Source organism: Balaenoptera borealis, assembly GCF_965194805.1.
Source record: "Balaenoptera borealis genome assembly, chromosome: 9".
NCBI classification, from domain to species: Eukaryota; Metazoa; Chordata; class Mammalia; order Artiodactyla; family Balaenopteridae; genus Balaenoptera; species Balaenoptera borealis.
In genome coordinates, this window is record NC_138873.1 from 59043913 (window position 1) to 59154506 (window position 110594).

The 110594-nt window shown below is 36.4% G+C and overlaps 3 protein-coding genes across 25 annotated transcripts; 2 read left to right on the plus strand and 1 right to left on the minus strand.

Moving 5' to 3' along the window:
- Nucleotides 1-1821: 1821 nt before the first annotated feature.
- Nucleotides 1822-29294, plus strand: CCNC (cyclin C). 2 transcript variants are annotated; one of them, XM_082405368.1, is made up of 13 exons: nucleotides 1822-3172; nucleotides 9440-9546; nucleotides 10398-10482; nucleotides 10684-10753; nucleotides 13439-13490; nucleotides 20129-20184; nucleotides 21075-21110; nucleotides 21786-21877; nucleotides 22652-22719; nucleotides 25521-25600; nucleotides 26435-26553; nucleotides 27415-27509; nucleotides 28051-29294. In XM_082405368.1, exons 1-12 carry the CDS (start codon nucleotides 3141-3143, stop codon nucleotides 27464-27466), a joined length of 849 nt encoding a protein of 282 aa, XP_082261494.1. In that variant the 5' UTR covers nucleotides 1822-3140; the 3' UTR covers nucleotides 27467-27509; nucleotides 28051-29294. The 2 variants fall into 2 exon arrangements, with proteins under 2 accessions (XP_082261494.1, XP_082261493.1); XM_082405367.1 differs by lacking the exon at nucleotides 27415-27509 and having other exon boundaries at nucleotides 1838-3172.
- A 2798-nt stretch (nucleotides 29295-32092) lies between these two features.
- On the minus strand, nucleotides 32093-36917 carry LOC309634881 (thiosulfate sulfurtransferase/rhodanese-like domain-containing protein 3). The gene is made up of 4 exons (XM_082405369.1): nucleotides 36761-36917; nucleotides 33508-33681; nucleotides 33252-33411; nucleotides 32093-32947 (listed from the first exon to the last, which is right to left on the minus strand). The coding sequence occupies exons 1-4, from the start codon at nucleotides 36831-36833 to the stop codon at nucleotides 32875-32877; spliced, it is 480 nt and encodes a 159-aa protein (XP_082261495.1). The 5' UTR covers nucleotides 36834-36917; the 3' UTR covers nucleotides 32093-32874.
- A 91-nt stretch (nucleotides 36918-37008) lies between these two features.
- On the plus strand, nucleotides 37009-107165 carry USP45 (ubiquitin specific peptidase 45). Of its 22 annotated transcripts, XM_082405352.1 has the most exons (19): nucleotides 40868-40885; nucleotides 43243-43556; nucleotides 45458-45567; nucleotides 49001-49173; nucleotides 50431-50534; nucleotides 54362-54462; nucleotides 65460-65599; nucleotides 65996-66091; nucleotides 71278-71408; nucleotides 78973-79060; nucleotides 88195-88276; nucleotides 90162-90253; nucleotides 91740-91796; nucleotides 92455-92598; nucleotides 93912-94584; nucleotides 96211-96308; nucleotides 99714-99800; nucleotides 102654-102807; nucleotides 103392-107165. In XM_082405352.1, the coding sequence occupies exons 3-19, from the start codon at nucleotides 45468-45470 to the stop codon at nucleotides 103520-103522; spliced, it is 2451 nt and encodes an 816-aa protein (XP_082261478.1). In that variant the 5' UTR covers nucleotides 40868-40885; nucleotides 43243-43556; nucleotides 45458-45467; the 3' UTR covers nucleotides 103523-107165. The 22 variants fall into 22 exon arrangements, 21 of the variants coding, with proteins under 21 accessions (XP_082261467.1, XP_082261483.1, XP_082261484.1 ...); XR_014248487.1 differs by lacking the exons at nucleotides 43243-43556; nucleotides 103392-107165 and adding an exon at nucleotides 100000-100099 and having other exon boundaries at nucleotides 37009-40885; nucleotides 102654-102710; XM_082405341.1 differs by lacking the exon at nucleotides 43243-43556 and having other exon boundaries at nucleotides 37009-40885.
- The last annotated feature ends 3429 nt before the right edge of the window (nucleotides 107166-110594 follow it).

Sequence of the window (110594 nt, forward strand, 5' to 3'; positions counted from 1 at the left end):
GCACGTGGGCTCCGTAGTTGTGGCTCGTGGGCTGTAGAGCGCAGGCTCAGCAGTTGTGGCGCACGGGCTTAGTTGCTCCGTGGCATGTGGGATCTTCCCGGACCAGGGCTCGAACCCGTGTCCACTGTGTTGGCAGGTGGATTCTTAACCACTGCGGCACCAGAGAAGCCCCTAGAATAATGTGCCTACAGTACTTTTAGTCATCACAGTTTTATTGACGCTGTATAGTTGGGTGAAAAGCTCATTGCATTGGGAATCAGAACTGTATTCTAGCTGTTCTTGACACTAACTAGCTAAGTAAGCTTGATCAAGCTGCCAAATTTCTAGGCTCTAGTTTCCAAGAAATAGTATTCATGCTGCTGGAGAAAGCACTGCAAGATAAATGATAAATACTTTCTTGTCCCAAGATAATCAGTATTAGTATCAAGAATTTACTGTTCACATCCCTATGTGAAAAGCACAAAGCATAAATTAGAAGGGACAAGATTGATTGATTTCAGTGAGTTTAAATTATGTGGGTAGCGAGGACTGAGAAATAATACTCCTAAAATCATAAAGAAAAGTTTTTTTTAAAGTATCAGAAAACAAAAAAGCAAAATAACATGGCTCATCATCTTTTGCATCCAGGTAAGGTGAGGTATCTAGGCATTCTAACAGCCTTTGTAAATTGCTCTATTCCACGAGAGATATCCTAAAATGAATTAGCTTTTGGTTCAAGTCAGTTCAATTCAACCTACATTTATAGGGTCCCTCAGAGACGATTTACTTTGAAACTAACGAAGCCTAAGCTTCATGCCCCTGACTTGCACAGCCACTGTGTGCACTGCAGGCTGCTGGACATTTGGAGTGCTGGATAGGAAGCAGAAACCAAGCTGCACACAGGAAGCATTTCTATGTAGCATTTCTGGTAAATTGCCTATAAGTTCACAGAAGGAAGCGACTTGAATCTCCAAGGCTCTAGTACTTTGTTGTGATTTCTTTTTCTTTCATTCTTTTGCACTCACTTTTCAACCTAATTTTGTCCATAATATTATATTCTTTTTTCTTTAAGCACACAGCGCCCGCCCCCCCCCCACCACCATTGTATAAGTCAGGTTCAAATACCAGTATCTGCTGTGCCTAATAAGTGTTATGCCCAGAACTAATGAAGATACAAAAATGAAGGGGCTCACAGTTTTGCGAGAAGAAGAGTGCGGAATTAGTTATGAAACAGAATGCTAGTCTGGTGGTAGAAACCAAGTGTTACAGGGGCACACAGGAAAAAAACATTGAACTATGCTACTTTGTTGCAGTATCCTTATCTTCTGAAAGACATCAGGCTGACCAAAAACTCAGAGTTTAAGAAATTCTGAACTTCTGTAAGTAGTCTGTGGCCTGGTGTTTCTTCAGCTATTGTCTTTCAAACTTTCTTGACTATGATTTGCAGTGTAGCAGACAGTAGTGTTAATCAGTCATGCTACATGCTCCCTACATCTCTCAGCCTACTTTGAAGTTTAGAGGCACCTGCCTATTCTGGTCAACAGGGCATAAGAGAAGGTGACTGCGTTGTTTCAGGTTCAAGTCTCTTATCATTGATTAAAAGCCCCAGTAGGAGTCCTCTGCACTCTCTCTAGAAAGATTTTAAACCTGGAATCAAAGATCCAAGATGGAGTATTGTTGACCCTTGCACAACTCAGGGGTTAGGGGCCAGAGCTTTCCCACCCCCAGCCCAGCAGTTGAAAATCAGCATATAACTTTACAGGAGGCCCTCTGTATCCTCGGTTCTGCAACTGAGGATTCAACCAACCTCGAACAGGTTCCGCATCAGAAACTTCAACAAACCGCAGATCGTGTAGTACTGTAGCTTGTATTTATTTTTTTAAAAATCCACCTATAAGCAGACCCCTGAAATTCAAAGCCCTGTTGCTCAAAGATTAACTGTAGTTGAAAGATGGAAATATACTAGATCCTTGAAGATCTGGAGAACCACCAATGAGAGCAGTCTAATCCACATCAGACTTTATGGGAATGACATGTGACATAAAATACTTTTATGTTAAACTACTAAAATGCATTTCACATCTTGATCTAGTACACATGTACATATATAACTGAATCAAAATTTTAAAATAATACCCTTGCTATTTCTGACATACCTGATATTTTATTTCATTTAGTAAAATGCGTATCATACTCAATTTCACAACCTAATTGTCTTCCCCCCCGTGTGGAAAATACTCTTAAGCTACCTCACAACACTGATCGTCTGTGAACAACTTTCAGGTGTGTCAAATTATTAGATTAGCAGCTTTACAATAAATGCAATGTTACGATAATAGAAATGTTAAATACAGATTTCATCGCGTAAAATTAAATTACTGCATTTTTGGCTCTATGTTTCTCCATTTGGTACACATATGTGAATACACACACATATATATGTAATAAAGGAAAAATGTTTTAGGCTGTTTTGCAAAACTGTTAGTCTCTAACATTAAAAGAAAACATTGCTGCTCTAAAAGTTTGCGCTTCATTCCAAAAGAACTCCATTAAGAACGTATTCGGCTTGGTGCCGGTAGGTTTTGGTAGGTTTTCGAGGTCAAAATAACCTTTCTCTCTCTTTCCAAACACAGGAGGAAGAACTGAAGTCGGGAAATCGTATACTTTAATACAAAGCCATGGTGCTGCTTTGGAAGCCTGCAACCACGCAATAACGAAAGCCCGAACAGGGCGTCGGCCTTCCCCATTCCACCCCTTCTCGACGAATTGGAGCTCCAGCAGAAGACCGAGCCGCGCGGAGTCCCGGCCGAAATCCACGAGAAACTCTCGCGAGAGCCTCCCGACAGCCACGAGCCTTCGTGGGAGCCAGTTCCCGTCTCCTTTCTCAGGGCTCCCAAGGGCTGTCTCCTCCCCGTCGGCTTCCTCCGCTACCGCGGGGCGGGCCGGAACTTTTATGCATAGGAACTGATTTACACAGTAGAGTGTTGCCGGCCGGCGTCAAGGAGAATAGGGTGCCCTCCTCTTCCTCTCACCGTCGCCGCCGCGGAGCGGAGCCGTGCAGATCAGATCGAGGAGCGCGGTTACCGGGAGGGCTGGGTCTATGGTCGCTCCGCGGGCCGCTCCGCCGGCTGGTGCTTTTTTATCAGGGCAAGCTGTGTTCCATGGCAGGGAACTTTTGGCAGAGCTCCCACTAGTAAGTGATCTTCCGTCTTCTTGTCCGGGGCTGGCTCTTGGGGGTGCTGTGTGGATGGGGCCTGCGACTCCCCTTGGCCTGGATCCCGGCCCATGTCCCGAGCGCCGCGGAGTCTCCCGGGAAGCGGCGGCGGCCGGAAGCGGGATGAGCTTTTCTCGGACGACTCCCCTCACCCCGCCCCCTGGCCGGGTTTCGTTGGGGGGAAAATCTGTTGCGGGGAGGGAAGGGGGTTCAGTCTCCGGAGAAGGAAGGCTCGGGAGTTGAACTTCTGATTCTTGGTTTAGCTAGGCCGGGGGGTCGGGGGAGGAGGAGGAGCGGAGCCGGTGAGGGTTGGGATGGGATGGGCACAGGTATGGGAAATGTGACACAGTACAGAACTGTGAGGCTGGCTTTTCAGGACAGTTGTGGTTCGCTTTTGCCTGGTATTTCTAAAGTTGGTCGGCATCGTAATCTTTTGTCATTCATCTTCTGTCTTGTGCGGATTTAATATTACTCCGAGGAGAGGAGGGAGTCAGGCTTGTTTCTGCTCATGAACCGCTTTCTGCCACTACCTTAAACCTAGATGGAGTTTTATGTTTGTAAGGTATAGGACAAGTGCTCTCAACATTTGTCCATTTCGTTAGTCTGTGTCTCATACTTTGTTTTAAAAGTGTATTTTCCAGGGACTTTGCCAATATCTTCAACGTTTTTTCATGAATTTTTGTTTCTGTCAGTACCATGGAAGAGCTAGAGTAATATTGAAAACATTTCTCTCTAAATACATCTGTTTAAGCAGGTAGGAAGGTGGGTGATGGGACTAGTTGAACTTTGGGTAGGCTGTACACTGTATACTTGAAAGACGAACAGAACCTGGTAAAGATGATATCTTAGTGTAAATAATTTTTAATGCTAAGAGACCATTAGTAACTAAATTTTGAGTGTGAAGAAGATGGATTCCTATATTGTTCATTCGGTTTTTTAGCCTTTTGCACTAGAAAAAAGAAACAATGGGCTTTGAAACCTGTTTTCAGAAAAGCAGGTTTTCTTCTTGCTATAAATGATTCTGTGGAGATGTGGTGCTATAGAAGCTTCACTTCTGATCATATTTTTATTTTGCACTGTGTTCACTCACTGAAATATTTGCTTGGGCAAAATTAAAATATGGAAAATTTCGGTAGTGAAGAAGAAGTATTCTGGCAAACTTTAAAAGAAGTTGAGAGAATTGACAGGTAGCCAGCTGTTGATTATCAGAAGTTACAGCCCTTTTTCAACTTAAAAAAAGAAAAGATCCTGCCCCCTTTTGATAAGCATTCTCATTATGCTTTCATTTACTGTCGGCTTATCAAAAGGGGGCCAGGATCTATTTTATAAAACCAATTGTTTTTTCACTTTTCAAATATAAAATACTATAATATTAAATGTGCTTTTTTTGAAAACTGTCCTAGCCTCCCAATTCAAATAGCCCTGGAGGAAAGAGCCTCTTTGTCTTGCTCAGATCCCTTGAGAATCACGGAGTCCCTCATCTGCAAAAGGTGACAAATATGAAAGACAAGACAATCAAATATGAAAGACAAGACAAAACAAAAAGATTATGAAAGCCATTGTTTTAGGTGGTGATTTTGGTGAAAGAGGAAAATTGACATGAAATATGCTGTTTTCATGGCTTTAAATTGCCCATTTTAACATTTCTGCTATCAGCATGGCAATTTTTTTTCTTAGTAACATATGAAATAATGGTGAGTCTTACAATCAGTGTAATCTTTTTTTTAAAATAAATTTATTTTACTTATTTATTTTTGGCTGCATTGGGTCTTTGTTGCTGCGCGAGGGCTTTCTCTAGTTGCGGCAAGCAGGCTTCTCATTGCGGTGGCTTCTCTTGTTGCGGACCACGGGCTCTAGGCGCGGGGGCAGGCTTCAGTAGTTGTGGCTCTGGGGCTCTAGAGCGCACAGGCTTAGCTGCTCCATGGCAAGTGGGATCTTCCCAGACCAGGGCTTGAACCCGTGTCCCCTGTATTGGCAGGCGGATTCTTAACCACTGTGCCACCAGGGAAACCCAATCAGTGTAATCTTAAATTTGATGATATGTGGTGTTAATTGGTTTATCTTCCATACTGTGTGCTGTGAGGAAAAACTTTAAAATATTTGTGAAATTTATCTTTTTAAAAACATAAAATGACTGTGGAGAAGAAATTGATGATAATTCTGGAACAGAGAGAATCCTAGTATTTTCCAGAAAGTTAAAGTAGAACACAACACATTCTTTGATCGTGTTGCAGTAAAGCTAGAAGGACACTAAACATTTGCTGGTCGACTGAAGTAATGAACAGGTAACAAAAGTAAAACTACAAAAGCAACTCTGTATACTTTATTGTATCCAAGAGGAAATTGAAAACAGTTACATATTATCTAGGAAATAACATAATGAGATCAATGTATATTCATGTCTATGGGAGGTGGCCAAAGCCAAATTTATAAGGAAACATCTTGAATAACTGAAAAAGAATAAAAATTAAATATTTTACTTAAGAGTATTAAAAGGAAACTGAAATAAACCTATGGAAAACAGACTTAATAAAGTTAACACTGATATTAATAATATTGAAAGGGAAAAAATAGTCAGAAATTATAAGAGCTGGTTTTTTGGAAGGGAAAACCAAAATGGTAGACTAAACTATGCTAGCTGAATAAAGGAAAAAAGGGATGATACAGAAATACAAAATTAGGAATGAGAAAAGTAAATAATCGCAGAAATACCTTTGGGTTATCTCCATTTTCAAAATAAATTTGAAAGCCAAAACAAAGTTACCAGAGAGCTACTTCTTTAAAAATTGCTCCAGGCCCACATTATTTCATGGGTAAATTTTTTCCCACTTTCAAGAGAATCTGCTATTAAAGTTGTTCTAGTTCACACAGAAAGTTTTCCAGTTCCTTATGAAGTCACGATAACACTGATAAAATCTAGCAAAGATAGCACTAAAAACAGTCACTTTTGAATATTGATGTAAATATAAATTACTATCAAACGGAGTCCCAGATTACGTTAAAAGTATAAAAAATGACATTGATTTTGTAGAAATGTAGTCCATATTGGGAAATCTGTTAGTAAACAGTAAAGGAATTAAGAAGACACCTAATAAAATTCGACATCCATTCTTGACTAAAGCTCTTACTAAAACAGTAATAGGATGATTACTTAACATCATAAAAACATATCAGAGCACTAACAAGAGATATTTAATGGTGAAACATTAGGAAAATTAGTATGCTTTTTTTTTTTTTAAAGAAATTCACGTTCTTTTATTTATTTATTTATTTATGACTGTGTTGAGTCTTCGTTTGTGTGCGAGGGCTTTCTCTAGTTGCAGCAAGTGGGGACCACTCTTCATCGCGGTGCGCGGGCCTCTCACCATCGCGGCCTCTCTTGTTGCGGAGCACAGGCTCCAGACGCGCAGGCTCAGTAATTGTGGCTCACGGGCCCAGTTGCTCCGTGGCATGTGGGATCTTCCCAGACCAGGGCTCGAACCCGTGTCCCCTGCATTGGCAGGCAGATTCTCAACCACTGCGCCACCAGGGAAGCCCCAAGGATGCTTCTTTAACATTGTTCTGAATATGCTACTCTCAATGTAATTGATAGGTTAATGAGATATAAAAATGACAAAATTATCAATATATGGAGATAAAATTAACTAGAAAATTCAGTTAATTGAAAAATTATTAGAAATAGTAAAGGTTTGATAAGATGACCAGTTGCAAAATGTAAAAATAGAAAACTTTCTTTTACTGTTGATGGAAAAAAATAATTTACAATAGCAATGGAAAATATGAAATACTCAAGAATAAACTTAAGAAATGTGCAGGACCTGTAGGAAGAAAATTTTTATATTCTGTGGAGAACATAAAGATCTTAATAAATGGAGTTTGAATTCCAGCATTGTAAAGATACCATTTCTCCTAATTGATCTTTAAATATAATGCAATCCCAAAGTAAATTTTGGATGAATTTCCTTTTTGGGGACTTGATATAATGATTCTAAAGTTCAGGTCTTAGAATAATAATTATAATAGAATTGCCAGAAATCTTCTGAAGAATAGTAGCAAGGGGGTTTTTCCATACCAGTTTTTAATTACTCAATTTTACATGTTTTAAAATAGCATCGCAGCAACTTCCCTCATGGTCCAGTGGTTAAGACTCCACGGTCCCAACGGAGGGGGCCTGGGTTCGATCCCTGGTCAGGGAACTAGATCCTGCATGCCACGACTAAAAGGATCCTGCATGCTGCAACGAAGATCTTGCATGCAGCAACAAAGATCCCGTGTGTGGCAGCTGAGACCCGGTGCAGCCAAATAAAAATTAAAAAAAAAGGATGGCATAGGAACAAGAAAAACAAATTAAAAATAGGAAATTATAAAGAAGATCCAAATATAATGATAGAATTATACTTCTTGAAATTCTTTGGTGACATTTGGATAACCATTTAACAAAACATTTAGCTGGATCCCTACTCTACCCTGTATCAAATTCCAGATTGATCACAAATTGAAAGAAAAAAGCCTTAAGGGTATTAGAAAATATGAGGGAATTTTTTTTTTTTTAAATCATTTTGTGTCAGGGAAGGCCTTCCCATGTGTGATAAACACAAAATCAAAGTAAAATACAGATTTGAATAAATACGTGATTCAGATTTCTGCATTGCAAATCATTAAATATTGAGAGATCATGCTAAACTTGGAGACTGTCTAGAGCATATTTGACAAAGAAATGATTTTTTTATCCATAATACACAAATTTTAGATCATAAGATTATCTTAATCATAAAAAAGATGACCATCCCATTAGAAAAATGGTCATGTTAGAGTTAACGATGTACCAAAGAACTATATTTGACCAATAAAGGCGTGGAGAAATGTTTAACCTTAGAAGTAAATTTTAAAAAAAAACAGTGAGATACTAATTTGCCTTTAAGTTGTAAAGTATTTAAAAGATTGGCAGTGACCTGTAGGGTTAAGTATTTTAAGACACCCTCATGTGTCACCCCTGTGAATGGAAATTGGTTTGGAAGGCAAGCTGACAATGCATATCGAAATTACCAGCAAAACTGACCCATTAGTTCTAGGAAATGATTCCAAATATTAATCAAACATACAAGGGTGAATTACAAAGATGGTCATTAAAGCATTACTTGTGATAGTGAAAAAGATGATAACTTACATGCCTATCACCAGGGATTAACTAAATAAATAATGATCCATCCATAATGCTGTGCAGCAATTTAAAAGGATGCTGAATAACAAATTCATTGATGTAAAACTTCCAATACATACTGAGTGAAAAAAGCATGATGCAGAATATTTTTGGGGATCACGTCAATTACGTGTCTATTTAAAAATAGACTAGACTAGGCAGGAGGAGGTGGCTATTGGTAAAATAAATTCTGAAGCAGCTTTTAACATGATTGGAGTTTGTGAAGTAGGAATATTACTCTAGTTACTCATGAACATCTGAGAGAAGAGATACTTCAAATCTAAGGCATCATCTGGTCAGTGTCAATTTCACCATTATTTATCACTAAGAAAGTGTAAACATTACTGCCCATTAAAATGCTAGGCATCACTGGGCTTTCCTCGTGGCGCAGTGGTTGAGAATCTGCCTGCCAATGCAGGGGACACGGGTTCGAGCCTTGGTCTGGGAGGATCCCACATGCCGCGGAGCAACTGGGCCCGTGAGCCACAACTACTGAGCCTGAGCGTCTGGAGCCTGTGCTCCGCAGCGGGAGAGGCCGCGATAGTGAGAGGCCCGCGCACCGCGATGAAGAGTGGTCCCCACTTGCCACAACTAGAGAAAGCCCTCGCACAGAGACGAAGACCCAACACAGCCAAAAATAAATAAATAAATAACATCTGATTGTCTTAAAAAAAAAAAAAAATCCTTAACCTCATTTCATTAAAAAAAAAAAAAAAAAAATGCTAGGCATCACTGAAGATGCATCTTGATTTCAGTCTTAAAATCAATGAAATACACTATAATAGTGACAGAGGTGGGGGTGGGGAGAGATAGACTGAGAAGGAAGAGAGAAAAGATTAGAGCAGATTTTTTTCAGGGCATATTTACATTTATTAGTGAGGTAATTCTCAGTGTCAAAGTTTCAAGAAATGTGAAAAATATTGTCTTTCAAGGTTACTTGTATTTTGTACTTCTCAGAATATTAACAACCTCTTCAATCTTAGAATGTTTCCTGTAACTTTGTTAGTTGATTTTCTGTAGGATGTCTGAATCTTTGCTTTTTCTAGTTTGCAGTGGATTTTGGATAAACAAGATCTGTTGAAGGAACGCCAGAAGGACTTAAAGTTTCTCTCAGAAGAAGAGTATTGGAAATTACAGATATTTTTTACAAATGGTAAAGTTTTTCTTTTAATTGGTTGAATTGGTAAAGTTGGTTACCTCTTAATTAAAATGTTTTTCTGTAGTAATTTGTGATGAACTGTTTTAGTCCCTACCTTACATTTTTATGTACATGTGTATTCTTTTTACAACTTATATATATATATTTTAAAGTGATTTAAAGTCTTTTGTGAATCTTACATGTCAGAGACACTCAAGACGGTCTAAAAGTATTAATCTCCCTAAGCTTTGTAATGCATTATTAAACCCAATTTAAGATTGGCTATAGCAAAGTACTTTGAGGATAAATGATTTTTTGGATTGACATCCTGTATTGGTCACTCCTATCTTACAAGTTTGCTTTGGACAGAAGAGTTTTAGAGTTAAAAGATCCTTGCTCTGCCACGTGGTAACTTTGTCACAGGATCTTTCTCACTCTCAGTTCACTTTTATGCAAACCTACCTCTCTGTTGTTTTGAGGATTCATTTTGGGTTTTTTATAAACTTTATTAAGCAGTAGTTGTAACGCTGATAGGGGTCTAATAATAGTAATAATATGAAGAGTGTTGAAAATACTTAGAAGATAGAGGGGAAATACCTATCATTCAACCTCCTTGATTCAAGAATAGATTTTACTATGAGGCAGTTTCTGTTTTTTTGTTATTGTTTATGCGTACCTATATATTTTTTAACAAATTTGCAATCCTAGTACTAGACCACTGTGATCCAAGTAGAGCTTTATAGCATGTGTAGGTTTTTCTCTTTGTTAAAAATGAATATAGTCATGATTTAACTGCATGGAAGTTATTGTTAAATGTTAATATAATGATATCAGAAATACATTTAACTTTATTATTTTTCTTTTAGTTATCCAAGCATTAGGTGAACATCTTAAATTAAGACAACAAGTTATTGCCACTGCTACGGTCTATTTCAAGAGATTCTATGCCAGGTAGGGCTGTGTTATTTTGGGAATATGTTAATGCTTATTTGAAACTCTTATCTAATGTTGATGAACCTTATATAAGTGAATCGTGTGTTTGCCATAGAGTTGTCCTGATTTTTTTCCATATAAATGTTTTCTATATGAATTCTATTTTCATATATGTTTTTCTATATGAATGACATTTAACTTTGTTTAATCATATTTTAGGTATTCTCTGAAGAGTATAGATCCTGTATTAATGGCTCCTACATGTGTGTTTTTGGCATCCAAAGTAGAGGTATGAAATAATTTTCTGTTTTTTTTTTTTTAAATTAATTAATTAATTTATATTTGGCTCTGTTGGGTCTTCGTTGCTGCGCGCGGGCTTTCTCTAGATGCAGCGAGCAGGGGCTACTCTTCATTGTGGTGCGTGGGCTTCTCACTGCAGTGGCTTCTCTTGTTGTGGAGCATGGGCTCTAGGCGTGCGGGCTTCAGTAGTTGTGGTGGCTTGTGGGCTCCAGAGTGCAGGCTCACTCATTGTGGCGCATGGGCTTAGTTGCTCCACAGCATATGGGATCTTCCTGGACCAGGGCTCGAACCCATGTCCCCAGCATTGGCAGGCTGATTCTTAACCACTGCGCCACCAGGGAAGTCCTAGTTTTCTGTTCTTTATCAAAGTATAGTCAACGTGTATTGGTTAATCTGCCCCAGTTTTCACATTAACTGTGTAAAAATAGTAACAGATGGTGATTTATATAAAAAATTGAAATTTATACAAAATCAAAGAAATATATACATATCTCTATATATTCAATTAACAAAAACTTATGTAGCACTTCACTATGTACCATGTGCTATTCTGACTCCTCTTACAAATTATGACTTAATCCTTATAACAAACTATGGGCTACATAGTTGTAATCTCATTTTATAAGTGAGGAAACTTAGACACAAAGAAATTAAGTTCATATAGCTGATAAGTGACAGCCAGTATTTTAACCCTGGGAGTCTAGTTCCTAATCCCATGCTCTTAACTGCTTTGCTCTTCTGCCTCTGAGGCATTTATTGTTTGGCACTAAGGAGTATTCCATGAATGCCACAGTTTGTCTGCTATAACCTGAGAATGCTCTTCCTTCTCCTCCTTATGCTTCCTGTGTTCTGCTGTCTTCCCTCCCTGCCTCCTGATGATTGGCTGCCTAGCAAGCCGTAGGGGAAGCAAGAGGGAGAGCAAGGATGGGGCGGCTGTAGCAGTACGTGTTCTAATGAGGAATGGTTTGGGTCGTGAGGGTTGAGAAATTAGGTGAGGGAGGGAGGAGAGAGATGGGAACTTGCAGCTGAGACCAAATCTCTGCCCACCTTATTTACCTTTTCAGTATTTTTGAGAGAGCTCAGCTAAATCCAGAAAATAATAGCAGATATTATTAACTGGTCTTGATAATAATCCGTGTAATCTTCAGTAATATGAATCCTTTGTATTATGCTTCTATTTTTAGATGATGTCTTTAGATTAGTAATTGTATTCCTGAATATTAAATGTAATTTACCTGTAAGTGGTAATTTAAGGAGGCAGAACCAGCTCTGTTGTTTTTAAGTTCTTTAATGGAAAAGAAGGTGTTTATAAAAGGCCCATATTATGGGGTGGCTTTTCCAAATATTACCATGTAATTTTATGTATCTGAAGGACAACCAGTATGAGAAACCAAGACAAAATCTTTATAAACTTCTACTCGTGCAGATTAACTTGGAGTTTTAATTTGTCTTGTGTGTTAAATATCTTTTGTTACATGATTTACTGAATAGAAACCTATTTTATGATTTATTAGGTGAAAGTTTTTCCTTTAAGAATTTGGGGTAAAGAATTATTCCTGGAAAAAGATGTATCCTTTCATATTTGGTTATAGCATTTTTAAAACTCTTTAACTATGACCAAATCTTTCTGTGTTTTGTCCAGTTGTGTGAGAATTGTATTGAAATGGCATTTAAGAAGATGTCTCAGGCATTTAATTTTCAGTATCAGTTATTATGGTGCGAGGTTTAAATGTAAATATAAATACATACACAGGCATACATATCCACCCCCCCCAAACACACGCAGTTAGATAAGGATGTAGGTTGAAGGTTTTTGAACAGACTGTATTCAGTTTAGTTTCTTCTGTTGGCTAAGGAACCAATTCTTGATTTTTCAGCTTTAAAAATGAAGGCTTTGGGGAAATCCCTAGTGGTTCAGTGGTTGGGACTCCACACTCTCACTGCCAAGGACCTGGGTTCGATCCCTGGTAAGGGAACTAAGATCCTACAGGCCACACCACACCACACGGCCAAAAAAAAAAAAAAGCCTTTAATAACTTTATAAGGTTAATCAAATTAAACGAGACTATATGTAAGGTGGATCACCTCATAAATTTTTGTTATTTTTACAGTGGCAGTATATTAAGTTCAAAGAGGAAATGGGAACTGACATCTGAAGTCTTATGCTAATCATTCTTGTCTTCCTGTTCCGAAAAGAAAAATAATTGTTTGTACAGTCTTTTGAGTTCTTTTGGTGATATTAAAGTTTATTTTCTTCAGAGAGTCAACTGTTTTATTACTAAATTCCCTGAAGTACCTGTTTGTTAGTCCAGGTTCAGCTGAAAGGAAGCATACTTAATACTTAGTCTGGCAATTAAGTGTAGAATCTAAAAACTCTTGGAAACTAATTTGAGTGCAAAAAACTGGCACTGTCACTTTAGGGTCTGGTTTCTAATTTGGTACCTTCCAATAATATTAAATTATAAAATTACTTAAGCATTTGTGTTAAAGTGTAGTAATTTTAAGGAAAGGTCATAAATTTAGAGATTTAAGTACATCATTCTTCAAGTAGGTAGATAAACAGACTGCAAACATGGGAGGAACATAGGAAATGCTCTGTTTTGAATAGACCTCAGATATACTTAGGTTCATTGGGTTACTATGTACCTAATCTCTTTTACTTTTCTTTTTCTAGGAATTTGGAGTAGTCTCAAATACAAGATTGATTTCTGCTGCTACTTCTGTATGTAAGTGCAAAAAATATATCCTGCTTTAAGATTGTAATTCTAAAGAAAGCTCCATAGGACATAGATGTTTTTCAGTTTATGAGACCTATGAGAGATTAGTTGGGTCTGTTAAATCTCCTGAGGTGAGATCACCTTTATGCCTAATGTATTTGGCTAAAAATTTTAAAATACAAAAAATTTTAAAACCACTTAAAGTATTATCTCTAAGACATTACTTTTAATGCTAAAAATGAGTAGTAACTATTGAGCCAAAAACATCAACTCTGTGGCTCTTAATTTTATAATAAGGTTAAGAAAGAATTTTTATTTTTCAATTTTATTATACTTTATTACTTCATAACTATCTATTGTGTCATTCTTGTGGGTGAAATAAACTATTTCTTTAGCAATTGTAATTATGTCTTTGATGGGGATTGTGTTTTTTCCCTCTTTATGGAAAAATATGGCACAGAAAAATATGCTGACTCTTTAGTCTGTAGAGCTGATTCTAAGCACCAGTTCTGTCTCTAAGCAGCAGCTGTATAACCTTGAACAAGTTGCTTTACCTTTTGGCCTTAGTTCTTTGCCTAAAAACATGGGGTTTACGTGCCTGTGAATCATGGCATTAAAGGAAATAACATTGTAAAGTAGCAATCGTAAAGTATTGTACACAAGGTAATAATATTATGCTGTGTTCCATCTTCATAGGTTAAGCAAAAAGATATCACCTAACAAAAGATAACTAAAATTATTATTTTTTTACTTCTGTGATCTTACACAGAAGAGGCAGAGGCATTTTGTATTGTTTCTGAGCCAGAATTTCATATTTTTGGGGTCATTTCCCTTTCTGAAAGGAGTGTAATAATCTAATTCAATCTTTTTCATGTCATATCTTATTTTGAGGATAGAAGACTAATAATCAGTTTTGCCATAGAATTTAATATGTCAAATATATCCCATTGGTGAAGTATTGAATTGCCCTCTGGAAAATCAAAATTATTAAAAAAATTGAAAAATGACTGCAAGGAAATCTACCAGAATGTTAGCAGTGCTCATCTCTGAGTAGATTATAGGTGCCTTATTTTTTTCTTAACTTAGTCTCTGTTTTCCAGATTTTTTAGAAGGTGTATATTTTTGAAAATGTAAAATACCTATTACCAAGGTTTGTTTTTTATTTCTCATGCAAAGGCTAAAAGGCACACTCATATTCATTTTACCAATGAATAGGGAACTTTATAGTAGACTATTTTACTTATTTCATAAATTTTATAGTGTATTATATGGCCCAGACAGCTTATGTTTCAAATTTCAGCCCCAGTGCTTTCAACATGACAAATTAAGCAAAATATAATCTCTCTGTTATATGAGGATATTAATAACATCTATGTCATACGGTTGTTGTGAGAATCAAATAAGTTAATATCAATAAAGCTCTTAGAACCGTGCTTTGCTCAGTGTGTTAGTTTGCTAGGGCAGCCATAACAAAATGCCAGAGCCTGCGTGGTTTAAACAACAACAATTTATTTTCTCATGGTTTTGGAAGCTGGAAGTCCAAGATCAGGGCGTCAACAAGTTAAGTTTCTCCTGAGGCCTCTCTCCGTGACTTGCAGATGGCTGCCTCACTGCTGTGTCCTCTTATGGCCCTTTCTCTGTGTGTGTGCATCCCTAGTGTTTCTTCCCTTTGTAAGGGTACCAGTCCTGTAGAATTAAGGCCCCATGCTTATGACCTCATTTAACCTTAATTGCCTCTTTAAAGGCCCTGTCTCAAAATACAGCCACATTGGGGGTTAGGGCTTCAACATGTAAATTTGGCGGGCGGGGGGGGGGCGCATAATTCAATTCATAATACTCAGTAAACTGTAGCGGTTACTATCATTGTCATCAACAACAGCATCATTATCACTGGAAAACACCGTACTGGATGCAGTGGTGGATATAAAAATAAATACAAAGAATTTAAGGACAAGAAAATAAGACATCAATATACAAATATTAATACAGAAGAAAATAAGTGGCATAAGAGAGTAACAGAGAATGTAATCAATGTTTTTTTTTTTTTTTTTTTTTAATTTTTGCTTGTGGCTTTTTTTTCAAGTTTTATTTATTTATTTATTTATTTATTTTTGGCTGTGTTGGGTCTTCGTTTCTGTGCGAGGGCTTTCTCTAGTTGTGGCAAGCGGGGGCCACTCTTCATCGCGGTGCGCGGACCTCTCACTATCGTGGCCTCTCTTGTTGTGGAGCACAGGCTCCAGACGCGCAGGCTCAGTAGTTGTGGCTCACGGACCCAGTTGCTCCGCGGCATGTGGGATCTTCCCAGACCAGGGCTCGAACCCGTGTCCCCTGCATTGGCAGACAGACTCTCAACCACTGCGCCACCAGGGAAGCCCGTAATCAATGTTTTGAGTGGGAAAAGTTGATTTGTTAGATGAATCCAAAAAGGCTTAAATAGAATTTGGTGAAGGAAGAATTTGAACCTGGGGAAATGCAGGGGAAAGATAGTCTAGGAGCATTGAACAGTTTGATCAATATAAGGAAAAGCTACTGAGTTACATTCAGTGAATGGTGAGTAAGGAAATAGTGGGAAATAGCCCCCCTACCTGGCTAAGGCCAGATAATAGATGGCCTTCTGTGAGGAATCTGCAGCTTGTTCTGTTGTCAGTGGCGGTACCTATGAAAGCTTTATTTTTCAACATGAGGGTGATGCCAGAGTTGTGTATTAGGAAGATGATTCTGGCAGAATTATGTAAGATGAATTGGAGGAGACTGTGAGTCGAAGTAGACAGACAAAGTTTGAAGTTTTTCATGTGATACAGCATGGATGAACCTTGAGGATATTATGATAAGTGAAATAAGCCAGTCACAAAAAGGTAAATACTGTGTGATTCTACTTATATGAGGTACTTAGAGTAATCAAATTACTAGGCATAGAAAGTAGAATGGTGGCTGTCAGGGGCTGGAGGGAGGGGGAAATGGGGAGTTGTTGCCTAATGAATATAAGGTTTCTGTTTTGCAAGAGGAAAAGAGTTCTGGAGATGGACGGTGGTGATAGTTACATAACAGTGTGAATGTAATTAATACCACTGAACTGTATACTTAAAAACGGTTAACAGCAGAAACTAACACACCATTGTAAAGCAATTACTCCAATAAAGATGTTAAAAGAAAAAAATAATGGTTAAAGATGGTAAATTATATGTAATGTATATTTTACCACAATTTAAAAACTACCGGGAGTTCCCTGGTGGTCCAGTGGTTAGGACTTGGTGCTTTCATTGCCGTGGCCCTGGGTTCAACCCCTGGTCGGGGAACTAAGATCCCGCAAGCCACGTGCCATGGCCAAAAAACCCCCCAAAAAACAAACAAAAAAACTCACCGAAAAAACCCCTTTCTGAAATAGTTTTATATATACAGCAAACTGTAGTGAGTACTGTCACCGCTGGGTGATGTAAGAAGTAAAGCTAACAATTTTAAGGTAGGAAAAAACTTTTAAGTTATTGAAATAATAAGGTAAACACTAATGAAGGCTTAAAATAATGTTTTGGTAGCCAGCAAGGAGAACAAGCAAGCTAGGTTTGAATGATAGAGTCAGCAGGACTTTTGAAAAGAAAAGATTTAAGAAGAGTCAAAAATGATTTTTGAGGTTTCATGCCTGGGCATTGGGAGGTGAAGGTGGTACTGGAAGAGGAGAATGAGTGGGTTCTGAAAAGAATTAGATTTACTCTTCAACATTCTGAGTGTAAATGTATCAGTAGAACATCCTCTTAGAAATGTGAAGCCAGTAATAGAAATTTGAGACTTGATACCTTTTAAGAAAGAGAGCTGCATAGTGTCTTTCGCTGCAAAGAAGATGTATACCAAATAAAAAAACCAGACCTTTGGGTTTGTGATCAGGCAGGAAATATACAAGGTGGACCTAGAGCATCTTATAGTGCCAATAAGTAAGTAAGTACTCAAAAAAAACAAAAACAAAACCCAAAACCAAACCCCTCATTAATGGCGGTATGTCAAAGACATATAGGAGCCAACTGAAAGAGCTTTCAATGGCCAAAGCTGGAAGAATTTGAGCAACAAAATAAAAATAATACTGCATTATAACCCAAAGTATAACCCAAGTATGAAATAAATATTCATCTGTCCATACTGATATAAATAAATGATAGCATAAATAAATAAATGGGGGGGGGGACAAATCTCCCATACAGAAGAATTTCAAATAATTTATATAGCTAACTCCCCCCTCAAGTAGAGGAAGCATAAATTCCTACTCCCTAGGTGTTGGCTATGCATAGTGACTTTTCTTCTAATGTGTACATTATGAAAGAAGGTGGGAGTATAATTTTACAGTGGAGAAACCTGACAAACACTGTCTCAGCCAGGTGATCGAAGTCAGTATCAACAATGATAAATGACATTAACAGTATGTACTTTTGCTGTAATATAATGAAATGGCACTTCACCTCTGTGGTCTTCCTTCTGAAAACCCCAAACCCTGGTCTAATCATTAAACATCAAATTCCAATAGGGAATCAACCTACGGAATACTTGACTGGTTCTCCTAAAAACTGTCAGTCATCAAAAATAAATTATGTCTGGAAAACTGTCACAGCATACAGAATCTAAGGAGACATGACAAGTAATGTGGCGTCCTGGAAGAGAGCCTAAAACAGAAAAAGGACATTAGGTTGAAAACTAAGGAGATCGGAATAAACTATGGATTTTAGTTAGTAATAATGTATCTATCTTAGTTCATTAATTATAGTAAATGTACCATACCAATGTAACATGTTAATAACAGAGGATTCTGGGTGAGGGGGCGTCTTGGTCTGCTTCAGCTGCTATAGCAAAACACCAAAGTCTGGGTGGCTTAAACAAGACATTTATTTCTCACAGTTCTGGAGGCTGGGAAGTCCAAGATCAAAGTGCCTGCCTTGATCCGTTCCTTGGTTGGCCATGATTAGCTTCCTGGCCTCCAGACAGCCTCCTTCTCAGTGAGTTCTTACATGGCAGCCTACTCAAGAGTCTACTTTTAAAAAGTAGAGGAATATAATTTGGTAGAGGTTTCATTTGTTTTGCTTTAAAGGGAAATTTGAGCATATTGGTAAGTGATAGGACAGATTTATTGGAGGAGGAATAGTTAAAGGTGCAAAGGAAAAAAGTTGACTGTCAGTTGAGTAGATGAAAGCAAGTGCACAAGTGGTAGGGGTAGCAATAGAGAGGAGAGATGCATTTTCCTCCAGGTCAGAAGAAAAGAATTAGGAAGTAGAAAATCAAAACGCAGAGCAATTTTATCATGGAATAGGAGAGAAGTTGACAGCATCAGGTAAAATCTAATTCAGTAAGTTAGGTGTCAAGGTCCAGGGGTTAAGGATGTAGATTTGCTTTATATACAGAGATAATTTTACCTTGTTGATTGGTTAACGTTATGTAAGTACCTGTTTTGCTTGTACACTTCATATCTTGCTTACATTAAATGGATTTGTGGGGACTTCCCTGGTGGTCCAGTGGTTAAGACTCTGCGCTTCCACTGCAGGGGTGCAGGTTCGATCCCTGGTTGGGGAACTAAGATCCTGACGCCCCGCGGCATGGCCAAAAAATAAAAAAATTATAAAAAGGGGGGGATTTGTAAAACTCAGTAACCTTGATGGGTACATTTTTAAATTAACTAAAAAGAGAGGAAAGGAAAGGTTAAGTAGACATTTCCTAATGTCAAGTTTAAATGCCTTAGGTTTCAAATCTTGGCAAATGTTACCTATCTAAATTAGCTGTTAGAATAGTCAATTCCTACCATTTTTGAGGAGATAGAGGATTAACAGTTTTTTCGTTAGTACTTTCTTAGTGACTAAGAGTGTGTGTGTATATATTTGTGTGTGGTATGAAGAAGGTCCTAGAGACCTTTGCACATATATTCATGATTTTATTAAAATACGTCTTTTGATAAAGAAATACCTATTATAAAAAGTTTAGAAAGTTCAGATTAGTAAAAATCCTTAAATCTCAGAGATAACTACTGTTAACATTTTTTGGTTGTATTATCCTTCCAATGTTTATATATATAGTTGACCCTTGAACAACACAGGGGTTCGAAGTGCTGACCCTCTGACCCTCTGCAAAGTTGGAAAATCTACATATACAACCTTGGTTCATGTAGTACCTATTTATTGGAAAAATCTGTGTATGCGTGGACATGCACAGTTCAAACCTGTGTTGTTCAAGGGTCAACTGTATATATTTACAAATATAAACATATATATATATACTTGTGAACACATATATAACCCATATTCCTTTTAAGCTAAATTACTAAATAGAGCAATACCATTCTAGAGCTGGAAAGATTTTAGAAATGATAAAAGCCAGTGATTTTTTTTCCATTTCCTTTAGTTTTTAAGCAGCAGAACTCTTTCTTAATATATTAAATATATCATTGAAACTCTCTAACTGTAATATAGATGGGGGCCTAGGGCTTTCTGCCACTCAGTCTTTCCCCTTGCCTGAAAACAAAAAAATCTGCGTCCCTAAGCATATTCAAGAGCTCCTACTAAAAATTAAAAATGATTTAGCTCTACCTCTAATATTTTACATTGTATTAAAGAAGTTTTGTGTTCATTCACTCCCCATTTTCTCAGTTTAAGTTTTGTTTGTTTGTTTGTTTTCTGCAGTGAAAACTAGATTTTCATATGCCTTTCCAAAGGAATTTCCTTATAGGATGAACCATGTAAGTATATTGTAAAAAATAAAACTACTTGTTAAAGCTGTATGTAAACTAGCTACATTTTATATTAAAATAAACTGAATAGTCTCCTAGAAATGGCAGTTTCAGATTCTACGAGAATACGGATTTTATTTCTAAATTAAAGCTGAAGTGCTTCTACCGTTTAAAAAAATACTTTGTAGCAGTGGTTATCAACCCTGGGTGCCCATTAAATCACGTTGGGAGCTTTTTTAATAATACTGATGTCAGGGCCTCTCTGGATCAACTAAATCAGAATTTTCAGGCTTGAAACCTGGACACTGGTATTTTCTAAAGCTCCCAGGTGGCTACTAATGTGCAGCTGGGGTTGAGAATTACTGTAATGGAACAGAATGAAAGCCATACTTGAAATTTTACATTATTTTAGAAGATGCATTTCTATTGCCATTTTAATAGGCATGTTTTTCTTTTTCCACCTTGCAAGGGATTTTTTCATTCTATTTAAATTGTATTTTTGTTTCATTTTCAGTATTCTATTATTAATTTGTAATAGAACAAGAAGAACAGTTAAGTGGAGATAATTACATTTTTGCATTTGTTGAGTGGGAAGTATATTGGAAAATCTGAAGTTTATACAGGATTATTTTAAGTAAAAAAAAGTAATAAGAATACTTATATGAGGCTGGCTTTTCCTTACAAGGATTAAAATGTTTCATAATCACAGTTGCATGCATTGTATAACAAGTAATTGTTTACAGCATGTGTTCATTCTGATATAAGCTATTGTGTTTTCTTGATTTAAAAAAATTTTAGTAAAAATTTTTGATAAATGTCTAATTACATTCTTAGGTTAGACTAAGTAGACTCATCTAATTTGGTTTCATGTTGACATTTATAATCTTTTTTTTTAACAGATATTAGAATGTGAATTCTATCTTTTAGAATTAATGGTAAGTATATTTCTTCCTTGTGATTAATAGAGTAAAACTTACTTTCAAATTTAGTGAAGTCATAAATTTAAAGAAATAATTGTAGGGAGGTGCATTTTAAAACCATCCAAGTGATATGTGATGGTAAGTCATAGTACCTAGTGGCATCATCACCTATATGCTCTTGGAAGCCTGTAAAATAGTTTGTATATACTACTTAGGATGGGAAATTTTTTCTGTTCTATAGTAACTATAATAAGAGGATTACAAGCAAACCAGTCAGGACATTAAACCACTGTAAATTATTTGCACAATTTGTGTATGTGTGTGGTGTTATTTAAAGATAGATTATGTCTTTGGCAGAATTCTGCTCCTCCAGTTGGGAATTACGGATTTATAGGCTAATAAGAGGTTTCAGTGTGTTGCAGATGTGACACTTTGAGTCTCTAAGGGAATGGATGCTGACTGACTGCCAACCGATTTACCAAGGTATATTTCAGAGAGAGCACTGCCTTCACTATTACAGTAGAGTTTAGGGCTGCCATACTGCTTGCTTAAGAGAATAAGAGGGAAGCAAGCATGAGTTAGAAAAATACATTTTGAAATACACAATTAAAAATCAGTTGGGTAATGGTAAGGTTTTTGTGTTATAATAAATCTGTTTTTATACATACACATTTTTTAAACTGTTTCTAGGATTGTTGCTTGATAGTGTATCATCCTTATAGACCTTTGCTCCAGTATGTGCAGGACATGGGCCAAGAAGACATGTTGCTTCCCCTTGCATGGTAATTAGAACAGAAGTTATTCATAGTGTAACATGTTATTAGCTAGGAAGGTTGACAATTAAATATGAAGTTTAGTATTTTTAAAGTAATTAAACTAGTGCCCCAAGATATTTTATGTTGAGTGAAATATCTGCTTGTTGAATTCTAATAACTATACTGCTATAAATGCTAAAATGATAGATCTTTAAATTATCTATTTGATGAATATTTCTAATAAAATTTGATTCTTATTAAAAACAGACTGTTTACGTGAAAATTAAGATTGTTATCTTTAAACTATAATGGAAAAGAATATGAAAAAGAATGTATATATATGTATAACTGAATCACCGTGCTGTACAGCAGAAATTAACACAACATTGATTTCAACTATATTTCCGTAAAATAAATTAAATGTTATCTTTAAAATAATCAGAATATTTTTGGTGGTATTCAACATATATATTAATTCGTTATATAATTTCTGGTTTCCTATCTGATTTTCTAATTTTTGGAAAATTAGAAAAATGTTTATCTTATATTAAAATTTATTGTGAGGTTTTAAAATTTTAAATATATTTAGCTGTAATTTTATTCATTAAAATATGCTTATTCATTGTCACATTCATGTATCCATCTTTTTCCTTTGGTGTTCACCTTTATATCTGTGTTACGGTAATATAAAAGAGATATAAATATATACAGATATGGGAAATCTGGCCCTCTCTGGAGGGTAATGTACAATCATATGAGGTAGTTCTGCTTTCAGTAATAATATGATTTACATTCCTATAGGAGGATAGTGAATGATACCTACAGAACGGATCTTTGCCTACTGTATCCTCCTTTCATGATAGCTTTAGGTATGTAAATGTGGTGTACCTTTAGTAGCTAAATTGTTGTATACCTATTTAGGTCATCCTAAAAGAAATTTCACCCTATTGTACTTTATGTTTTTATGTTCCTTGAAGTAATAGACTATTCCTTGCATGTGAACTTTCAATAATATGAACTGCAACTATCACAAATCAGGATTATTGTCCCCCCACCCCCCTTTTTTGGTAAGTTTTTTTTTGAAATCGTTTAAAATAATTTTAACCAGTGTCTGAATAGAACATTTTTGTTTGTTTAGCGGGAGAAGTTTGGAATTAAGCCTTCTAATACTAGTTGTAACTTATATAAAATAACTAGGTCTTCTTTTATTTCCTGAGCCCAATTAGGTCCTCAGCAGTGAAGTAAAGGAGCCTTTTGTGGTCCTTAATGCCTTGCTAGAGGGAAAGTTAGCCACCATTCTATTATCTGTGGAAGGCAGTACTGTCATGAGTTAGAACAGATGGTCCTAGGTTTAAACTTTTCTTCCTTTACAATTGTGGGAAAATTATCTAACCTTTCTGAGTTTGTTTCCTTAATTGTAAAATTGGGGGAGGGTACTAAAAACTCAGTATAGAGTTGTTACAAGAATTAAACGAGTTATCTTTCAAATAATGCCTGCCATATGTTAGGCACTTGTTAGTTTCTCTTCCCTTTCTGTCTTGTATTCATTTCTATGACTCTGTCTTCTTGATTTTCCCCCCATTCTTTTACCAGTCCAGACTAATTTTTGTTGGTTTCTCTTTATTCAGTTACCCCTTAAATGTTAATGTTTCTCCACCTTCTTACATGAGGGGTGGTAAATAGGTTATACTTTTGTAGTACGGGAGGCTCCCTGGAAGGATTCTCAAGTGGCATCTGGGTTCAGTGGGAAGGAGTACTGGGATCTGCATGGGTAGGAAGGCCATGTGCCACATCTTTGTCATCCCTGCTGTTTTTGTTCTTCCCGGGTAGTCTCACTGAGGCCCATGGCTTCTGCTATCTCTGTGTGTTGAAACATTTAAATTTCTTTATTTAACCAAGATCTTGCTCCTGAACTGGTCTTTATATCAATCTCTGCCTTTTGGATAGCTTCCTTTGGCATCTCACTGGCCTTCAGACTCATGATTAGGACTGAACTCATCAGTTTGCCCCCAAACATACTCTTTTTCCTGTCTTTGCTATGTTGGTGAATAGCACTAGTTACCTTAGTTGGAAACCCAGTAGTTAGGCTCTTGCATCTTCCTCGATACCTACATCTAGTTGGTAACCAACACCTGTTGTGCCGCACTCTTTAGTAATCTCACAGCCACTTTCTCATTTTTATCCAGGTTATCACAGCAGTCTCCTTCCTGGCTAGTTGGCCTCCAGCATCCCTGTTCTCAGAGAGCCAGTCTATCCTGCACACTTGAGCAAGGCTAGCAGTTCTCAACCAGGGATAATTTCGTTCCCCACAGGATTTTTGGCAATGTCGGGAGATGGTTTTGGTTGTAACAGCTGGGGTGGGATGCCACTGGCATCCAGTGAGTAGAAGCCAGGGGTGCTGCTGAGCATCCTGCAGTGCCCAGGGCAGTCGCAGAGAATTGTCCAGTTCATAATGTCAGTAGTGCTAAAGTTGAGAAACTCTGAGCTAGAAGGAGCTTTTTAAAATGCAGAATTGGTGCTTCAATTAAAATCTTGCAGTGCTCCTCCCAATTTCTGGATAAAATCCACAGCTTCTTTTTACCATTTATGGATATATCATTCTCTGCTCCCACTCTCACCTTTCTCAAAGACTTGGCTCAGATCTCATCTCTTCAGTGACACCGTCCCCGACTCCGCGCTCTCTGCATCACCTCAGTCTGGGTTTAGGATGTCTCTTTCCCTAATTTACTCTGTGTATGCCCTGTCATGGCATTTTCCACTGTATTTTTATTACCTGTTTTTATAATTTGTCCTTTAGCCTTTCAATCCTTCCTGAACCTAAGCCCTACTTTATAAATAGCTTTCTTTAACTTGGGGCAACCAGAATGTCCGTGCACGTTTGAGTTGCTGTTTGCCTAGAATGTCATTCTTAGCAAAGTCATATAGGTAACCAGACCAGGGAATATAACATTTAACAAGCTTGTGTGGGATCAGGGTAGGCAGGCTGCTTGAGAGGAATTATATTAGGCAAAGTTATGATGTAGACTGTTGTCTTTGGGCTCTTCCACTATCTTTGTTAGTTTATATTGTAAGTAATGTATATAATTACATTGTATGTGGTGCATTACATTTTTTTTTTTCTCAGCTCTGTTTGATTACAACACTGAACTCTGTACTAGGGTGCCCAGTTTTCACCTAACTTGATCATGCGCTAATAACTTTAAAAAGCAGAGGCAACACTGCTTTTAACTGAAATACCAAAACACAGTAGTGTTGAAATTTATCAGTATATTGATTGGCTGGTTTTTTGGTTTGTTTGTTTTGTCACTCTGACTTTTGGGTGCATTTTGACCGCTACTGTGTACTGCTAGGCAGGGATCCTTTCCCTGCTCTGATTTCCTCAGTGGACTTCTTCCTCTCTGATGTGCCCTCTCAAGGCAACTGCATCATGGCTAGCTCACAGTGAGGAGCAGATGTCAAGGACCTTAATATATATATAGCCCAGTAACTTTTCCTCCTTGTAAGATTAAGTTGATGGGATGGTCAGTGATAACTATTATATGAATCTATATAATTTTTTAAAAGAATATAAGAAAATACACATAAAAATTTAAGTGAGTATCTTATTCTGAGTCCATACATTCCATGTTTGCAGTTAAACATGGACCTTTGTCTCTCATTTTCTCTCCAGCTTGCCTGCATGTAGCCTGTGTTGTACAACAGAAAGATGCCAGACAGTGGTTTGCTGAGCTTTCTGTGGATATGGAGAAGGTAATCTTTAAAATTCCCTTAACTGAATATAACTTGAACATTTTAAAGTTAATGTCATATTTACTTACCATGAGCCTAAAATTCTTAGCCAGGCTAAGAATATTTTCGGTAAAGAAATGGTAAGAAATGTGTTGGCAAGAAGAACTGATGTTGACCATTTAGGTTATATTTCTCTTCAGTTTAGGATTAAACAGAATGGTAAATTTATGTTTGATTGGTTGCAAAGTAGCCTCTAATTGCCAGGGTTATTTTAAAAGCTACCTAGTGACTACTGTAAACTTCTGTAACACGGACTATCTCCTGACAAAGTGATTTTTGCCCTTCTACCTTTTCTGCTGAAATGTTCTAGAATCAATCCAAGGTTAGGTCTACTCAGATGAAGAAGAAGGGCTAATTTGGAAACTGGATTTGACAGATTTGTATAGCTGCCGGTTTTTGAGCACCTTAACTCATGTGCAGAGTAGTTAGTAGAGAATCAAAACAGTCTTTTGTGCACTACCTCCCATTAAACTGTTTGAAACAATCGGTGTTAGAGGAGTGTACTCTATAGTGGCATACTCTTTCATGATTTAGACCTCTATTCCTAGTACCTCACTACTTTGTTTTGGTTTAAGATATCAGTAGGTAGAAGGAAACCAGCTGCAGAGATGGATGAGGATAGACTGAGCATACACATGCTTTCACATTTATCAGGATTGTCTAACCTAATCTGAAGGACAGAGACTATCTTTTCACAGTTTTCTAAGGGATGTCTAGGATATGATGTGTGTTCTTTGTATACTAAATGTTGCTTGATAATTGGCCATTGAGAACTTCTCAAATATTTTCTTCTAGATTTTGGAAATAATCAGGGTTATTTTAAAACTGTATGAGCAGTGGAAGAATTTTGATGAGAGAAAAGAGATGGCAACTATTCTTAGTAAGATGCCGAAACCAAAACCTCCTCCAAACAGGTACTTTGTAGACTTTAGTTACTGATTTTGTTTAATTATATATTTCATATGCATTATCATAATTTTTCATAGATTATGTTGTTTCGTTTTTGTAAACTTTCTTCCAAAACTTCATGACATATTTTTTCTTTTTTCTTAATTTGTGACTTGATAGATTGAGAACGTCTCATTTAAAAAAATACATTAATCTGATCATCTGTTAAGTAACTTTTCCTAATGCAATGGCAGGTCTATTACAGGTATCCCTCAACATATGATTATATACTGTACATAAATTTAAACAGAACAGAGAGAGGCAAGTTCATCTAAAATTCAGGGATAAAGAATTCTGTAGTAGTTCCATGTCAGTTTGACTTCTTCCCCCCACTACTGGCTGTTATCCTATTTATAAATTTCAGTAGCATTTTTCAAAAACGTAGATGATTGATCTGATATTGTAAAGGTAAATAAATAATTTTGGCTTTTGAGTGACTCAAAGATCCATTGCAAACAGTAACATAATTTTGCTAAGTATGAGTCACTTGTCCTAAAAAGGTTTTTTTGTTGTGGTGGGTTTTTTTGTGTGTGTTTTTGTTTGTTTTGTTTTTTTTAATAGGATCTGTTCATTTAAGTTCAGTGGTTCTCAGCTCTCACTGTACATCAGATCGTTTGGGGTAGGGAAAAAAGGTCAGAAGGGAAACAAAGAAATGCTACCCATCTTAATCATTTATTAAGAAAAATAAATAAGTTATATAACATTAAGATAGATTTGTAGATCTGATATGTTAATGTTACCATTTGGAAAAAATTAATACTTGACTTATACAAGGAGCTGTTTAAGGCAGTCATTCAAACAGCTGCCTTTGGATGCATTTTTTGCAGAAATTCCCTGAGTGATTCTTCACTAGTGGCAGGGCCTGAAGCTGCAAGATGATGATGGACAAGATAAGGCAATAATCCTATTGCCACAGTTACTGGTATTTTCAGTTTTAGTTTTTATTTTAAATATTCAGCGTTTTCCAGGAAATTACCATATTTCTTTCTGACTTTTAATTATAAAGGTTTGCTGTACTTACGTATGGTTTTATTATGCCTTTGGACAATAATTTTTTTTGGAAGAACGCTTCTTGATTTTCCTAATTAGTAGGAATAAGATTTTCTATGTACAATTTAATTTTATAGGAAATTTGTCTAGAAGAAGCTCTAATCTCTATGTTGAGTGATACCTGTAATGACAACAAAATCCCATACCTTAATTTAAATTTTTGAGTGTAATGGACACTAACTTCCAGAATGCTTGTTATGTGTGAGGGCACTAAGTTACATAAGAATAAAAACATAAAACCAAATGTTAGTCTTCTGGATTTTAATTTTTCCACATCTGTATCTTATAATTGGGAACGTCTTTGTTTTGTAGAGTTGTAGCGCGGAATAACTTTAAAAATTAGTAGGTTTATCAGGGTGTTGAAAACAAGTCTTTTAATTGGTGTAAAATCTCTTTCTTCCCCACTTGAACAGTGAAGGAGAGCAGGGTCCAAATGGAAGTCAGAACTCTAGCTACAGCCAATCTTAAAACATTCCGAAGAATTCTGTAGTGGACCAGTTGGAAATAAACCATTGGACAGATTTCAATAATGTCTTCAATGGAACACAAATGAAAATGAATAGCTTGTTTCTGTCAAGCATGTTGGGAAGTGATTTTATTTTTGCAAAATAAGTTTTTCCTTACCGAATTTGATTCTAGTACATGATTGATTAAAATCTATTGTTTATGAAAGTTTGGAAAGGTTCTTAGGGGACCTACAGACAGACATACATAGACATTTGAAAGTTAATAGCTTTTGATTAGTATAATTTTTCTTAATTTGGATAATAGAAATTGTTGCTTTTTTATTAAGCCAGGAAAGATGAAGCATAATTTGTTTAAAATTCTCTTTGGTCATTGAGCGACCAAAAAAGGAAATAAAAAGTCAAATATATGAGGGGTTTTTTTTCCCTCCTTAAGTTAAACTTTAAAACTGTATTTAAGGAATCAAATCTTACAAAATCCTGGAAGGTTTTGGTAATGATGATGATAATTTCAGGGAAATTAATCAAGTACCTATTGATTTTAAAGCGTATTTTATTCAGTAGTTTTGGTATCTTGCCATGGAGGATACTAGCCCAGCCTAGCAGAAAAGTGCAATATGTATAGCATATTTTGACATTTTAAAAGTTATATTCCATAACCATTTTGAAATGCTGGGCAAACATAAAAAAAAAATCCTATACAAAGTTATTTGCATTTAATTCAGTTAATCAGGCATTTTGAAAGCTAATTGGATAAAACACCGTAATAGTGAAATTTGGTAACATTTTAATGTTATTTTTACTCTACTGTGAAAAGTTTTTTATATGACATACACACCCTAGTTTATTTTTGTGTCTTAGTGTGGACTTACAAATTTACTACAGGTATCCTGAGCCAGGAACACAATCAGGTTGCAGGCCAGTTTGATACTGGCTATTCTTAATTCTCATATGAGTGTAGGACTTCAGACTAAATGTTATGTCAGTGGGACTGTGCTGTCTGTGGAAGTTAATAAATTACGTGATCATTTTCTTCAGACTTGAAGGAGAGTGATAAATAAGATTTGGAATCATAGGATATTGATGTACAATTTAAGGATTAAAATTTTTTATAAATCAATTGTGAACAATGGATTATTAAATGTTGACTTCCTAGTATAAAACTGCAAGAATAAAAGTAAATTCTCCAGCTATATTGACTAATGTCTTGAATTTATCTTTTTGAATCTGCCTTATGTTGTCTTCTGAGTCTTTCTTCCTTTGGATAAGTATTAAAGCCTTCATAGTTTATCAAGTGGGTAATTAATTTCAAATGGTTTGTAACCAGACTTTTAGAGTTCTGCTTCCTTGTGGATAGTATCACATAAGCTGGAAAGAGAGATTATAAAGTCAGTACCAATGACAGAAGTAGGTCTCCTAGGCTTATGAAATAAGAAAAAAAAGCTCTCCTCAGGTCTGAAGGAATTAAGATTGGGCTTGGGTTGGAAGGGCAGAGTGATTATATATTATAATCATTGACTCAACCCTAATTTTTCCTCTAAGCTTACCTATATTTCTAAAAAAATTTTATTTTGAAAATACATATGCCTTGTAGTTTTATTTTCAACCTCTTATTTAAGTAGGAAATTTAACACAACATATACAAGAGTAGATAAAATATTGTAATGAACCTCCATATACCTATCACTCAACTTTAACAATTATCGACACATGGCCAATTTCATCTAAACTCCCACCACTTCCTCCAACATGCATATTATTTTGAAGCAAATACAAGATATCATTTTGTCCATAATTATTTCAGTATGTAATCCTAAGAGATAATGGCTCTTTAAAAAACAAAACAAAACAAAACCCCCAAAAAACCCGATAGAAGTCTGACTGTACCCAAAAAAGTTAGTCAAAATAATTTTGTAATATCAAATATCCAGTGTTTACATTTTCAGTTATCTCATTAATATCATAAATATTATTAAATAATTCTACTTAGGATCTAAATAAAGACCACACATGCAATTCATTGATAAATCCTTTAAATCTTAAAATTCATGGATTTCTCCTTTATTTCATTAAAAAAATTCCCCATTTTGGTTTGCTTGTCCACTAAGAATTTCCCACCGTATGTATTTTGCTGAGTGTATCCTTGAGGTGCTACTTAACATGTTCTTTTCTTCTCTGTATTTCTATAAATTGGTAATTGAATGCAAAAGCTTGATCAGGTTCAGGCTCAAATTTTTTTTTTTCCATTATAGACTACTGTATAAAGTATCTCCTATCAGGAGGCATATAATGGCTGGTGTCTCTTCCTGTGATTTAGCAGCCATTGATGATGTGTGTTCTTTCTAAACATCAAATATTACCATAGGCTGCACTGTCCAGTGAGATAGCCACTAGCCACATGTGGCTATTGAACACTAAAAATGTGGCTAGTCTGAATTGAAATGTGCTATAAATGTAAAAACACACATTGGATTTCAATACTTGGTAACAAAACAAAAGAATGTAAAATATCTAATTTGTTTATATTGATTACATGTTTTAAATGATGATTCTTTAGATACATAGGACTAAATAAAACACTATTAAAATTAATTTCACCTATTTTACTTAAGTGTAAGAAAACTAAAAATCACATAATGGCTTGCATCATAATTCTTTTGGACAGTGTTCCTATAAGACATAAGGAAGATGTTAGGTCCCAGTCCCATTTTCCCTGCTTCTTATTCCTGCTCCCCAGAGCAATTTTTAGTCATTTCTCTGCTGTTGTGTTACTTCCACACTTCCAAGTAACAAGCTTATAATTATAGCATTTATTGAGCACTTATTATGTGACAAGTATATTCCAAGCTCTCTACATTATGAAGTCATTTAATTCTCAGAACAATCATTTCAGAGATGAGGAAACTCAGGAACAGAAGGTTAAGTAACTTACCCAGTCACAAGTCAAGTAAGTGACAAGAGCTTGGATTAGAATCTTATTAAAACCTGGGCATCTGGGCTGCAGGTCCCAGGCTCTTAAACACTTTACTATACTCCTCCTCCGCTTACCCTCCAGTTTCCTTTTTTTTTTCTTTTGATTTTTTTTTTTCACTTGTAAATATTATCTCTTAACTTCCTACTATGGAAGATGAAGATTTTACTTTCTCACACACCTCCTGTTCTCCACTTCCAGCTCCCACCCCCTCCCCGCCCCCAAACTTGTTCTACCCTGGGACTTACACTCCCATCATCCTCCCAATTTAATTGCATAATTTTTGTTAAACTCATATTCAGTATATATTACATATACATAGATAATGTTGTGTTCTTTAGTATTTCCTTTCTTTTAGAATATTTTTTGTCTTTCTGGAAAAGCCTGGTGTGTTTCCCCAGACTCTATACCCTGGTGTATTTACCTATTCCTGGTTGGGCCCAGTACTTCAATGGTGGTTCACTCTCTATGGCTTTTCTTCTATGTGAGCTTGTGGCTCTTCAGATCCTCACTTCCTTAATATTATATGCCCTAGTAATATTTGTTTATATAAATATATAAATAAAATTTGTTTAAAGGCATGACAGAATTACTAAGGCAGCGAGGATTTGAAGAGTCACGATCCTGGGAGAAGGAAAGCTGTAGAGGATGAACCAACATTGAAAAGCGTGTGTGTGTGTGTCTGTATTATGTGTATTTTCCAGCTTTTCTAGTTCTTGTAGGGAGTTTGCTAGAAACTAGACTGACATATCAGAAATAGAAGTTCAAGGTGATAATATCACATACCTACCACAGATTCTCCAATGGCTTAATAAGTCATTTAGGACAAAACCAAGTCCTTATAGTTTACTTGCCAGACCTTACACGTTCTGAATGACAATATAAATGAGAGTAAAAACAGATGGGTCTGAAGAGACATGGATGGAAGAAAGCACAAATTTGTTTTACCACTCACCAGTGCACTAGTGTACTAACAAGTGCAGGACTTAACATTCCAAAGAAATATGCTAGTGGGAGTCATTTGCATTTAAACTTTTTTTAATTTTCATTATTTTTAATTGAGATGTAATTACAGGTAATGTATAGTTTTAAAGTGTTCAATGAGTTTTGGTAAATGTATATACCTATGTACCAACACCTCAATCAAGATATAGAGCACTTCCATCACCCTAGAAATTTTCCTCCTTGATTTTCCTGTTAATTTCCTTCCTTCAACAGAAGCAACCACTGTTCTGATTACTATCCCCATGGATAATATTACTTTTTTAAACTGCAAATTATATCACTACCATGCTGGTCACAGTGCCATAAGTCTTTGGATATTGCTAATGTTGTATTTTCATTGTTGATATTTCACCTACTTTTCTGCACCCCAGATTCTTGGTGTTTTAAGGTGAAGTCTTCTTAATCGACTGGTCTAGTTCATAGCCTCTTTGAAGAGTATAGACACTATATTAACAGAAGTGGTCACACATTATGATTAGGTAATACAAGTAACCAGGTCTTTTGGAATACTATTGAACTATACTAAACTATTTAAAAATTAATTTTTAGAATCCCAACCCTTATGTTTCCATGGCAAGTCACATACATTACAGCAAGCCTCATTAGCCTTTGGAAGTAGGCAGGGAGAAGTGGTATTCCCAATTTATAGGTGAGAAAAAGATTCAACAAATAATTGACTTACACAAAATCCCCTTCCCATTAACCAGTGGTTCCAGGGCTACATTTTGATTCTTTTGCTTATTCCACTATCCTAGGCTGCACGTACACAAGGAAAGGGCCAGCTTGTATTCCAAAATTCAATTTCCTTGTTTCTTCTCCGAAAATTCATAGGTTGCCCATTCCTTCCATCCTCCAGCATAGTGTTGAGCACTAAAAACATACATCAAATAATTAGTTCTCCTCCTTTATAGCACAAGGTTCATAGGAACTTTAGAGATAAGAAATTTAGAGATTTAGAGATGCCATGGCTTCTCACCATACTATTTAGACTTTGAGCCTATTTGAAAGATTGTAGGATGAAAAGTAGAGACTCTTAGTCTATAAGAGTCTATAGTCTGTCCTGCCATTACTAACATAGTAATTATAAGGAATTCTTCAGTAGGCCAATAAAAATAGACCCATGAAATACTGCAATACATACTCTTAAACCCATTTTTATCCTTCATCTACACACCTGTTAAAGCCCAGAGATATTGCTGTGTCCATAGCCTTCTTGCTTCTCACTCCGGCTAAACAAGAAAACACTAGACTGTCAGATTTGGATGGCTTTACTTCATTGTACTTCTCTTTGAAGTCTTTTGGGTTCATCTGTAGAGCTTCATCTACGTTATCCACTGAAAGAAAATGTTAAGAATTTCAATTAAATTTTAGATACAGTCAGTTACTGGATATATATTTCTAATGAATCAGTTAAGACACATGTCACTTACATGGTATATTGACAGACCCGGGGATTTTTCCATACTCAAGAATTTCCCATGGTTCTCTAACATCAATTAACATAATTTTTTTGGACTTCAAGAGGTTTTTAAGTTCCATATAAGTGACATCTTTACAAATAGCAGTGCAAAAATTGTTGCAGCTTCCTTTTATTGACTTCAAACCTGGAAAGAATAAAATAATTTAGGTACTTTCAAAATGACATCTCTATTAATATCTGGAAAGAGTAGGTCAAAGGAATTTTCCCCATTGTTCCAGTCAGCTAACCATATTGATCTTTTGACTTTACTAAACTGTATAATCAATGTATATAATTTGCATACAGTCTGACTGAACAGTAAGATGCAGCCCTATCCTGCCCTGCATACTTATGGCTGGTCTTGGGCCACCTCCAATATTCTACTCTCTCCAAGCCCTTTAATTGGGGGGAGAGTTTATAAATACACATTCAACATTTGGTAACTGAATTTTGCAAATAATTTGTAAATCTTACCCTAATCTAAGTTTTTCTTGTATAGTAGAGTCATATTAAACCGACGTTTACCTTTCTCTTATTCAGCAAGCAGTGGGGTGGGGGGGAGGGGTGGAGAACAGGAAGAGTAATCAGTAAGACTGGATTTCCTTCCTTTCCACTTGATCAGCAAAAGCCTGAAGCAAGCATGGTCCCTTTTTTTAAAAAATTTTATTTATTTATTTATTTATTTATTTATTTGGCTGCACCGAGTCTTAGTTGTGGCAGGCGGGATCTTCACTGCCGCCTGCGGGATCCTCACTGCGGCATGCAGAATCTTCTTTTAGTTGCGGCACGTGGGATCTTCATTACAGCATGCGGGATCTTTAGTTGCGGTATGTGGGATCTAGTTCCCTGACCAGGGAGCAAACCCAGGCCCCCTGCATTGGGAGCACGGAGTCTTAGCCACTGGACCACCAGGGAAGTCCCAAGTATGGTCCCTTGATGAGTCTCAGCTCCCCCAAGCCTCTCACGGTGTGAGTCTGTACTCCACACTAATTATTTAAAGCTATAGTGTGTGTGTGTTGTTGTACAACATGGCCTCCACTTGTAAATTAACCACTTCATCTGATGCTCAACCAAAGAAACAGTGAACTGCTCCTACAGCAAAGAAAAACTGGCTGTTTGGGATCCCTGAGAGATGATGTGTGGTACTCTTGAGGGATTTCAAGAGTAATACACGCTATACCTAATTTTCACTTTTTGAGCTTAAACTTTGAATAAACTCCAATTTTGCTGTTTCCACACAGGTAAATCCAACCTCACCTGGTTACTCCCTACAGCCTACATTACAGGATATACAGTCCAAGCTTCTTAGTATGTTCTATAATGTCCTTCAACCCCCCCTTACCAATATAACTTACCAAACCTCCTCCTCATTCCTTCTCTGCCCCAATTGTCCTACCCTCCAGCAACATCAAAAGTATACATGTGCTCTAATCTCATTTTTATAGTGGAAAGAGCAGGGATTTTAGAGTCAGATAAACCTAAGTTCAAATCCTGGCTTGCCCACTTGGCTCTGTGACCCTGGGCAGATTACTTAAACTCTCTGGTACTTAGCTTCTGATTTGTAAACTCGAATAATATTATTTAACCTTTTAGAGTTGCTGTGAGGTTTAAATACTCTATACAGTGCACAATAAATATCTATTTTCACATTTCCTTCATGATATATGGACATTGTTCCCTCTGAAGGGAATACCCTTCTCTCTCATCTTTACCTGGCACTCTAAGTCTCCTTTATGACCCTGTTAAATGTCACTTGTTACCTCCCCTTTGATCCAACAATTCCACTTCTAGGTATCTATTCTTGTAAAATACTTGCACATATGCACAAAGAAGCATGTACAATGATAATTATTGAGAACTTTTTATAATAGCAAAAAAATTGGAAGCCAAAATATCAATCAATAAGGGACTAGTTAAATAAACTGTGGTAATTCATAGTAGGGGATATATGCAGTGGTTAAAAGAGTTATATGTGCTGCCATAGAAAGCTTCTGAATACCTAGGTGAGAAAAAAATTTCAGAAAAGCAAGCACAGTGTAGATCACATTATATATAGATATCTATAGCATATAGTATATATATATCTATGGTATATAGTGTATATACAGAGAGATACTATAGATATCCATATATATACTAATCTATTATATATATATTAACATACGTAGTATTTTCATCTGTACATTTATGTATATTCGTATCTGGGGAGAGTGCATAAAGGGGACTCATGCTGAGCTTTATTGTTTGTTTTAATATAATGAGAATATAATCATGTATTACAAGTAGAATTTAAAAAATGAAACAGGCACCTTTTCTCTAACACCTTCTCCAACTCAGTCCTTTCCATTGCAGTCTCATTCGACTGGGCTGTGTGTGGTGATGGTTTGTGTGTGTCTCACCCCAAAATGGTGAAGTAAACTGTATCCCCAGCAGGACGTCTGGCAGATTAGGAGCTCAATAAATGATTGCTGATTAAAGGTAAAACCAAATAACAGAATTCGCAGGAACGACACCTCTTCAACTACAGAGGCTGTACCAAGAGTTAAAATGGAATAACTGGGGCGGGGGCGGGGGCGGGGGCGGGGGCGGGGCGGAGAATGTTACGCTGGGGCTCCTGTATCTTTATCCACAAAGGTTGTTGCTAAAGGAGAGGCAGCACGTAAAGCAAAGAGAAGGGACTGGAGGCCTGCTCTGGGTTCTAGACCCACCTCCTCCACTGACCACCTTCGCTTCTCTGGCTTCTGTTTCGCCAGCTGTAAAATTAGGGGTGGTACTATTACAGCCCTAACGTGGTAACTGTACGTTTCATCAGCCCATGAGTGCTGCTCTCTAGTGGGTCACAAGTATAACTCGCAACACGGGGCTCCTCATTGCGACTCTCCCGGGCAGGAACTGGCCACTGAGCTCACTTCCCTGAGTCGCGAATTGACCTTCATTGCTCAGTCAAGCACCCATACCTTTATAACTGCCTTCCCACGCGAGCTCCCTGGAGCATTGATTGCCCCCCTCCGTACGTACCCCGAGAGCAACCCCAGACCCCAGTAGCCCGGAATCTGAAGGAACAAGAACCGCAAGTGGGTGTTACATTCCCAGGTGCCAAGGGTACTGGGTCTGGCTTTTAACTGGAAGCCTTTAAAAAAGAAGCGATCACCCTCACCAACGCCATCCCTTCCCAGGGGCCCGAGGTTAGGCGTTCTCCCTTTCCCCGGGGACCCCGAGCTCACCCCAGAGCGCAGCCTCTGCGGACCCGAGGATCGCCTGGCGCCCACTCAAGTGCAATAGTCGCAGCAGCCTCATCTCCAGGTCGAGTCTCGGGGCTACTAACCACTTCCTCCTCCTGCTCCTCCTCCTCCTCCCGCCGCCGGGCGAACCGCGCCGGGCTCTCGAGCGCCCTCCAGCCAGGCTCCGGCCGAACCGCGTAGTGCCACTAGGAGTAATCGTGGACGGAAACGCGCCCTGCTGTAAAACTTTAAATTGCCTGGTAAGAAACTAAGGGTTGAGTTTGCTTTTTTGTTTATGATTATTATTTTTTTAAGGAGAGACAAAGTTTAAAAGTGGAAAGAGAATATAACAAAGATAATATTTAAATATATAAAGTAAATAAATTTCTCCAATTTACTTGATAACAGGATTCTCCTGCATTGAATTAAAGCAAAGCACGTGTGCACTTTTCTAAGAATTGCTCTTCACTCCCATAGCTGGTTCAACTGATGTCAGTATTAAGATAATCTCATGCTGTCATCTTTTCCCCACAACATGATGATATTTGACTATATTTGATGATAACTCTGTCAGAGTCAGGTCCAACTAATTTATAAAATGTGTTAGTTTCCAATTACTACTATACCACAAACTTATTGACTTAAAACAACACAAATTTATTATGTACAGTTTTGAAGGTCAGAAGTCACTAGGCTAAAATTAAGGTGTCAGCAAGCCTGTGTTCCTTGTGAAGGCTGTAGGGGAGAATTTCTGTACTTACCTTTTCCATCTAGGAGAGGCTGCCTGCATTCCTTGGCTATTGGTCCGTTTCCCCATCTTCAAAGCCAACAGTTTGGCATCTTCAGATCTCTAATTCCGACCTCTGCTTGTGCTGTCACATCCTCTTCTCTTCCTCTCACCCTTCTGCCTCCCTGTCATAAGGACCTTTGTGATTACACTGGGACCACTGGGATAATCTTGATTTAATCATATGCACAAAATCCTTTTGCCATGTAAGGTAACGTATTCATAGGTTCCAGGAATTAGAACACCTTGGTGTGTGGTTGTGGAGGGAGCATATTCAGCCTACAGCATATAAAGTTTCTTATTACCTTGTTTTTACTTTATTCTCAACTTGGTTCATTACCTTATTTTTAATTTATTCTCAATTTGGTTCCCAAGGATAATGAAAGTCATATTTAACTGCAAATGGAGTCACAGTGAAATTTTTTTAAATTAGTTTCCAAATGGCATTATTAAAGTATGTGTTCAAGGAATAATTTCATTAAGCGTGCACTTTTAAATTATTCAGCTTTCAATAGTTTAATAATTAATAAGATGACTTCAGATTTCTATACCAATGACAACATTTACAGTTATGTTTTCCAAGTCATTTGAAGTTTAACCATAGTCTCTGTGTAATCTACTTTGTGGATTGACTTTGAACTAAGATGTCATTAAATATTGTAGATTCATGTACTCTCTGTGGCATCCACATCATAAACCACAGGTTGTATGGACACAGATATGGAAACAATGTACTTGGCCTCAATGAATCACATTTAATCTAATTTACACTTTTGCAAGAGCACATATTACTAAACAATTCTTTTCAAGTGTTCATGACTGATTATTTGAGAAATATTTTTCTGTAGGATTTCTTTTTCTGAAAAGATGAATATGTCCTCCTATAACTAGCACAGTGCCAAACTTGGTTTATTTAAGAGGGCTTAGAGCAAAAAGATCTTGTCAAACAGGAGTATTGATCACTGCTCCTTGGACAAATGTCCAAGTTCTTCCTTCAGAGTCAGTGTGACGGAGGGAAGTAAGGCTTGAAGTGGAATGAAAGGCAGAGAAATAATGCAATGTTTTCTGGGAAAGGTCTACTAGTGCTGAGTTGATATGAGTCATTAATTCTCAAACAACTCATTTTATTTTTCACCACAATGCAAGTGAAAGACAATTGGAAAGGAGAGGATTTTTAAGAGACTTGGGATTTTTCCCATTTTTTCTAAATCCACATCAAGCTCCCAGATTTTAGACAAATTAAATGAAGAATTAGGAAATGTATTGCCTTTCATGCAACGTTTTTTCCAAAAGTTTATCAAAACTTGAACATCTGCTTTAAAAAAATTTTTTTTATTTATTTAATTTATTTATTTTTGGCTGTGTTGGGTCTTCGTTGCTGTGCGCGGGCTTTCTCTAGTTGTGGCGAGTGGGGGCTACTGTTCATTGTGGTGCGCAGGCTTCTCATTGCGGTGGCTTCTCTTGTTGCGGAGCACGGGCTCTAGACACGCGGGCTTTAGTAGTTGTGGCGCACGGGCTTAGTTGCTCCGTGGCATGTGGGATCTTCCCGGACCAGGGCTCGAACCCGTGTTCCCTGCATTGGCAGGCGGATTCTTAACCACTGTGCCACCAGGGAAGCCCTTGAACATCTGTTGACTCAGCATTTTCACCGCTAATAGTTCATCTACTGAAAATATCTGCACAAGTAGGCAAAGATAAATGTACACTAACAGGGGACTGATTGGGAAAAAATGATACATCCATTCACTGGAGTTCTAAGCAACAAGTAAAAAGAATGAGGCTGCTGTGGAGATATGTCCAAGATATACAATCAAGTGAAAAAAAATCAAGTTGTAGAATAGAAAATAGACCGTAATCTAAGCTGACTGTGTTTTCTTTTAACAAATGGTAATCATATAAAAATGTCGTACAAAGGCATATTGTATGTGCAAAGACAATTCCTGAAACTATACACAAGAAACAGAAAATAGAGGAGAGGAAATGTTACCTCTGAGGAAAGCAAATGGGAATGAGGGAAGGAGGAAAAGGTGAGGAACTTTATGTGAAACTTTCATGTATTACTTTTATAATAAAAAATGTATCTTTTAAAATACACAATAAAAACTTAATATATGTATAGCCTATAGCTTAGCAAAGTATTCCATACATTTTCAGACAGAACAATGATGGTAAAATTAAGATACTTAACATTATTTGAAATGTATACAGAGCTGACCTTAAGCACATTTATATTTCTATTTGATGTTTTGTCATAATGTCTTTGCAATAGCACTAAAAATATACTTATTAGGTACCATTTAAAAATAATTTCCTTCCTTTGAAGAATCCATCAAATAGGAATCCAAGGCTCTTTCCATAATGCCACACCTGTCCCCTGGCTGAAGAATTGTGAAAGATTACAAGAATCGTAGAGTTTATCTGTAACTAGTGTTGATGTCTGCAATATCATTCAAACAAAGTATTTCTCAACCAATTACTTTTACTAAACATATGCAAAGTGCAAACCACTTTAACGGGTAATCGAGCTTCGAAGAGGTCTAGGTATAAGTCAAGAAATTTTCTAATAAAGAAGTGAAGGACTTCCCTGGTGGTGCAGTGGTTAAGAATCCACCTGCCAATGCAGCGGACACAGGCTCAAGCCCTGGTCCGGGAAGATCCCACATGACAGGGAACAACTAAGCCCGTGTGCCACAACTACTGAGCCTGTGCTCTAGAGCCCGAGCTCCGCAACAAGAGAAGCCACCTTAGTGAGAAGCCCGTGCACCACAAGGAAGAGTAGTCCCCGCTCGCCACAACTAGAGAAAGCCCGAGCGCAGCAACGAAGACCCAATGCAGCCAAAAATAAATAAATAAAAATAGATTTAAAAAAACATTTAAAAAAAGTGAGAACGACAGGTAAGACAACAATAATGAGAAAAAACAAGAAAATATATGATGTCTCATGTGATTTTATTGCACAGAAGAATGTGACGGCGAGAAGTCGGAGGCTGTCCGGGCACGCTGTCTAGCAACAAGTGGGACTTAATCCTGACTCCGAGAACACCCCAGCTGCGCGAACTCCAGGCCACTATCAGGATCCAATTAGCAGTCTACTTAACATTTTTCTAAGATTTAGCCAGGGCCTACCTGGTCCTGCAAATTTACAGGACGCAGGCCCGACGCGAGCCGACCCCGCCCTGTCCACGCCCAACTCCGGGTGCGCGGCCACGCGAGGGGCGGCCCCAACCCTCCCGCCCCAAACGTGGGGGCGGGCACACGAGGCCCCGCCCCTGCCAGCGGGAGGGGCGGACGCGCAGGCGCAGTCTCTTCCGGTTGTAGAGGCGGCCGCCGGGCCTGGCAGGGTGAGTTGGGGCTCGGTGCTGGGGTCGCCGCAGTTTCTCCGTCTTCGTTTCCGCAACCCCGGGCCCTTGTGGCTTGACTGGCCTGGGAAAGAACGCCCCCCCCCCTCACGCTCCCTCGCCTTCCCGATCCTTGGGGGCTCCAGGCGGTCACCGAGGGCCGCGTGAGCGTGGCCGGGCTGACGGGGTGTCCGGGCGGCGGCTTGAGGAGCCGGCGAGGTGGGGCGGGAGAGGGGCCGCCTCACCTTGACCAGGGTCGCGGCGACCCAGCACCCTTCCGGCCTCCCTTCCGCGCTCATCCTCACGGCGCATTTTCTCTTCAGAAACTTGGGATGTTTTTGTGAGACCAGAGGACGAGTCTTACCACGGGTTTCTGGCAGCATCGTGTAGTATTAGGAACCCTGGAGATGGACTGCCTGGGTCCAAATCTCCATCCACCGCTTACTGGCTCCTGGCTTCTGCAAGTCACCTAACTACTGTGTGTCTCAGTTTCAAGTATAAAATGGGAGAAATAATAGTAACCTATCTCATAAGGTGGTTGGTGGTTGGGAGGATGAAGTGGGTTAGTATCTCTTCAGTGCTGAGAACCGAGTGCGATGCACAAAAAAGTATGTAAGTGCTGATCATCTTTTTGAGCCTCTAAAAAAGAGAGTTTTGTCTCTTTCTTCCCTCCCCCGGCATCCCCGCCGAAAATAATCGCCCAAGAGTAGGGAAAAAAAGATTTTTTTCTTTTTTGAGAATGTGGGCTTTTGTATGCATGGCCTTTTAAAAAAATTAAACATTTCTAAACAGTTTAGTTGCACATCCTACATTAGAGAAAAGACAGGTGTAGGTAAACGCGGAAGTTGAAAACGAAAGTTTTGTTTGGGAAACCACGTGAGAAAAATGGCCAGAATTTGTGCTGAAAAGACTTAACATAGCATGCCTGAGACTGCTGTCCTTAGAAAGGTTAGCCCTTGCTTGGCATCTGGGAACAACATGCTTTATGTTGTAGGGTACGGTTTATGCAGAAGTTACTAGCCCCCCTAAAAATCCTGCACCTGTGAGTCTGTAATGGGCTTCCCTGAGCAGAAACATTGCACAGACATTACTGGATTTTACTTATTGGGGGAAGAGTGTGGTGACCCCTCTTGGGAGGGAGAGAATGGTAAGGAAGCCTGCACTTGGATTCCTCTAGACTTCACCTGTGTCTTTTTCATTACGATCAAGCTGTATGTCCATACTGCATTGCTGTAATAAATGTTAGCCATGAATACAACTATATGCTGGGTTTTGTGAGACCTTATAGTAAATCTCCAAATGAGACGGTGGTCTTGGAACTCCCCAGACACAATATTGTTGATGGACAGTATTTGAAGCTCCAATAATCAGACTTTCATTTTGTCTCTTTTTGCCTAAACGGGGAATTGAAGAAGAAAGCTATACAGATAAGTGACTGCTAAATAGTGGGTTACCATCCAAAATGACTCTGTATGTTTAGACATAGTACATGTGTCAGAAAAATCACTGGAAATTGACTCTACATTGCCAAGTTAAGTATGAGTCACAGTGTTTTTGAAAAAAGGCATAGGTGTTTTTTAGATTCTAGGTCAGCTACCTGGTTCTTTTGGTTATTCTGCCAGTATTAGCTATGTGTTAATGCTCATCTTTATCAAGAGTTTACCTGTGCAGGGGGTGTAAAAATATGACCAGTTTCTCATGGGCCATTTTTCTTGGATTCTCTTAGTTATGCCTATCTCTTTTCAGGACATCAAGTTAAAATAGTTGGAGGTCTAAGTTTGTAAATTTGGGGGTAGAAAGATCCGATTTGCTATTTGATTACATCTCTTTTCTCTCAATCAAGTAGAAGACCAGATGATAATTTGGAGGAGTAGGGAGAGGAGGAGTTGGAGGTTTGGGAGAGTGAAAAAGATTTCAGAAGGCTGTGTGAGGAGTATATAAATGAGTTGGCCAGAAGGTGTAGTAGATAATGGGGTGTCTTGATCCGTTTGCAGTTATGATTATGAATTTAGTGGACCCAATCTCCTTTCTTACAAGACTTTCTCCAGCCTGATTGGATGCATTCATGGAGAAAGTGGTTAATTGGATTTGTCTAGGATTGGGGTTCTGTTAGAGGGGTGGTGTGTGGTAAGTCATTAAGGCTGTGCACACATATTCTGTTCTTTCTGGGTACATGTTAAGGTTGTCCTCTTTGTACACTACCCCCCTGTGCCCCTCCCCCTTTTGTCTGTTTGAAGTTAAATGTGGCCATATGACTTGCTTTGGCCAGTAAAATATAAGCAGACATGTGTCACTCGCAAGTGAAACTTTAAGAACCAGCGCTCGATTTGCCACTTCCTTTTCTCCCTTCCCTGCTACAGTGATCGTGGAAGCACTTGTTGAGATGCAGCTTCTTGTCAGCCTGGGCACTAAAGGAGGATTGGAGTGGCTGATGAAACAAGCCGGCAAAACTTGAAGTTGTGATCAGAGAACAGAATACTTGAATTAGTGATTTTGCAAGGTGGAACTGTAGGGATAAGTGGATGAGGCAGTCTGGAGGGTGAAGGCAGTCAGAAATGAAGTGGTCAAGGAACTTGGAGACCTTCTGCATTTCTGTAACCCCGAAGGCCTTAATTTATTGCAGCCTTGTTCAATAGTGATGATCCTTGGACTTAAGGAAATGGCTCTTAAAATGGTAAACTCAAAAGCTTCCTTAGGTGGAACATAGTACGACTAAATCAGGATTCAGAATTTGTTATTGAATTGAAAGGTTCTTCCACCTTGATCAATGAAAGCAAATAAACAACCACAAAAATTACAGTATAGCTTAGCCATGGAGTAGCATGGTATTAGGTAGGATTTAGGATATAGTGGTTTAAAAAAATGCATTAACTTGTATCTAAAATCTTTAGAATTAACTTTGAGTTTTTAAGAAATAGAAGGGATTTCTTAAAAATATATTTAGAGGAGCTTCCCTGGTGGCACGTGGTTAAGAATCCGCCTGCCAATGCAGGGGACGTGTGTTTGAGCCCTGGTCCAGGAAGATCCCACATGCCGCGGAGCGTGGAGCAACTAAGCCCATGCACCACAACTACTGAACCTGCACTCTAGAGCCAGTGTGCCACAACTACTGAGCCCGCGTGCCACAACTACTGAAGCCCGTACGCTTAGAGCACGTGCTCCACAACAAGAGAAGCCACCGCAATGAGAAGCCGGCGCACTGCAACGAAGAGTAGCCCCCGCTCGCCACAACTAGAGAAAGCCCGCGTGCAGCAACAAAGACCCACCGCAGCCAAAAAAAAAGTTTTCCTTGTGATAAACCATAATGGAAAAGAATATAAAAAAGAATATATATGTATATATATATATATGTCTCTGAATCACTTTGCTATCCACATTTTAACAAGATCTCCAGTTTGACTCATGCACTGGCCTGATCTCAAAAAAAGCCAGTGTCTTAGGAAAGTAAGACAGTATTAGTTCTCCATTTCTTATGGGAAGAACAGTTGTAGATTAAAAGATACTAACTGACATAACCAGTACAAAGTGCAAACCTTGATTAAATCCTTATGCAAAAAACCAGTACAGGTGATACTTTGGGTCAGCTGAAGAAATTAGAATATGATAGGATATGAGATGATATTAAAGAATTACTGTTAATTTTCTTAGAAGTGATAATGATAGGACTGTATAGGAGAATCTCCTTAAGGCAGTGGTCCCCAACCTTTTTGGCAGCAGGGACCGGTTTCGTGGAAGACAGTTTTTCCATGGGAAGAGGGGGGATGGTTTAGGTGATAACGCGAGTGAGGGAGAGTGGCAGATGAAGCTTCGTTCGTTCGTCCCCCACTCACCTCCTGCTCTGCGGCCCGGTTCCTAACAGGCCACAGACCGTTAGCAGCCCCTGCCTTAAGGGATATATGCTCTCTGCAACTTACTTTTAAATAGTTCAGCAAAAACAAACAAACATACTCACATACATGTATAGCTATGTCTATATACACATTGATATTTCGATAAAACCAATTGGGCAAGATATTCTAGATGTGGGATCTAGATAGTATATGGGTGTTCATTATCCTGTTCTTGTAACTTTCTTGGAAGTTTAAAATTTTTCATAATAAAAAAGTGGGGAAAAAACTCACAAAAAATACAGGAGCTTAAAGAGATAGAAATGTATTTCTCTGTCAGTTGTCCAGTGCTTGGCCGCTCTGCTGTGCTTGGCACTAGGCCTCCACCCCTGGCCCGTTACGGCTCTTCCAGCTCCGCCTGTCGTCTAGCTGGTGAGACGAGAGAAAGGGCAAGGGAAGCACAGGAACCAGAAGCAGCGTCCACTTCAGGTTTTTTTAATTCACCTGGCCATCATACATGTAGGGAACCGTTGGTAAAAGTCAAATGTAGTTTGACTTTTTGTATAAAAAAAGTATATTGGTTTAATAAAGATTTCTTTGGTTTCAGCTGGTGCTCCCTTCTTCCTCCTCTGTGAATTTACTAGGCCCATTAAACTTGAAGTCATTTCCATTTTAATATGCGTTAAGTAAAATACATAAAATTTTAATTTTGAGGATTAATGTGTATTTTTAACCCCAACCTTTTCAGTAAGTAACAGATGCGGGTGAAAGAGCCATCCAAATCTTTACCTGAGAAAGCCAAAAGAAGTAAAAGGCCTACCATACCTCATGATGAAGACTCTTCAGATGACATTGCTGGTAAATTACGATGTCTGGCATCCTGAATAGTGTTGCAGAAGAGAAATAATAATATATGTTTTTAACGACCATTTTTCTGCATGAACTTTAAAATCAGCTTGTCTAGATCCTGTGGGCATTTTTATTGAGATTTTGTTTATTTTATATTTGACTTAGAATTGGCATCTTTTCTTGTTGTTGTTGTTTGTTTCTCCTGGCTGTGAAAACCAAGCCCTCAAGCCAGTGAGGTTGGCAGATGACCCTGGGGAGCTGCTAGCTTCCTGGCTTGCTTTTTTCTTTTTAGCCTCATGTCTTGGGTTTTAGCTTATGAGGATTTTCCTTACTGACTTACCAGTTCCGTTTTCCATTTAAAAAGAGGTTTTTAATATATTATTTCCATTTTTAAGTGTTTTTAACTTGGATAATGTTTCAGGATAGATTGCTGTATTGAAGGAAGTCTGAATTATGTCTTTAAATATTTGTTCTATTCTGTTAATAAGGTTTCTTCAGGGATTCTTATTATTCTTATGTTAACTCTCTTTTGCCTAACTTCCATAGTTACCATTTCTTCTCAAATCCTCTAAAACTCCTATTTCCTTTTCCCTTTGCGTGCTGTTTTCATTTTTATTTTTTACTGTGTGTTCAGCAGTGTTGCTTTCACCTTACACTCTTTTTAATTTTGCATTCATTTTTGTGGTTTTATTTATTTATTTATTTATCCTAAACTCTGCTAGTCACTTCCTATTGCTCCGCCACCTGAGCCTAAAGCGTTTGCTTCTTTTTTGTGTTTTTATTTCATGGCAGCGATGGCTCTGCCATTTTTCCTTTTCCTTCCTTCCTTTTTCTTATATTATCTTAGCATAGAATTTGTGGCTTTGATTTTCTTTGATGTAGGGTTGCTTTTCTTGGGCTAGTTCGTTTTAGAATATTTGTGTAAGAAGGAGGGCCAGAGCACTGTTGAGACCTAACTGTTGAATTTGAGCTCATATAGGCTTTACTTCTTTCCAGCTACCAGGATTATGCAGCCCTGGGTTTTTTTCAGAATCCAAATTATCTCTTCTTTCCGACTGCCACAGAGATAAGGCTGTTCCCTGCGATTATGGCTTGCTTTTTTCTTTTCACTTAGTGAATGAGAAATCCCCTTCTTTCGATTCTTCTCAAAACAAAGTTGGATATAGGGGTGCTCCTGCCACTGTTGTTGCAGCACAGAGATTTAGGTTTTGTTCTGTGTCTGCAAAGCATGCCTTGTTCTCTGTGAAATCTACCGCTGCAGTGTTCTCTCTGCTTCCTTCTGTGCGCACCCCTGTCTGATCTCTGCTGCTTTGAGGTGGGAGGCTTTCCACTCAATTTGTGACTTGGGGCTTCAGCTGTCTCCTGGTTTCTCTGAAAATGAACTTTGTATTTTTGTTTTCTGTTCTTTTTGCCCTTGGATAGTTTTGGGGGGGACAAGGGGGAAGTGTTAATTTTATGCCACCATTTGCAAACTGGAAGACTCCTTGTAAAATTTTTATTAATATTTAAAGTAAAAAATATGGAGATTTTGATTATTGTTTTTGATTTGTTAATGTGAAACAACTCTAGACTTTAATACATTTTTATATTTTTATTTAGGAATCTCTAGAGGACCTATTTGTCAAATGAAATTTAGACAATTATATGATTAAATGAATTGCAGAAAACTGAGGAAATTTACTTATTAATGTAGAAGGATATTTTTCACATTTTCCCCCCTCACAAAAGATAGTGAATACTGTTTAAACACTGGTTAGCTTTTGTAGGAAAACCTCAGACTTTTTAATTTACTTATAAAATGTATATATGGTTGAGATATTTAAAAGCTAATAGATTTAATTTAGGGGCCTAGAAGCTTTTTTGTCTTGAATTCACTTATCTCTGAATTCATTAGCAGTTTCAGTTTCATAAGTCTGAATTGTAGAGTCAGAGAATGGTTAAGTTTTACTCTGGCCAGATCCCACGCCAGAGATGATATAGAAGGTGTGTGGAATGATTTTTCCCTTAGAATTTTAAAATATAAAAACTCAAAGCAATGACATTTGGTAAACCACTTCTAGGTCCTGTACTTGTGTGGTCATTTTTGTCAGTCTTCCCCTGAACAGCCCTTTCTTTAATGGCATGCATCCTTGCTTTTCAAACATAGGACTTCAGAATTACTCCTTTTATGTCTATTCTTATAACTTACTCTTGGTGTAAAATTAGAAGTTTTAATCTTTTATCAGATTTACATATTATTTTTGTTGAAACTATTTATTATAAGTAATTTGTCAGGAATCACATTCTTTATCTTCAGAATGAAATGGAACCAATGCCTAGTCCCTAGTTAACCAGTAGGTGAAAAGGAATGCTTTGCATTCAGAAAGGGAAGTGGAGAAAGTTGAAATGTACATACTCCTTTTGTTTCCCTCTTCAAGGTATTCAGTCTCTGCCTTTGTTTGGTTTTGGCAGATAGCTGTAGAGTTGGTGTTTGGGATATTTGAGGGGTAGAAATGGAAATGTTCAGGTATTTGGGAGGAATGGAAGTGTTATTGAGCCCTTGAGAGAAGAATATGGTTATTTGATAAATTAAGAACATATTTGCTCATTTTGGCCATTTGTCTCCACACAGTGCACACAGTAAGAATCTCTTATAAAGGATAATGAAGGACCATGCAAAATCATTTGTTATCTGGGAATAGTCATTAAGGAGAATTCTGAGAATTCTTGTTCCTGCAAATTATGCCTTTGTTTGTTCTTTTCTTTTCTTTCTCGCAACCATGGTGAAAATAGTATCATAGCAGAGCTAGCCCATGGGAAGATTTTACCTGTGTATCTTAGTGAAAGAAAATACATTTAAACTGCTTGATTACATAGTAGCTGCTCAATAAATAATCTTCTTATTTATTAAACTTTTAATTTTTGAATTAATCTTAGATTTACAGGAAGGTACAACACGTATACAAGGAGGTCCCATTCACCCTTCATCCAGTCTCTCCTGATGTAACATCTTGTATTTCTATAGCACAGTATCAAAACCAGGAAACTGACATCGGTACAATCCTTAGAGCTTATTCAGGTTTCACCAGATATACATGCACTTGTGTGTGTGTGTGTGTGTGTATGTGTGTATGCAGTTTAATTACATGTGTAGCTTTCTATAACCACCAGTCAAGATACTTGATTACAGTATCACCACCTTGAGTGCTACTTATTTATAGCCACACCACTGCTCCCCATCTAAAGCCCCTGGCAACTGCTAATCTGTTCTCCAACTCTATAATTTTGTTATTTCACAAATGTTTTGTAAATGGAATCATGCAGTATGTATCCTTTTGAGTTATTTTGTTTTTTGAATCTCTGTGCTTTTTAGTTATAGCATTTTAATATTGTTGACCTTTGCTTGCTAATGGTGTCACTTTGGTTTAGCAAAGAAAATGTTCAAACTTTTTGTCTTATTCAGTAGGTTTCACTTGCCAACATGTAAGTCATGCTATCAGTGTGAATCATGTGAAAAAAGCAATAGTTGAGAATCTGTGGTCAGTTTGCTTGGAATGTTTAAAAGAAAGAAAATTCTATGATGGACAGCCAGTACTCCCTTCTGATATTTGGTTGTGCCTCAAGTGTGGTTTTCAGGTGAGAAAAGTCTCTTTTATGTGAGAGTTTGTCTTAAATATTTTCCTTAAATCTTACTGTGAGCTCTGACTGTTGGTAATGCTTAGAACTTGAGATTAATTTATTCTGTGTTTAGATAGAACTCTCCAAGGCCGAGCTTAGAAATGTTTAAGGTAAAGTAAAATGTATGTATGTTCAGAAATTAATCATGTGTGGTTTATAAATACTTCAAAAGGGAATCCAGCCCACTTGCAGTAGTTCTCATATGCGGCCCTGCCTTTTTACCTATTTGTATTTACTTAGGAAATGGATCCAAGTTTTTGGGTTTTTTAAAAATCTTTTTGGATTCATTATTTTCTCTATAAAAAGTGATTATTCTGTCTTTTCTTTCTTTTTTTTTTGCAAAGTAATTTCTCTTAAGAGCTTAGAAGCTATTGGTATCTTTTTTTTTTTTAATTGGAGTATAGTTGCTTTACGATGTTGTAGAACCTATTGATATCTTTAATAAAGGAATTTTTAAATAAAATTAAAAGTATATATATATATTTTAGAATAAGAGGCATCTTTATTATCTCACATAGAAAGCCAGAAGTAGGGCCACTTAAAGTTAGTTGCTTCAATGGAAAGAACATTAAAAACTGAGATTTCTTCCATTTTTCTGCTCTGCCATCCTCAGTTTCATGGTTTCAGGATGGTCAAAGGTGTTTCATGCACTGTGTATCACACAGCAATCCCCAAAGGCCAGAAAGAGGGCAAAAAGTACATCCCTTCCCTGTGTTCTTTTTTAAAATACGTAAAACTTTTCCAGAAACATCCATTAGACTGCCCCTCATGGGACATTGACTGGAATTGAATCTCATATCTTTACTTACCTGGTGGTGGAAGTTACTGTGATTGGTCTGAGTCTCACTAGCTTTCAGTGGAGTTGGGTGGAGGTGTGTAGGGTATTAGGAAATGTGTGTATAGGGGAGGGGCACTACTGGCCTGCGAGGATGCTCAGGGTCCCACCATGCATAAGACAGAGAGCGTGTACATTTTTAAATGGTATGGAAATTAACTTGGCTCATGACTGTTTTATTATATAACAAGAAGCAAATTAGCCTCTTTGCAAGAAATTGAATTTAATGAGAATCCATATTGTTTTCTGAAACTTTTCCCTCCTGCTTGAAACCAAAAACAAAACAAAACTTCTAGTATGTTTGAGTATGATTTAAGTTTTGATTAATTTGAAATAAACTTGTATGTAAATCATACAAAGAGTGTTCTGTTCATCTTTAGGGATGTGGTAAAAACTCAGAAAGCCAGCATTCATTGAAGCACTTCAAGAGTTGGAGAGCAGAGTTTCATTGTATTATAATTAGTCTGAGCACATGGATCATTTGGTAAGTTAGATTTCGTTAGTACTTGTGTTCACTATAAAAACTGTCTTTGAGTTTTATAAGGTACGGTATTTAAAGATGATATACCAGCTTATACTTTTTAGCCTAAACACAACCTATGGAATCATTTAAGAAAATTAACATTATCCATGAATATAAAATTTAAGTAAGAAAAAATTTAGTCATCCCTGTAGTTTTCTTTAACACTTTCTTTGTACAATAAAGAAAAGTTGTTGCTAGTTGATTTTTTGGTAATGAACTTGCTAAATTAGAATGTCAGAGTTTTAGTGGAGGAAGGTACTTCAAGCAGTCAAGTCGTTTGGCGATTCTCTGCAGGGGACAAGGAAAGCCTAGGCATAGATAGTTTGTAAAAACTTCTCAGGGGATTCTACTACTTAACCCTGGTTGGGAACTAAGTCCAGTTCCAACATTTTATGTGTAAGGACACTGAGTATCATTTATTTACCTTTTTGTGGTTACAAAGTAAAGATCCAGGCACTAAAACAAGTCTTTTGATTCTTTAGTCCCTTACCAGCATACCACACTGCTTCAGTGGTTTAACTGGACACTGTATTGAAAAGCTTTTCCTATATTTTACAGCAAAAATTTTCTCACGAATTTATAGACTCCTAGGGTTATTCAGATGAATTTTCAGGAGTTTTCAAGTTTTAAGACAAAAATATTTTAACTTTGTGCTTCATTTCAGGGTTCTAAAATTAATATAAGGATATTTTGGTTTGTAGGAGAGACCATCATCATATAATTTAATTCAGCCACAGGGTTGGATGCCTGCTGCATTTGTGTTTTTGTTGTTGGCCCCAAGTAATAAAATTGGGGTGAATGAGGAAAGAATTGCTAGAACTTAATATGTAAATGAAGCATTGGAGCCAAGGGAGACGGGGATGATCCCACAGTGTGGCAGCTCAGTAAACATTTCCCTGTAATCTGAATAGAGCAGTGGTCTGCAACGATAGGGTGTATCAGAATCACTGGGAGGCTTGTTGGAGTAGATTGCTGGGTCTCAGGCTTAGAGATTCTGATTTACTAGTTCTGGGGTGGGGCCTGAGAAATTGCATTTCTAACAAGTTCCCAGGTGTTGCCAATGCTGCTGGCCTGGGCCCATAGTTTGAGGACCACTGAAGTAGAAAAAGATGGTGGGAGAATTGAGTGGCACCTGGCAAAATAGGTTATCTCAAGTGAATCTGAATTGGAATGTCTGTTGTAGCTCTTAGGACCCCAATTATGGTATGAATCATGATTTAATTTCAGCAAAAAAGCCTTACCTAGCATAATCAATTAGGTTAGTTTTAATTTAATTGTTTTTTAAATTTTATTTTATATTTAATTGTAATTTTGCTTTCATAGTTATATAGAGTTACAAGGATGGTGAATTTATTGAGTTTTGTGAGATGGATTTGTGAGATTTATATTATACTGAAAATAATTTTAAGTCACATTTGGGGGTCCATAGAATTACTTCTCTTTCAAAGAAAGAAATTCAGGTTTGTCACATGCATTTATAGAAATGCAAAGGTTGTGACTGTTTTCTTTTTCCCATCTAATTCTTAAACCTTAAAAAGTTTAACAATATCAGTAGAAAACTTCACTAATCTGGATTAGAGAAGGCCAGCTGGAACTAGAGGAAAAACCTGAAAAACCTAAAAAAAAGAAAGGAATATCATAGATTTGATAATTTAATCACAGCTAACAAAGTGTTGCTGGATAGCGGATTTAATACTGCTTAAACAGATAATTATTAGTATAATAATACAGCAGCTTCTTACCTCTGACTTCACATCAGAATCACACAGGTGGAATTTGAAAAACCCATAGGTACCAATGGTCCTCTATTAAATCAGGGCTTCTGTATTTTTAAGTTCCATAGGTGATTCTTATGCCTAACCAGGGTTTAGAGGCACTGATTTAACACTTAAAAATAACATGTAAATGTGTGCTTTTAAATCATTCAAAAGTTTGTTGAAAGGTTTAATATTTCCCTTGTACTCTTATTCTATTACTGATTTGCAAGCCCTGTGTTTGTTTCCCACCCTTAAAAAGAAAATATTACACTTCTATAAAGCTATTTATTTTAAAATGATAATACTTTTTTGATTGTTGTGAGGAATTAAACCAGAAAATGCATGTAAAGTTCTTAGAACAGTGCATGGCACATAGTAAGTGCTCAATTATTTTTTTGGTTATTTCTAATGGAAACAGGTGGAATTAAATTATCTTGAGCTCTCCTCTTTTCTCCAAATTCGCTGCCATTGTGCAGTTTTTATTTACGTTTTTTTTTGCAGTCTTAAAGTTACAACAATATATTTAATAACAAGTAAAAATTAAGTTGTAATCTCAGTAAAAATTTGACGTTTCAATATTTTTCAAATGAGCAATTATATTTTTATTATTTTTGCCAATCATTACATCATTAAATATTGAACATCTATTATAATGGAAGCTTGATAACTGTAATTGCTTAAATTCCATCATGATCTATTGGAAAGGTTGCTTTGGGAATGTTTTTTGTGACTCGATTCCTTCACAGATTTATCTATGTATCTGTGTATTTCTGTGTGCAAAGTGATAGAGTGAACACTCAGTAACCATTTGAATTTTGAGCGCTGTTTAGAAAAGGGACCCAAACCTAGTTTACAGCCATTGATTCCAGGACCACTAATAGTTATAAGCAAGAAGATTGTGAATATGTAAGGTCATGTTGGTATAATGCATTACATTTATAAAACACTTTCAATATGGTCAAACACTGTTCTTATTTGATCATTGGATCTCATTAAGATGATAATAGATAGAAGAAACCTTTATTAAGTATATGCACTAATGAGTAAACTTAGTGGAGGGTAGTTTTCTGAAAAGGAATGTGCTTTTTCAAAATCTCTTCTCTAACCCCCTCTTCACAAATAAACTCCAAACAAAATAAAACACAACACTTACCTCATCCAGTCTTCCCTGTCTCTGTAAGTGGAACCTCCATCGCTTAAGTATTCAAGCCAGGAGCCTGGCAGTTGTTTTCTTCCCCTTTTTATCTTATTTTATTTTTCAACCTTTTAACGAAAGTAAACATATGGTATAATGAATTCCTCTATATCCACCACTCAGCTTTAAACACTCTCTGCTCACAGGATATCTTGTTTCATCTAGACCAGGATTTCTCAGTCTCAATACTGTTGTCATTTGGGTTGATAATTCTTTGTTGTGAGGGGGACTGTCCTGTGAGGGGACAGGATTAGCTCTGGCCTCTGACCACTGGGTGCCAGTAGCAGCTTTCCCAGTTGTGACAACCAAAAATGTCTCACAACTCTGCCAGATGTCCCCTGGGGGATAAAATTGCTCCTGTTTGAGAATCACTGACATACCCACATCAGCTTCTCCCTTTCCTCTTCCTTATCTTTTATATCCAATTCGTTACTGCTTCTACCTGAAAATATTTGTCTGTTCATTTCTCTCCAGATCCACTGCATCTACCCTGATCTCTCTCTATTCCTGATGCCATCCAATCTGACATTAGTCAGAGTGATGTTTTCAAAATGTAAATTGGATCATATCACTCGCCTGCTTATAAGCCTCTCATGGCACTCCGTTACACTTAGGATAAACTACCAAAACTCTAATTTGAATGCTAAGGCTCTGTATGAACTGTCCCCTGCTTATTTCTGTAGACTTATTTACCTCATTTCTCTTGCCTCACCCTATGTATCCCTCTTACCCCATGAGTTAAAGACAAAAGTGGATAAATACCAACTTTATTACCTGATGTGCAAAATTATTGAAGATGCTTTCATAATATTTGCTTAAATTTTATATTTTTTCAGGTGTTATGAGTGCGATGAAAAATTATCAACACATTGTAATAAGAAGATTTTGGCTCAGATAGTTGATTTTCTCCAGAAACATGTTTCTAAAACACAAACAAGTAAGTTAACAGCAGTTGCTAAAGAAATTTGTATTAAAGTATGATATTTTATAATTCTTATAAAGAGATAATAAATTCATAAAGAGTACTTTGGATTTTACTGTAACCTCTCAGTACGAGTGCCATGAATTCTTAGGTAGCAGTTTTGTGATGTTATCTTGTGTTGTATTTACATAACTAATAATGAGAAGCTGGAGAGGATAGTGACTAGATTGTGGGCTTTTGAATCAAAACAAGGCTGAATTTGAATTTAGGTTCCACCTAAATTACCTACTGTCTGTGTGACTTTGACTTCTTAGTTTCCTTATGTAAAAAATTAGTACGATAATTCTGTCAAGTGGGAATGTTGTGAAGCTTAGGAATGTTTTCTAAAGATTTAGAAATAATGTGTGTAAAAATACTTGCATAGTCCCTGACACATTTATGAAATGATATCTGTTATTTGTTACATCATTGGAATACTGTTCTGACACTAACTACCTGGAATTAGGCTAACCTTGCAGATTAAGGGCTCAGTTCCCCCAAAAGATTGCCCTCACTTCAGACACCATTCTCAAGCTAGGGGTTCTCAGGACCACCCCAATTTCTGACCAACTGGCTACAGGGGTTCCCACTGTCCTCTTAATTCAATAATTTGCTAGAATGACTCAGAAAACACAGGAAAGTGCTATACTTACAATTACAGTTTCATTATAGCAACAACAACAAAAAGAGATAGAAATCAGGACCAGCCAAAAGAAAAGACATGTAAGGTGAGGTCTGGGAAGGTACCAAACATGAAACTTCTTTGTCTTCTTCCTGTGGGGTCAGGATGCATCACCTTCTCAGCACATTGATGTGTAACAATACACACAGACTGTTGTTAACCAGGGAAGCTCACTGGAGTTTTGATGTCTAGCGTTTTTATTAGGGTTTCATTGCATAGGCATGGCTGATTGAATCATTGGCCACATGACATAACTCAGTCTCCAGGATCCCCGCCCTCTAATCACACGTTTGGTCTTTCTGGCATGGCTGGCTCCCATCCTGAGCCATCTCATTAGCATACATTGTCTAAGGTCCCACAATGAATAAAAAAATACTTTGTTAACATAAACTATCAAGCGTGGTCTGAGGGGCCCACTATGAGTAAAACAGACACTCCTGTCACTCTGGAAATCCAAGGATTTAGAGGGGGCTTCCCAGGAACCTGGGACAAAAGGCAGCCAAATCCTTTATTATACAATAGTAATGTATTATATATTGTACTTTGTTGTCTAACATATAAACAATATATAATGCACATTAATATAAATTACGAATATATAGGGAAGGAGTTTCTTCATTCAAAAATATTAAGTGCCTACCACATGCCATGCTTTATACTTTATTTGATATGTAGTGGTAAAACAAAAACAGTTTTATGTTGCCCTCATGAAGTTTAGAACATAGTGGGAGAGACAGACAGAAACATAACACATATGTAACTTGTGATAAGTGCTACAAAGGAAAAGAACAGATTGCAGTGATAAGTAATAATCTCATGGTCATAGTGATCAAGAAAGGCCAATATGGCTGGAGTGTGGTTTGCTGGGAGAAAGCAGAATGTGGTAAAATTAAGATGTAGGTGGGCAGGTCATGAAGGATACTGTAAGGAATTCTGTGGTAAAGAATTTTTATTTTATTGGAAGTGTAATGGAAGCTATTAAAGTGTTTTAAGCAGAAGAGTGATAGTCATTTCATCTTTTTAAAAATAAAGATAACTCTACCAAATGGAGAATAGACTGTTGTAGGTTAAGATTGGAGGTGGGGAGATCCTTAAGGAGGTAAAAGGAGGTTATTGTGATAGGGCAGGTGAGAGATGAGTAGGGGTTCTGGTGGAGAGGGGGTGGACTAGGTGTAATGAGTGAGGGAAAGTAGGAGGAATCAAGTACATAGCTCAGGATTTTGATTAACTAGGTGAATGGGAATAAATGGCCATGGTAATTTGGAAATGCCTTTAGAGCAGGGATTGAACTGCTTAGTAGGTGGCGTCAGAAACTGAAAAATTATATAGAAATATTGTTTTCAGCTGTATTTTCTGTAGCTCAATATAGAATGATTTTTGGTAGCTGTTGCTCTGAGACAGTAATGATGAAAACATTGGAGGAGGAACTAGAGGAGGTAAACTCAGGTTCTTGGACAGCAGAAGAAATGATTAATTTTATCACTCATTCATTGGAAAATATGGTGGTTATAGGCATTTAATACTTATAGAACAGAGGTTGGTCTTAATGCTGTCTCCTGAAAGCTGCCCATTAGTTTTGTTGGCCATAAGAAGAAATGTAGGGGGCTTCCCTGGTGGCGCAGTGGTTAAGAATCCGCCTGCCAATGCAGGGGACACGGGTTTGATCCCTGGTCCAGGAAGATCCCACATGCCACGGGGCAACTAAGCCTGTGCGCCACAACTACTGAGCCTGCGCTCTAGAGCCCGTGAGCCACAACTACTGAGCCCGTGTGCCACAACTACTGAACCCCATGTGCCTAGAGCCTGTGCTCTGCAACAAGAGGAGCCACTACAATGAGAAGCCGACGCACCGCAATGGAGAGTAGCCCCCGCTCGCCGCAACTAGAGAAAGCCCGCACACAGCAACAAAGACCCAACAGAGCCAAAAATAAAATTAAAATAAATAAAAAAAAAAAAAAAGGAAGAAATGTAGGGATATGATGGCAAGGGTGGCAAAAGTACAACTGTAGAAATTATTTTCTCTGGATTTTTTACGTTAGAGATTCCTTGAGGTTAAGAACAAAGCCAGTCTGATTCCATTCAGTTTTACAGATTTCTTGAATATTTATTATCACAAAGGATGTAAGGTAGGGAGCGTGGAATGGTATGGGAGAAAAACCATGGGCTTCGAGTCAGGGGAGTCTGGCATTCAAATTTGACTCTTTCAATCACTAGCTCTGTGACCTGGGGCAGATTACAGTTTGTCTGAGCCTCATTTTCCTCAGCACTTTCTCCCTGTTTCCCATGGGAAGAGAGATTGATAAGACCTTTCCTAAAGAAGTTTAAAAAAGGTGTGAGATTAAAAAAATAATGATGTAAGTCGAACATAATTTGTTTGTATTTTGAGTGATGTTCAAACAGAGTCCTTCAAATATTCAAAGAGGGATGCAGTGTTCAATTGAAAGGAACTCAAAAGGAATCGTGGATGAGCTGGCTTCCAAGCCGACCCTTAAAGGATGAACTTTAGATAGGTAGAGAGGAGAGAAGAAATCATTTCAGGTGCTGGGAAGGAAACACCAATGTAAGCTTTAATTGTGTTTATGGAACCATGGGTAGCACCTGGAATGGGGGAAACAGGTTCTTGAAGGAGTTTGAGAGTGTGTAGAGCCTTTAAAGTTAGGGCGAGACATAGTTCTGAATCCAGGGTTTCCAGAAGTTCTAGGGCAAAATGTTAGTATCTTTGTGTTCCAAGTTACAGCAGCTCTCAGGCAAGTTTGATTTAAAATAATATCCCTTGGTATTTTAGAAGTAAGTTTTTTGGGATAGTAATATTTTTATAAGATACTTTACAAGTCAAATATGAAAGTTGCTATTGAGGTTTGTAAGAATGCTGGAAATGATTATGTAGCTATTTTAAATGATAATGGTGAAGATTGTAGAAATGTAAAAATGTCTGTATATGGTAATTCAAAAAGACTATGAAACTGTATATATTGTGTTCAAATGGCAGGATAAGAGTGATTTAAATGGAGCCTTTTTATATTTTGCATTAAGTAAAAATAACTACTGAGAGGAAAGCCTGTACCTGTACCTTAAACATGTTTTTAAGTTATACAGTGCCTGGGCTAATTTCATGTCTGATACATCTAATTCAGCTTCTCTGCTCAGTGAATCTCAACTTTTGTTCCCAGTAGCCCTTTAGACTCTTAAAAAATTATTGAGGACTTAAAGAGCTTTGGTTAGGTAGGGTATATCTATTAATATTTATCATATTAGAAATTAAATCTAAAAAATTAGAATATTTATTAATTTACTGAAAAATAGCTGTAATTCCATTACACGTTAACACAAATAACATATTTTTAGAAAAGGTAACGGTTTCCAAAACAACACAAACCTAATGAGTGGCATTGTTTTACATTTTTCCAAATCTCTTGAATGTCTGGCTTAATAGAAACAGCTGGATTCTCGTATCTACTTCTGCATTCAGTCTGTTCTGATATCACATGGCCTGTAGCCTCTGTAAAACTGCATTGTATAATTGAGAATGAATGAAAGTAAGAAAACCAAATAACATCTTGGGCTTATTATGAAAATACCTTGGAGCTTATGGACACCCAAAAGAGGGGGGTTGTCTTCAGATACACTTTGAGAACTGCTAAACTAGCACATTTCTGTCTTTATAGTTTCTGTCTTCAGTCTTTCTTGCCCTAAGGCTCAGCTCAGATCCTACTTCAGTGACACTTTCCCAATCCTTCGTTTTATCTCTTCTTCTTTGTAGCATACTTTAGAATCTTAACACTTGATTTTGTGGTGTTCAGCTTTCATATGTATCTGTCTTGTTTATAAAACTGTACATGCCTTGAGGATTGTACCCTGGCTTATATTTTTGATTCTCATATGACTAGGTAGTAAATACTGCTGAATTGACCTGAACTAGCACGTGAGCAGTTTTTACTGAGGAAGTAGATATGCTTTGCATTTTCTACCAAAACACCCCTGAATATTATCAAATTATTTTATTTATTCATTCAGTCTATTAATATACTTGAGTTTCTACCTTGTGCCAGACACTGTGCTAGATACTGGAGATACAGTGGTGAATGAGACAGATCTGTTTCTCAGTTCCTGCCGTTATTGATCTTTTGGTTAGTGAGGGATATTGACAAATCACAATTATAATTGCTGTTTAAATAGTACCGTGAGGAGCCAGTACAGTGGACTGTGAGGACACTTTGGAGTGGTAAGTAATCTGGACGAGAGGATCCAGGAAACTTTTATGTAGAGGAAGAGATTTCTAAGCTGGAATCTGAAGGATAGCTAGATGTTAGGTAGGCAGAGAGGGAAGGGGTGTGTGCTCCAGGCAGGGGAGATAGCTCGTTGATGAGGGAGCCTGATACGTTCAGGGGATTGTATAGAGCTGCGAGGTTGAGTTTTGTGATGATGGGGGGGTGGTGAGAGGTGAGACTCTGGAGGTAAGTAGAAACAGCTATTGAAGGGCCTTGTAAGTTTAGAGTTTATCCTGGAGGCAATGAAGAGCCACTTATAGGTTCTAAGAGGAGAAGTGGATGATCAGTTTTGTATTTTAGAAAGATCACTTGCTGTACTATGGAGATATATAGGAATGCCTTAATATGTATACCTGCCCATTCATATGTCAATATCAATTTATTATATGACCAAATAAAGATTTCTAAGGCTAATGGTTAACTAGGAGTTAGTGGAATTTTGAGAACAAACATATGAGGTAATTCTTATTTGGTTCCAAAGTAGACAAGTAGTGGGATAGCAAGTTTTTCCTTTTTACTCTTTAAAGATTAAACTTCTTTTCAGCTGTAGAAATGGGCAAATTACATTAATACTACATGACTGGTTTAGGTAATTGCATTAAGCAGTTGAGGGAATCCCAGTGCTGGTTCCCAGAAGAATGCTTACAGCTGTGTAGATCCCACATCTGATGCTAGGATTTGCTTTAAAAAAAATAATCTCTCCACACTCTCCCCCTCAAACATATACCAGAAAACTAAAAACAACACATAAAATCCCCATATAATGAAAAGGTCATATAACACAAGATTGAAAAAGAGCAAGAAAACTTTCTTGTGAGACCCACCCAGAAATATGTATTGTTAAAAGTGGGCCGATATTCTCTGAAGGGCTTATTTCTCACTTTGGTAGTCTAGTAAATGTCATGTAAGTGTTCTACAAACACTTACAGAATACGGGAATTCCTGTTGAAATTATATCATTGAATATTGGTTTGCTATGTGTGAACTAGACAGATGATAGATAGTCCCACATTCTTTTCTAAAACAATAAATTTGGCCCATATTTTTAATACTGATGGGATGCCATTTTCAAAGAACTTAAAGAGAGCATAAAATATTATATTCTGTTAAATTCATTAAGCTTATGCTCTTGGTATAAAAAGACATGTTATGTTGGTTCTTTTGGTTTTATTAAGTATAAGTTTGCTGTATCTTTTTGAAATAAGAAAGTATGGTACATTTGGGATCTGAAATAATGTATCTGAGAATAAATAATATTGTACCCTTTTACAGCAACAATTTGACTGTAATGTAATACTTTGACTTTTCTTTATAAAGTAATACATTTTGTTCTAGTATAAAGTGACAGTCCATATGCCTAAGAAATTTGCATTTTCATAAATACGTACTAAAAATTGTTATTTCCATATATAAAATGGGTTAGGGACAAAAAATGTTGAACACTTCAAAAACAATTTGTTTTACCTGTAGGGATGTAAATCTGGGGTTCCTCATCCAAACTACAGAACACAGAGTTACTTGAATGACTGTTTTCTCAGTTCTCCCCAAAATGGCACTAACTTGTGGATATATATAGGGAGAAGTTAATTGGATACAGTGGGTACCGATGGCATTAGGGCTTAATTTTTTTTGAGGAACCCTTTGAGAAGGGCTACTATAAACTTTAATAAAACTATAAATTCACACACCAAAGACATACAGCAATTGATTGCATCCAGCTTTTGCTTAAAAGAAGTGGTCTTTTCTTTCATATCACTACTAGCATTTCTTTAGTGTCTTAACTTGTCACACTTATTAACATTATCATCCATTGTTATACAGACAGATAGCAGATCATAATGGTTAAGTGTGTGGATTCTGAACCCAGACTACCTGGGTTTAAATCTACTCCCTGCAACTAGCTGTGTGCCTTTGTTTGATCATCATCTTTACAGTGGGGAAAGTTATCAGAGGAGATGATGCTCTCAGACTTTTTCTTTAAATAAGCAAATTGCAAAATAAGTTTGCTTTCCCCGTGCCTATGAGAAACTTGGGATGCACCAGTGTTCCGTTTCTGGTTTAACCAAGGCAATTCACAAATATTTATACCTTTGAGAAAAGAGAGACATTTAATATTACTTGGCAACAGATCCACTATTGGTTGTTTTCAGTTTTCTCCAAGGTGAGCAAAGCTGCATCTCTGTGTACTTATTCTTCTGTTTCTGTAGGTTAAATTTTTTGGAATTTCTGGCCAATTTATAAACACATGTTAAATTTTGATTACTGTTGTTTAGCTGCCCTCCAGAAAGATTATACAAAGGGTATAGTTGACAAGAATACTTGTTTTTCCATGTTTAACTGTGTTTATAGTTTTTAGGTTTTTTGGTTTGGTTTTGGGGGGGCAGTAATGAAGTTTTTAGTGTCATTGTTGCCAAGTCCATCAGTCTTTTCTGTAATGGTTTTTTAGCCTTTGGGGTCATGCTTTGAAAGTCTTCTGTATTCCACGTTTATAAAGATATTCACCCACAGTTTTCTGGTACATTCAGGGTTTTTTAAAAAATTTTTTTTAATTTTTGGCTCTGTTGGGTCTTCGTTTCTGTGCGAGGGCTTTCTCTAGTTGCGGCAAGCGGGGGCCACTCTTTGCGGTGCGCGGGCCTCTCACTATCGCGGCCTCTCTTGTTGCGGAGCACAGGCTCCAGACGCGAAGGCTCAGTAATTGTGGCTCACGGGTCCAGTTGCTCCACGGCATGTGGGATCTTCCCAGACCAGGGCTCGAACCCATGTCCCCTGCATTGGCAGGCAGATTCTCAACCACTGCGCCACCAGGGAAGCCCCACAGTGGACATTTGATAAATCAATTTTATTTGAGTTGTTACATTTTATAAACATGCTACTTAGTATTAATAAAATGAAAACCTTGCACTTTAAGATACATATAAATAGTTCTTAGAAAATGTCGTTCTATTTTCTAGTTATATTATCTGATCTATTTAATATTCAAGTTTAATAGCATAATTAATTTTGAGCATGTTCTCACAGACTTAATACATGTAAAAGTCAACAAACAGACTCTTGCCACTTGTGTGAAGTGGCTATTTAACCATGAAATAAACTATTTTTATTGCCATTGCCCCGTGGATATGTTCTTTCTGGCAGTGCTGTCCATATTTGGTGGCTATATGCACGGAGAGCCAGGTGGTGCTGAAAAGCATCGCACAGTGAAGCGTGGATATATCTAGGTTTGACATTTGTCATCCCTTACTGCTGAAGGGAAGGGTAAAATCTGTTTTTCCATATGCTTATGCTTTTTTTTGCCTGCAGTTTTGACCAGATGGTCTTATGAACATTGTTTACTTTAGGATGCTATCCCAGATGTTTTGAAAACTGATGGGTAAATGTGGTACACAGATACATAAATCATTTGCATGTTATGGTTTAAAAACTGCTATTTGGTCTTAAAAGATTAAAATATAATTTATTTCTGGAAGTATTTTCCCAAGTGAATAATAAATATATATTTATGGTATATATTATGTATTTATATATAGTTAATATAATCTATATAGTTTATTTTCCCCAGCCACTCTGTTTTCATATTAATAAGCTAAAAAATATTATGACAACATTTATTAAGGATGTTAACGAAAGGAAATACTTTTGAGAAGGCATATTTGTTTGTGGTTGCATATACTCAAATCTGTAAGAATCTTTCCTGCTAGTTTTTGTAATTCTTCTCATTGTGCATAAATCACTGAAGAGAAATTAACCTGGCAAAATGACAATGGATTTATAATCAAAAGATTATCATTATAACTTTGGGCAAATCACTTAACCTGTTGGAAACTGAGTTTTGTTAACGTAAAATCAGAGTAACAGCCTTGCCCCAAAAGATGGAGCACTGCTTGGATTTAATTACTCTTTCATCTTAAATCTCTTAAAAATCACTGTGAAACCATCTCGTGGCAACAGCTATAATGTGAGCCTGAAACCGGCTAATTCTGGACTTTAGTTAGAATCTCAGCTATAATTAAGAGGTGGATTGCTCTCATTTGCAAGCCCAGCCAGGATCTGTATGGGGCTTCCTCTTGTTTGTGTAGTGCTTCTTACGCACTGGCTGGCTTTTTTCATTTGCTTTTACATTCCCTTGTAGGTCTGGATACTGTCTGGCCTTTTCCTGCTTTTCCTTTTTTCTGTGCCTGGACTCTGCACCTCAGTGACCTTCTCCATGGATTGTACCAGCCTTTGTCCCCAAGCTCTGTAATGGGGTTTAATTTTTATCACTTATTTTAATATCTGGAGGACAGGAGAAGAGATCTATTTTGCTAGTTCTTTTCTATGTTAACTCAGAATTCTAGGGTTGGGCGTTAAAAACAGCTCTTCATTATCTAGACAGCAGATATCCAGTAACAACCAATAATGTTTAAAGAATAAATAAACAGGAATAAAGGGGGAAAACAGGTAATAGAGTTTATGATAAACTATTGCATCACAGGATAAAAGTTATGAGGTGAAAGAAAATTTTTTTCCTTGTAGTAGATTTGCTTGATGAAAGAAACATCTGAGAAACCACCAATTTATTTCTCTCAATGAGAGGTTTCCACGTGTCAGAAAGAAAAGCCAGGATCATGAAAACCACAAAGTCAATGCAAAAGGCAAAAAACTCATATTAGCAATTCAGAAAATCCAGTTAGAAATGAGATAAACTTGAGGGGAACACCCCCAGAAAATATAGGAAATGATTAAAGAGAAAAAAGTGAGAGCAGATAAACAGGGGACATGAAGGATTGTTCATGAACATACGGTTTTTGGCACAAATAACAATTTCGGGGGCCTCTCTGGGCTGTTTATCACACTCTTAAATAGTGCTTAGCATGCCAGGTGCTTTGCAAAGCAAATTTAACTCATTTGGGGCTTCTCTGGTGGCACAATGGTTAAGAATCCACCTGCCAATGCAGGGGACACAGGTTTGAGCCCTGGTCCGGGAAGATCCCACATGCCTCAGAGCAGCTAAGCCCGTGCACCACAACTACTGAGGCTGTGCTCTAGAGCCTGCGAGCCACAACTACTGAGCCCACGTGCCAAAACTACTGAAGCCCGTGCGCCTAGAGCCCATGCTCCGCAAGAAGAGAAGCCACCGCAATGAGAAGCCCACACACTGCAACGAAGAGTAGCCCCCACTCGCCGCAACTAGAGAAAGCCTGCATGCAGCAACGAAGACCCAATATAGCCAAAAATTTAAAAATAAATAAATAAATTTATTAAAAAAAACTTTAGCTCATTTAATCCTTATGAAAACCACATGCGGGCTTCCCTGGTGGCGCAGTGGTTAAGAATCCACCTGCCAATGCAGGGGACGTGGGTTCAAGCCCTGGTCCAGGAAGATCTTCTTTTTATTAGTTGGCATTCTCTTGTAAGGAAAAGTTTTTTCTTTTATCCTCATTTAAAAATATATTATCAGGTCAGACTCATTCTCATTTTGTTCAGTGAATAATAATTTATCAGTACCCTTCTTTATTTTGATATTCAAATTGTTCCAGATTGAACCACTGGGAACCTATTTAAAATGATGCCTGTGTGTTTTGACATACCATTTTTTTTTTTTTTGAGCACTTCCTTATTTTCTGGCATAACAAAAATGTTATAGGCTCATTTGCCTCTTTTGCTGCCCCAGGTTTAGAATCAGCCTTTCCTTCAAGGGGTCTTCATTCCTTTTAGTGGGAATGGTGTTTAGAAACCAAGATCTGGTCTTTCCTACTTGTTTTTTTTTTTTAACTTCATTTTAAAATATTTTATTTTTAAATTCATCTGGAATTTATTCTACAATGTGGTCTGACGTACGATGTGTATATTAAGATGAATTAAAATTAACTGCTTTAGCAGTAGGATACAAAACAGGAGATACTTATTTGAGTTTGTATTCTTGCCCTCCAGGAACATTGATTCAGAGGAAAATCTTATTTAATTTTAAATAATACATTTAAATTATGTCAAATGATCTGTATTTAATTTTAAATCTTGTGTCCATTATGTTTTCTCTAACTTAGATGCATTTTCTAGAATCATAAAACTTTATGAAGAAAAATGTGAAACAGGTGAAAAAAAGGGAAGAAAAGACAGCAGTGTAACATCTGTAAAAGGAATTACAAATTTAGGAAATACTTGCTTTTTTAATGCAGTCATGCAGGTAAGAGCCATGAGAAAGCTTTGTAAAATGTAAAAATTTATATTAATTAATTTGTGTTTATTGGCACACCTGTGGACTGTCACATGACTGCTGAATGTTCGTCTAGAAGTCTGTCTGTTTTCTTTTTGATTGGTTAGGCTATCTTTAGCCATTGTCATACACCTACATACACCTTCTTTTTCCACAGTGCTTCTGAAAGATCTCTGTATTTTACCATGGCTCTGTCAGTAATAGTGACATTTATTAAATGTAAAATGCATTCAATTAAATTTTCTAAAACTTAAAAATATTTTTGCTAGGCCAGATGACATTTGAAGCTTTGGGAGAGTATTTATTCTGTAACATCAGAGGCATATTATAACTGAATCAGAAGATGTTGCTTTTGTTTTCTTTCAGAATTTGGCACAGTCTTACATTCTTACTGAACTGATGAATGAGATCAAAGAACACGGAACAGAACTCAAGATTGTTCCTTCCTCAGACTCTCCGCTGGTAAGAAGTATAATTAGCTGGATAATAGCTCTGTTTAGATAAGCCAGTGATGTTGCCAAAACCTGTTGCCAAAACCTATCTTTCTTATTTCTCACAACTATCAATTGAGATGGTAGTCAGAGAATTTGAAAAAATAATTCAAGAGCATTTTGTGAAAATAAACGATAAGATTTAAAACTTCTAAAGTCATAGCTTTAAGGTATGTTATAGTTCAAACATATCATGGGTTAGACAGCACAAAAAATGTTGAGTCAGCTTTCAAACAGACATACTAGAAAAGACAAACGGTTTTGCCTTTGTTGAATGAAATGTCTAGGATTCCTGTTTTGTAGTTACTGGTGACAACTACTTAAATACAGCATTTTTGTTCTTTAAAGGTAGATTTAATTTTAATAGTGACCATCTAAAGGTTTTTTGGAGCCTAATTTGATATTGGGTTTTTAAACGAATGAGAAAGGGGAAAAAGGCAGCCTTTGACATTCAGAAGCTAGCCTGACACCCACAGTTAAGCCATGTTATTCAAACAATCTCACAGAATACCAGACTCGAGCTAGGTTACTCCAAGACTGTTAAAATGAGACAGAGCAAGGCCACTTCATAATTTTCTCTAAACACAAACTCTACCACTTAGAAAATCCCAAACGTCCTCTTTTGGCCTAAATGAGTCACTGCGACTTTTTTTTTAAACTAGTTACAGCTTTATCCTCATTCTAGCCTCCTTTTATTGAGATATCCAATTGTAGAAATACCCTCACTTTCTGACAGCATCCAATTGAGAGCAGACCTCTGCTTCCTTAGATTATTTTCCTTAGATTAACTTCCCTAAATCACCCAGCTAAAGCCCAAATTCTACATCAGTTCTTTTGAATACCCTCTGAGAGACACTCCATGGTCCCCCATTGTGTGTGTTCTCCCTCAGTGGAACAAGTAATAAACCCACCTTGTTCAACTACAGATGTGTTCCTGGTGGTCTTGGGCTGGAGGGCATTTACACTAATAATTATGATTTCAGTTAGAAATTGATTTGTGTGTGTGTGTTTTAGAGGAACAGAGAGTGAATGTATAGCTCATGATCTGGCTTTTGAAATACTTAAGAAAGAGGAGTTCTAAAAGTTCTTAGCCCAGTGTAGTAATCTTAGATTTTTCTTCCAAGGAGGCAATTTTTAAAGACAATATTGTTGTATTTTTTTGTTGAAAAGGCAGTCTGTAAACTCATTGCCTGTTCAACCTCTTAAAATTTTTATGTTAGAGCCCAGTGCCCTCTTCTAGATTGTAGTGAGATAGTGAAGACTACTTTACTAAATGGAAGTTAATGCTAGTCATTTGAAAATATTTCTTATTAACTGTGATTGGATGTTAGGTTTAAGTATTTCACATGTGGAGCTGTGAAATTACTATATATGGCAATCACATTATAGCTGATCACTGTAGGCTTGTGTCATTCTAAGAGGGAAATTTTCAATCTTAGGACTTAAGTTTTTTAGGACATACAGCGGACCCGGGCTGTGGGACTATCAGTGTAGATCACTACTCTTTCAGTCACCAGTTTTATTTGGTCCTTCGTAATCTGTATGCCTTTTCTTTCTTTTCCTTACTTTATTGTGCTGGCTCAAGCCACCAGTAACATGTTGAATAGAAGTGATGAGAGCAGACATCCTTGCTTTAATCCCAAAATTAGGGGAAAAACACTCAGTCCTTCATTATAAAGAGTAGGTACAGGGACTTCCCTGGTGGTCCAGTGGTTAAAACTCTGCACTCCCAATGCAGGGGGCATGGGTTCTATCCTTGGTTGGGGAACTAAGATCCCACATGGCGAGGCCAAAAAAAAAGAAAAGAGTAGGTACAAAATAAGCTACAAGGTTATATTGTACAACATGGGGAATATAGCCAATATTTTATAACTATAAATGGTGTATAACTTTAAAAAATTATGAATAATAATATTGTACACCTGTAACTTATGTAATATTGTACACCAACTATACTTCAATTTAAAAGAAGAGAAGAGGATTTAAGACTAGACACTGCACCGAAAAAAAAAGAATGAACTTAACTGTAGGTTTTTCACCGGTGTTCTTTATAAGGTTGAGGACATTCCCTTCTATTCCTAGTTTTCTGAGCGTTTCATCATAATGGATGTTGAATTTTGTCAAGTGCTTTTCCAGCATCTACTGAGATTATCATATAGTTTTTCTTCTTTATTCTCTGTTAATGTGGTAAACTACACTGATTGATTTTCAAATGTTAAACCTATCTTGTATTCCTGGGACAAACCCCTGTTAGTTATGATGTATTCTTCTTCTTCTATGTTGCTGGATTCAATTTGTTAATATTTATATGAATATCAGCAGTGTGCTTACTTTTTTTTTAACATCTTTATTGGAGTATAATTGCTGTACAATGGTGTGTCAGTTTCTGCTTTATAACAAAGTGAATCAGCTATATGTATACATATATCCCCATATCCCCTCCCTCTTGTGTATCCCTCCCACCCTCCCTATACCATCCCTCTAGGTGGTCACAAAGCACCGAGCTGATCTCCCTGTGCTATGCAGCTGCTTCCCACTAGCTATCTATTTTACATTTGGTAGTGTATATCTGTCCATGCCACTCTCTCACTTGGTGAGCTTCCCCTTCCCCCTCCCCATGTCCTCAAGTCCATTCTCTACGTCTGCGTCTTTATTCCTGTCCTGTCCCTAGGTTCATCAGAACCTTTTTTTTTTTTTTAGATTCCATATATATGTGTTAGCATACGGTATTTGTTTTTCTCTTCCTGACTTACTTCACTCTGTATGACAGACTCTAGGTCCATCCACCTCACTACAAATAGCTCAATTTCGTTTCTTTTTATGGCTGAGTAATATTCCATTGTATATATGTGCCACATCTTCTTTATCCATTCATCTGTCGATGGACACTTAGGTTGCTTCCATGTCCTGGCTCTTGTAAGTAGAGCTGCAATGAACATTGTGGTACATGTATCTTTTTGAATTATGGTTTTCTCAGGGTATATGCCCAGTAGTGGGATTGCTGGGTCACATGGTGGTTCTATTTTTAGTTTTTTAAGGAACTTCCATACTGTTTCTCCATAGTGGCTGTATCAATTTACATTCCCACCAGCAGTGCAAGAGGGTTCCCTTTTCTCCACACCCTCTCCAGCATTTATTGTTTGTAGATTTTTTGATGATGGCCATTCTGACCAGTGTGAGATGATACCTCCTTGCAGGTTTGATTTGCATTCCTCTAATGATTAGTGATGTTGAGTATCCTTTCATGTGTTTGTTGGCTATCTGTGTATCTTCTTTGGAGAAATGTCTGTTTAGGTCTTCTGCCCATTTTTTGATTGGGTTGTTTGTTTTTTTGATATTGAGCTGCATGAGCTGCTTGTAAATTTTGGAGATTAATCCTCTGTCAGTTGCTTCATTTGCAAATATTTTCTCCCATTCTAAGGGTTGTCTTTTCATCTTGTTTATGGTTTCCTTTGCTGTGCAAAAGCTTTTAAGTTTCATTAGGTCCTATTTTATTTTTGTTTTTATTTCCATTTCTCTAGGAGCTGGGTCAAAAAGGATCTTGCTGTGATTTATGTCATAGTGTTCTGTCTTATGTTTTCCTCTAAGACTTTGAAAGTGTCTGGCCTTACATTTAGGTCTTTAATCCATTTTGAGTTTATTGTTGTGTATGCTGTTAGGGAGTGTTCTAATTTCATTCTTTTACATGTCGCTGTCCAGTATTCCCAGCACCACTTATTGAAGAGGCTGTCTTTTCTCCACTGTATATTCTTGCCTCCTTTACCAAAAATAAGGTGACCATATGTGTGTGGGTTTATCTCTGGGCAGCAGTGTGCTTACTTTTAAAAAACTTTTTATTAAAGTATTCACACAGAGGAGTGTACATCATAAATGTAGAGCTGATGAATTTTCACAAACTGAATACACTGAACTGAAACTAACCAACATTTTTCTCAAGAAACAGAGCATTACCAGCAGCTAGAAGCCCCCTTCAGGTTGCCTTCCATTCCCTGCCTTCCTGCCTCACAAGGAGAGCCACTAACCTGGTTTCTAAAGGGCAGATTAGTTTTGCCTGTTTTAATATTATATATAAATGAAGTTATACAATATGGACTCTTTTACATTTGGCTTCTGTCAACATGTTAGTGAGCTTCACCCATATTGCATTCTCATCAATAAACTTACTTTTGTTTTCAAAATTTAAGTATACTTTTAAAAACAGGTTATTTACTCACTCAGTTCTGAAGTTTTTAAACTGTCTCAAAATACTTAAGTTGGGAGCAGGGGATACTGCACCTTAGTGCTTGAGCTTTGAAACTGCCTTAGATTTTACTTTTGACCCTTGAGGTAGCTTTCAATTTACTGAACATTGTAGAAATCACTTATGATATTCAAAAGCTATAGAAAATTATATCCTGTCCTTTCTGTGGTTTTAGCTAGATGGCTGATTTTTAAGGATAGTTGGTATGAAATATATATGTAATTTGTATTTCATGAGTATATGAATGAAACAACATATGTGATAGTTGTCTTAGAAGATAACATTCTATAGTGTCTGAGGATTATATTTGGGATCTGCTTTTTATTCATTGTCTGTAAGGAGAGGGTTACTAGCAAGGATAACATTTTAGAAGATAAAACTTGGTGGGGAAAAAATTCTAGAATAAAGAGCGTTGCTCCTTCACACAGTTGTAGCTGCTTTTGTCAAACTTCATGTCTCTCTCCTTTAAAAGAGGGAGATAGTGTACCAATTTGTGACATAATTTCCCATTCCTTATTTTGTTAGTAAAATATTTGGGGAAAAGAAGAGTATGGGGTTTTGCTCATAAATGTAATTTATGATTATTTGTGAATTTGTACAAATATCAAGTCAATGAGTAATTTTATTTTAGGAGAGCACATTAAGGGACAGTTACAAGCAACAAAAGATTGGTTTTTCACTCTTAAGCTAATAGTTTTATTAAGTAAAGGGCAGAGGATATGAAAATACCTGTATTTTTCAAGGTAAGGCATTTAATTTCATTTTTTATATATTCATCTTATATATGAGGGCATAAAGCTTTTTAATACACTTGAGGTGATTTAGTCATCATTTAAACAGAGTGTAACTTAGATTTTTAAAAATATTTTATTTAAAAATTGTGTATTTCTGACATAGAGTTGATCATGTTTTTAAAGGACCCATTAGTGGTGGAACTTTCAAGCCCTGGACCATTGACCTCAGCCTTGTTCCTGTTTCTTCACAGCATGAAGGAGACTGAAAGAGGACCACTTTCTCCCAAAGTTCTTTTTAATCAGCTTTGTCAGAAGTGGGTACATCTACATTCTTAATACAAATAATCATGAGTTACAAAACACTAATGTGTTTATCACTTAATATGAGTAGTTTGACTCTGACTGTGACATTGCTGTTATTGCCTAGACTACCAAGAGAAAGAACTAACATTCGTTTAGTTGCAGCTGTGTGCCTTATCTAAATTATATCTCATAATACTCTGAAGAAGTGATTGTTTATCCCCATTTTATATATAAGGAAACTGAGACCCCCAGAAGTTGAGTAGCTTACCTTGTTTCATGGTGACAAAAATAGGGCTTAAATAGATGTCTGTCCTGACTCAGAAGCCCATGATGTAATACCATAAAGTGAGAAAATTATAGAATTATAAAATCTAAAAGTGCTATAATAGATCATCTAACCTAGTTTTCTTATTTTTAAAGATGAGCTTTGAGGCATGCAGAATTTAAGTAAATTTCCCAAGATATCGCAGTATATTTAAAAACAAAATCCTTGTGTGCCTAGAAATAAACACATGTCATAAGGGACCTGACATTCATTTATTCCTTTATAGAAATTTGAGATCGTACTTTGTTTCAAGTAGTTGCTAGAATCCAGGGGTACACAACTTATAATTTATTAAAAACAGACCCTTTCAGGAGCTCATAAACTAGTCCAGTCCACAATTAGTAAAATATGTAGAAACCAAATTCTTTAAATGTGAACTTGCATTTTTGTATATCTCCAGGTTTTAAAATTTCATTTTAATTTTCAGCTAGTTACCTATGCCATGGTGCTGTATTATATTTTATTGCATTTTATTTTATCTCATAGTATTGTACCAATGTTAATTTCCTTTTTTAAAAAAGTTTATTGTGGAAAGAACACAACATGAGATCTACCCTCTTAAAAAAATTTCAAGTGTACAATGTGTTATTGTTGACTGTAGGTACAGTGTTGAACAGCAGATCTATAGAGCTTATTCATCTTGCTTGACTAAAACTTGTTCATTAATTAGTAACTCCTCTTTTCCCCTCCCCCGTTTCTAGGTACCTCATATAATTGGAATCATGCACTATTTGTCTTACTGTAACTGACTTATTTCACTTAGCATAATGTGCCATGGTATTTTAAATGTAGTCCAAAATATGGAGGGTTTATTGTATGTTTCATTTGGTTGCCAGGTGCTGTTTTTTCAAAACCTGAAGAACAAAAAAAGCCTTTAAAAGTCTCAGAGACATGGGTGCCTCATAGAGTTAAAAAGTTTTTAGGACATTATGTACTTTAGAAATTTGTTTTTGACTCTCCCCAAAATAACTTTGTTTTGTATCTTTTTTTTTCTGGTTTTATAGAGATTTGTAAACATTTTCTAATTATTATTAAAATGATAGGTGCCCATAGATAAAAATTCAGACTACCGTTATCTGTTTTCTTTATTCTGTCCAAAAGTGATTATGCATACATAGACATAAAAATAGTTTGCAACTTGCTTGTTTTGCTTAATGTGTTTTGTACATCTTTCTATATTAGTACATGTGGATATAACTTATTTGATTTTACATCTAGATATGTGTGTGTGTGTGTATATCATTGCACTTATGAGAGTACGTCTGTGGGATAAATAGAATTACTGGATCAAACGTTACTTGAAAATATTTTTAAGTTGCATTTTCTTTTGCTTTATTGTATTTACTTTAAAAAGAGATATGTATATATTAACAAAAGTGATTTAAAAAAAAAAGTCAGGTGAAGATTTAAGCCATATATGTTGGGTCTGTTTTTGGACTTTGTTCTGTTCCATTGATCTATATGTCTATTCTTACCCCAGTACTGTACTGTCTTGATTACTATAGCTTCATACTAAGTCTTGGAATTGGATGGTGTGAGTCCTCAAATTTTCTTTTTTTGGGGGGTGGGTTACTGCTCTAGGTCCTTCGCTTTTTTATGTGACTTTTAAATTGGTTTGTCAGTTGGGATTACATTGAACATGTAGATCAGTTTGGAGAGAAATGACATCTTAACAATGTTGAGTCTTACAATGCATGATTATGAGATGCCTTTTCATTTATTTAGGTCCTTGATTTTTCCTCATCAAAATTTTATGGCTTTCATGCTATGAATCCACCCATTTTGTTAGATTTACCTTAAGAATTTCATGGTTTTTTTAATGGTAGTTATTGTAATTTGGTACTTAAATTTTTTTTCAATTTCTAGTTGCTCATTGCTAATATAGAGAAATACAATTGATTTTTGTGTATTGACCTTTTTTCTTGCTTCCTTGCTCAATTCACTTACTGGTTAGAGTAGCTTTATGTAGATTCTTTGGGATTTCTTATATAGACAATAATGTCATTGGTACACAAAGACCATCTTATTTCTTCTTTTCCAAGCTGTATCGTTTTTTATATTTTTCTTACCTTATATTGCTGGCAAGGACCTCTAATGTGGTGTTGGAGTGGTGTAATACATATCCTTGCTTTGTTCCTGATATAAGGGGCAGAGCATTCAGGCTTTCACACATAAGAATGATAAGAGCTGTAGATTTTTCATAGATGCCTTTCATCAGGTTGAGGAAATTCTCATTCCTACTTTTTTCTGAGAGATCTTATCAAGAATGGGTATTGGTATACCTTGATTCCTGGCCCAGAGAAAATGAGATAATAAATGTTTGTTGTTTTATAAGAAAAAAGAATGGGTATTAAATTTTACTGAGTGCTTTTTCTGCATCTATTAAAATAATCATATATTTTTTAACCTGTTGAAATAGTGAATTGTATTAATGGATATTCTGAATAGCTTTAGTGAACATATTTGATTTACAATAAACTGTATGTATGTAAAGTGTAATATCAGTTAAGTTTTAACATATTTATACACTTGTAACACCACTGCCACAGTCAATATGATGAATGTATCTGTCACCCCTAAAAGTTTTCTTGGGCCCCTTTGTAATCCCTCTCTCTGGACTCCTTCCCCAAGCCCTGCCCCAGGGCTACCCCTTACCTATTTTTTGCCACTATAGATTAGTTTGCATTTTTTAGAATTCTGTATACAGTTGACCCTTGAACAACACAGGGTTTTGGGGCACTAACCCTCCCCGAAGTCAAAAATCTGCATATAACTTTACAGTCAGTCGGCCCTCCAGATCCCAGGTTCCACATTTGTTGATTCAGCCAACTGAGGATCGTGTAGTACTCTAGTACGTATTTACTGAAAAAAATCTGCATGTGAGTGGACCCATACTGTTCAAACTTGTGTTGTTCAAGGGTCAACTATAAATAGAATCATACAACATGTACTCTTTTTTGGTCTGGCTTCTTTCACTTGGTGTAATTATTTTGAGATTTTTCCATGTTGTATGTATACATGGATTGATTTTTGAAAGTTGAACCAATCTCTTGAAGTTTCTGTTATTATGGTGATTGTCAGACACTTTGACCACTTGTGATGAATTGTTGGGAGCAAGTTCTTTAGCTTTCCTCTGGCTTTTTTTTCCCCTTCAGTATCTTATTTTGCAATAGTTTTAAGACTCACAAAAAGTTACTAGAAGAGTACAGAGTTCTTGTGTACCCTGCATCCAGCTTCCATCAGTGATAATATATGATAGCAGTGTATTGTCAAAAACAGGGAATTGACATTAACATAGTATTATCAACTCTGGTATAGATCTTATTTGGGTGTCACTAGTTTTTACATGAACTCTTCCCTGAAAGGTTCAGAGATGCTGTAGACTGATTCTTTTTTTTTCTTTCTTTCTTTTTTTTTTTTTTAAATTTATTTATTATTTATTTTTGGCTGTGTTGGGTCTTCGTTTCTGTGCGAGGGCTTTCTCTAGATGCGGCAAGCGGGGGCCGCTCTTCATTGCGATGCGCGGGCCTCTCACTATTGTGGCCTCTCTTGTTGCGGAGCACAGGCTCCAGACGTGCAGGCTCAGTAGTTGTGGCTCACGGGCCTAGTTGCTCCGCGGCATGTGGGATCTTCCCAGACCAGGGCTTGAACCCGTGTCCCCTGCATTGGCAGGCAGATTCTCAACCACTGCGCCACCAGGGAAACCCTGTAGACTGATTCTATGTCTCCATTCTCATTCACGCCCATTTAAAAAAAAATTTATTTATTTATTTTGTTGCGTCGGGTCTTAATGGCTGCAGGCGGGCTCCTTAGTTGAGGCTCGAGGGCTCCTTAGTTATGGCATGCAGACTCTTAGTTGCGGCATGAATGTGAGATCTAGTTCCCGGACCAGGGGTCAAACCCAGGCTCACTGCATTGGGAACTCGGAGTCTTAACTACTGTGCCACCAGGGAAGTCCCTCATTCACGCCCACCTTTTTGCTTCCTTTATTACTTCATGTTGCTAACTAGTATTGATGTGCTGAGCTTTCTTTGGGTTTTGTCCATGAAGAAATTACATACATATATATATTCCTAGTTTTGTGATATTCTGTGGTGTGTCATGTACCTTAAGGATGCCATCAAAGTCTCAAGATAAGTTGAAAGTTCAGGGACTTCCCTGGCAGTCCAGTGGTTAAGACTCCTCGCTTCCACTGCAGGGGGCACGGGTTCAGTCCCTGGTCGGCCTGGTTGGGAACTAAGATCCTGATTGCATGGCGGCACAGCCAAAAAAAAAAAGATGAAAGTTCAGTATGCTATAGTATTCTGGGTATGTTCTTCAGTATTATCTTCTAATTTACTAATTTACCCTTCAACTGTGTATAGTTTAGAGTTTATCCTATTTTTTGTATTTTTATATCTGTAGTTTTATTTCCTTATTTCTAATATTTCAATTTGCTATCTTATATCTACATGTTCTTATTTAAATTTTTTTCTATTTTTTGTAGTATCTGGGCTTTTATTGGCAGTTATGCCTTTATTTTATGTTTTTGGACATTCTCAACATATTTATGGCAACATCTTTGGGACAGTTCTATAAAATTTATTTGGAGTGAAGTAAATTCATTTCAGTTGTTTTTAACATTAGATTTTTTTATGTGTTTTATAATACTGGATTGTAGCCTTCTTTGGAGTGAATTTTTTGTTTTTCCGCTCCTGTCTTCAACTCCTTTGCTTTCTCCCATCCCCTCCCTTCCTCATATCCACCTCCTCTTCCTGCCTAAAAATTTTAAATTTTATGATAGCCTCACCCCTTCCCTCCAGGCTGGCCTTGGAGATCCAGCTCTCTTAATGATTCGCTTACCATGCTGCCCTGGTTAGCAGATGGGAGAAGAGTCTGTAGAAGGCTTGGCTCAGGTTCAGGTCCCTAGGCTGTGTCTGTGTTCTGTTGTAGCCTTAGGTAACACTTGCCTAAGGGCTTCCTTTCAGGCTCTTGGTAAGATCAACCATCCTTAAACAATGATCCTGGCTCTGGTCTCTGTATGAAGTACTTTTCGTTTTCTTTACACTTCAGGGCTGAGCTCTTTCAGGCCTAGAGCCTGTCAAGTCTGTTTTTCAGTCTGCCTACAATTTCGTGTTCTAATATTTTTGTTCTGTGAGATTTTTTTGTATTGAATCCCACTTAAGCCTTTTTTGTTTGTTTGTTTTCTCCTTTTATATTTTGTTACGTTTGGAGCAGAGAGAGTTTTTGGATTATGAACAGACTGATTCATCTGCACCCAGAAGACATCTCCATGAAGTCTCTCGTTTTAAATTTCTTTGTCTTGGCAGTCTGTTCCTGTTTTATGAGTGTGTATACATTTTCCTCTTAGAATATGAGATTTCTGAAAGTTCTCAACTCTTTCCCACAGTAACACTTTTACTAAGGCACAGTCCTGTGAATGTTTAGAGTTTCCCTTGTTTTGAATAGGGTGAATTTTTTCATATATTTAGTGATTTTTCTATTTTTATCCTTTAAGTTTGAAGGTATCTTTTGGTATTTATTGGTAGCTCAGATAGGCTCCATTAGAGATTCTGTAAGTCATCATATGATTTGTTCCCCAGCCCTAAATAAAAGAAGAAAGAAAAAAATCTAGGTTTATTAAATTTTCTTCAGTGGTTTAGAAGGCAGTAAGTGCTTTGAGCATGGTTGAGATGGAGCTATAGGTAGAGACACGGTAGAGACAGTTTCTCCTTTGTTTGGGAACTATTTCTTCCTGTGTGTCTACTTCGAAAGCCATAAACTGTCTCCTCCTACCTGCCACCTGGCTGGTGAGGCTCTCTGAAGGATCCCCATTTCCCCTCCCAGTCTTCTTCCACTTCACAGACCTTTCCTGATACCTACAGCCTAAGTGTAGTGTCATGCAATTTCCGCCTTTATGAATTCCAGCTGGGGAGGCCCTAAGGGGGTTGGAATTTGTATCCATCTTGGTTTCTGTCCTCACCTCTGATCTAGGAGGTGGGCACTATCCACCGCACGCAGAAAGGGAAGCCCACCAAGGGAGTAAGTGAAAGTGTTCTCTACATCATGCTGCTATTTGCTACTTCTTAGCAAGAGTGAGTAACTGAAATGATGGTTCCTGTTTCAGGCTAGATTCGCTAGTAGTTCAGAGAGTGTTTTAGCACCAGGGACTCACACTAGTACATTACTAGGATGAATATTCATCATGAGATAATGAGGAATAATGCTTAAAGTACTGGACTCAAGAATCAGAAGACCTGGATTTATGTCAGTGGCACTCAACTTGTTCTTCAGTTTTGTCAAGTGTAAAACGGAGTTCGTATTACAGTTGTCCCTTGGTATCCACAGGGGATTGGTCCCAGGACCCCCGAGGATACCAAACTCCATGGATGCTCAAGTCCCTTATATAAAATGGCAGAGTATGTATTTATGAATTCCTTAAAGGCATTGTTGTGTACATCAAATGAAATATGTGGTAATATTAGACCACATAATAAGGGAATGGTAATAATAAGACCATTGTAAACTTGTACTACCATGAGATAGTTTTACTATTTTGTGTTATTTTGACAAAATTCTTTCTTCATCTTAGCTCAGAGCACTTTTTAAATTTAGTAATTGTTTGCATTTAAGGCAAAAATATTCATTTTAGCATTGAGTTAATTGCAGTAAATATTACTTTTTAAAGTTACTGAAATCAGCTAAACATTTGCTGTGCTGATTTCTCCATGAATAACCCCTTATCCTTTTATTTAGTTAATACACAGGAAATCTGATTGTCAAATTCATAAAATGAAAACCTTCATAGAGATAACAGTTTATAGTTTTTTATATTAATATAAATAATCTCTTGCTTTTCTTTTGGTTATATAAGGTAGGAAGGTAATAGATCACAGTAGCTTGGGTTTGAATACTGTTTTTTTACCTGCTGTGTGACCTTGCAAATTAAATAGTCCCTCTGAACCCTCTTATATAAGCTAAAGAAAATAGTACATTCCAAGCTTGTTTCAGGATTATGTGAAGCTTAACATATGTACTGTACTTGGCATGTAGTAGTTGCTTAATAAGTGTTTAGCCATCTTATTCTCAGTGTACTGAAGATCTCATCCTAATTGGAACAGTAATCACATTTTGTCTTTCTATTTATAGAAAAAGGAGTAAATTAAATCTTAGAATATATGTTATTTCAAGGTGATTTTAAATAATAATAATATATTGTTGATAAAATGATTGTTCTTTTTTTTCTTTCCTGTTTTGTTTTTAAACCATAGGGCCCCTGGATTTAAAAGTTTTCAACAACAGGACAGTCAGGAGCTTCTTCATTATCTGCTCGATGCAGTGAGGACAGAAGAAACAAAGGTCAGGTTTGTGTTTATCACATATTCTCTTAAGAAGAGGGTACAAAGCTGAAGGAATTTTTACCAAAATTTTAATGTATGGTTGAGAGTAATTTGACTTTTTAAAAAACTTCTATTTACTCTTCTCTTCCCCCCACTTTTTTGCCCCTTCTACCAGAAGATTATTTTTTCACTCTTTCACAACTCTGTTACCCTTTATTAGTTAATGCCCTTTGGCTATAAATAACAGAAATTAATTAATACTAGCTTAAATAAAGAAAAGGGAATCTAATAATCCAAATAAAGGGGGATATAGGACAGGAAGGTTCTCAGGAATCCGGAAAGTATTCTCCTTTTTCCCCCAGTTTCTCTGGCTCTATAGATTTTCTTTACCCATCTCTCTGCGGACAGAGTAGTTTCTTTGCTTCCCTGTCTGAATGGTAGCACCTGACCACCATGGCTTGCTGCTTGTGAATCCCAATTCTAAATTCCCAAAAGAGAGAAGTCCCATTATCCCACGTTGGTTTGCAGTCCACTCAGGAACCAGGAAATTGGGGTCCCAGCCTCCTGGATCAGGGACTGTTTCTGAGTAAAAAAGGACTGGTTAGATTTCTGAAACAGGGTTTATTGTAATCCTGTCCCTTAATTGATTGGCTGTTGGTTGACTTTAATATTAAATTAGTTATATTCACCTTTTTTGGTGGGGTCCTATGCAAATAGGATACAATTTTTCAGAGAAAATACAAGATATTAAAGATGCAAGATATCAAATACACGGCACATATCCTCCACTTCCTCCCTTTCTCTCTCATAGCAGACCCTGCTAATCATTCATAACAGTTCCACTGAGTCAGGGTTCAGTCTCAGAATCATTCTCAACATAGCACCCTGGGCAGCCCCTGCCGATCATAATTGTTAATAACAGGTGAAATCCTGTTTTCTGTTCAAGGTGAATACCCTTCTTAATCTAAATATTAATACGGTAGTAGAGCAACCAGGTGAAAATGAAGTGCTGATATGTTTGTGGTAGGTGTTTACTATGTTACTAGGCAGGGCGGACCCTCCTTTTTTTTAAAAAAAAAAATTCTACTTTGTTTGAATTGTACATAACATTGTAGTGTTTCTTTACTCCTAATGGCCAGTTTTCAGTGAAGAGAGAGTTATGGTTCTAATATTTTTTCGTAAATTATCTTAAAGAATGAGTTAATTACACCCTCCTGCTACCAAACAGTGTATATTACAATCCTATCCTTAACTGGCTGTTGTTAGACTTTCATATTAAATTAGTTGAATTCAACTTCTGAAGGTGTCACTCCCTTTCTGCCATCTATTTTTATGTATTTTGATTATGAACCCTACTACCTTCTATTTAGATTTACGTCTATCATCTCTCTTAGGCTGTGCTCTCCTCAAGGAATGGTATCCCGTGTGCCTTGCACACAGTAGTGCTCAGTGATTGTTTGTTGAATATGTTGTCTGTGCTTACCCCCCACCCCACGCCCTTTTTTTTTTGTTGGCCAGGCCTCATGGCTTGTTGGATCTTCGTTCCCAGACCAGAGATCAAACCTGTGCCCCTGGCAGTGAAAGCACCGAGTCCTAACCACTGGACCACCAGGGAATTCCCTGTGCTTACCCTTTAAATGGACAGTATTTCTTGAGAATTTGAATTGGGAAGAAAACAAAGTCTCTTAAATGAGTTATACTAGCTAGTTACTTGGGGATTTGCAGTTACTTTGAATATGTTATAATTTGAATAAACTGTTAAATTGACAGGGTAATTCTGCGTTATGTTTTACCTGTACTTTGTTTTGAAAAAAGTCAGTAAAGAGATTTGTAATTAGTTAAGTTTTGGGACATTAACACAATCCCCCTGAGCTAATGTTTGATCACATTTTCTTAGATCTAGAAACTGATATCAAGAATGGAGATTCAAACTTAAGTCTTTCTGACCTCCAAACTAATTATCTAATTTTATCCAATACTGCTTATTAAAGTTTAATTTTAATGCTTGGTCATTAGTGACTAGTATAAATAACCCATTTTTTAAGCTTGCTATTTAAAATTTAACCATAATTATTTCACTATTTGAAAAAAGTTAACTCTGATTTAATAACTATGATACATTGATACTCTTATTGAAGGGGTTGATACAAGGTAGCAAGGTGGAAAGAGATGCTCTGTCTTTGTGTTATGAGTAGTAAATGCATTTATGACCTTCTGAGCCTATAGATGACATAGTAGTTACTTTAGGATTAATTCAAACCATCAGTTGCTAGAATAATTTTTTTCCCCTATGATTTGCAGGATACATTTGCTACATGGTGGTCATGTATCATTGTAAATGGAATTAAAAGTCACTCTTTACAATGTTTTTCTCTGTTTATATTACAAATAAAACAATAAAATCTATCCCTATAATTTTTTTTCTGTTTTACTTTTATTACTTGATGGCATTCTTTGTTACAATTAAATTATTCTTTTGTCATGATGATGCATTATGATGATTCACAGTATCTTGAAAACTCAGGCAGTACAGCAGGAAACACTGGTTTCTGAAAGCTCTTATCTTTCTTCCTTTATTTGAGGGTTTTAGATGGTGTGGCAGAATTAAAATGTCAAGTCTGTGGATCTATTCAGTCTCGTAAGCAAGGACAGTCGTGCCAGTCAGTTACAGTGAGTACGCAAGCAAGAGCTGCATTGTCTGGCCTGGGAACTCCGCAGCTGTTAATCGGGCAGCTGTTGTAGTTTGTCTCTGCCATGTGTTTTTTGATTGAAGGAAGGCTACAGCGGTATGTCTGCCACCAGACTCTTCTAGTGATGATTTAAAACTACTGACCTCTTTTCATATTGTTTCATTAGGGTCTTTTTCTTATGACTCTGAAGTTGAGGAATATAACTCGCTCTTGCTGAGTAGAGAGCTAAAGGGATCATTTGTGCAAAAATTCTAAATTTTTTATGTGTGAAATAAAATCAAATTCACAATAAGAACTTCTTTTATAGGCAGTCTTTTTACCTTAGAAATACATGCTTCTTCACTTTTTTCCTTTTAATTTGAGCTATCTCTAAATTAATTATAATTACATTTGCATTATCAAAGATATATCGCTTTAATACGTTACTGGGTAAGATTATTTTAAAGGTAGAATATCTCAGCTAACTTAAATTATGAGTGTTTGCATTATTTTTGAAAGAAGTTTAACATGAAGATTTGAACTAGTCGAACATGGGTACTGCTAAATGATTAATGTGCCAGTGGTTGTTAGTCACTCCCTAACCAAAGTCTTTTTTTTTTTTTTTTAAACCTAAATGGTTCAAAGCGCAACAATGAAAGGTTGGAGATGGACCTAAGCCTATTTATTTTATTCAGCTTGATGAACTACCTATTAACTAACTCTTTAGCAGTTTAGAGCAGAGAATATAAATTTGTGGCTAGGATAAAATAAAAAAACAAAAGTCTAATAGTTTAAAAGTCAATAATTTAAACAGCTTAATTGTTTTTACTCTTTTTTAAAAGTGTGATATCATAGCTTACATTTTACAGTATGGTAAAGGCTCATTAAATTCTATTGAAAGTCGTCTGAATGTTCAAAATTGTAGAATAAATTTACAGACTTCTAAGTTGAATTAGAGGCTTTATCTTTAGTGGCTGGAGAGGCTTTTTACGGTTATATTAAATATTTATAGGTGAACATGGGTATTTATTGGCATCTTTCATTTAAGTCCATTAAAAGTTTCTCTTACATGGAATTCACACCATTCTAATTTTCATATTTTAGTTTAATAAGTTCTCTTTTCAAGGTATAAAAGTCAAGTTTAGCTTAGACAATATCAAAATTATATAAATTTTCAAGTTTATTGAGTCTGAATTGGAGATTATTTCAGTATTTAATAGCTTCTGGGACACATTATTTCAGTTTCCTTCACATATAAGTATATTTCAGGAGAGTGTGACATGGTATGGATTGCTGTATGTTCACTTTTATACCCTACTTTGTATATATGTAAGGTATACATTGCATTAACTTTCAAAATAACACTTGAAGAGAATAGTGAGCCGTTCTACGAAATAAAATGTGCTGATCATAGGCTAGTTAACAAACAAAACTCACTTTCATAATTATTGGGGGAGGGTGTTAAAAACTTATTGTAAAACATATCACACATACAGAAGAATGTGTACCAATATACATATGGTTTAAAGCATAATATTATTATAAATATTATTAGCACTTCTCCCTACCACCACCCCCAGAGTTATAAAAAAAAAAAGAAAAAGAATGTTATTAGTACCATAAAAACTACCTACTTCTTTTTTTCAAATACTTCTTCCTCATCAGAGGCAACCACTATTTTGACTTTTACAGAAATCATTCCCTTGCTTTTTCTTATAGTTTTTGAGAGCTACCTCTGTATGCTTAAATAATATATTGTTTAGTTTTATAAAACTGGGTAGCAAGCACAAACCTATTGCCATTATTGGATGAAGCTTCCCCCCAAAAAGATGAGAGAATCTCTGGAACATAGTCTGGCTTTGGCTTCCCAGAGTTTACAAGAGCTCTTTCTGGGGAAGTCAGTAGGCCAGATCATGAATGTGTTCTGAGCCATGCCTGTCAAAGTCAATTGGCAGAGGTGTAGAAGAGACCAGGTACTAGCTCTCTGATCCCAAAAGGTTGGAGACTGCTCTGTATTGTATTTTCTGCTTCTGAGTTCATCATGGCCCACATCAGGGCTGTCAGGAATAGGCCCGAGCAGAACAGTTCTGAGGGGTAATGTGTATCCTCTGCTGATCCAGGCAGCAGGGCACGGAGGGAAGAATAACATTAGCAGCTCATTCCCTGTATGTTCTGTTCTCAGATTAAAAACATGGTAGAATGGCAGAAGAGATCTTGGTGTCGACAATACGTCCATATCCTAAGTGTCACTGCTGCAATCTGGATTGGTTGCCTCCCACATTAGATGTGTAGGCATCATTCTGGAATTCTTCCTCACTGTGCTCCTGAAAATTCCCTTTGCCTCTCTTATGTGTTGGCCCTGCTGTTGCCTGTAAACCACATTATTGTCTTTCTTGGTTTATGCTGTCATTTGGTGGTGTATATATACATATATATATGTATATATATGTATATATACACACATATATGCATATTTTTTCCTTTCTTTTTTCAAAAAGTGACATTTACTATATATGCCCCTGCCTTTTTATCAGGTAGGATATTGTAGCAATCTTTCCATATCAGAAAATAGGAAGTGTCTTTTTTTTTTTTTTTTAACCAATTCCTTTTTAACCAATTCTAACCGTTTCCTTATCAATTATCGCTTATATGTTGTTTCCAATATTTTTGCTTTTATGAACAATGCTATGATGAATAATGTATATATGTTATTTTGCATGTGTGTAAGTATATCTGTATAAATATAGAAATGAGATTGCATGCATGTGGAATTTTGATAGCTATTACCAAATTGTCCTCCGTAGGCATACAGTTTTCACTCTAGCCACAACATAACATATATGGAGAGTGTTTTCCAATAACCTCACCAAAATACTGTTGTATCAAACTTTAAAATTTTTGCCAATCCGATAGGTAGAAAATGGTATCTCAGGGTAATTTTAGTGTACATGTCTCTCTTTTTGAACAAAGCTGAATATCTTTTCATCTGTTATTTTTTTGCCCATTTTTCTACTGGGTTTTGATCCTTTTCTGATTTCTAAAAGCTTTTTGTGTACTAGGGAGGGAATATGTTTCCAAGTTTGTCATTCGTGTTTTGATTTTGCTTATAATGTGGCAGTAGCTTTTTTTTAAATGTAAAGCTTAAAATTTTTTTTTTTGAATTTAAAAATCTTTTTTAAAGTTTTTATTTTTTTATGGCTTCTGGCTATTGAGTCATAGTTAAAAAGGCATTCCCACTCCAAGATTATAAAGGAGTTTTCCCATGTTTTCTTCTTTATGATTAATTTTTAAATCTAAATCTTGATCCATTGAAATTTATCCTTTTCCATGATATTTCCTTTTTTCCCATTTGGCTATCCTATCCAAACGGTATAGTATGCTTTTCCTACTAAATTAGTCACAACCTAATTATACTAATTTTTCATATGCCTTTGGGTTTATTTCTCAACTTCCCCTTGTTTCTGTTTGCCTATATGTTTGAATACTAGAGTCATACTTTCAATTATGAACATTTTAATGCATTTAGTAAATCTAGTAGGACCAGTCAACTCTTACTACACTTTCCCCTCCTCCCCATAGTTTTCATTGCTATTCTTATTTATTTTTCCATATCTAGTTTAGAACCGATCTCTCCCTTCAACCTCTCACATTAAAACAAAACACAACAAAACCCTAAACCTCATACATACTATTGCCATTTTCACTGGAATTGTGTTAAATGAATAAATTGGGCGGGGAGTGGGGGAGGTGGGGAAATTGAAATGTTAGTAATGGTAGGACCTGTCCAGGAATACGGTGTGTCTTTCAATTTGATCAGGTTTTCTTTTGTCTCTTTCAGAAGTGTTTTGAAGTTTTCCTCATTCAGATCTTACACATTTGTTTAGTTTATTCCTAGTTATTTTCTTTTTAGTTGCTATTATAAATGGGTTATTTTCTTCTGTATCTTCTTTTTTGTTGTTTTTTTTTGTTCTTTTAGAATTTTATTTATTTATTTTTATACAGCAGGTTCTTATTAGTTATCTATTTTATACACATCAGTGTATACATGTCAATCCCAATCTCCCAATTCATCCCACCACCACCACCACACCCCCCACTTTCCCCCCTTGGTGTCCATACGTTTGTTCTCTATGTCTGTGTCTCTATTTCTGCCTTGCAAACCAGTTCATCTGTACCATTTTTCTAGATTCCACATATATGCATTAGTATATAATATTTGTTTTTCTTTCTGACTTACTTCACTCTGTATGACAGTCTCTAGGTCCATCTTCTATATCTTCTAACTGGCTTTTGTTTGTGTGTGTGAAGGCAATTTACTTCATTATATTTATATACTCCATATTAAATTCTCTTATTATTATTATAGTAGTATTTTATTTCATTTGGTTCTTTTGGCTTTTCCAAGTAAAAAGTCATATCATCTGCAAATAATTTTATCTCCTTTATATTTTATACCTCTGACATTTATTTTTCTATCAAATGCATCAACTAAAACATTAGTGGTAAATAATAGTAGTGAATAGGGAATATCAAGGGATTTGATCTTATAATTTTTTTCTCAGTGTATATGATGGCTTATATTAATAGATTTCCCTAGTATCCCTGCATTACTAGAATAAAAGCCTCTTGGTCATACTGTACTGTTCTTTTAATGTGCTGCTGTATTCTGTTGCTGATATTTTATTTAGAATTTTTTCATGAGTGATATTGATATGTGTGTGTACACTCTGTCAGCTCTGGTACCAATATTATGCTTTATGAAGATAATTTGGAAGTTTCCCTTTCTCTGTGCCCTGGAACATGGGTTTAGTGACATTCCTCTGTGAAATTGTTAGGACCTGGAGCTTTTTGTAGGTAGTACTTAATTCAGTGACTTTAACAGTATTCTTTTTTTTCCCTCCCTTTGAAAGCTGGAAAATTTTCTGTCTCTTCTGGGTTTAATTTCTCGGAAAATTATCTATTTTTTTTCCTGAATTTTCAAATGTAATTGCGTGAGAGTTGAGCAAAGTGGTCTCTCACGATTACTTACAAAGTCTTTAATTTTGTTATTGATTTCCCTTTTTCGTGATGTGTGATGTTGGGCTTTTCATCCTTATCTTGATTTAGATTAGTTGGTAGGTTTATTTATCCCTGCTACTCAAAGAGTCAGCTTTCGATTCATTTATTCTCTTCAATTTCTACTTTTATCTTGTTTAACTCTTTCCTTATACTTTTGTTTGGCTTGATGTCCTTTTCTAAATTTATAAGTTGGCTGCTTAATTCATTTGTTTTTATTCTTTTCAACTGATTTAAATATATAAAGCTGTGAATTTTCTTCTGAACAGTGGAACGTATCTTGGATTCTGATATGCAAAGTTTTATTATTCTCTGGGAAGTCTGCAGTTGGGTTTAATTTCTCTGACATAATAATTTTTTAACAGCAGATTTATGTATCATTTTCACACCAAGAAGTCCAGGTCTAACAGTGGTTTCACATATATGAAAACCTGTGATTAAGACTTTACTTAAAAAATATATTTTGAAGAATAATTAATAAGCTTTCCCCTCACCCCACTGTTAAAATGTGAATTAAAGAAGATTAAATTCATCTACTAAGTAGGACCATAATTAGTATAAAAGATGATAATTTATTAGCTTAAATGTCTTTATTTTTGGAATATATATAGTTTTATTCTGAGAGTTTTTTGTGAGGTTGGATCTTTCCTAAAACACATGCAAGAGATGTGGAACCATAAACCTTATCATTTACTAAAACCTGCTAATGACTTTAACACATGATTGTTACTGACAACTAAATTCAAATAAAACAACAATTAAGATTTGGGATCGTCTTCTTGCTGTGGAGAATATTCTGGACTTTAGTCATCTATGTATATAAGTAAAATAATCTACATGGAGGTCATAGTGACCAGTTTAATAGCTTCTTATATATTTATATTAAGATTTTATTCATAGGTAAGAAATTTCCTGTGGTCTATTTGTTACTTTTTGTCCTAATTAAGGAGTAAATCATTTTAGGGACAGAGTGGGGGAGAGGGAGGGAGGGGGCAGGAGACGGGGAGAGATGGGGGAGAGAAGGGAAAACGAGAACTTACTCTAAACCTATAAGCAAAATGAGACTAGGCTGCTTGCTTTTTGTCGACTGAGGAAAATTCTTTAAACCCAAGAGAGAACCTAAACTTGGGAATCTTGACTTTTGTTTGGGGGAGAATTTGGCATTAAAGCATTATTCATTAATGGAATTTTAGAACTAGAAGAAAGGACATATTTAATTTTTAAAAAAATTCAGTCATTTTATTTTACAGACTAGGGAACTGAGATCCACTGTACCTTGCTGTCTGAAAGTCCTCCTCTTATTAAGAGGATGAGGCTTGAGTTGATTGTCCCTAAAACCGGATTCTATTTACAGGAACACAAAATAATGCTTTGAAAGAATATATTCTAGTATAGATTCTTAATAAATTCTTATTACTTTGTTTTATAGCGAATACAAGCTGGCATTCTCAAAGCATTTAACAACCCAACTACTAAAACTGCTGATGATGAAACTAGAAAAAAAGTCAAAGGTATGTTGACTCTTTCACTATTAAAACTTTTTTCTAGAAGAAAATATTATAAGTTTCTTTTCGGGGCAGGGAGAGGAACTGAGCATTATGTGAACTAATGGCCTTAAAAGGAGGGTGTACTTACTCCTGTGGCTGCAAGGTAAGTCTAATGAGTCATAGAAAGAAAATGTTAGAATCCATGTGAATTTTAAAAAGTAAAACTAATATCAAATATACAGATTGACACTGATGCCCTTAAGTGAAGTATCTTATGGGAGACTTGAAAGGTTGTTGAAAGTAGCAACCTTGCTTAGAAGTTCACTTTTATCATATTGTGTCATTTTGCAGTTGAAGTGTGCTTAGATAGGTGGATTTATGGATATTGTCTAGTCTTAACTAGACAAAATGCTTCAGTGCTCCAAAAATTCCTGCAAGGAAACCATTATTTACGAGAGTACTATTAAATCAAGCATACATGTCTACTTCTAATGTTGACTCTTCATCAGCCAAAATATGAGGCAGAAACAATGATTAACTAATCAGAGATGATCATTTACAGTGATCAGTATTTAAGTGTGGATTTATATCCCATGTTATTAACGATTTACCTTGTCTGGAAAGTATATTCTGCCTTGAGATAGTAACTAGTGGTAATGTGTAGTCATCATTTATAGAAAATGTTTAAAAATATTATTTGTATTTTACTCTTTTTTAACATCTTTTTTTTTGGTAGCATTATGTGTACATACTACACGTCTATAATTTATAAACAAATATACATACATTATGATTGTATATGACAAAACTTTATGTGCAGTTAAAGGTTCAAGATTTTGAAAAATACACTCTCAAGTATACTTGTTCTCTTGTTTTCAGATAGTGCCATCTAGTGCGTGTTTAGAATAACTGCTCATTTTTTCCTTCACTTCTTTCCAGTTTTGTAATCTTAACCTATTTTCAATCCCTTGTACAATTTTTGTGAATGAAACATCTCAGTTTAACATAACTTCTAAATAGTTATCATAATTAATAAATATTTATTGATATAGCCAGATAAAAGTCTGCTCTGTCATTCAGTGCTTCAAGTAACGTTCTGAAATGATTTAAAACGATTGCATGAGATTTGAAGGTAGAGATCCAAAAAGGATAGAAGAGAAGTTTGAAAGAGGAGTGAATAGGTTTTTTAATATGTTTTTCCCCATGGTTTACTGTGGAAAATTTCAAACTTCCATTAGAGAGAATAGTATAATGAAGTCCATGTACCTGTGTGCCCATCACCCTGCTTAAGTTACATTCAATTCATGGTGTATTATGTTTCATCTCTTCTCCCCCAACTACATATTACTTTGAAGCAAATCATAAGCATAATTTTCTTTTATTTATAAATATTTCTCAAAGAGAATAATTTTAACATTTTTATGTAACAGGAGTTACATATATAACTGAGTTATTAATTGCCATGTTAGTTCTTTATCCTATGCAGTGTTTACTTGTCTTTTACTACTCTGTTGTTTCCATAGTTATGGTCCTGGCATCTGTAGTCCTAAATCATAATCTCTTTTCCCATCCCTCTATCTACCTCTAGGATAGGCACAGAGGCTTTAAAGGGTTTAGTGGGAGCAGTTGAGTGTGGTGTCAATAGTGGTTAATACTCTACTTATTTTACTTCTTAAGTTTAATAACAGTTTGCTATTTCTTTGAGACTACAGTAGTTGATAGTCACATTTTCTCTGTGGAATTGTAAAGGAAAAAGACATTATAGCATCATATAGTGAAATATATTATTAAATATGGTCCTGGATATCTGCCTTATTCAGATCTCTTTTGATTCAATGGGAAAAAAGCCTATTACATTGTTAAGTTAATGGTTGACATGTTTTTTGCATTAAAAGTATTATTTTTACAGCATATGGAAGAGAAGGTGTGAAAATGAACTTCATAGATCGTATCTTTATTGGTGAATTAACTAGCACGGTCATGTGTGAAGAATGTGCAAATGTAGGTACTTTGGAATTCACTTCAACATGGAATAGATTATGGTCACATTGTTTTTATTGTTTTCTTTCACATGTAATCATCAGCAGTCATTTATTTTTATTTGTCACACATGACTACATAGTAGTTTTTAAAAGTCTTTTAAAAATATATCCTTCACTCCTAGAAAATAAACATAATGTATAATTTTTTTAAGTAACTATGTTATCTAATTTTTCCTCTTGACACACCTGTGAAGTTCATTTAGCCTGTTTTAATATGCTCCAATGTGTTAGCTACTCATTTGGATTGAAAATGAAAGAGAAACTTCTGCAAAGAGAGTAACTATGTTAATATAATTATGCATTGCCCTAAATTGTAATCCCAATAGAAATAATTTAATGTCATAACGTAATTTAGGCTGATCTACTTTTAAAGTTTACATTTATTTGACTTGTTGGAGTTTTTTTTAAGCAGACTTGACACCTTTGAATTTAGTGATAATTTTCATTTTGAATGTTATCTGTACTTTAATAACTTCTTAAAGAATGTATAAATTTTTATAGGTTTCCAATTGCTTGGTAAGGAATATTTCTGAAAGCGTGTGGTGTATAATAGGTTTCAACTTCTGTCAGATTTTAATCATAAAAGAGAGTCTTTATGTCCATCTTCCTGTCCCAGATTATGGAGTACCTTTCCTCTCTAGTTTTATAAAGTCAGAATTATATATTATATTTCCTTCTAGCCTGTCATACTGAAGCACAGAACGTGTCATCATGATATTACGGTTGACCCTTGAACAACGTGGGTTTAAACTGCAAGGACCCACTTATACGCAAATTTTTTTCAATAAATGCTATCAATACTGCAGTACTACACAATCTGCATTTGGTTGAATCTGCAGATGCGGAACCCTGGATACTGAGCACCAACTGTAAAGTTATACTCTGATTTTTGACGGCTGGGTGGGATGGGGATCCGCATCCCTAAGCCCCACCTTGTTCAGTGGTCAAACCCCACTTAAATTTTTAGTATATTCAACGTAGAAGTTGATTTCTTTTTCACAAGCTAGAGAGTATCTTTTAAAATGGAATTATCCTAAAGAATCTACAAAACACAGTCAAGCTCTCTGGCTTTTTTCATGGCTTTTTCTTAACATTTCATATTTTATTTATGTTATGGCCATAATTTCACCAAAAATATGTTTATATCTTCAGTTAATCAGTTTTATTAAACACAGTTTATTTTAAAGTTACTTTAAGTATTACAGGTTAGTCATATTAACAGTATTATAAAGTTCAACTGGGTTGCATTTATTGACGTTTTGGGATATCTTGTTTTGATTAACAATATGTGTTGCTATACCCAATTAAATTACTGTTTGTTCCAGGAACGTTTTTTAACTTAAGATTTTAGTTGCCCAGGAAGTTTGATTTCTTTAAGACTTTACAAAACTACATTGTCTATATTAGAATTCTAACTGAAGTTCTCAATATCTTTTCTTTTTAAGATCTCCACAGTAAAAGATCCTTTTATTGATATTTCACTTCCTATAATAGAAGAAAGGGTAAGGAGAAAAAAACTTAAGTCTTTTTTGAAGGGCATTTATAAATTCATATATTTAGGCATTTGTTGAGTATATTATCAGATATCTGAGCGTCATTACTTTTTATATACAGTAATTGAGTTTGTACAGTGTACGTGATATTGGAGTTTTTATTTATTTATTTATTTTTGGCTGCATTGGGTCTTTGTTGCTGTGCGTGGGCTTTCTCTAGTTGCAGGGAGCGGGGGCTACTCTTCATTGCAGTGCGCGGGCTTCTCATCGCGGTGGCTTCTCTTGTGGCAGAGCATGGGCTCTAGGTATGCGGGCTTCAGTAGTTGTGGCACACGGGCTCAGTAGTTGTGGCTCGCGGGCTCTAGAGCACAGGCTCAGTAGTTGTGGCACACGGGCTTAGTTGCTCCACGGCATGTGGGATCTTCCTGGATCAGAGCTCGAACCGATGTCCCCTGCACTGGCAGGCGGATTCTCAACCACTGCGCCACCAGGGAAGCCCCTATGATATAGTTCTTATTCTCAAGGAATTTAAACCTTTATGCTTCATATTTTGAGAATTAATGTTTAGGAAATTACATTTCAAATGAATTAGAAATTTTAAAAAGTAGATGATATCCAGAATTTATTTCCTAAAGAAGTTTTGTGTTATATATATGGTATCTAATAGGTTTCAAAACCTGTACTTTTGGGAAGAATGAGTAAATATAGAAGTTTACAGGACACAGATAATGGTCAATACAGTGGCCCTATTACTATAGAAAATACTCATCAACCTAGAGCCACCAAGAAGCATACTTCATCTAAAGATAAGGTAAGATTATATGCATTTGTGAGGCATCAGTTTTTTAAAACTTTTTATTAATAAAAATTTCAAAAGTAAGGAAGTATGATAAACTCCCATGTACCCATTTCTCAGCGTCATAGTTATCATCTCGCAGCTAACCATGTTTTATCTGTATCTATCCCACATTTTCCTCCTCACCATCCTAGATTATTTTGAAATAAATCCCAAATATATCATATACTTAAATGTATATCTCTAAAAGATGCTTTTTAAAGACATAACCATTGTATCATTACTGTACCTAAAATATTTAAAACTTCTTAATAGCATAAATATCTAGTCATAATTAAAATTTCTGCAGTTGTCTCATAAAATACTTGTTTTTGCTTTTGAAAGCATATTTGAATTTAGGATCTAAAAAAGATCTATAGATTGCCACGTCTTTTAAATGTCTTTTAACCCACAGATTCCACCTTTTGTTTTTCTTTGCAATTTATTTGTTGAAGAAATCATATCATTTTTTTCAGCAGTCTCTCACATTCCCACATCAATAGTGTTTCATTTTGCATGTTATAGTAATTCAGTTTGCATGTTGTGGTAATTCATTTTGCATGCAATAATTCATCTGCATGTTGTTAAGAGGTGCCTCTGTTCCTTTTGTTTCCTCTCTAAGGCAGTTAGAGCTAGAGACCTTATTAGGTTTAAGTTTGATTATTTATTTAATTTTGGGCAAAAAAACTTTTAAGTGGTGGTGTGTATTTCCATCAGGAGGTGCACATCATGTTTGGTGTTTCTCTTTCTGTAATGTTATCAGTCATTGATGACCATTGTCTAGACCCATTATTTCTCTAGGGACATACCTGGTTGATGAATTATGCCGTATACATTTAAAGACATCAATCTGAGTTTGCACTTCATTAAAAAAAAACTTTTTTACATGATATGATTTGTACTAACTTGGCAAATTGATGTATTACCAGATTTAACTTACTCTGTTAGAAGGTCCTTTAAGGGGCAAAACTACAGAGATTATGCAAAGGTTTACACTTGAAAAGCCTCCTTCATAGCACTGTTCTACAAAAGTCCTGTTCCCTCTCCATGAATAGGTAACCATTATTGTCGGTTTCTTAATAAAATAAAATAAAAGTTTATTTTTAAATTAGAGCTTTTTTGTTAGCATATCTTCTATTGATTGTAGTTTGGGTAGATTTAGGAAATGGATTTCAGAGGTACTAGAAATAGTATTTTAGAAATTGTCGAATGTTTAAGTAAGACTTATTGGCATTTATTTTCAGTAAGGTCACAAGATTCTTTTCTCTGAAAACACTATCAACTTACAGAATCAACTAATTCATGGCAGAAAACGTACAAGAAAATTGTCATCTGGAGAAGATAAAGCTGTTGTCATATACCAGAAAAATGAAAACCTTGAAATGAATAGAGACTCTTCATTGTTCGCAAGCGTCGTGAACACTGAGTCGACTATGACTGAAAGCCCTACCGACGGCAGTGAACAAGAAGCCAGCCTTTCTGGAAGTAGTGTTGGTGCTGACAGTGAGGCGTCAGAGTCCGAAAGCGCTCCGAAGCAGACTTTGTTGTTGAGGTCCAGCAGTGGATACTATGTGCACACAAATGGACACCTTCGCCCTCCGTCAGAGAGTGAACCACTCACCAAGGAGGGTGACGGTGGTGATGAGGGAGTGGCTGAAGCTATTTCTGAACTTCATTTGAGCAGCACTGTGACTGGAGATAGGGATTTTGACAGAGAAAATCAGCCACTAAACGTTTTGAATAATTTGTGTTTTTCAGAGGGCAGGCATATGGTGTCTCACAGCCCCCAAAATGCTTTTCAGACCCTTTCTCAGAGCTATATAACCACTTCTAAAGAATGTTCAATTCAGTCCTGTCTCTATCAGTTTACATCTATGGAATTACTAATGGGGAACAACAAGCTTCTGTGTGAGAACTGTACTGAAAAGAAACAGAAGTACCCAAAGGAAACCAGTTCTGCAGGTAAATATTTAGCTTAATTTTTTAAAAGTATTCATGGATTATCTGATAAACAGTGACGAGTGGATTATAGATCCCACATAGAGGAGCCTAAGAACCTTGTCTGCATACTTTAGCTGCTTGGAGGCAGGGGTTGTCTTATCATATTTGTACCTCAACACTGAAGACACTGACTGGGCAGAGTAAATTTTCAGTAGATTTTTGTTGAAATAAATTGAAGGACAGGAAGTATCCATCTCTGCCTCGAAAATGCAAATCCACATAATCTTATTTCAGGGAACTAGCTATCTGAAATCTTTCCAGAAAAAATTTCTGTAAAACTTAAAATTACAACACTAGTGAGATTAATGTTCTTCATAAATCCCATCAATCTAGTGTAAAGTCATACCATAAGATATAAATTTGAAGATTTTAAGTAACTGTATGTTATAAAGCTAGCAATTTAATAACTGTGTTTTGTTGACCAGAGAAAAGTAGAAAAGGGAGATATGTCAAGTAAGAAATTTCTGGTGTACCTCTAACCTTGATTAAATGGAGAGAACACTCTGATTACTTAGTGACTAGTTGTTTCAAAATGCAGGTTTTATTATTCAGGTATGATGAGTCTAACAGATAAGGAGACGATTGCCACTGAAAAGATAGTTTATTACTTATAGTTCCCAAGAGGAGGGGGCATGCTAAGCCACGCCACACAGGGCCACAAGGGGAAGCACCAGCGTTGGTCAGGAGACAGAGGGAGCAAGGGGGAAAATGCAGGCAAGAGCCTTTATTGTGGTTTCTAAGGGAAGGAATGGATGCGGCAGGATAGACAGGCTTAGGATTGACTAGTTTTGAAAATTTCAGTGGACTCTGCGGTATAGGGGCTGTCCCTAGCTGTCTGGTACCTGGCTCTGGTGTGATTAGGGCAGGTGAATAGTGGCCTAGAGTTATTAGAGCTCAGTAAAGGAGATGGTTGGGGTATGGGCTTTGGATTGGTTGGTTTGCATATGAAAGGCACACTTAAGTTGTTTAGTATCTAGGAATTAGCTAGATCTGGGAAAGGCCCTTTCCAGTGTCAGCAAGGCTCCAGATGTCAAAGCATCAGAATAAAGACATGATTAATACATTAGTAATTAAAGAAATGTCTAGATGGGAGAGGAAGAAATGCCAGCTTATATTAATCCAAGTTAAATATGCAATTGGCCATATTCAAATCCTATCACAAGTCTTTTCTAACAACCTCTTATTGAAATGACCCATCATTCCCATGATAACATGATCTCTTTTCACTGCAATGAGTAATGACCCAGTTTTTTCAACTACAGGTGTGTTTCTGTTGTTTGTTGACTGGTGGGCATTGACATAAGTCACTACTGGTCTATTTGCTTTCCAGTTTCCAAAGTTATGTTGCAAGTGTCACCTCCCCTATTCTTTCTCCTTATAAGTGTGTGCCTTAAAAAAAACTCCCTTTCATATTAGTGGAGTTTTGGGAACGAGTAGAGGCTCCCTGTAATCAGAGGTCTAATTTCTTTTTTAACATTTTTGAAAATGTGGTATGATGCTTCTATTTAAATGTTTACTGTATTATAGGGTAGATAATGTATAAGATGGAAATTTACAAGTAACTTTGTTATCTTGTATTTTATGCAGAAAAGAAAGCAGGAGGGGTTTATACTAATGCCAGGAAGCAATTGCTCATTTCTGCTGTTCCAGCTATCCTAATTCTCCATCTTAAAAGATTTCATCAGGTAAATTCCCTTTAGTAGCACTATACAAATTTTCATCATATGTTTTGCAGAGCCCTAAGTCTTGTAAATTACTGTCAAGGATTAGACAGTAATTTATTGAATTTAAAAATTTGTCATATGAGGGACTTCCCTGGTGGTCCAGTGGTTAAGACTCCGTGCTCCCAAGGCAGGGGGCCTGGGTTCCATCCCCGGTCAGGGAACTAAGAGCCCACATGCAGCAACTAAAGATCACGCGTGCCGCCACAACAAAGACCTGGTGCAGCCAAATAAATAAATAAATATTTTTAAAAAATTTTTGTCATATAAGATTTATTGCTTTTTCATCCATAATAGCTTACAAGACTTTTCTAAATAAGATTGTTTAATTCACAATATTTGAAGATTTAGGTGGTCGGAACCTCAGTGGCATGCGTGTGTGTGTGTGAATGGAAAATAAGATTTATTAAGAACCCTTAGAAGCAGAGAAATAACAAGGTACACATAACTTTCTAAGCTTTCATTCCAATGAGAGGTACTTGGGCTGGGTGTGGTTGGCTGGGACCAATTGCAAAAAGGGCTGCAAGGCAGGCCCCACTCTTGTAGGACTAATGGGAGAGAACCTAAATATAATGTATCAAGTTTTTATCTAATTGTTTATAGTTTCAATTCAATGCCTTGTCTCTCTGGTTTTTTTTTTTTTGCATTTGATAAAACGATTTTAAAGTTTCTCTGGAAGAAACTTTAATAATTAAAACAGTATGGTCAGAATTGTCAATAAGTAAAATTTGAGTATAATTTAAAGCTCTTTTGTTATGATACAGGATGAATCTCAAATCAGTTGGGAAAGAGGCTAGATTACTCAGTAAAGGACTTAGGAAAGATGGGTGTTTGAAGAAATAAAAATTTAGAGCTTCCTTCTAGACCATATATATCAATACTATTTTCAGATAAATGTTTTTTAATTGTATGAAACAAATTATCAAAAGACTAGAAGAAAACTTGATGAAAATTATTAATCTGACCTCTGTGTGAAAGATTTTCTAAGTATAAAACCCTTGAAAGAAATCTCAAGGGAAGAGATTTGATTATATATATATTTGATTATATATTTGCAACATTTCAGGTGGGCCACAGATGGGCAGGAAGAAATTTTTCTCTATACCCCATCCCTATCCACGGAAATTCGAGTAGGTTCTTGATTTTCTATAGCCAACGTTACAGAAACCCAGTGGAAATGAAATGGCCATGGAGAGCAGAAGCAGATGTATTGAGTCTCATTACATCAGAATGTGAAATAGGTGTATATCTGCAGTGACTCTGTGTGAACGAGATAGGGTCATGCCAGATCTGAGAATGATGTAGCACAGTTATTTTATATTTGGTACTTGCATCCCTTTTAGGAACAACTTACAGAAAGAATTCATGCCCTTAAAGGGAGATTTTTATAGATATCTCGGTCCCTTCTTGTTCTCAGGCTAAATGTAATGTCTGCAAAGCCATGCTCTCATTCTCTGGGACTGTGAATTTTAGGGATTAGATTCTCTAAGCAATGTCTTCGCTTCTAGTTTTTTAGTGTCCCTGAAAACCTGTTTCCCTGTAGTAACTTTAGAGTTGTATATCAGAAACATCCACAACACTGAAAGGCAAATCTCAACGAGATAGAGCTCTTTGTCATAAATATTGCAAATGATTAATATTGTAAATATGTAAAGAGCTCTTAAAGATCAATAAGAAAAATATCAAGACTCTAATAATAAAATGGTAAAGAACATGAATTGACAGTTCATAGAAGAAGTAAAAATTCCAAGAAAGTATGAAAGAAAGGTCCACTCTTTCCAGCAAAACAAATGCAAAATAAAATGACAGTGAGATTCCTTTTTTAGCCTGTCCAAATTGGCAAAGATTATAATAGTGTTGATAGAACTCTCTTCTAATAAGGGGTAATTTCTCAATAGCAAAGTACTGTCTGGGGAGGACACATTGGCCTGAAATGATCTCAGACAATGCTGGTATCAGCTGCTTATAGAGGTCACCTGATGAGAAGAAAGGAGGCAAACAAATTAAATACAGATTAAATAATTATTCCTGACATATAACTTCATAATTTCATGTCTGATATCATGTTAAGACTTCTAAAGATTACTTGAAAATACAAATTGCTATGTGGCTATATTTTGGTCAAAAAATAAGTTTTGTTTTGTTTTTTCTTTTCTTTAAAGGTAAGAAATAGGCAACAGATCTGTAGTAAAAGTTATGTGATTAGTATGCAAATAAAAAGACTAGTCATTGAAGTAAGTCATGAAAGCTTTGCGTAAAAGGTTACATCTGTTAATTTTGTCTATCCAAACATCTCAGATTTAAGTATCTTGTTATTACAAGAGAGTCTATTTCTCTTTTTTTTTGTCTATAAATTTATTTTATTTTATTTATTTATTTTTGGCTGTGTTGGGTCTTCGTTTCTGTGCGAGGGCTTTCTCTAGTTGCAGCGAGTGGGGGCCACTCTTCATCGCGGTGCGCGGGCCTCTCACCGTCGCGGCCTCTCTTGTGGAGCACAGGCTCCAGATGCGCAGGCTCAGCAGTTGTGGGTCACGAGCCCAGTTGCCCCACGGCATGTGGGATCTTCCCAGACCAGGGCTCGAACCCGTGTCCCCTGCATTGGCAGGCAGATTCTCAACCACTGCGCCACCAGGGAAGCCTGAGAGTCTATTTCTATTTGTGGGTTTCTTATCCAATATCTTTGGTGGTCTATCAGCAAATTTTTATCATTACTTAAATGCAAAGTGTACATTTTTCAAGGCCTGCCTTTGGAAACTAAAAATAGGGAAAGAAATAGAGCTTGCTTAACAATATGAATATTCATTTTGATTTATATAATATGTAATGTTTACTTTTACTGTCAAAATGATTTGAGTGTTCAGGTTTTTTTCTTTTTAATGAATGAATATCACTGAATTTTAGAACTGAAAGGACCTAATCTAATCCATTTATACCCATTTTGTGCCTTGATCTAGATGAGGTTGTCTAGAGTCAGGACAACGGTTAACCAGTCGTTGAGTTAGGCCTAGAGCACCAGACTCCTGACTCTTCAGTTGAGTACATTTTTATGATAGCATATGTGTCAGTAGCTGAGCTTCTATCACATTGAATTTATTTTCCCGTAAGTGTTGAAAGGCACAGTGAAAGCGATGATTTTCATATTGTTTGTGGTAAAAATACCCATGTAAATGAATGATCTTTGCAATAACAGTTTATGAAACCTAATTGAGAACTTAGTCATATATCAGTTTTGGACTGTTCGTTAGTCATATTTTTATTATATCTATGAAAAAACTTCTAGGATTTCTCTTTTGGTTTTAATTAACAAACGCAATGATCTAGATTAAGTTTGTTACATTAAGAAAAATTTTTTTTGGTTTTTTTTTTGAGGCTGGCTTGAGTCTTCGCAAAGTAAACAGACATGTAGATTTTCCACTGACACTTGACTTAGCACCATTCTGTTCTGCTACTTGTAAGGTATAGTATATTATTAAGATATTTAATTGTCTTGCAAATAACATGCTTCAAAATATCCTATGTATCGTTTATTAGGCCATGTCTTCCAATCTCCCTCCCACCCTCTCTCTCTCTCTCTCCCCCTCTCCCCCTCCTTCCCTCCCTTTCTTCCTTCCATTCAACATTTAACACACTATCACTTTTGTCTTTTGGGAGATAGAATAAGTTGAAAAGATGCATAAAGCATGAGTGAGACACGATGTTCATGAAGATCAGAGCTGCTTGTAAATGCTACTAGAATCAGATAGCTGCTGAGAGAAGTAAGCAGATTTTGTGCCCTCTCCTGTTCCCTGTGAATGATGTGCTTGACAGTAGTTTTAGCAGTTGAAGAGTTCTTTATCTTCTGTAAATCAATACACTAGTGCATTGTTTTTCATGCCATTTCATGTACACTACTGAGAATAGTGTACTTGTGAACTGAGTATGATACGTTAAAATTACTAATACTTTAATACATAGATATAGAAAGCAAATTGGTTTATAATTGCTCGTACTTGTATGTAAGAACTCTGTAGGTGAAATTGATGACTTTGCTTTCCATGAGGGAACTACACAGTTCCAAGGTAACTAACATGTTGTCCTGCTCACAATTACTGGTTAGCAGTCTAGGATTTGTGGTACATAAACTTACTGAACTTAATACTTTCAATACATTGATCAATCAAAACAAAATATCTTAAATGCAATTTTTCAGTGAATCCAATTCATCTGCTATACTAGCACTGTCAATTATTCACATTCAGTATTCATAGAATTTGATAGTTTGGTAAACAAAATATCTAGCAAGCTCTGTATTAAGCTTACAAAAACATATTTTTTAGAAGTACCTATTATGGAGAATTTCCAACATACACCAACGTAGACAGAACAGTACAATGAACCTCTAGCACGCATCACCTTGCCTCCAGACCTTAGATATATGGCCAGTCCTGCCCCATCCACATGCTCATCTACTTCCTCCTCTTACATTATTTTTTTTTCTCTTATGTTATTTTGAAGCAGGTATCAGACATCATTTCATTCATAAATCTTTTCCTATACGTGTCTCTAAAAGATAAGAATCACCCCCACCTTTTTAAACATAACCACAATACCACTTTCACACTAAAAAAATTAACAATAATTTTTTCATATCATCTAGTGTATATATTTCCAGTTGTCTAATAAATGAAATTTTCAAAATGAATTAGTATCAAAGTAAGGACTACACATCATGATTGAAAAATATCTTTTAGTCCCTTTTAATATACAGTGTCCCTCTCCCATCTCTGCCCCTTGCAATTTATTTGTTGAAGAAACTGGATCATCTTTCTGGTAGTTTCCTATAGTTTAGATTTTGATGACTATTCCTCTATCCTCTTTATTTCCTACAGATAGGTAGTTGGACCAAGAGAGGCTTGAACAGATTCAGGTTTGATATTCCTCCCACTCCCGGTAAGGCTATTTCACAGGGAGTGTTCTGTTCTTTCATCAGGTGGCACATAATGCCAGTTGCCTTTCTGTGATATTAGCAACGAGTGTTGCTCAGCGAGTTCATTAAGAATTACAGAATGGTAATCCTGTAATTCTTTCTTCATTTATTTGCTAGAATACTTCTATATAAAGAGAAATTCCTTTCATCTATTTAGTTATCTTATGGTATAGTTCTTACAGAAAAGGCAGGGTAAAGGCTCAGTTCTCTCCCCGTCCCCCTTTTAAACCAGTTTTCAGAGTAATGAATTAATTCACTGTCATCCTCAAACTGTGATCAGTTAATTTATCATTATGAATTTATGGGTTTAAACACATTAAATATATTTCAATTTACTACACTTTTCTTTTAATTTGTGGTCTAATACGTTAGTCTAATGGGTCTATTGTTGGCTACTGAGAGCCACTTCAAGTTGGCTCCTGGGTTCTTTTGACATGACCCTTGTGGTTGCTCTCTGAGTGATTATGCCACCAACTGGATATTCATTTGCTTAATTTTTAAATTTTCATTTTTAGGAATTGTTACTTAAATTAAAATTTTTTTGTTTAATAATTACATAAAATATTTATGTAGTTCCAAAGTCAAATGTATAAAACAAGGTAAATTCAAACAAGTGTAGTTTTTCTCCATGTCTGTTCCATCTATTTCTTTCCTCCCTTTATAGATAACCATTTTTTCAAATTATTGTTTATTCATCTATTATTTTTTTAAAAATGTAAACAGGTATATATATCTGCATCTCCCCTCTTTAATAATTATAGCTTACAATAGGTATCCTTTTTTTCTACCTTATTCTTAACATTGTATCCTGGAGATTATTTCATAGTAGTATTTAGAGATAGTCTGCACTCCATTTTTCAAGCAGCATAGTATTCTGTTGTATGGATGCATTATAGTTTATTCAACCCATCCCCAATTTATGGACATTTGAGTCTACTCCAGTTTTTTGATATTACAAATAGTCCTGCAGTCACTAGTCTGGTACATGTCTTTTTACATATTGCTCATGTTCCTGTGAGACAGAATCCTAGAAAAAGGATCGATAAATCCAAGAGTTAATACCTGTGTAACTTAGCTAGATAACGTGAAATATCCCTGAATAGGAGTGTACCCCTTTGCGTTCCCATATGAGAGCACTCTTTTCCCCACAGCCCAGCCAACAGAGAATGTTGTCAAGCTTTTGCATTTTGCTGCTCTAATACAGGTGGGAAAGTACGCCAGTGTAGTTTTAATATGCATTGCTCTTATTTTAAGTAGGACTTGCATTTGACTTAATTTTCCTTATAATAAGAGTTCACTAAATATTACTAATTAATTTGAGTTTTTTTTTCTTTGTCTAAAAGAATGTAAGTGTGGGAGATAAAGTTCTCTATGGTCTCTATGGCGTAGTGGAACATAGTGGCTCAATGAGAGGAGGCCACTACACCGCTTACGTGAAAGTGAGAACACCCTCCAGGAAATTACTGGAACATATCACTGGAAAGAAAAATGTACCTGGTATGCCATCCTAAGTTTACTTTATTCTTAAAAACAAATGAATTCATTCTTCCTTTTCTGGAAGAGGTAAGTTCTTTAATGGATACTTCAAGTGGATTCACTTTAAGTGAGGAAAACCTTTAAGAGTACCTAGATAATCTTAAATATCATAAAACTGTACCCTTCAGGTCATGTGAAGTGACACCCAGTTTTTCAAGGTGTTAAGTCATCGTGTATTGCAGTGGAATAGCATTTTATTTAACAATACCAATAGTTTTTAAAGACATACCAGGTCCTCAGACTAGGGTTGGAGTTGAAAATTTGCTTCGGCAAACTGTGTATTTTCTTCCTTCTCTTTTAGTGCAGATGCACTTTTCCTTGAATAAATAAATATTCATAAGACTATCTAATATTTCACTAGATATTTAAAGTAAATGATACTAATATTAACGCTTTGAAAGAGATCATTTTGGAAGATGTTTAGCCCAAGAAGAAACAGCCTTATGCAATAAAGTCTAGCATTAGAGTTTGTGATAAATGTGTTGTCTTTAATGTAAAGTCAGAACATACTTATTGTAAAATTATATTTCTTTTTGTTTTATTAGGTTTGAAAGAACCTGATAGTGAATCAGCAGGCCAGTGGGTCCATGTTAGTGACACTTATGTGCAGGTGGTTCCAGAATCAAGAGCACTTAGCGCACAAGCGTACCTTCTTTTTTATGAAAGAATATTATAATTATTTGTTAATTGTTAATGGTAATGATTATTTAGATCACTTTTATTTAAATGCTGCAGCGATACCATTATATGCAATGTGCCTTTGTAGTCTTTTCTGTAGGAATAGCCTGTCCCTCAAATGCTCCTGAACATGTTTACCATTTTGGTGAATCCTTTTAAAGTAAATTAAATTTACTAAATGCTTTCAAAATTATATTCTTAAAATAAATGTAAACACATGTTTTTAAAAACGTATTTGTCCTGGAAAAAAACCCCCAGAATTTACAGTAGTAGCGGAAACTCCTTTATAATGTGGCTTATTATTATAAGCATTCAGAAATGATGCTGGCTAAGTCAGATCATTCCTTAAAACAGTGTTTCCCAGATGTGAGTCAATACCACCTTTCTGTTTTCATATATATGTGTATATATGTCTCCTATGCGATTGTTTACTTATTATTTTTAAGCTTATTTTTTAGCCTTTTTAAACCATAGTCTTATTTTGAGCACGTTCTACATTTTATGTGCTAGTTACATTTTTTTCTAATAAACATTAAAATAAATATATAACTAAAGAAAAGTTGCTCATTCATGTAGCACTTCACTAAAAATCATCTCAGGGCTATCCAGTCGTATATTACACTGCTGTGTGGGACACATTGCTATAACATATACTTACACAATTGGCATACTGACCTTGTCATATTTTGTATGATTCAACCATATAAAAAGGTAGCACTGTAGCTTCAGTAATATGGATTTACAAATAATATACTGGTTAGCTTATTGCTTTGAGGTTTTGAGAACTGGAAAAATACTGAAATATTTTATCAACATATTATTTGCAGCCTGTTCATGATGGAGTTGAGAATAATTTGCAAGTGATTAGCCAAAGTCAAAATATATTTATAGATAATTGTTACATGCAGAATTGGTAAATAGAAGTTGTTAATCCATATGGGACCATAGGCTACCTTTGACATGTAAATTACCAAATCATATTTGTAAACGATAGAGAATTCTATTCTTATTATGCTTAATAGGAAAATGTAATACATTTTCTAGTTCTGTAGATCAGTAAATATTAATCATGGTTTTGGGGTTTTGAGATCACCTTTTGTCTTTAGCAAGCATCATCAGTAAGTTCAAATAGGTTTAGTTTTTATTTTAATGGAGCATAAAGTTGGCATTTCGGATTTTCTTTTAAAATAATTAATAGCAAACATATGGTAGTTTTACCCCCCTAGAAAACAAATTATTAAGCTGTCAAAACTTGGCCTGAAAATGTTACCATTACTTAGGCTTAAATTTTTAAAAATTGACTACTTTGGTGTTACATTATTAAATCAAAACACATAACGGCATGGTTCAAGCATCCTAATCATGAGGGCTAACGAATGATTGTACAGACAGATGCTGGGTAAGTGCCTGCTCCTAGTTCATCCTCCTCTTGTTAAGGAAGGATAAGAATAACGGCTGTAGTTAATGTGTGGAAATATTTAACGAAGACTCTCACCCTTCTTAATATTTAAGTATGTGTAATATTATCAAGGTTACCAGTGCTGCCTTTTGATATATGGATGAATGGAATTGTGATTAGTGTTAAAGATGGTAATAATGTAAGAAATTCAGAGCTTAAAAATGTCATTGCATAAATTGTATTTTTAAGCTGTTGAAATTTCAATAATAGTGATTTTCTTGATTTTTAACAGTGAAATGATGGAGAAATGTATCTTTATAAGTTAACATGTAAACTCAGGTTGTGTCCTGTAAAAGGTAAACAGTGTTTAAAGTGTTTTCTGTTTAATTGTAATCTGTTAACATTGAAGACTTCAGTACCAGAGAGAGCAGTGTAATTTTTTGAAAACTATTAGTTAATCCTCTTTATTCAAGTCAGCCGTCTTGGTAATGACAATTACCATCCCCTCCCCCAAATGTAAATATTAAATTGTCTCATTTTTCTCCTAGAAAAGATACCATTAAGAGGCATGCACTTTTCATTGGATGGTCACCTGCTTCTTATTTCATTGATAGATGGATAGATGAAAGAGAGAAAGAAAGAGGGAAAGGAAGCAAGAAAGAAGGGAAAGAAACAAGACCATTCTTTTCTGTTGCCTCTTGGCTTATCCCTTACAGAGTTAAGTAGAGATGGTAAGTGATAGGTGAGGGCAAGAATCAAGGAAAGTGCCTAGTTCCTCTTTTCGTTGGATGCCAGGAAATGAACTAGTGCTAAATTTATCAGATTAGGAGATCTTTTAAGCTTTATTCTGAATACCAGTTAAGACTGATTTTTCATTAAGTGAGTGATGCATTGTAGCTTCAGAACATTACCTCAGTACTCAAATACTACAGTAGTTTTTATGCTTAACTTCACATTTATTCATTAAGTATATATTTATTGAACATCTACTAAGGGTCAGGCCCTGGGCTGACACTGTTTTAACATGTTTTAAAATGAAGAGGCCTGTGTAAGTTTTAGACATTATTCTAGAAGTAATAAGATACTTTTATTTTCATTTCCACAGTGTTAAATGAGCTAATTCTGAAATCTGTTTTTTTATGGCCTAAAGTCTATGAATGCTTTGCTTGTCCAGGTCTGCTGGTAATGGAATAAATTTGATTTTGAGGTCTAAGAATTTCCTAAAGATAGCTTTTGTAATAGAGAAAGTATGTTAAGTTACACATGGATCTACATTTAAATTTTTGTTTTTATTTTGAATATTTCCAAAGCACATTTGCAGGGGTACTAAATTGTGAGCTACTTTAGTAACAGTGGCTTCCAGATGACCTCAGGAAACAGTACAAATCAGTGAGAATGTTTACAGATCCTCAAAACAACTACTATAGTGTTTGGCGAAATGAATTTAAGAAGTAAAACAGGAGTTTAACTAGCTTTATTTAGAAACTGGTTTATATCTAACCTCGGGTTCCCCTAGTTTTTCCGTGTTTAAAATGATAAATTTTTGACTATGTGCCAATTATGTGAATATTTTTGACATAACCAAATGTATGTTTATATTTAAGATTTTGTCATTTAATGTTTTTAAAACTGATGTGAAGGCCACCTTTTTGAGTGGCCAGGGAGAGTGGTGTCAGTTCTAAGAGCAGTTGATACCTGTTTTCTTATTGTAAATGTGCCAACAAAACTATTTTACTATGATATGTATTTAAGAGCTCTTAGTTTGCATGTTTGACTTTAGTCAATGATTTTATATGATTTCTGAATAAAATTTCCTGAGGATTAAGCTGTGAAGTATATCACCTTCATCTAATTGTTGAGGTATAAAATAGTATCTTGCCTACTTTTATTAAATTCATACTCATAATTTGTCTGCATGCTACCTGAAAAAATAAGCCTAAACCAGATATGTTAAGGTGCAATAAAAGTGATTCTTTATATATTATCTGCTGCATTAAGAAAGACTATTTTTAGATATTTAAAATGTTCTGGTTCATGTAGAAATCCATCAATTCAAATCTATTTAAAAGATAGATGACTATATTTTTAATTTTGAGTAATATTGATTATATATCATTCCTACCATTTTATCTTTTCTTTGCAGTGTTTTTGGAAAATAGCTATGTAACTTATGGAGCATTATTTTGATGTTACTGTATAAACATGCATAAAATATTAAATTCATATTTACTTTATGTTTCAAGATTGGTCCTGGAGTTTTTTTCAATGCACATTATTGACAGAATATTTTGTGTACAAACACTGTATTTGCTTACTTAGCTATATTCAAAATATCCTTCCTATTTCAGGAGTTTATCATTTCCAAATAAAATATCTCATGGGCCTCTTTCATTCAGATTTCAGTGTCTGCCAAGGGTGAGTCTTCATCCTTTCAGATGTTTCTTTGAGTTTTTTAGGCAGGATAATTCGTTAGGAAACATTTTGTCTACCTTTTTGTATTCAACCTTTTTTAGGTCATGAAGCTCTTTGAGATTATAATGAATGTTATAGACCATCTTTCATATTTATTGAATATCTGCTGTGTGGTAGGCATTGGGGATACAGCATTGACCATGGGAGATAGAAATCTCTCTAAGAAGTGAGGAAATAGACATTCTAAGAAGTGAAGATTAAAGAAAAGATATTTCAAATGGTAAATGATATGGAGAAAAATCAAGCAACATTACCCACAGAGCCATATGGGAATTAAGGTCCATGGGATGAAGGATGTTCTAAGGATGAAAGGTGTATGACATTAGCCCTGATAGTCTCAAAGAGAAGCTATGAGTGTTGGAGGAAGTGGAGGGTTTTAATTCTGGGGCCCTCTCCTCACTCCTGCTAATGGCAATAGAGAGGCTGGGAAGGGAAATCTTGACACTTACATCTTCTTAGAAAAATATATGCCCCAGATTTTTGTATGTAATTTCAGAGGCTCACAGACCCCCTGAAGCCATTTTCATACATTTTTTAAAAATTGCACTCAGGCAGAAATATCTAAAATGTTTGCATTCCCATATGTATTAGAATAGGCTGGGTTATGCTGCAGTAACAAATAACTTCACATCCCAATGGCTTAGCACAACAAAAGTTAATTTCCTCCTCACCCAAAATCCACTGTGAATCTGGTCAATCTGCAAAAGCAACTGTTTTCCAACCGGTGACTCTGTAATCCTGGCTGATTGTCTTCTGGCTCTATCATTTTAACGCCAGGCCTCTTCACTGGCAGGGGAGGAGAACACCAAAGGTCTTGCACCAGCAATTAAATTCTTCATCTTGGATGCGTCACGCACAACCCAGTGGCCAGAAGTAGTCACACTGGCCCTGCCTAATTGCCAGGAAGGATGCGTAGGAAAGAGTAAGTCTCCCAGGGCTCAGAAGAAAAGGAGAATGGACTAGAAGTCTGTCACAGTCTACCCTCTGGTCACCAAATACTCAGCTCTTCTTTCTACACGTGGAACACAGCGACTCCCTTTTCAAGAGAAACAGCCCCAAAGGACCATCCGCCATTCCAGAACCAGCCTCTTTGGAAGTGCTATGTCAGGTCTGGATGTTGCTCCCACTGGTCTGGAGACCCAGGAGCCAAAAGAATATGTTCTGTTTTCCACAAACTTACTGTACAGTGGTGAAACCAGTGGAACTATAACCACAATAAACACTCTAATTCAGAAAGGGGAAGAAGAATGGAGATACTGTCAATCTCTTACCCTGGGCATGGGGGATGTTCATTGTTGACCTTTCCTCTATTCCCTAAGAATTCCCTTCTCCACTGTTCTCTGTGACTCCAGACTTCACCCCTTGGAAGAATCTTTATTTATTTATTTATTTATTTATTTATTTATTTATTTATTTATGGCTGTGTTGGGTCTTCGTTTCTGTGAGAGGGCTTTCTCTAGTTGCGGCAAGCGGGGGCCACTCTTCATCGCCGTGCGCAGGCCTCTCATTATAGCGGCCTCTCTTGTTGCGGAGCACAAGCTCCAGATGCGCAGGCTCAGTAGTTGTGGCTCACGGGCCCAGCTGCTCCGTGGCATGTGGGATCTTCCCAGACCAGGGTTCGAACCCATGTCTCCTGCATTGGCAGGCAGATTCTCAACCACTGCGCCACCAGGGAAGCCCGAATCTTTTTTTTATTATCCTCCTTGGCTACATCTGAATGGCTGTTGAGGAATATGCCATCCTTGGAAGTTGCACAGCTTTTTTTCAATCTGTTTCCTAGATAATTAGGGGCTGAAGTTGTTTGTTTAAAGTTTGGAATAGTCACAATTTCTGTTAGCCAAGGCTTATGGTTTCTTTTCCAGTACAACTCTTAAAAGCTTAGTAGGCCTCTTTGTTTCTGGTCAGATTTATATGCCAGTAACCATACCATTTTTTTTGAGACAAGTAGTTCTTGGGTTGGTTGTATTTCTTTGATTTCCTACCTCCCTACCTCTCTCCTGACCTTATGGCAGGTACCTTCTGTCTATAAGCTTTGATGGGAGAGCCATCCTCTTAACCACATTTCCATCCTTAGGTTTTTTTTTTTTTTCCAAGTGAGAAAATAATTAAGGTTACCTTAATTACATCCTTAATTAACCCACTGAAAATTTCCAAAATAACTATGATGTTTACACCCTTAGTTATGATCTTTGCTGCAAGGCTGAGTTTTAATGATCCTTTGTCATTTAAAGGCTTTCTCAAGTTTATCTCCTACTGCTTGGAGTTGAAAAACACAAACATGTGAGGCTCAAATTCTGGTTGCCTCTATTCCCTCGTGTCAGCTTTTACAAATCAACCATTCCTCTCTGAGCTCTACTCTTTCTCATAATACCGTGCCAAATGCATCCAATAGTACCCAACACACTTATTTTTCAACTTCTTCCCCTAGCTCAAAAGTCAGTAGGTACATTTTCTGCCTCCCAGGTTATTGGGGGTGACAGTGATATTAAATTTTTTACCATTGCATAATGTGACGTCCCTGTTTCTAGCCTCCAATATTAGTTTCCTATGTATACCAACCAACCTCTAAGCTAATGCCACATATTTTCAGTTCTTTGAGCAGCACCCGACTCCTGTTACCAATATCTATATTTGTCAGGATAAATTAGGCTTATGCTTTATTAACAAATGTCTCCAGAATCTCAGCAACTTATTTTGTGGTCATTGCAAAGTCTTTCGCTGATTTGGGGCTCTTTCTGGCCACTGTTTCCCATAAGGCAACTCAGTGATCGTGGCTGACAGAGAATATACCAACCTGTAGCTGCCCCTTTATCTGCCTGTAGAATTCTTGGTTGATGTGACAATGCTTACAGTTCTTGTAAGCTTAGGTCCAGAAATAACTGTCATCACTTAACCCACAGCCCACTGGCCAGAAGTAATTCACTGAGTACAACCTAAACTTTAAGGAGGCTTAAACCTTCTGTGTGCTGTAAGTCAGTGGAGAATCAGATATTGGTGAATACTAATAATGTCTACTACATCATACAAGTGACTTAAGTATAGAAACAGTAGTTTGAATCACAAAAGATTTTTAAGTAAGAATATGCCAGTCAGTGAACATAGTAGGTGTACCTTACTTTCTCCAATCTGGTCTAAATGGTCATTACAAGCATAAAGCCCAGTTTGGTCCATTGTTTTTTTGGTTTTTTTTCTTAACTTA

Coding starts and splice junctions, on each gene's coding strand:
- CCNC (XM_082405367.1), top strand. CDS start 3,141: ATGGCAGGGAACTTTTGGCAGAGCTCCCACTA. Junction 21,111..21,785: donor TCTATCTTTTAGAATTAATG/GTAAGTATATTT, acceptor AACTGTTTCTAG/GATTGTTGCTTGATAGTGTA. Junction 25,601..26,434: donor TTTCTGTGGATATGGAGAAG/GTAATCTTTAAA, acceptor ATTTTCTTCTAG/ATTTTGGAAATAATCAGGGT.
- LOC309634881 (XM_082405369.1), bottom strand. CDS start 36,833: ATGAGGCTGCTGCGACTATTGCACTTGAGTGGGCGCCAGGCGATCCTC. Junction 33,682..36,760: donor CGCAGAGGCTGCGCTCTGGG/GTGAGCTCGGGG, acceptor TATTCTTTCCAG/GTTTGAAGTCAATAAAAGGA. Junction 32,948..33,251: donor ATATCTCTGGGCTTTAACAG/GTGTGTAGATGA, acceptor GTATGTTTTTAG/TGCTCAACACTATGCTGGAG.
- USP45 (XM_082405341.1), top strand. CDS start 45,468: ATGCGGGTGAAAGAGCCATCCAAATCTTTACCTGAGAAAGCCAAAAGA. Junction 88,277..90,161: donor AACTAGAAAAAAAGTCAAAG/GTATGTTGACTC, acceptor TTATTTTTACAG/CATATGGAAGAGAAGGTGTG. Junction 94,585..96,210: donor AAAGGAAACCAGTTCTGCAG/GTAAATATTTAG, acceptor TATTTTATGCAG/AAAAGAAAGCAGGAGGGGTT.